We start from the raw sequence: 144179 nt of genomic DNA on the forward strand, positions 1-144179 counted from the left end.
GTCACGGTGTGAATCCTGACCCATTGGTGACAGCGGTCAGGGGGAATCGTGACATCCACTTCCATCTGTTTGTCTGTCTGTCACGGAAATCCTGCGTCGCTGATTGGTGGCGTCCGGCTGGGCACGACCAATCAGCGACAGGCACAGTCCGGCCGCGAATTGGCCCCTTCCTACTCCCCTCCAGTCAGTGCCCCCTCCATACTCCCCTCCAGTCAGCGCCCACATAGCGTTTTAGCAGTCCGTTAAACGGATTCCGTTACACCGTGGTATAACGCGGTGTAACACAGTCCGTTCACGCTGCCATTAACCCTGTGTGACCAACTTTTTACTATTGATGCTGCCTATGCAGCATAATGTTAAAATTATTTTTTTTTAAAAATCATTATATTCTCACCTTCCAGTGTCCGCGCAGCCTTTCCCGCTCCTCGCGACACTCCGGTCCCAAGAATGCATTGCAGCAATGACCCCAGATGACGTAGTGGTCTCGCGAGACCGCTACATCATCACGGGTTATTGCCGCAAGGCATTACTGGGAACGGAGAGTCATGAGGAGCATCGCTAAATGCGTGGGCTTGATCCGGGGGCTGCCGGAAGATGAGTATATAACTATTTTTTATTTTAATTCTTTTTTTTTAACAGGGATATGGTGCCCACAGTGCTATATACTACATGGGCTGTGTTATATACTACGTGGGCTATGTTATATACTGCGTGGGCTGTGCTATATGCTACGTGGACTGTGCTATATGCTACGTGGGCTGTGCTATATACTACGTGGGCTGTGCTATATACTACGTGGCTGTGCTACATACATGAGTTATGTTATATGCTACTTGGGCTGTGTTATATACTACGTGGGCTGTGCTATATACTACTTGGCGGTGCAATATACTACGTGGCTGTGCTATATACTACGTGGCTGTGCTACATACTACATGAGTTATGTTATATGCTACTTGGGCTGTGTTATATACTCCGTGGGCTGTGGGCCCTCAAAAACCTGGAGCTGACCCTGTCTTCATGGATTGGTCACGCCCGGCCAACCGCAAACAATCAGTGACAGACGCAGTCCGGCAGCGAATTGGCGCGGGATTTGAACCACGCTTCGCTAGCTGTTCGCGCCCGGCCGAATCCTGTGTATTCATTGCATGATTCTGAAATCTTGCTAACTAAGCTACATCCATATTCTACATGTATTCTACGTGTACATATACAGCCACCCTGGAGCAGCCAAGTCTATGGGCTGAGGAGACGATGAGGAACAGCTCGCTCTTCTCACACTCTCCCGCCTTCATGTGACGGCCTGTGCTAATAGACCGACGTGCCGGACGGACCACGCCCCCCGGCATTTCCTGGACTCCTATTGGTTGGCAGGAAGAGGTCGCTGCGCAAAAACCGCTAGTCTGGGCGCCGGGAGCTCAGACAGTGGCAGCAGAGAGCGCGGCGGCCGGTCCTCACTGTACGGAGCGTCACTGTACGGAGCGTCACTGTGGGATGTGTGCACTGTGGAGCTACAGGGAATAAAGTGAGCAGCCTGGCACCATGTGCGCTGGAGGCGGCAGCCTGGGTGCCCTGGCCATGACTGTGCCCCCACACTGAGCTGGCACTACTGCCTGGATTATGGATTGCTAGGACCTTTCCTTCCCTCCCCGGAGATGCTCGCCCTACTACTGCTGCTGCTGTGCGCGGTGGAGGCGGCGCGGTCCCAGCTCGCCTACAAGGTGCAGGAGGAGCGGGACCATGGCACCTTCGTGGGGAACATCGCCGAGGACCTGGGCTTGGACATTACAAAACTCTCCAGCCGCAGGTTCCAGTCTGCGCCCAACTCCCGGAGCCCGTACCTGGAGCTGAACCTGGAGAACGGGGTCCTGTACGTGAAGGAGAAGATCGACCGGGAGCAGATCTGCCGCCAGAGCCCGTCCTGCCTGCTGCACCTGGAGGTGTTCCTGGAGAACCCGCTGGAATTCTTCCGGGTGGAGATCGAGGTGCTGGACATCAATGACAACCCGCCCGCCTTCCCGGAGGCGGACATCCAGGTGGAGATCTCGGAGAGCGCCACCCTGGGCACCCGCTTCCCGCTGGAGAGCGCCTACGACCCGGACGTGGGCAACAACTCGCTCCGCACCTACGAGATGACGACCAACAGCTTCTTCGCCCTGGACGTGCAGACTCCGGGCGACGGCAACAAGTTCGCGGAGCTGGTGCTGAAGAAGCCGCTGGACCGCGAGCAGCAAGCCCTGCACCGCTACGTGCTGACCGCCATGGACGGCGGCGTGCCCCAGCGCACCGGCACTGCCCTGCTCACCATCAAGGTGCTGGACTCCAACGACAACGTGCCGGTGTTCGAGCAGCCCGTGTACTCCGTGGCCATGGCCGAGAACGCGGCGCCCGGCACCCTGGTGATCCAGCTCAACGCCACCGACCAGGACGAGGGGCACAACGGGGAGGTGGTGTACTCGCTGAGCGGCCACAACTCGCCCCGGGCGCGGGAGGTCTTCAGCCTGGACCCCCGCAGCGGGCGCCTGGAGGTGAGCGGCGAGCTGGACTACGAGGAGAGCGGCGTGTACCAGGTGTACGTCCAAGCCAAGGACCTGGGGCCCAACGCCGTGCCCGCCCACTGCAAGGTGCTGCTCAAGGTGCTGGACCTGAACGACAACGCGCCGGAGATCAGCTTCAGCACCGTGAAGGAGGCGGTGAGCGAGGCCGCCCCCCCGGGCACGGTGGTGGCCCTCTTCAGCGTCACGGACCGGGACTCGGAGGAGAACGGGCAGGTCCACTGCGAGCTCCTGGGCGAGGTGCCCTTCCGCCTCAAGCTGTCCTACAAGAACTACTACACCATCGTGACGGACGGCGTCCTGGACCGGGAGCTGGGGCCGTCCTACACGGTGACGGTGCTGGCCCGGGACCGCGGCAGCCCGCCGCTCAGCTCCACCAAGTCCATCCAGGTGCGGGTGGCGGACGTGAACGACAACGCGCCGCGCTTCTCCCAGGCGGTGTACAACGTGTATGTGACCGAGAACAACGTGCCCGGGGCGTACATCTCCGCCGTCAGCGCCGCCGACCGGGACGCCGAGGAGAACGCGCAGCTGACCTACCACATCCTGGAGTGCGACATCCAGGGCATGTCCGTGTTCACCTACGTGTCCATCAACGCGGAGAACGGCTACCTGTACGCGCTGCGCACCTTCGACTACGAGCAGCTCAAGGACTTCGGCTTCATGGTGGAGGCGCGGGACGGCGGCAGCCCGCCACTGGCCGCCAACGCCACGGTCAACGTCGTCATCGTGGACCAGAACGACAATGCCCCGTCCATCATCTCCCCGCACGGCCGCAACGGCACCGCCCGGGAGCTGCTGCCCCGCACCGCCGAGCCCGGCTACCTGTTCACCCGCGTGGTGGCCGTGGACCTGGACGAGGGCGAGAACGCCCGCCTCACCTACAGCATCGTCCGCGGCAACGAGATGAGCCTGTTCCGCATGGACTGGAGGACCGGGGAGCTGCGCACGGCGCGGAAGGTCACCGGCAAGCGGGACCCGCACCGACCCTTCGAGCTGCTGGTGGAGGTGCGGGACCACGGGCAGCCGCCGCTCTCCTCCACCGCCCTCATCCAGGTGGAGATCGTGGACGGCGCCGTGGAGAGGCTGAACGACAACCAGCGCTCCAGCCGCGCCACGGACACCGCCCTGGACCTCACCCTCATCCTCATCATCGCCCTGGGCTCCGTCTCCTTCATCTTCCTGCTGGCCATGATCGTGCTGGCCGTGCGCTGCCAGAAGGAGAAGAAGCTCACCCTGTCCGGCTGCCTGGCCGGCGACTGCTGCTGCTCGTGCTGTGGCCGCCACGCCAGGGCCCGCAAGAAGAAGCTCAGCAAGTCGGACATCATGCTGGTGCAGAGCTCCGCCGTGCCCAGCGCCACCCAGGTGCCCGCCGAGGAGACTGGCAGCTTCAGCTCCCACCACCTCAACCAGAACTACTGCTACCAGGTCTGCCTGACCCCCGAGTCTGCCAAGACGGACCTGATGTTCCTCAAGCCCTGCAGCCCCTCCAGGAGCACAGACCCCGAGCACAACCCTTGTGGGGCCATAGTGACGGGCTACGCCGACCAGCAGCCCGACATCATCTCCAATGGCAGCATCTTGTCCGGCGAGGTAGGTGGCCGCTCCGACATCGCTTCCTGGCTGTATAGGGTGGAAGCCCCCTGTAACCAGGTGCTCAACACTCCGCAGCTATATAGGGTAGAAGCCCCCTGTAACCAGGTGCTCAACACTCCGCAGCTATATAGGGTAGAAGCCCCCTGTAACCAGGTGCTCAACACTCCCCAGCTATATAGGGTGGAAGCCCCCTGTAACCAGGTGCTCAACACTCCCCAGCTATATAGGGTAGAAGCCCCCTGTAACCAGGTGCTCAACACTCCCCAGCTGTATAGGGTGGAAGCCCCCTGTAACCAGGTGCTCAACACTCCCCAGCTATATAGGGTAGAAGCCCCCTGTAACCAGGTGCTCAACACTCCCCAGCTATATAGGGTAGAAGCCCCCTGTAACCAGGTGCTCAACACTCCCCAGCTATATAGGGTGGAAGCCCCCTGTAACCAGGTGCTCATCACTTCCCAGCTATATAGGGTAGAAGCCCCCTGTAACCAGGTGCTCAACACTCCCCAGCTATATAGGGTGGAAGCCCCCTGTAACCAGGTGCTCATCACTCCCCAGCTATATAGGGTAGAAGCCCCCTGTGACCAGGTGATCATCACTCCCCAGCTATATAGGGTGGAAGCCCCCTGTAACCAGGTGCTCAACACTCCCCAGCTATATAGGGTGGAAGCCCCCTGTAACCAGGTGATCATCACTCCCCAGCTATATATAGGGTAGAAGCCCCCTGTAACCAGGTGATCATCACTCCCCAGCTATATATAGGGTGGAAGCCCCCTGTAACCAGGTGCTCAACACTCCCCAGCTATATAGGGTGGAAGCCCCCTGTAACCAGGTGCTCAACACTCCCCAGCTATTTATGGTAGAAGCCCCCTGTAACCAGGTGCTCATCACTCCCCAGCTATATAGGGTAGAAGCCCCCTGTAACCAGGTGCCCATCACTCCCCAGCTATATAGGGTGGAAGCCCCCTGTAACCAGGTGATCATCACTCCCCAGCTATATAGGGTAGAAGCCCCCTGTGACCAGGTGATCATCACTCCCCAGCTATATAGGGTGGAAGCCCCCTGTAACCAGGTGCTCAACACTCCCCAGCTATTTATGGTAGAAGCCCCCTGTAACCAGGTGCTCATCACTCCCCAGCTATTTATGGTAGAAGCCCCCTGTAACCAGGTGATCATCACTCCCCAGCTATATAGGGTAGAAGCCCCCTGTAACCAGGTGCTCAACACTCCCCAGCTATATAGGGTGGAAGCCCCCTGTAACCAGGTGCTCAACACTCCCCAGCTATTTATGGTAGAAGCCCCCTGTAACCAGGTGCTCATCACTCCCCAGCTATATAGGGTAGAAGCCCCCTGTAACCAGGTGCTCATCACTCCCCAGCTATATAGGGTAGAAGCCCCCTGTGACCAGGTGATCATCACTCCCCAGCTATATAGGGTGGAAGCCCCCTGTAACCAGGTGCTCAACACTCCCCAGCTATTTATGGTAGAAGTCCCCTGTAACCAGGTGCTTATCACTCCCCAGCTATATAGGGTGGAAGCCCCCTGTAACCAGGTGCTCAACACTCCCCAGCTATTTATGGTAGAAGCCCCCTGTAACCAGGTGCTCATCACTTCCCAGCTATATAGGGTAGAAGCCCCCTGTAACCAGGTGCTCATCACTCCCCAGCTATATAGGGTAGAAGCCCCCTGTGACCAGGTGATCATCACTCCCCAGCTATATAGGGTGGAAGCCCCCTGTAACCAGGTGCTCAACACTTCCCAGCTATATATAGGGTAGAAGCCCCCTGTAACCAGGTGATCATCACTCCCCAGCTATATATAGGGTGGAAGCCCCCTGTAACCAGGTGCTCAACACTCCCCAGCTATATAGGGTGGAAGCCCCCTGTAACCAGGTGCTCAACACTCCCCAGCTATTTATGGTAGAAGCCCCCTGTAACCAGGTGCTCATCACTCCCCAGCTATATAGGGTAGAAGCCCCCTGTAACCAGGTGCTCATCACTCCCCAGCTATATAGGGTAGAAGCCCCCTGTGACCAGGTGATCATCACTCCCCAGCTATATAGGGTGGAAGCCCCCTGTAACCAGGTGCTCAACACTCCCCAGCTATTTATGGTAGAAGCCCCCTGTAACCAGGTGCTCATCACTCCCCAGCTATTTATGGTAGAAGCCCCCTGTAACCAGGTGATCATCACTCCCCAGCTATATAGGGTAGAAGCCCCCTGTAACCAGGTGCTCAACACTCCCCAGCTATATAGGGTGGAAGCCCCCTGTAACCAGGTGCTCAACACTCCCCAGCTATTTATGGTAGAAGCCCCCTGTAACCAGGTGCTCATCACTCCCCAGCTATATAGGGTAGAAGCCCCCTGTAACCAGGTGCTCATCACTCCCCAGCTATATAGGGTAGAAGCCCCCTGTGACCAGGTGCTCATCACTCCCCAGCTATATAGGGTGGAAGCCCCCTGTAACCAGGTGCTCAACACTCCCCAGCTATTTATGGTAGAAGTCCCCTGTAACCAGGTGATCATCACTCCCCAGCTATATAGGGTAGAAGCCCCCTGTAACCAGGTGCTCAACACTCCCCAGCTATATAGGGTAGAAGCCCCCTGTAACCAGGTGCTCATCACTCCCCAGCTATATAGGGTAGAAGCCCCCTGTAACCAGGTGCTCATCAATCCCCAGCTATATAGGGTAGAAGCCCCCTGTAACCAGGTGCTCAACACTCCCCAGCTATATAGGGTAGAAGCCCCCTGTAACCAAGTGCTCAACACTCCCCAGCTATATAGGGTAGAAGCCCCCTGTAACCAAGTGCTCAACACTCCCCAGCTATATAGGGTAGAAGCCCCCTGTAACCAGGTGCTCAACACTCCCCAGCTATATATAGGGTAGAAGCCCCCTGTAACCAGGTGCTCATCACTCCCCAGCTATATAGGGTAGAAGCCCCCTGTAACCAGGTGCTCATCACTCCCCAGCTATATATAGGGTAGAAGCCCCCTGTAACCAGGTGCTCAACACTCCCCAGCTATATATAGGGTAGAAGCCCCCTGTAACCAGGTGCTCATCACTCCCCAGCTGTATAGGGTAGAAGCCCCCTGTAACCAGAAGTTCATCACTCCCCAGCTATATATAGGGTAGAAGCCCCCTGTAACCAGGTGCTCATCACTTCCCAGCTATATATAGGGTAGAAGCCCCCTGTAACCAGGTGCTTATCACTCCCCAGGTATATAGGGTAGAAGCCCCCTGTAACCAGGTGCTCATCACTCCCCAGCTATTTATGGTAGAAGCCCCCTGTAACCAGGTGCTCATCACTCCCCAGCTGTATAGGGTAGAAGCCCCCTGTATCCAGGTGCTCATCACTCCCCAGCTGTATAGGGTAGAAGCCCCCTGTCACCAGAAGTTCTTCACTCCCCAGCTATATATAGGGTAGAAGCCCCCTGTAACCAGGTGCTCATCACTCCCCAGCTGTATAGGGTAGAAGCCCCCTGTAACCAGGTGCTCATCACTCCCCAGCTGTATAGGGTAGAAGCCCCCTGTAACCAGAAGTTCATCACTCCCCAGCTATATAGGGTAGAAGCCCCCTGTAACCAGGTGCTCATCACTCCCCAGCTGTATAGGGTAGAAGCCCCCTGTAACCAGGTGCTCATCACTCCCCAGCTATTTATGGTAGAAGCCCCCTGTAACCAGGTGCTCATCACTCCCCACCTATATAGGGTAGAAGCCCCCTGTAACCAGGTGCTCATCACTCCCCAGCTATATATAGGGTAGAAGCCCCCTGTAACCAGGTGCTCATCACTTCCCAGCTATATAGGGTAGAAGCCCCCTGTAACCAGGCGCTCATCACTCCCCATCTGTATAGGGTAGAAGCCCCCTGTAACCAGGCGCTCATCACTCCCCAGCTGTATAGGGTGGAAGCCCCCTGTAACCAGGTGCTCATCACTCCCCAGCTATATAGGGTGGAAGCCCCCTGTAACCAGGTGCTCATCACTTCCCAGCTATATAGTAGGGTAGAAGCCCCCTGTAACCAGGTGATCATCACTCCCCAGCTATATAGTAGGGTAGAAGCCCCCTGTAACCAGGTGATCATCACTCCCCAGCTATATATAGGGTAGAAGCCCCCTGTAACCAGGTGATCATCACTCCCCAGCTATATAGTAGGGTAGAAGCCCCCTGTAACCAGGTGCTCATCACTTCCCAGCTATATATAGGGTAGAAGCCCCCTGTAACCAGGTGCTCATCACTTCCCAGGTATATAGGGTAGAAGCCCCCTGTAACCAGGTGCTCATCACTTCCCAGCTATATAGGGTAGAAGCCCCCTGTAACCAGGTGCTCATCACTCCCCAGCTATTTATGGTGGAAGCCCCCTGTAACCAGGTGCTCATCACTTCCCAGGTATATAGGGTAGAAGCCCCCTGTAACCAGAAGTTCATCACTCCCCAGCTATATAGGGTAGAAGCCCCCTGTAACCAGGTGCTCATCACTCCCCAGCTGTATAGGGTAGAAGCCCCCTGTAACCAGGTGCTCATCACTCCCCAGCTATTTATGGTAGAAGCCCCCTGTAACCAGGTGCTCATCACTCCCCACCTATATAGGGTAGAAGCCCCCTGTAACCAGGTGCTCATCACTCCCCAGCTATATATAGGGTAGAAGCCCCCTGTAACCAGGTGCTCATCACTTCCCAGCTATATAGGGTAGAAGCCCCCTGTAACCAGGTGCTCATCACTCTCCAGCTATATAAGGTAGAAGCCCCCTGTAACCAGGTGCTCATCACTTCCCAGGTATGTAGGGTAGAAGCCCCCTGTAACCAAGTGCTCATCACTTCCCAGCTATTTATGGTAGAAGCCCCCTGTAACCAGATGCTCATCACTCCCCAGCTATATAGGGTAGAAGCCCCCTGTAACCAAGTGCTCATCACTTCCCAGCTATTTATGGTAGAAGCCCCCTGTAACCAGATGCTCATCACTCTCCAGCTATATAAGGTAGAAGCCCCCTGTAACCAGGTGCTCATCACTTCCCAGCTATATAGGGTAGAAGCCCCCTGTAACCAGGTGCTCATCACTTCCCAGCTATATAGGGTAGAAGCCCCCTGTAACCAGGTGCTCATCACTTCCCAGGTATATAGGGTGGAATCCCCCTGTAACCAGGTGCTCATCACTCCCCAGCTATATAGGGTAGAAGCCCCCTGTAACCAGGTGCTCATCACTTCTCAGGTATATAGGGTAGAAGCCCCCTATAACCAGGTGCTCATCACTTCCCAGCTATATAGGGTAGAAGCCCCCTGTAACCAGGTGCTCATCACTCCCCAGCTATATAGGGTAGAAGCCCCCTGTAACCAATGTTTATCACTCCCCAGCTATATAGGGTAGAAGCCCCCTGTAACCAATGTTCATAATTTCCCAGCTATATAGGGTAGAAGCCCCCTGTAACCAGGTGCTCATCGTTTTCCACGTATATAGGGTAGAAGCCCCCTGTAACCAGATGTTCATCACTCCCCAGCTATATAGGGTAGAAGTCCCCTGTAACCAGGTGCTCAACACTTCCCAGGTATATAGGGTTGAAGCCCCCTGTAACCAGATGCTCATCACTCCCCAGCTATTTATGGTAGAAGCCCCCTGTAACCAGGTGCTCATCACTTCCCAGCTATATAGGGTAGAAGCCCCCTATAACCAGGTGTTCATCACTCCCCAGCTATATAGGGTAGAAGCCCCCTGTAACCAGGTGCTCATCATTTCCCAGGTATATAAGGTAGAAGCCCCCTGTAACCAGGTGCTCATCACTCCCCAGCTATTTATGGTAGAAGCCCCCTGTAACCAGGTGCTCATCACTTCCCAGGTATGTAGGGTAGAAGCCCCCTGTAACCAGGTGCTCATCATTTCCCAGGTATGTAGGGTAGAAGCCCCCTGTAACCAGGTGCTCATCACTTCCCAGCTATATAGGGTAGAAGCCCCCTGTAACCAGGTGCTCAACACTCCCCAGGTATATAGGGTAGAAGCCCCCTGTAACCAGGTGCTCATCACTCCCCAGGTATATAGGGTAGAAGCCCCCTGTAACCAGGTGCTCATCACTTCCCAGGTATATAGGGTAGAAGCCCCCTGTAACCAGGTGCTCATCACTTCCCAGCTATATAGGGTAGAAGCCCCCTGTAACCAGGTGCTCATCACTTCCCAGCTATATAGGGTAGAAGCCCCCTGTAACCAGGTGCTCATCACTTCCCAGGTATATAGGGTAGAAGCCCCCTGTAACCAGGTGCTCATCACTTCCCAGGTATATAGGGTAGAAGCCCCCTGTAACCAGGTGCTCTTCATTTCCCAGGTATATAGGGTAGAAGCCCCCTGTAACCAGGTGCTCATCATTTCCCAGGTATGTAGGGTAGAAGCCCCCTGTAACCAGGTGCTCATCACTTCCCAGCTATATAGGGTAGAAGCCCCCTGTAACCAGGTGCTCATCACTTCCCAGGTATATAGGGTAGAAGCCCCCTGTAACCAGGTGCTCATCACTTCCCAGGTATATAGGGTAGAAGCCCCCTGGAACCAGATGTTCATCATTTCCCAGCTATATAGGGTAGAAGCCCCCTGTAACCAGATGCTCCTGATCCCCTGTTATCTGCAGATCCCCCTCCACGCACATCTTCTGCCTTCTGGTTGTTCTGTCCCCCCTCGCCTGTCATCTACTGTCCTGCATTGATTTATGGTCGGATTCCCGCAGTGCCGAGCCATGGCTTGTGATTTCCAATAATGTCATCGTCATATTTCTAATGCCCTGGCCGGCAATCTGTGGGGTAGAGAACGAGGCTGGAGGAGGCTGAGGCTTCCATCACAGGGAGTCTTGGCATTAGAATTCCCCTAGAAAACTGTTGCAGCCTGAAGTCCACACTGCCTGAATGTGAATGAGGCCAGCCGGCTGCTGAGACATTTCCCTGCATAGGGCACTGGTTGCCAGCGGAAATGCCAGTCTTTGTTCAGTGTGATGTGCAGCCCTTGGTCAGGGTCTGGTTTTAGTAGATCGAGAACCCAACTAGAGCGCACAATGATGATCTCGGCCAGTTCAGTGATGTATGGATGCATATATGTCCCCCATGCTGTGGCTGTCATGCCCCCTTGTGCTAGGGAGGGGGCGCCCTTTTCTGTCTGCGTATGTCCTCAGCTCAGTGGATGCCAGCACCCCCCCATGTCTGATGTGTTCCCACGGCGGGGGCCTCGTACACATGTCATCCATCAGCCTCTTTCATGTTTCCTGACATTTAGACTCCAATTGTGTTTCATTTCTTTTTATTTATTTCTTTTTTTTTTTTTTTTAGAATAAACACCAACGCACTGAACTCAGTTATCTAGTTGACAGACCTCGACGGGTAAACAGGTATGAGACGGGATTGGGGCATCGCCTTTATGTCTTCTTTTCTTTTACGCAGTACGGATTATTTGGAGAAACCGTTTTAGTCATTGAAGAATTGTCCGTCCCATTGGAAATAAAGGGAAGTGCATTCACTAAGTGGGCGATTTAATAGCGATATTGTGTTTGAAGTCGTTACTGTGTAGACCAGCGAGGATGCCATGTGAAATGTCTCGTTTCTGCCAGTATTGTCCCCTCACCTGCCTTTCTCTGTGTCTAATGCTGCGGAGGGGAATCGCTTGTATCAGTGGCAGACGGCAGCTATACGGCCATTTCTTGCAGCTCCCACTGTGTCCATAGGATGGCAGAAGAATATCTGATTTTCCATGTCTCCTCAATACTGTGCTGTTTGTATTTGCAGTTCTGCATTCCAGGAAGCAGACATAGTAAGCTCTAAGGATAGTGGGCACGGAGACAGTGAGCAAGGAGACAGTGATCATGACGCCACTAATCGAGGTCAATCCTCTGGTAAGTCTGATGAGAGCAGGAATCCGAATTGGTTCTTTATCCCCTTAGTGGCAAGAGCTGCAATCCCCAAATACCTTATATCATATGCCAATCCAAATGTGACAAGTAAGCGAAGAACGCTGCCATTCATGTCTGTGACACTGAGCTAAATGGGGAGAATGGAGCGTTTGTCATAAAAAGAGGTTCAATGTGACTTCTCCGGATCCAATCAATATAGGATGGTGTAGGGTACAGTAACATCAAAATGCAAGAAGTAATACAACTCTAGAATAGTATTAGAAGAAAAAAGAGAGAGATATAGAATGGATGGGATAGATAGACAGAATCGCCTAGATAGATAAAATAGATATATGGGATAGATAAATACGGTAAATAGATAGATATGAGATATATAAGATAGAATTGATTAGAGAGATAGATAAGAAGGATAGATCAATTATTGATAGTTAATAGATATAATTGATTGAATATATAATAGATATATAGACTTGATTAGATGGATAGGAAGAATAGATATATAATAGATAGATAGGAATAATAGATCTATAATAGATAGATACTGATACATGTTCTTTTTGTGTATAGTTGTAGGATGCCTCTATAGTGCAGGTAATGATTCAGGTCCACGTTTGATTCTCCGGGCACTACAAGGATTAGCACAGATAAATGGAAGGATGGATAGGTAGTTAGACATTCATATATCGAGACAGACGAATAGATGCTGGTAAACTACAAGGAGCAGATCTAGGACTTCTGTGCACATAACGTTCCTGTGTTCATCCCTTTCAAGTTCCCCAATTCTCAGTCCATCCACACGACAAATCACAACTTGGTTTGGGAATTCACAAATGTACAGCGCGTCAGATAGATATGACATTAGAGAGATAATAGATAGATGGGTAGATAAATGGATGGATAATTGATAGATAGTAAGATAGTTAAATGATAAATAGATAGTAGATACATAGAAAAATAAATAGTTGGCTAAAAGATAGAAAGATAGACAGTAGGATAGATAAATGATTAATAGATAGATAAATGGATGGATAATAGATAGTTAAATGATAAATAGAGAGTACATAAATGATAAATAGATAATATAACAATAAAAAGTTGTATAAAAGGTAGATAAATCCATAGGTGGACAGACGGGTAATAGTACCATCCGCCCAGGAAGATATTTTTATAACCAGCACTGTGTAGAATGTGTCCTTTGTGCAGGCTGCGATCTGGGGATTGCTGCTCCTGAATAGAGCCCATAATTGAGGGCAATGTCTATAGAAATGCAGTCCCCAGCTGTCTGCGTGCCCGAGTGCTGTGATATCCACACCATTACTGGTGGTGGCTTCTAGCAGACACCAGGCAGAGTTTATGAAGCAGACGTTGCTGGAGATATGAGAGCTTCTGTCTTGGCCTTTGCCTTGTGCGCAGTTTGCTGCATTGTATGGGAAATCCTTTCAATAGAGAAGGCGACCCTGCAGCCCCCCTTGTATTTTTACAAGTCATTAATATGCAGGCCTAATGAGAGTTCAGGAGAGCCAAGAATCCCTGGAGGTCGCTGCTCCTTGTGGGACTTCATGCTAAAGTGAACAGAGCGTCTATTTAATGTCTGGGAACCCGCATACCAACTAAGGCTTGCCAGAAGTTTACATTCAGCACAGAGAATCCTTTATTTTTCCCTATATGCGGGGGTCTGATTTATTGTTGTCCTGACTTAAAGAGATCTGTCTCGACCTATTTTATTATAAAGCGGGTTATTAATGTAAGCATTTGAATAGGGCTTAGCAGCAGACAGTGCTCCCACTTTGTTGGGCTTTTTTTTTCTCAGGTTTTCAAAGCTGCTAACCCAGTGAAGCTTTAAAAAGGTTAGTTTACCAGCATAATGGCTCGTAATTAAGGAGCACGGAATATTTAATTGGCATCTGTTATGCAAATCGCCAATACTCAGACAATATATGCATTTGACTAATTAAAAAAAAAAACATGTAATTAGACTTCTGCAAGTCTGCTTCCCAGATGTCATATTAGGCAACAAGTCATTATATACAGTAGTGAGTGCATAGGTGCATCTAGTACACGGGGTCACTGGGCATGGACATAGGGTGTATAGAAATATGGAGCCAAAGAAATATTACAACAAATAGATGTGAATGAAGAAATATACTGATTGTCATCTCTCATTATATTGTCTATGTATATACTGGATATGTATGTACTGGATATACACCTAACATTTCTAGACAGATGACGTGTGTATACATGCCTGTTTATGAATATATATATATATATATATATATATATATATATATAATCTCTATATTTACTTGGGCATACAGTGTCTGCTCATGTATTACTTCTCTAAGTGGATAGGCAGGAGAGGCCTGGATGAATGGCCACCTCTGATCTTACCCACTTGCCCAGATGGACCTTTTCCTTTGGGAAACTATGGAAAACCATGGACAGTTAAAGCATAATCATTCTTAAAAAAAGTATTCTTACTTCTGTATGTGTGTGTGTATAATATGAGTTTTGTGATTTGTCACTGGCTATCCGTTCCATCATATAGATTCTCCATATTGTAGATGACCGATTCCACCACGCTATTGGCTTTATGGAATAATCATTGCGTGGGCAAGTGTTGGCGTTCAGCTCCGTTCCATCAGTGCACACGTTATTAGCGAGAGTCTTATATTGGGAACTTGCGCTTTGAAGACAGAGTTATATGATGTCTTTGCACAATGTCATTGATGAATTGCTTGTTTCTGTGAAAACTCAAGGACTTTATTCCTAATGGAGCCAAATGGTGTTAGAAGAGGCTGAAGTGCACAGTGGACAGTGGTCCATTTGCTGTCTGTTGGGCCATTTGGCTGACCCTGGAGCATGCCGATTGCATTCCTGTTACTAGCCTAGCTGATAGTGGCTATTTGGTGACATAATGGGCAGATCATTACTTACACCATCTATCATGCAGCCCCACAGGTGACAGGTCCCCGGGGTCCAAGCTTAATTCCACTGGTGGTTTACAAGTCATATTAAGTGGTTAGGAGTTGTGTTAACCTTGCCAGTCTTTATTTATGGCAGGCAGACGTCTATAGCCGTTCTGGTCTGCTCCACGATGTTGTAAATTGTCTGACTTATGGCTTTTGTGCCGTCAGTGATATTTGTTCTTAAAATATGCATGTGATGTGTTATCATTGATCTCAGATTTGCTCTTCTAGGCAATTTTATGGTCCATTTAGTGAGCGGACATTAATTTATAACTTAAGTCTACCTGTAGTCTCTCAATTTCTCTGGCCACTGGTCTAGAGCTCTAGTTTAATATGTTGAACATTGCGGTGGGTTATTGAGCACCATGGTGGGTGATTTTAAATCAGACATGCTTTGCGGCCCACACTCTGTGCATGGATTGCGGCTTCGGAGATAAGGGAGCGGCCTGCAGCTCTTTTTCCAGCTCAGGATGAATATACTCTGGGTATAAATACCATCACCGTAATGAAATGATTGAGTTAGACAACTCATTTGGAAATAATTTAGGTTTCACTCAGCCACGGCTATACCCTGCTCCGCCACACAGGCTCACACAACTTATTTCCATAATGTGATATTGCAGTTTGTGATTTGCAAGGCCGTAAAGCCATAAAATCAATCATTTATCAATGAGCAAACCAAAACACATTTTACAGCGATCGCTAATAGACATGGTTAGTTTATGTCTTCAGCAGTAAAGTGGGATTACAGGAGAAGGACGATCATTTGGATGAATTAATTATAAAATATCAGGTGCCAGCTTACTCCAGCGACTTTGTATGATTATTTAATTCACTTGTTACCCCATAGTCCACATTGGTGTGCCAAGGGAAGGAAAAGTCAGCCAACAGGTGGACGAGACCACTGCCGGGCTCCTTCCTAGATAACGTCCCTCTCATTCTTTATAATATTGTATCCCAGACTTTCAGCATCACACGCCCAATAATAGTACTGGATGTTTCTGTAAAACGTGCTTAAATGTAGCAAAGGAAGGCTATTAAAATATGACCTTTAAATGTCTTCTCACACTTAGGCTGCAATTCATTAAAGTTGGGAAGGGACTATAAATAAAATGACTTCCTAGTTTATTATCTACGAGGCAATATACCCAATATATGCTGGGCGCACCTCTCATTCTGAGACACTGCCATCTATTTTCCCACCCTTTCCTTTACTAACATATTCAAGCCCTTTGCCCTTCTCCCATGGAGAAGGAACAATGTCTCATGAATACATGTCTCCTCTCACATCCAGTGCTATTCACCACCAGTTGATTTAAAATCGGTAATTTATTTTAGAGGCTTTTGCCTTCATTCCTCTAAAACCAACAAAGTCTGACAGCTGGTAATCATAATCCCTCATCTATCTATCTATCTATCTATCTATCTATCTATCTATCTATCTATCTAGAAATAAAAAACAAAAATGAGGCAGCACAAGCAAAGACAAAATGCAGTTGGTAGGTGCCAGCCTGCAGGTTACAGCACAATAACCTAATAATATAAATGCAAAAAAGCCAGCAACACACTTTTAACTTGCCATGTGTGCGAAAAAAACAACATTTTGGCTCCAAAGAGGCTCGAGAGAGGCTCTTTGGAGCCAAAACATTGTATTTGTTTTGCATACATGGCAAATGGCTTTTTTGCATCTGTCTACAAATATTGCAGTAACTTGAACTAGTGAATGATTATTAACTGACATCACGAAAGAGAGGTTCCTTCCTTCCTTCCTTCTACCCTTCAGTTTCATGCAAAAATATCCTTCTTTGTTCCTTCCCGCGTCTTCTTATTTTCTTCTTTCCTCCTGTTACATTTCTCTTTTCCTTTGCTGCCTTTCTTTCCTTCCTGTCACCTTAGTAAATTAATTGCTTCTTTCTGCCCCTCAGTTTCATGCAAAAAAAGTTTTCTTTCTTTCTTTCTTTCATTCTTTCTTTCTTTCTTTCTTTCTTTCTTTCTTTCTTTCTTTCTTTCTTTCTTTCTTTCTTTCTTTCTTTCTTTCTTTCTTTCTTTCTTTCTTTCTTTCTTTCTTTTTCTTTGTCCTTCCTTTCTTTTTCCTTCCTTTCTCTTTTCCTTCCTTTCTCTTTTTCCTTCCTTCCTTCCTTCCTTCCTTCCTTCCTTCCTTTCTCTTTTTCCTTCCTTCCTTCCTTCCTTCCTTCCTTCCTTCCTTCCTTCCTTCCTTCCTTCCTCTTTTTCTTTCCTTCCTTCCTTCCTTCCTTCCTTTCTCTTTTTCCTTCCTTCCTTCCTTCCTTCCTTCCTTCCTTTCTCTTTTTCCTTCCTTCCTTCCTTCCTTCCTTCCTTCCTTCCTTCCTTCCTTCCTTTCTCTTTTTCCTTCCTTCCTTCCTTCCTTCCTTCCTTCCTTCCTTCCTTCCTTCCTTCCTTCCTTTCTCTTTTTCCTTCCTTCCTTCCTTCCTTCCTTCCTTCCTTCCTTCCTTCCTTCCTTCCTTCCTTCCTTCCTTCCTTCCTTCCTTCCTTTCTCTTTTTCTTTCCTTCCTTCCTTCCTTCCTTCCTTTCTCTTTTTCCTTCCTTCCTTCCTTCCTTCCTTCCTTCCTTCCTTCCTTCCTTCCTTCCTTCCTTCCTTCCTTCCTCTCTCTTAACTGTCCCTTTCATGTTCCTTTTAGGTGCTGTGCAGGTATTTCACTCTTACTATCTAATTGTCTTTTTATCTCAATTTTATCTCCCTGTAGCTAATAATTCATATTGATTTTTCTTCCCATAAGAGTATTAAATTTATCCTAGCCTGTGAATAGTAAAGCGCAGTCAATCACACAGGAAAATAAAATCCTTACAATTATTTAATACGTTTTCTTCTCATTATTTTTATTTGCGCAACAGAGTATAAAAGATTGAAGTAGTCGGTTTCTGTATAAAGCCCTTTATGTTTCCCGTATCCCCCTCCTCAGCCCTTCTCCGATTCTTTAATCCCAGCTGCAGTTCACGTCTGAATTCTTCAACAGCTCACTGATCAGTAATTTATTTCCAGACTTCTGCATACTTATTATCAATGGAAGGTTAGGATGGAAGGCACCGCCACTATGTGCTACATTGCTTCATTTAAAATAAAAGTCATTACAAAGTGAGATTAATCTGTAATAAAAGCTCTTCCATTTGCTGCCCTTTCCCACTTGTTGATGATTCTGCTTTTTTTTTATTTTCACAAAGTGCATTTATGGCACCGAGATGACAGAACAGTTAACATTATGAATCTAATTATAACATAGGGCATTAGTTGAATACTAAATGGATATTATCACTGATGAAGCAGGAACGCGGTGACATAACACAAGACACACTATTAGTTTGTAAAAGTCAATGCTGATACATGCACACATGGGTGTACCAGACCTCATTCTGGCATTTACTCTCTGGGGGAAAAAATACATTAGGTTTAAATGCAGCTCTATGTAAAGCTACATCCACAAAATCACAAGGCACAAAATGGCGGCCGTCATAGTGGCAAAATGGTTGCTGAATCTGTGCTATCGATTCTCCTATAACTACGTGGATCTTTATGTAATTTGTATCAGAGAGGCTGTCCACCCTTGGGTACAATTGGTTTTTTTCTTCCTTAAAGGGAATCTGTCATAATGGAAATTAATTTCAATCTGCAGGCATCATGGTATGGATCAGGGAGAGCTGAGCAGTTTGATATATAGAATTGTGAGAAAAGATTCAGTATAACCTGTGTATTATTCATTGAATCCTCTTCTTTTTCTGAGATTTTCGGTCCAGTGGGCGGTCCTATCAGTGACTGGCAGCCATCTCTGTATGCACTCAAAGCTTTCAGTCACTGATAGGACCGCCCACTGGACCGAAAATCTCAGAAAAAGCAGAGGATTAAATGAATAAAACACAGGTTATACCGAATCTTTTCACATAAATATATTCATTACTCTACTCATAGCTCTATAATGTGGTGGCTGTAGACTGAACTATATTTCCATGATGACAGGCTCTCTTTAAATGTATGTGTTTTTGGCTAAAAAAAACATTAGTGTAGTTGGGTTTTATTCAAGATTTTGCACCTTTTGCCTTTTCATAGACTTTGTGTTGCCTTGTATTGCTGACTGCAGAATGGGTTAACTCAGAATCTGTCAGCGAGCTTGTTCCGACAGCCCAATGGGAGTTTCTAACCCTTTTATCACATCAAAGGTGAATGAGCATGGAAAGAAAGAGCCTTTGGTTTTTAATGGAACCCAATTGCAGAATGGTTTTTAGACCTAAATACATGCAGTCAAATGACATAAATGAAGATATATATATATACTAAATGGTGTCCCAATTCTAATGCATCGGGTATTCTAGAATATGTATTTATGTATGTATATAGCAGCCACATAGTATATAGCACATGCCACGTAGTATATAGGAGCCATGTAGTATATAGCAGACAAATACTACGTGGCCTGTGCTATATACTATGTGACTGCTATATACATACATATTGTAGAATACCCGATGCGTTATACAGGCCACACAATATATAACAGTGACCACGCAGTATATAACACAGCCACGTACTATATATAGCAGCCACGTAGTATATAACACTGGCCACATAATATATAGCACATCCCACGCAGTATATAGCAGCCACGTAATATAACACTGCCACGCAGTATATAACAGTGGCCACGTAATATATAGCACAGCCCATGCATTATAAAACACTGCCACGTAGTATATAACAGTGGCCACGTAATATATAGCACAGCCCATGCATTATAAAACACTGCCTATGTAGTATATAGCAGCCACGCGGTGTCTAACACAGCCCACGTAGTATAGAGCAGTGTGGGCACCATATCCCTGTTTAAAAAATAAATAAAATAAAAAATAGTTATATACTCACCCCCTGGGATCCACCGAAGCTCCGGTGATACGCGTGCGGCTGCCGCCATCTTCTGTTCCCAGGATGCATTGCGAAATTACCCAGATGACTTAGCGGTCTCGCGAGACCGCTAAGTCTTCTAGGTAATTTCGCAATGCATCGCTGGGAACGGAAGATGGCGGCAGGCGCGAGCGGCTCGGCAGACTACGGAGGGTGAGAATAGCAGGTTTGTTGTTTTTTTTTATTATTTTTAACATTACATTTTTTTTTACTATTGATGCCGCATAGGCAGCATCAATAGTAAAAAGTTGGAGACACACAGGGTTAATAGCAGTGGTTACGGAGTGCGTTACCCGCGTCATAACGCGGCCCATTACCGCCGACATTAACCCTGTGTGAGCGGTGACTGGAGGGGAGTATGCGGGCGCCGGGCACTGACTGCGGGGAGTAAGGAGCGGTCATTTTCTTCCGGACTGTGCCCATCTCTGATTGGTCGCGGCAAAACAGCCACGACCAATCAGCGACTTGGATTTCCATGACAGACAGAGGCCGCAACCAATGAATATCTGTGACAGACAGACAGAAGGACAGAAAGACGAAAGAGACCCTTAGACAATTATATAGTAGATATATATATACATATATACAGTCATGGCCAAAAGTATTAACACCCCTGCAATTCTGTCAGATAATACTCAGTTTCTTCCTGAAAATGATTGCAATCACAAATTCTTTGGTATTATTATCTTCATTTAATTTGTCTTAAATGAAAAAAACACAAAAAGAATTGTCCTAAAGCCAAATTGGATATAATTCCACGCCAAACATAAAAAAGGGGGTGGACAAAAGTATTGGCATCGTTTGAAAAATCATGTGATGCTTCTCTAATTTGTGTAATTAACAGCACCTGTAACTTACCTGTGGCACCTAACAGGTGTTGGCAATAACTAAATCACACTTGCAGCCAGTTGACATGGATTAAAGTTGACTCAACCTCTGTCCTGTGTCCTTGTGTGTACCACATTGAGCATGGAGAAAAGAAAGAAGACCAAAGAACTGTCTGAGGACTTGAGAAACCAAATTGTGAGGAAGCATGAGCAATCTCAAGGCTACAAGTCCATCTCCAAAGACCTGAATGTTTCTGTGTCTACCGTGCGCAGTGTCATCAAGAAGTTTAAAGCCCATGGCACTGTGGCTAACCTCCCTAGATGTGGACGGAAAAGAAAAATTGACAAGAGATTTCAACGCAAGATTGTGCGGATGTTGGATAAAGAACCTAGACTAACATCCAAACAACTTCAAGCTGCCCTGCAGTTCGAGGGTGCAACAGTGTCAACCCGTACTATCCGTCGGCATCTGAATGAAAAGGGACTGTATGGTAGGAGACCCAGGAAGACCCCACTTCTTACCCCGAGACATAAAAAAGCCAGGCTGGAGTTTGCCAAAACTTACCTGAAAAAGCCTAAAACGTTTTGGAAGAATGTTCTCTGGTCAGATGAGACAAAAGTAGAGCTTTTTGGGCAAAGGCATCAACATAGAGTTTACAGGAGAAAAAATGAGGCATTCAAAGAAAAGAACACGGTCCCTACAGTCAAACATAGCGGAAGTTCCCTGATGTTTTGAGGTTGCTTTGCTGCACTGGACTGCTTGACCGTGTGAATGGCATTATGAAGTCTGAAGACTACCAACAAATTTTGCAGCATAATGTAGGGCCCAGTGTGAGAAAGCTGGGTCTCCCTCAGAGGTCATGGGTCTTCCAGCAGGACAATGACCCAAAACACACTTCAAAAAGCACTAGAAAATGGTTTGAGAGAAAGCACTGGAGACTTCTAAGGTGGCCAGCAATGAGTCCAGACCTGAATCCCATAGAACACCTGTGGAGAGATCTAAAAATGGCAGTTTGGAGAAGGCACCCTTCACATATCAGGGACCTGGAGCAGTTTGCCAAAGAAGAATGGTCTAAAATTCCAGCAGAGCATTGTAAGAAACTCATTGATGGTTACCGGAAGCGGTTGGTCACAGTTATTTTGGCTAAAAGTCGTGCAACCAAGTATTAGGCTGAGGGTGCCAATACTTTTGTCTGGCCCATTTTTGGAGTTTTGCGTGAAATGATCAATGTTTTGCTTTTTGCTTCATTCTCTTTTGTGTTTTTTCATTTAAGATAAATTAAATGAAGATAATAATACCAAAGAATTTGTGATTGCAATCATTTTCAGGAAGAAACTGAGCATTATCTGACAGAATTGCAGGGGTGTTAATACTTTTGGCCATGACTATATATATATATATATATATATATATATATATATACAGTTAGGGCCAGAAATATTTGGACAGTGACACAAGTTTTGTTATTTTAGCTGTTTACAAAAACATGTTCAGAAATACAATTATATATATAATATGGGCAGAAAGTGCACACTCCCAGCTGCAATATGATAGTTTCCACATCCAAATCGGAGAAAGGGTTTAGGAATCATAGCTCTGTAATGCATAGCGTCCTCTTTTTCAAGGGACCAAAAGTAATTGGACAATGGACTCTAAGGGCTGCAATTAACTCTGAAGGCGTCTCCCTCGTTAACCTGTAATCAATGAAGTAGTTAAAAGGTCAGGGGTGGATTCCAGGTGTGTGGTTTTGCATTTGGAAGCTGTTGCTGTGAGCAGACAACATGCGGTCAAAGGAACTCTCAATTGAGGTGAAGCAGAACATCCTGAGGCTGAAAAACAAGAAAAAATCCATCAGAGAGATAGCAGACATGCTTGGAGTAGCAAAATCAACAGTTGGGTACATTCTGAGAAAAAAGGAATTGACTGGTGAGCTTGGGAACTCAAAAAGGCCTGGGCGTCCACGGATGACAACAGTGGTGGATGATCGCCGCATACTTAATTTGGTGAAGAAGAACCCGTTCACAACATCAACTGAAGTCCAGAACACTCTCAGTGAAGTAGGTGTATCTGTCTCTAAGTCAACAGTAAAGAGAAGACTCCATGACAGTAAATACAAAGGGTTCACATCTAGATGCAAACCATTCATCAATACCAAAAATAGACAGGCCAGAGTTAAATTTGCAGAAAAACACCTCAAGAAGCCAGCTCAGTTCTGGAAAAGTATTCTATGGACAGATGAGACAAAGATCAACCTGTACCAGAATGATGGGAAGAAAAAAGTTTGGAGAAGAAAGGGAACGGCACATGATCCAAGGCACACCACATCCTCTGTAAAACATGGTGGAGGCAACGTGATGGCATGGGCATGCATGGCTTTCAATGGCACTGGGTCACTTGTGTTTATTGATGACATAAGAGCAGACAAGAGTAGCCGGATGAATTCTGAAGTGTACCGGGATATACTTTCAGCCCAGATTCAGCCAAATGCTGCAAAGTTGATTGGACGGCGCTTCATAGTACAGATGGACAATGACCCCAAGCATACAGCCAAAGCTACCCAGGAGTTCATGAATGCCAAAAAGTGGAACATTCTGCAATGGCCAAGTCAATCTCCAGATCTAAACCCAATTGAGCATGCATTTCACTTGCTCAAATCCAGACTTAAGACGGAAAGACCCACAAACAAGCAAGACCTGAAGGCTGCGGCTGTAAAGGCCTGGCAAAGCATTAAGAAGGAGGAAACCCAGCGTTTGGTGATGTCCATGGGTTCCAGACTTAAGGCAGTGATTGCCTCCAAAGGATTTGCAACAAAATATTGAAAATAAAAATATTTTGTTTGGGTTATGTTTATTTGTCCAATTACTTTTGACCTCCTAAAAGGTGGAGTGTTTGTAAAGAAATGTGTACAATTCCTACATTTTCTATCAGATATTTTTGTTCAACCCTTCAAATTAAACGTTACAATCTGCACTTGAATTCTGTTGTAGAGGTTTCATTTCAAATCCAATGTGGTGGCATGCAGAGCCCAACTCGCGAAAATTGTGTCACTGTCCAAATATTTTTGGCCCTAACTGTATATATATATATATATATATATATATATACACAATTGTCCTCAGAGATGGTAGCACAAATGGCTTCTTTCTTTAAATATTGTATGCCATAGGCCATATTACTAGAAAAAAAAGTAAAAATGTAAAAAATGTACGTGCCTTTCCCCAGTACTGGTGATTCGGAGGCTTCGCTGTGCTTCTCCTCCCTTGTATAATATTGGTATAAAGCTGTGTGCACACAGTTGGTACGGGGAGCACATTAGCATACATATGGCATTGTGTACACAAGCATTACTGCACAATTATCCACAACCCCACAGTGCATGTCTCTGTGCAAATCAATCACGGGCCGGGGCTCGCGCCTTTTATTGCTGTTCTTTCAGCCAAACAAATGTTTGGTGCCAGGGACAAATACTGGATATATATTAGGAAGAAGAACCATTCCGGGGTACTATTCCTTATTTATACACTAATTCCCGACTTTCATATTATTGTATGTTAGTCAGCAAATATGAATGTGATTGAAGGCAATGAGTAGATTCCAAAGAAGGCAAGGAAGTCATGTCACAGTCTCCTCAAAAGGATGTTGGAATCAATCAGAATGTCAGATGTCCCTCACTGAGGGTATGTGTCCACGATCAGGATGGCCGGCGGTATCGTCGGAGCGGCTTAGCCGCTCTGCGGTAAGCCCCGCCCCCTTCTGGATACGCAATGATGCCGGATGTGTTCTTTGCACACATCCGGCATCATCGCTCCCCACCATAGCGCCCTGTGCTATATCTTGCGGCGACGCAGCGTCGCCGCAAGATATACGGACATGCTGCGATCTGAAAAGACGCGCAGCATGTCCGGAGTCGCAGGGCCGCCGCGTGCGTGTTACCACGCATAGTGGAGACGGGATTTCATTCAATCCCCTCCACTATGCTGTAACATCTGGACGCTGCGTGTTTGACGCTGCGTCCCTATGCAGCGTCAAACACGCAGCGTTTACTGCACGTGGACACATACCCTAAGTCTTCATAGGGTTAGGGACATAGAACAGGCCGGGGCGGTGAGGACCTGTGTGTGCTGGAAAACATGCAGTGATTTCTCAATGGTATCAGCTTCCTCATCTAACGTTACATGAGTAATATAGCTAGTCATGGGCACGTGCCTCAGGAGCTCCCCGAGTCTGGAGGTTCAGGAGGTGGCCTCCAAACATGGGGTGCACGATCAAATCATTTCACGGTGCCATTTCATAGAGAGGACTAAAAAGCTGGAAGCTTTAAAGTGACTATGAAATGGCATGAGGCATAATGGTAAAGGAAATAGGGAAAGGAAAAAAGAAGAGAAAGGAAGAAGAGGAAGAGAGAGAAGTAATGAAGAAAGAAAGAGCTAAAGGAAATAAAAAAGAGGGAGAAAAGGCAGAAAGGAAGGGAGAGAAGCAATGAAGAAAGAGGTAAAGGAAGTAAAGAAGAGGGAGAAAAGGCAGAAAGGAAGGAGAGGAAGGGAGAGAAGGAATGAAGAAAGGTAAAGAAGAGGGAGAAAAGGCAGAAAGGAAGGGAGAGAAGCAATGAAGAGAGGTAAAGGAAGTAAAGAAGAGGAAGGGGAGGAAGAAAATGCAGACAGGAAGGAAGGAACATAGATTTGTTTTCAACCATTCTCTGCCATTGGGAGGTATAAAAGAAATTCTACTTAGCTTTGCTGTTAGATACTGAAATATCAGTTGTTGAAAATCTGTAGAAAAAAATCTTTCCATTTTAATAAATATTTCTCCTTCAGAAAAATCCAGAAACCTTCCATGGCCACATTAGGTATGCCCTCTGATGTTTCATACAAGATTCCCCCAATTACATCTCATCAGGCTGGTGGACACAAGCGTTCGGCTGTAGAGATGAATAAATCAGCCGGTAATATTGACCTTTCTGGTACTTCCAGACTCCGGCCTGATGAATACTACTTCAGCATGTCTCATGGCCAAGGGCGAGATTCTGAATTATACCAACCTGTGAACTACACGGCAGTATAGAATTAGCTAATTGGGGAGCTGGGACTTTATGTAACCCTACTTATCTATCGTCTATCAACTTGATATATGAAGAATGTAATGAAGGGTGCTTTAATACACCCAACACACCATTTAATAGCTCATTATCCATCTAGAGATTAACTAATCATTACATTGAGTATTATCGATGCAAGTGATTATTTATTACTGTGAGTATATAAGTGCTTTTAGAATCTCAATTCATTGATTTTTGCTATTAGTTATCTGTTAGAGGTCTAGGTATCAGGCTTTTACCATAGACTAAAATCAGTGCTGTAATTTTTTTAATTTACAAAATAAACAATAATAAGAATAATATATAAAAAAATAAGCTGCCTATCCTTGCAATGGGTGTGATGCTATTATTTATTTTATCGACTCAAATGTGCCCCCTACAGGAGCTGATCTGTTCTCCAACTGTACAGAAGAGTGTAAAGCTCTGGGCCATTCGGATCGCTGCTGGATGCCTTCTTTTGTACCTTCCAGTGATGGCCGCCAGGCGGCAGACTACCGCAGCAATCTTCATGTGCCCGGCATGGACTCTGTTCCGGACACTGAAGTGTTTGAAGCACCCGAGGTGCCTCCAGGAGGGGAGAGATCCTTTTCTACTTTTGGAAAGGAGAAGGCATTACAAGGGCTGGCAGGAGTAGGCAATGGAAATGGAGGAGGGAATACACAGGAGAGAAAGGAGCTGGATGGCCTGCTCTCCGGGACCAGAGCGCCTTACAAGCCCCCCTATCTGAGTAAGTACTTGAAATTGCCTCCTTAGTTAAAATAACTTGAATAATTGGGAAGAGTTACTCATAGTAACACTTACTGCTTTCGTTCTACAACCATTGGTTGATGTGGATGTCGTCACTGACCATTTGCCATACTGTTTAGTAAATCTTTACAATCTTTAGAGAGGGCTACCATAGGATTATTGTTGCATACTATTCTGAACATGTTGCCTCTAATGAATTTCTAGACATTTCTCACATTTCTAGAATCTTCTTTGTCCCGAAGGACTTTACAATTGGAGTCATTACACCATGTTCATTTGGGTATTTGGGGATTCGTAGTTAAGGAATTGGCATGTTCTGTATAACCATTAAGTAAAGTGGAGTGTGAAGTAAATGAATGGTGTAGTTGAGCAACAAGATTCTTAACCGAGCGTTAATTTCAGTTGTCCGTTACCCCCAGACCAGTGCATTGTGGAACTTTTTCTACTTCATCCAAAATGCTTCTGATTAGTAGGCCCATAATGATGCCACGGAGCCTACTAATCAGAAGCAGGTAGTAGGAGGTCCACTGTGCTCTGGTCCGGCGGCCACGACCGACCAACATGGCCACTGAACCAGGGTCCTGTGAATCTTAAACTCAATAGTTATATAAAAAAGTCTCAATATTTATATATGAAGTGAAATCCAGAAATCTAAGCAGTTCTATTCTAACATCTCATCCGAATAACAATCTAAACTCTAGGACAAAGCTGCATTTTTAATGGATAATGGGCCGTGCCATGAATTAAAAATGTTTTGGAGAGACTGGGAAGATCCCTCAGAGTCTAAATATATGGCAATAAATCTATCAGTGATTTTAGAAGTTGTATTTTGGCTTTTATTTTATTATAAATAATTGAAATCATCGATCTAGAAAATGTCTTGAGTAACAATAGTCAAACATGGAGCGGTGTTTTTAAGTTAATAACACGACTGTGACTGTGTGGCTTTACGCGACGTGAAACCAGGTCGTTCCTCTGTCATTTGCTGTATTTTTCCAGGGTTACAAAAAGCCCAAACGCTGAAATGAGTAATTAGTGAACTAGACTTGTTTTTGTGTCAGTGTGACAGTCGGCGTGCGCTTGTCCTATTCCTCTTTCTCTTTATTGGTCTCGTTAGCCCGGTTTCTTTCATGTATTCTATTTGGAATGTTTTCGCCATTTTTTACCTCGTCTGACAGTCCCATTCTTTCTATCTATCAATACGCACTGCTCTGGGCTCTTCCTTGTACACCATTGATGGATTTCATCACTCTCCTCCCACAGGATGCCTTTGTACTTCACACCGTTTGTTCTTCAGCAAAGTAAAGCTCCATCATAATCCCCTCGTAGTTCTATATTTCCATTCACCCTCCTCTTTACCCTTCATGCTTCGACCTCTTTATTAGGCATATTATTTCTGTCTTCTAAAGTACAACAAATTTTAATTTTCACTTTGATTTTCTATTTTGCATCAGTAATAGAGACTTGGAGAAACTTAATTGCCAGCTCTAATAGTACCATAGGACTCTTACACTAATTTCCCACAGACCCAATGCAGCGGTGTAATATTACCTTACTCCTTTTGTGTCTGTGTAATAGTAGATCTAACAATTATATAATTCTGGTACTTCCTTCATGAACTAGAAGGCTCAGTATTAACAGTGCCGCAGGTCCCTCCGACTGTATATTTAGTTCTGGGTAATGTCGGTGCAAGAAAAGGTGTTCTCTACAGACACAATGTAAGGTTCACGTGACTGTGAGGGCCGGGAAATGTATCCAAACTTGATAAACTCATAAGGAATATTCAGTATTTCAAAGAAGAAATGTGGGTATGTTGGCAAAGAATGTGCTGGATTCAGAGATATAAGAATCAGATACACTTTATTTTCTATGCTTTCCCTGGTTGATCCGACATCTTCCTCAGGAGGAAAAAAAAAGTTTTATAGCTCCTGAAGAAAATGTCGCTCAACCTGGAAATGTGAAGAGGATAAATTGCAAATAATGTTTATATCTCTGAATCCAGTGAATTCTCCTCGAGCAGCCCAGCGCACCCACCTTTGATATATATCTACCCTGGATTCCTTTAACCAGCACAGCAGCAATAGCTGGATCATTTTATTTAAAGAGAATCTCTCTGCAGGTTTTTGCTATGTAATCTGAGGACAGCATGAGGAAGGGATTGAAAGACAGATTTCAACAATGTGTCACATGTCACGCTGTGTGCTGTTGTTTACTTACAGTGAAGGTTTTATCACCTGGTGACTATCATTGTCTGAACTACATCAGCGCATGCTTGCTAGTCCAACTCCGCCCTTCCTGTGATAAGCAGCTCACTGCCTATAGACAATGAAAATTAAGAGCCTGGTTTTGCACGGAGTTAGCAGGCCTGAACCCAGCAAATTAAGTGTTACATTGTTGGACTAAAGGTCCATTTGCCTACATCAGGCTGCTCTCAGATGAGGTAGCAAAAACCTGCTGACAGATTCCCTTTAAAGGCACCACATTTTCCCCATATAAATTATGGCCAGTATCTCTCAGCCCTCTGGTACAGCATTCAAGTATGCTGCATATGTGTCCCCAATACGCGCTGTGCAGCACAAAAAAGCTTTTAGTATTCTCATAGATGGCGTACTCCGATCCTATGGGCGTCTCTGGTCTTGATCTGGCACCTCCCCTCTTCTCACAATCGCCATCCTCCTGCCCTGCTTGATGTGGGTGCAGATATAACTTGGCACTCAGACAGGATTGCAGTGAGTAAGGATTCTTTTATTTTGGCAAACTTAAAGGTGAAACGTTTTCTTACAATTATACCTTCACCAGAACTGGTTGCCACTGGTTATTAGGTGTGCTGCATAAGGAAGCGCAGGGGTCTGCTTGTCGCTGTAGGGAGGCGCGTCCTACGTCATCTACACAGTGTCCCCCATCCTGCTGCTGCGCTGGCACAATTCTCTCTGTCCTGCTGTAGGCAAAGTCCCATAGGTGAAGCTGGCGCATGTGCACTGCAGTACTTAGCCCGTGTAGGAGCGCGATGGAGGATACTGTGTGGACGACAGGACGCATCATCCTTATGAATTAGCTCAGGAGGACAGTGGAGAGGAGGCGCCCATTGGACCAGACCATGTCGTCTGTTGGTATAATAAATCCTCCTTTTTGTGCCTTGCAGAGTGTATTGGGGACATATATACAGAATGCTGTACCAGAGGGCCCTACTTTATATGGGGATAACCTGGCGGCAGGTTTCCTTTAAATCTTAGTGCTATCCCTCTCACAGCACCACAAGGTGAGCTCAGAAGAACACTTAAAAACCGCATGTCCCCTAGGTAATGCGCTATGTGTGCATTTTTTTTGCTATTAACAGTCATAGATTCCAAATCTGAAGGCGTTCATCAGTATGTCTCCATTCCAGCGTTCGGTATGCTACGTTTTCTGGAGGTATTTCAGGTCAACCACTCCTGACTAACCATAAATACAAAGTCATTTATAAGCTCTATATGCTGGAGGCCAGGGTGTGTAATGCATGCATACTGAGTAAGTGAAGGACTTGGCAAGCGGAAAGAAGGTGATGTCTCCGGAGACACCTTGATCAAGGGTATACAGTATGTAAACTGACTGCTTGAAGATGACAAACGAGGTGTGATGATTCGCTGTTGAAAGGCTACAAGTAGCACACGCATTTGGCATGCAGCTCACCATTAGCTCTAATTATTTTGCTGTTGTAGATGGCATTGAAAAGAAAAGACTAACTATTCCTTGTCTTGCAGCTGAACAGCTCTGTATTAACATGTATAACATACACAGGATCAGCTTGTGTTATTAGGGTCAGACATTTTCCTGGACTTCACATTGAAGTGATCACTTTGTAGAGTACAGTCAATCAGTCTTTCTCCAGCCTCGAATGGCTGTGTAAAGGGACATATATTACCTAGTAGCTGAAGAGCCCGGCGTTGCCTGGGCATAGTAAATATCTGTGGTTAGTTATAGCACCTCACTTTATTCTCTCATTTTCCCATCACACCTCTCATTTTCCCCCTCACTCCTCTCATTTCCCCCTCACTCCTCTCATACCCCCTAACACTTGTCATTTCGACCTCACATCTGTCATTTTCCGATCACTTCACTATTTTCCCTCACTCCCCTCATTTTGCACTCACACCTCTCATTTTCACCTCACACCTCTCATTTTCACATCACACCTCTCATTTTCACCTCACACCTCATTTTCCCCTCAGTATATACATGTTTGTCATCTCCCAGGTTGCGCTAACGCAATGTCTTTTTCGGGGTCGCGTTAAACGTCCCCGCTCTCGCAGATCCCCGATCTGCGAGAGCGGGGAATGGACCTCGGGCGCGCCGCGGACGCTGCAAGCAGCGTCCGAGGCGCGCTACAAAAGAACGGCACATCGCTAGCACGTGCCGAAAATGACACGCGCTAGCAATGCGCTTTAACATTGCGGGCAATGGGAGCGCTAACGGACGCGTTGCACGGCGTTAATTTCGCCGTGCAACGCTGTCCGCTAGCGCTCACATTAAAACGCAATGTGAACCTAGCCTTATATAGTATACACCTGTATGTCATCTCCTGTATATAGTATATACCTGTATGTCATCTCCCATGTAAATAGTATATACCTGCTGTATCTCATCTCCTCCTGTATATTGTATATACCTATTTGTCATCTCCTCCTGTGTATAGTATATACCTGTATGTCATCTCTTCTGTATATAATATATACCTGTATGTCATCGCCGGTATATAGTATATGCCTGTATATCATCTCCCCTGTATATAGTATACACCTGCTGTATGTCATTTCCTCCTGTATATACTTATGTGTCTCCTCTTTTATATAGTATCTGTATGTCATCTCCTCCTGTATAAAGTATATACCTGTATGTCATCTCCTCCTGTATATAGTATATACCTGTGTGTCATCTGCTCCTGTATATAGTATATACCTGTTTGTCATCTCCCCTGTACATAGTATGTACCTGTATGTCATCTCCTCCTGTTTATAGTATATATCTGTGTGTCATCTCTTCCTGTATTAGACCTTGTTCACACGTTATTTGGTCAGTATTTTTACCTCAGTATTTGTAAGCTAAATTGGCAGCCTGCTAAATCCCCAGCCAACAGGAAGCCCTCCCCCCTGGCAGTATATATTAGCTCACGCTTACACATAATCGACAGGCCATGTGACTGACAGCTGCTTTATTTCCTATATCGTACACTTATGGTACGTCTTAAGTATGTGCAAGTTTTGTGTGAGGCAACTTTTGCATGTGTTGCAACTTTTGTGCATGTGGCAATTTTTCTGCGTGTGCAAGTTTTGCCTGTGGCGAGTTTTCCATGAGGTGAGTTTTGCACGTGTGGCGAGTTTTGCGTGAGCCTAGTTTTGCATGTGGCGAATTTTGCGCGTGGTAAGTTTTGAGTGGCGACTTTTATGTTTTGACTGTTATGCGGCCAGGTTGGTGTATGCGTGGTGAAATGTGTGCTGAGGGTGGTATATGTGTTCAAGCACGTGGTAGAGTGTGGCGCATTTTGTGTGTGTTCATATCCTCCGTGTGTGGTGAGTATCCCATGTTGGGGCCCCACCTTGGCAACTGTACGGTATATACTCTTTGGCGCCATCGCTCTCATTCTTTAAGTCCCCCTTCTTCACATCTGGCAGCTGTCAATTTGCCTCCAACACTTTTCCTTTCGCTTTTTCCCCATTATGTAGATAGGGGCAAAATTGTTTGGTGAATTGGAACGCGCGGGGTTAAAATTTCGCCTCACAACATAGCCTATGACGCTCTCGGGGTCACACACACACACACACACACACACACACACACACACAAACAAACACACTCAGCTTTATATATTAGATATATTGACTAATTCCATCTCTAAGGGTATGTTTCCACGTGCAGGAAACGCTGCGTGTCTGACGCTGCATAGAGCCGCAGCGTCAGACACGCAGCGTCCAGATGTTACAGCATAGTGGAGGGGATTGAATGAATGAAATCCCGTCTCCACTATGCGTGGTAACACGCACGCGGCGGCCCTGCGACTCCGGACATGCTGCGCGTCTTTTCAGATCGCAGCATGTCCGTATATTTTGCGGCGTCGCTGCAAGATATAGCACAGGGCCCTGTGGTGGGGAGCGATGATCCCGGATGTGTGCTATGAACACATCCGGCATCATCGCGTCCCAGAAAGGGGGCGGGGCTTACCGCAGAGCGGCTAAGCCGCTCCGGCGATACCGCTGGCCATCCTGAAAGTGGACACATACCCTAACGACTCTTATTTCTTGTTTCCATCAGTTTTTATTTTATCATTGTAAATGCTTCATTCTGTTTTCTGTACATGATGGTTGACCATCTTGCCTGGACTTATGTTAATATGCCTATAATAAGAGGATGTAAAAGACAGTTTCATCATAAAAACATGATTCCTTTATTCATAAATTATTAAAATAACTTCAATTCAATTACAAATAAAACACCATTACTAGCCATCAGAGACATGCTTTACAGCAGCTCCTTGGGCCATAGAGCGTTATTGACTTTTTGTGGGTCTAGTTCTGTGATCAGTGCAGAAGTCATTGTGTCTTTGGTGTGGTGGAAGTGAGTTGTACATAACCCATAGTAAATGGTGGATCCTGTATGTACACTATATGCACATTGCCATTTCCGTGTGTGTTTCCACAATTTCTCCCCAGCAACAAGCTCGCTGTCTTGGTGTCATATTTGATTCAGTTCTTTCCTTCACTCCCCACGTCTGTTAACTCCCCTCTCATGTCACCTACGCCTCAAAAACATTTCTAGAATTAGACCTTTTCTTACATTTGACTCGGCAGAAACTTACTGTAGCTCTTATTCATTCTCGTCTGGACTGTTATCTCCCTCTTACATTAGCTCTCCCCTCTCTAATCCCTCCTGAATGCAGCAACCAGGATCAGATTCCTTTCCAGCCGCTACACTGATGCCTCTACGCTGCGCCAGTCGTTGCACTCATTGCCCATCCAATACAGCGTTCAGTAGAAACTTATCACTCTCGCTCACAAAGCTCTCCATGGTTCAGTATCCCCGTACCTCTCCGCCCTCATCTCAGTCTACCACCCTACCCATGCCCTCCATTCTGTTAATAGCCTAAAACTAAGGACAATTCGATTACTTCCCAATACCCAGTTTTAAGTGTGGCCTAAAAACGCATTTCTGTAGCCTGGCCTATTGCCCCACCTCACTAATCTAACTATCCCCATTTGGCCCACACACATTTTTTTTTCAATATCATGACCCCTCGTAGCATCTGTTCACACCCTCCATGCACTAGCTGTCTTTGTGCTGTACACATACTGGCTGGTGACCACTTCATGCAGCGTTATGTGCAGACCTTAGTTAGTATATTATGGCTGTATCATACAATCTAAGCATATTTTACCATTTACCTTTCGTGCCTCTTCTATTACAAGCTTGTGAGCAGGACCCTCACTCCTTTTTGTATCTGAGTTGTGTTATTCTGTAATGTCCTTATTGTCTGTACATGTCACCTCTAAAATTGTAAAGTGCTGCAGAATATGATGGTACTAAATAAATAAAATTTATTATTATTATTGGGACAACTACACATTACACCTACAGGAGCTTTCGGATTGTAAAACTATAGGCATTAATGTGGTGTTTGTCCAACTTTTGCAAAAATGTTGGAGTGTTCGTGTCTGATTTTTTTGCCCAGTGAATTTGTGAGGTCAGGCACTGATGTTTTACGACAAGACTTTCTGCCCCCATGTTATGGTGCTCTCGTATGAGGCAGCATGAATCTGGTGAGAGATTCTCTTTTAAATAATCACAAAATAGAGTAATTCGCAGTCCCCTCTTAGCTACACTAAGCATAATGTAATAATGTGTACCCTTTTTTGCCAGGAATTTTCATTTTACCCCTTAACGACAAGTGCCATACGTACTGAACTCGGTAGGCGCAGTGAATAGAGCAAGCTCAGGAGATTAGCCAGCACCATTCCCGGCAGAATATGCCTGCTATTCAGTAGAGATTGAAGAATCGATTCACGAGACTGTGATCCATTTGCCAGGTCAGTAATGTGTGGCCACTGGATAGGAGGATTTCGAGTCTCCTTACCTCCTGGCATTCCCAGCTCTTCTTTTGATCAGCCAGGCTGGTGTGACTTCATGTGTGCGTCCCACTGCAATGATGAAGGACAAGGAATCCTAGGAAGTAAGGAGAGTCATAGGCCTATCGTCCAGCAGTCACAGATTACTTACCTGGCCAATCCACCAGAGTACTGCTCTGTTCCTTGGGTCCATCGCCCTGCCCCACTCTGAGACATCATCATGGGTTGCTGATAGCCAGGGGTATGCTGAAAAGCAGTCTGGCTGGCATTCTTAGGAGACAATGATCTATCCTACAAATGTATAATGGGGTATATTATAGGCAATCCGATGATCACAAACTGTAGAAGGACTGAAAAAAAAATAAGTATTTTACTACACACAGAGAACATATTGGTACTTTTCCAGTTGTGAAATTTAAAAAACAAAACCCTACAGAGAGGTACTTTAAAGCTAAGCTACATATGATGACATAGATGTGTAACACCTATAATAATTGTACTAAATTCAGCTTAAACCTCCCAGGAGAAGTTTCGGACTGACACCAAAGATGTATGGGGTGAAATGAAACAGTGATGAGGATTTTTTTTATACCGAGCAAATAATATAAACTTTATGCTATGTGTCAGAGCTTGTACTCTCTGTCTGTACCCTGGTAATTTCCTAGATCCAGCATGTACGGTACAAAGAACAGTTTGTAGGCAGACAATGCTGAATATCCATTCTATGTGTTATTGTGGATGCTTATGAACAATGATTGTAGAGAGACTGAGGGAAGTGTTCTTCACAACAGTAAAAGCTTTTCCACAATGAGAAGATGTAGGTCAATGCTTCAAGGATTCCCAAACAATTTTACCCAGATTACATATGCAGGCCTATTTTAATTGTATTTTTTTTTCTCATTTCGAAAGATGTAAAGACTCTTTTGTATTCAATGAGAGCTAATTTTTGATGAACAGACAATGGGAGCACATATAATGTGGAAATCGTCCAATGTTTTGTAAAAGACACTAAATAATGATCTGAGTACTAGCTTGGAAATTCAAAACTATTTTATGCCTAGTCGAAAAAAGGATATATCAATCACAAGAAATGTATGGCCAACTGATGCTGGGATTGCTAACTGCGCTCTTCGTGCATTAGGTGCACAAAACCTATGGATTGCTTCAGTTTAGTGATACATTTCACCCCAACCCCAATATGTCATATGTTACATATGGTATATATAGCTAAATCCATGGTGTATGTTAAAGGGTTGTAGAGGAGCATGGTGTCTCAGTGGTTAGCACTGTGCCTTTGCAGCGCTGGAGACTTAAGTTCAGATCTCACCAAGGACAACTTCTGCAAAGGGTTTGTATGTTCTCCCCATGTTTTCGTTGGTTTCCTCCAAGTTCTCCGGTTTTCTTTCACACTCCAAAGACATACTGATAGGGAATTTAGATTGTGAGCCCCAAAAGGGACTGGGGTTATAATGTCTGTAAAGTGCTGTGAAATATGATGGTGCCATATAAGCAAAGCCTAAGAAATGCTTAGACAATATTCCCCAGTGTAAAATAAAAATAACAGATGGTCACATCCCACACTGGTGCCATATCAGCGATGATTGTGCTGGTCTTTCGAAGCGCTGTGACCACCAGTGTCCTGTAGCTTAGACGTCTGAGGTTTGTCCCAAGGAAGTGTGGGCAAAGCAGGCCATCATTGACCATTGATCTACTGCAGTGCTCACATGGCAAAACAATGTCCTATGATCCTCAGCAGGCTCAGGTGGTGGGAATGCCGTAGGTTTGGGAGGTGAATATGTGTTCATAGTATTTAGAAAGTGGTTGAACAAGGAGTAGAAAATCCCTTGAATAATTCTCATTGACTGATTTCCTACTACAGTAGACTGAGAGTGTGACCGACAACTCTGAAATAAACCTTAATAGATGTTCTCTGGTTTGTCTGAATGCCAACGAAAATCTGAAATGTGGCCTAATTCCCACATAAGTCACTGAAAAACAACTGCTCCATAAAATTGTTATTTTTATTAGATACGGTATCCTTGAAAATCCATGTAGAATTTATACAGTACATTGTGCATGGATTTTAATGCGTATCTAATAAAAATCCTTTTTTTTATGGAGTAGTGTTTGTTTTTCTGGGATTTCAATATATATATTCCTCTTTATGAGACCACTTCCTCTCTGTGATTTTCTCTAATTCCCACAGAACGTTTTTCAACTATTTTGTGCCCCTGTGAGCGAGGTTAGATTTTATTTACTAGAATTTCTTTTTTTTCCTGTACTTATAGGCTTATATTAGCAGAAATTCCTTTGTAAATATATCTCTTATTTCCCTTAGCATTTCCAAATTTCTGAATGTTTACACTGTCTCATAAAATGGAAGCGAAGCAAAATGCTAGATATTATGTATCTTCCCTTTGTCACACCAAAACACCTATCATCCATCAAGACATGGACTCCGCATGATCATCCCTGAAGGTGTCCTGTTGCATCTGGCCCCAAGACATTAGCAGTAGACTCTTAAAGAGGACGTGACACGTGTCTCAAAAAATTAGTTTGTTACCTCGCCAAAACCCCTGTGCTGTCCTGAATCTGACGCTGCTTTCCATTTTTTATTGTGTGCCTCTGTCATGGAGTTGTGCCCTTATTTCTACTTTCAAGTATACTTGTCTAAGAGGACGTTTCAGAAGCGTTTCCTCAGGGGCTTGTAGTCCTTCTCCTCTATGACACTGCCCAATCATTGCTCGCCAGTATCTAAAACTGGGTACACAGCGTGACTTTGTGATATCAGTTTATTCGGGAGACTATGATATGTGAAAACTAATACGAGTGTAAGTCACAGGCAAAGAACAGGGTCTCGTGAGATCACATTTCTCAAGAGGGAGGACTATATCCCCGGAGATAACTCTTGGACCACAAGCATATTTGGTGCCAAAGTAGAAAAATGGCATATCGCTACAAAGGATGGACAACATTAAAAATGGAAAGCAGCAGCAGATACAAGGTAACAAACTGTTTAAAGTTCTGTAGGTTGGGAGATGTGGGTTCCAGAGATCAGACTTATTTTTCCAGCACATTTTACAGATAATTGGATTAAGATTTTGGAATTGGAGGGGAAGTCAACACCTTGATCTTGTCATGGACCTCACACCAATCCTGATGGCAGAGTCCATGGTGCAATATCCTGCTCATAGAAGCTACTTCCGTTGGGAAATTCTGTGCCCATGAAGGGGGGATTTAGGACTACAACAGTGGTTCAGAGCTGGTACATTGTGTCAACCATGTCCACGTGCGTGCCAGTATGTAAGGTTCTCTTAGCAAAGCACCGCCCTCAATATCACACTGCACCCACTGGCGTTCCTTCCTTTCCTAGTTCATGTTCTGGCAACCATCATGGCCATCTTTTCTTTTGCAGCAGCAGCAGCAATTTCTACCATAGTAGCTCATCTGTCGGATCAGATCAGACGCTCACCATGCACACTTACACTTATAAGCATAGTGCGCCCATGATCCTGTCGCCAACTCCGCGGTAAGTAGTAACCACTTTATACTAGGAATACCCCACAAGAGCAAAGTTTTAGAGATGATCTGTCCCTGTCATCTAGCCATTACAATATGGCCTTTGTCACAGTCACTCAGATCCTCACGCTTGTTCATTTTTCCTCCTTCCGGCACATGAACTTTTAAGTGGATGTTCTCTTGCTGACTAATAAATCTCTACGCCTTGTCATTTTAATGGGATAATACATGTTATTTACTTAAGCTGTCCGTGGTTTTAATGTTATCGCTGAGCAAGGTGTTTTCTCATATCTAGTGCTCTTCAATATTGCGGTTATTTTGCCATTCAGAAGTCCAGGAGAACATTGTAACATTGGAGTGAATCTTTTGACATTTCAATTCACCAGCTTTGTAGAATTTTCCCCAACAATTCGACTTGCAACAAATTGATTAGCAAGTGCGGCACAGCTTCCATTGCCCCGAAAATACGCGTATAACCGTCTGAGGTCTCCTAGGATGTAGTGAACATCTTTATCACAAGCACAGTCTATAGCGTCATTCAGACGCCCGTTATTTTTTTGAATGTAAAACAAGTACCAATGTTCATCAGTGTTAGGTCAGTGTTGTCCCATTTTACCATGAGTAAAAAAAAAAACTTCAAATCTGATGCCATCCGTGTGCCGTTCATGATTCACATGGATCCATAGACTTGTATGGGTGGTTTTGATCTGTGACTCGGACAACAAAACAGAAAAGTCTCCATATTTTGTTTAGGTTTTTTTTTTAATGGTCACAGAGCCTTCAAAAGAAGTTGTCATGTGAATAAGACCGTGCGATTCACGGACATCTTAGTGAGGTCTTAGTAATGTCCAAGTTACCTCAACATAAAGTATATGGGCAGGTATGAATGAATAGTAGCTGTTTTTCATTGCAGTCTTGTCACACACTATTGTGAGGTAGCTCTGCACTGTTGCTTTGGAGGGCTGTGGTCTTGGGTTGAAATCCCACCAAGAACAAGATCTGCAAGGAGATTGAGTAGGTTTCCTTCCATACTAATAGTGAATTTAGATTGTGAACCCCATTGGGGACAGTGATCATAGTGTCTGTAAAGTGATGCAGAAAAACATAGTAAATAAATATTCAGTGCTTTAAGCCTTTCTCTCATTAGCTCTGTTGCTGAGCTGGGGGTATCAATATTCCGATTTACCATACATCAAAATATCTGCTGCATTCCCTGCCTGTTCTTTTATACTGGCTCTGATAGTCTCTCCTGATAGGCTGCACTATGCCATGTGATGTGAGCTGCACGGCGGTATGGAGAAGCCCACGTCGCAGCAGTTGGAGTCACGTGAGCCTTTCTTGGCTCATAGAATCTTCTGGTTTGTGTAAAATGATGGCAGACTTTTTGGGCAACTCCCACTAATCAAATTGCAAATTGTTTTAATTTGCCAGATTTGGGAGATGACCGGAAATTTAACTGAAAATCAGATTGCATCAAATTGATCCTCTCATCACATATAGACTGTGTGCGTGTGAGACTACCGTCAGCATGGAAGCGACCGTACTGTGCTTGTATAGAGTGACTTATTCCATTTCAATGAGCTCTGCAGAATACAGACTATGGGGAAAAATGCAAGATTTAAGGTACATTGCCAATGGCTGAAACTTCTACATATATTGGAAGAAAAAAAGACGTGCAAGAGGTTGAAATACTGCTACTTTCTGCTTTCATGACTTTGACACGGTATAATTCAATTTTCATGTTTATTATCACAGATCTGTATAAATAAGAAAAATGCATTTTCTTTGTTATGCGACTCAAGGCCTAGATTCATTGAGTTATAACATGTCTACAGTAAGGAAACACGTCTCTTATGACTTATGTACAAAGAAGATTTCTTTATGCCAGCCGCTCATCCAGAGGACAAGCAGACATTGCAAAATAAGGTCACCCACAATAACAAACTAGATAATAACCCTAGTTTATCTCTTAATTGCAGTTTTGGATTACGGAAAGTTTATTTACACTGAGCCATTGCTGCCGAGAAATTGGCCCAGCTTTTAAATGGAAATGTACTCTGTAACATAGCACTTCTTCTAAACAACGCGAGTGACGGCTATGTTGATTTAGTCCGACCACAGATACGCTGCTGGAACACCTGCACATCTGCATAATAATCCGAACGGGGAGAAGAGAATCTCAAGATGATTTCATTTTCTTTTCTGAAGGAAGTGACATTTTTACAAGTCATTTTTTTTAATGTTCAAACATTTATGATAATTAGGAATTATTTACAAGAATTGCTAATTACTCCTTTCCAGACCTTTCTATAGTTTTTAAACTTGTTTTATTTAACCCTTTGATCACTGCCGCTGTACTAATACGATACAAGTTTGCCATCACTGTATGGCGTGGGTTCAGGAGCTGGGCCCATTCCTTGTAGCACAGGCGCCTGCTGTGTTACACAGCAGACACCCGAGAGTAACTGCTGCTACTGAAGCTCTGTTCTTATTTAAGAGACCTCCAACCTGGTGGAAGTCATTCTTGAGCCTATCAGCCTTCATTTCTACTGTGGTATTAATCCCATGGATTCCTGCCTGTGTCTGGGGTGCTTAGGAGAAGAATAATTAAATAGCATAGTACCGAGGTTTTGCAATATCCCGTATAGGTGATACCACAGAGCGCAGGTTCAAATCCACTAAGAGTTCTGATTAAAAAGAAACCATAAAAATATATTTAAAAATGTAAACACCCCCCCCCCCCCCCCCTGGGTGCCCCAAACTTAAAAAGTGAAAGCTAAAAAATAATCTATTTGGCGCATGTATACAGTTAGGTCCATATATATTTGGACAGAGACAACATTTTTCTAATTTTGGTTATAGACATTACCACAATGAATTTTAAACTAAACAGTTCAGATGCAGTTGAAGGTCAGACTTTCAGCTTTCATTTGAGGGTATCCACATTAAAATTGGATGAAAGGTTTAGGAGTTTCAGCTCTTTAACATTTGCCACCCTGTTTTTAAAGGGACCAAAAGTAATTGGACAATTGACTCCAAGGCTATTTCATGGACAGGTGTGGGGAATCCCTTCGTTATGTCATTCTCAATTAAGCAGATAAAAGGCCTGGAGTTGATTTGAGGTGTGGTGCTTGCATTTGGAAGGTTTTGCTGTGAAGTAAACATGCGGTCAAAGGAGCTCTCCATGTAGGTGAAACAAGCCATCCTTAAGCTGCGAAAACATAAAAAAAAACCATCCGAGCAATTGTTACATTATTAGGAGTGGCAAAATCTACAATTTGGTACATCCTGAGAAAGAAAGAAAGCTCTGGTGAACTCATCAATGCAAAAAGACCTGGGCGCCCACAGAAGACAACAGTGGTGGATGATCGCAGAATAATCTCCATGGTGAAGAGAAACCCCTTCACAACAGCCAACCAAGTGAACAACACTCTCCAGGAGGTAGACATATCAATATCCAAATCTACCATAAAGAGAAGACTGCATGAAAGTAAATACAGAGGGTTCACTGCACGGTGCAAGCCACTCGTAAGCATCAAGAATAAAAAGGATAGACTGGACTTTGTTAAAAAACATCTAAAAAATCCAGCACAGTTCTGGAAGAACATTCTTTGGACAGATGAAACCAAGATCAAACTCTACCAGAATGATGGAAAGAGAAAAGTATGGCGAAGGCATGGTACAGCTCATGATCCAAAGCATACCACACCATCTGTAAAACACGGCGGAGGCAGTGTGATGGTTTGGGCATGCATGGCTGCCAGTGGCACTGTGTCACTAGTGTTTATTGATGATGTGACACAGGACAGAAGCAGCCAAATGAATTCTGAGGTATTCAGAGACATACTGTGTGCTCAGATCCAGCCAAATGCAGCCAAACTGATTGGTCGTCGTTTCATACTACAGATGGACAATGACCCAACACATAAAGCCAAAGCAACCCAGGAGTTTATTAAAGCAAAGAAGTGGAATATTCTTGAATGGCCAAGTCAGTCACCTGAAATCAACCCAATTGAGCATGCATTTCACTTGTTAAAGACTAAACTTCAGACAGAAAGGCCCACAAATAAACAGCAACTGAAAACCACCGCAGTGAAGACCTGGCAGAGCATCAAAAAGGAGGAAACACAGCGTCTGGTGATGTCCATGAGTTCAAGACTTCAGGCAGCCATTGCCAACAAAGGATTTTCAACCAAATACTAAAAATTAACATTTTATTTAAAATTATTGAATCTGTCCAATTACTTTTGGTCCCTTTAAAAACAGGGTGGCACAGGTTAAGGAGCTGAAACTCCTAAACCCTTCATCCAATTTTAATGTGGATACCCTCAAATGAAAGCTGAAAGTCTGAACTTCAACTGCATCTGAATTGTTTTGTTTAAAATTCATTGTGGTAATGTCTATAACCAAAATTAGAAAAATATTGTCTCTGTCCAAATATATATGGACCTAACTGTATGTGTGCATGTATATATACACTGCTCAAAAAAATAAATGAAGGGAACACTTAAGCAACAGAATATAACTCCCAAGTAAATCAAACTGTTGGAAATTATTGGCAATTTTCAAGACACACTTAATAAAGGAGTAGTTCTTCAGGTGAGGACAACAGACCACATCTCAGTGCCAATGCTTTCTGGCTGATGTTTGGGTCACTTTCGAATGTTGGTTGTGCTTACACACTCATGGTAGCAGGAGACGGACTCTACAACCCACACAGGTGGCTCAGGTGGTGCAGCTCGTTCAGGATGGCACATGAATGTGAACTGTGGCAAGAAGATTTGCTGTGTCTGTCAGTGTAGTGTCCAGAGGCTGGAGGCACTACCATGAGACAGGCCAGTAGACCAGGAGACATGGAGGGGGCCGTAGGAGAGCAACAACCCAGCAACAGGACCGCTACCTCAGCCTTTGTGCAAGGAGGAGCACTGCCAGAGCCCTGCAAAATGACCTCCAGCAGGCCACAAATGTGCATGTGTCTGCCCAAACGGTTAGAAACCAACTCCATGAGGATGGTCTGAGTGCCCGACATCCACAGATGAGGATTGTGCTCACAGCCCAACACCGTGCAGGATGCTTGGCATTTGCCACAGAACACCAGGATTTACAAATTCGCCACTGGTGCCCTGTGCTCTTCACAGATGAAAGCAGGTTCACAGTGAGCACATGTGACAGAGTCTGGCAACGCCGTGGAGAGTGATCTGCTACCTGCAACATCCTTCAGAATGACCATTTTGGCAGTGGGTCAGTAATGGTGAGCATTTCTTTGGAGAGCTGTATATATATATATATATATATATATAAAATAGAGCAGCACATTCAGCATGGCAAGAATCTGGATGCAAAAGAGCTTCCACAGGCATATACCAAACCTTGCATGTTGTAGTCCAAAAAAGGAAGCAGCACACCACTGTCTGTGAATAAGGAGCTATTTTATTTAGCCCAAGATGGCGACGTTTCGGTTCAGTGTAGCAAACCGTTATCAATAAATACAATAGCTCCGTATTCACAGACAGTGGTGTGCTGTTTCCTTTTTTGGACTAAATATATATATATATATATATATATATATATATAAATATTATACAGTGGGTACGGAAAGTATTCAGATCCCTTTACACGTTTCACTCTGTTTCATTGCAGTCATTTGGTAAATTCCAAAAAGTTCATTTTTTTCTCTAATGTACACTCTGCACCCCATCTTGACTGAAAAAATACAAATGTAGAAATTTTTGCAAATTTAGTAAAATAGAAAAACTCAAGGAAAGCACAGCTGCATAACGCAGGTCGAGGCGTTTGTGGCATCGCGGACGGGGTGTTATACTGCAATATGGGCAGGTTCTGAACTTTTTAATTATATGACAGTCCTGTTTGATGCTATTACTCTTGCACTTTATGCACTTTATTACTCAATTTGTCATTTCTTTATGCTTCAAGACAGTCCCATGTGGTAGACCTGTCACATACTTACCTATAGCCTGTTACTACTCCACTTTAACACTCTTATCTTACTTAATTTTTCCTCTTGTGTATCTCTTGTGCATGTTTCATTATACCTGTGATTCATGATATTTTATATTTTGTCTTACATTTTTTGAATAAAATTTAATATTTTCGTTATACTTCTCTTTGTAGTGGTGTGCATGGATACTTTTGCTGTATGCATTTCTAACACACACCCCATTTTTTTATCACTATGGGATTCAATGCCTTTTTGACCTGAGGGTCCCTGTTTAAATTTTGACATGTTTTTGGATATTTCTGTAGCTTTAATACATTTTAATATCCAGCTCCTGCTGGAGCTCTTACCAGTGGACACTTGCAGTCTTTACTCCTCTTCGGCCCCGGCTGCAATGTTGCACGTTGAACCTGGGGCTGACAGCATTGCCGGGGTGGCACATAAGTCACAGAGGGGGCACAGAGATCACTGGAGGGTGGCACTAAGATCACAGGAGGGCACATAGCTGGAAAGGACAGAGATCAAAGGGGGCACAGATCATATGGGAGCACAAATATCACAGGGGTAAAGAAGGGGGCACAGGGATCACGGGGGAGCACATAGCTGGGGGGCACAGATCACAAGGGTGTACAAAGCTGGGGCACAGAGATCACAGGGGGGCATATAGCTGAAGGGCACATAAATCACGGGGCATATAGCTGGAGGGCACAGAAATCACGGGGAGCATATAGCTGGGGGGGCAGAGAGATCACTGGGGGCACAAAGATCACAGGGGGCATATAGCTGGCGGGCAGGGAGATCACAGGGGGCACAGATCACGGGGGCACATAGCTGAGGGCACTGATCACAGGGGGCCATATAGTTGGGGGGGCACAGAGATCATATTGGGTCACATAGCTGAGGGACACAGATCACCAGCAGAAAGGTACAGAGCTGCGGGCACATAAACCACCAACACATAGGCACAGAGCTGCCGGCACAGAGATCGCTCTGGACTCTCTGGTAGCAGCTCCTCTTCTGGGACAGGAGTACGGGAGCGCATTGGGCACTTTCCTGTAATGAACGCTGCTTACCGTGCACTTGATGGTTAAAGGGCCGGCAGCTGGCAGGATACAACTGCTGGCTGAGCATTGCAAACCCCTGGTTTAAAAAGACACAAATATATTTGAACATCGGAAGGGAGTGAAGTGTGTGCGGCGGCAGGCCTGCGTGCCCACAGGAGGGCGCTGCGTGCCCCCTGTTGCACATGTGCCATAGGTTTGCCATCCCTGGTGTAGACTAATAAAATGTTAAAATATTTATCCCAAAGGGTGCAAACCAAAACTGGAAAAAATAAATGAAATAGTTTTATTATTACGGTATTTATAATCCCCCCCCCCCCAACAAATGGAGTAAAAATAAATAATTATTATTATTATTAATATTATTACAGCGACATTTATTCCATGGCGCTTTACATGTGAAAAGGGGTGTACATAATAAAAACGAGTACAGTAATCTTAAACAATAGAAGTCACAACCGAAACAGGAGGAGAGAGGACCCTGCCCGCGAGAGCTAACAATCTACAAGGGATGGGTGAGGATACAGTAGGTGAGGATAGAGCTGGTCGTACAGTGGTTTGGTGGTTGCTGCAGGTTGTAGGATTGTCGGAAGAAATAGGTCTTCAGGTTCCTTTTGAAGGTTTTCATTGTAGGCGAGATTCTGATATGTTGGGGTAGAGAGTTCCAGAGTAGGGGGATGCGCTGGAGAAATCTTGTATGCGATTGTGGAAAAAGGAGATAAGAAGGAAATAGAGAAGGAGAACTTATGAGGATTGGAGGTTTCGTGAAGGTAAGTACCAGGATGCTAGGTCACAGATGTATGAAGAAGACAGGTTGTGGATGGCTTTGTATGCCATGGTTAGGGTTTTGAACTGGAGTCTTTGGGTGATGGGGAGCCAGTGAGTGCATTGACAGAGGGGAGAGGCCGAGAAATAGTGGGGGGGTAAGTGGAATAGTCATGATTGAGGAATGTACGGATCCGGAAAATATTTTTGAGTTGAAGTCTGCAGGAAGTGGAAAGGGATTGGATATGTGGTTTGAAGGCGAGATCAGAGTCAAGGATTACCCCCAAGGAAGCGAGCTTGTGGGACGTGGGAGAGTGAGCAGCCTGTTGCCTGCTGATTTTGCGAGCTTTGGTATGTGTGAGAGGAGCGACCGATTCGAGAGCTACAGCTATTGTGGTGTTATATTAAGTGGCAGCAACGTCCGCATTGTGTAGGGAACTTATGTCTGTATGAGGGAGAAGGGATTCAGAGATTGAGTGTGGATCGAGGTCTTTAAGATTTCTGTGAGAGTGTGCAAGTTTGTGGAGTGGGGATTGTGTACCTAGAGAGGATAGGGAAGAGAATGTAAGTAGGTTGTAGTCAGAAAGAGGGAGAGGTGAGTTAGAGAGGTTAGATTGGGAGCAGAGGCGTTAGAAGAAGAGGTCCAGTGTGTGGCCATCTTTGTGAGTGGCTGCAGAAGACCATTGAGTGAGGCCGAAGGAGGAAGTGAGAGATAGAAGTTTAGTAACAGCTGAGAGGGAAGTGTCAATGGGAATGTGGAAGTCACCTATGATCATTGAGAATGTCAGCAGAGAGGAAATGAAGTAGCCAAGTGGTGAAATGGTAGCAAAACTTGGTGTCTGGCCCTGGGTACAATGGCTACAGCTACTGTAACATTAAAAACTATCACTCATACAACAAAAAACAAGCCCTCATACAAAATGGAATGAAAAGTAAACAAGATATTGGTCTTAGTATATGGCAGCTGAAGTTAAATTTATTTTTCCAAGTACTTTTATTTATTTCTTTTAAAATATAAATTTGGTATTGTATTTGGTATTCCAGATCTTTTTTCCACAACGTGAATATTATAAGAAATAATTAAAAAAAATAAGTTTTTCCTTCAATTCTACTTGATTGTTTTCCTCTTTTTCAGTACATTATATATTAAAATGAATGGTGTCATTCAGTAACATAGTAAGGCCGAAAAAAGACATTTGTCCATCCATTATATATTAAAATGAATGGTGTCATTCAAAACTACAATTTGTCCACACAAAAAACAAGCCCTCAAACAGCTGTGCATTCAAAAAATTTAAAAGTTGTGGCCATTGAAGGAAAATGAGGAAAAAATTTAAGTGCAAAAATGAAAATGGCCCTGTTCCTTAGGATCTAATGTTTTGTAAAATCTCTTAACCTAAAGGGTAAATGGTTATCAGGCTCCAGAAGAAAAAAAAAAGTATGCTACAGTAAAGTTTACAAGCAGCTCATTCTTTGGCAAAATATCAGTTTTTCTACACTAAAATGTACGTTTTCAATTGATTTTACTGTTTCAGGGTTTAATAAAATATGTAAAATTCATAGGCTTAACCCCTTCCTGAGATGGCTTTTAACATTTTCGATTTCTTCCTCTTCTTCCAAAATCTATTGCTTTTTTTTAGTTTTTTTAATGACCTGGTAATATGATTCTCCAGGTCAGTTCCATGATGGAGATGCCAAACATGTATACAGGTTGAGGCATTTATATGGAAACACCTGGGTGGGCCATTTATAAAGATACGTCCAAAATGGCCGACTACAAAATGGCCACTATGGTCACCACCCATCTTGAAGTTTTCCCCCTCCCATATACTAACGTGTCACAAACAGGAAGTTGATATTGCCAACCATTTCCATTTTATTTAGGTGTATCTATATACATGGCCCACCTATGTTTATCCCCATATCTTCCCACCCTGTAATATTTTTTTTATTTTTAACTTAAGTGGCGAAGAAAAGTCGGAAATTTGTAAAATGAAAAAAAAAAATGATGCACTTCCCTGCCGGTGCTTTGTAGATTCTGCTGTCCGAGGTTGACAGCGGTATTTAACAGGTTTACAACTGTTAGTGGCAGATCATGGCTGAATATCCCAGCCATCATCTGCTGGGAAAGATGTTGACTCAAAAACTCAAAATTAGGAAGCTGGAACCATCTGTATGTGATTTGTCAGTAGGGAATTAAAGGGAACTTGTCACCCCCAAAATCGCTGGTGAGGTAAGCCCACCGGCATCAGGGGCTTATCTACAGCATTCTGGAATGCTGTAGATAAGCCCCCGATGTATCCTAAAAGATGACGTTAGATTATACTCACCCAGGGACGTTCCCGCTGTTGCTCCGGGTTCGGCGCCTCCCATCTTCATCAGATGACGTCCTCTTCTGGTCTTCATGCTGCGGCTCCGGTGCAGGCATACTTTGTCTGCCCTGTTGAGGGCAGAGCAAAGTACTGCAGTGCGCAGGAGACGGGAAAGGTCAGAGAGGCTGCAGTTTTGAAATAACGATTTGAACATTCAAATCTGTGAGGAAAAGAAATAAGCAGCATGGGCATGAACGTTCAGAAATCTCATTCGCTTATCTGGTACAGTAAAAAGTTGCATTTTATCCACATGAAAAAAAAACACAACAAAAACGCAGTGTGTGAACAATCCCAAACAGAATATGGATGCAGATTTTGTCGCAGATCCATATCAAAAGCTGCATCAAATCCCACCATTTTTTTTCCGTCTTGTGAACATGGCCTTACGTATGGTGATATTGTGGTGCCCTAACTGCAAGCTAAGTAGGAAGACCACTCTGAAAGCGGCATAGATATAGTGAGTGCCAAGGTTGCAGTCAACCCTGGGCCCAGGAGTCCAAGGCCACGTGCACATATGAAGTGTTTTGTGAGTTTTTTACCTCAGTATTTGTAAGCAAAAAACAGGAGTGGGTGATAAATGCAGAAGTGGTGCATATGTTTCTATTATACTTTTCCTCTAATTGTTCCACTTCTGGTAATGGCTTGCAAATACTGAGGTAAAAAAACAAGTACTCAGCGTGTGAACGTAGCCCAAAAGGTCTCTTTGATTTATATGAGAAGATCGATTGTTTCAAAAACCCATCATAGTGGGACCCAGAAGTTTCAAGTTTCGCCACTACATTTTGTGGCCCTTCATAGGTCCCAGGGGCTGACAGCAAAGGAGTATCGCCATCCCCAATCTTGTATTGCATCAACTTGCTAACTATGTATTGATCTGATAACACCATAGGGTGCCACCATTTATGGCTGAGTGGAACAATAGTTGTTTAGCAGCACACATTCCCCCCCAACATATTTCACCTCATGTGTGGTGTCATCAGGGGATGGGACACTGGCAAGGGACACTGCATATGCTGTGAAACATGAAACACCTCATGATGTTATCAGATCAATAAGTAATTGGCAACTTGATACAGAATAATATAGGCAGATTAGGGACAATTTTATACCCTTTATGCAATTTTAATGTAAATAATAATAAAAGCTAAGTTTTATGGCCTAAAACAGAGGGATATTTTTAGGGTGCTCCCCCCATTTGCTTAATACAATATACATTCCACCAAGACCATTACTGTCCTCTTTTTCTATTTGATATTAGTCCCAAATCTCCACACCCTTGTCAAGTCTGTGGGCATAATGTCGTCAGACTTCCATTTTAGCTTGTGGCTATTAGAATCTTGACCTCATCTTCACGCACATCTCTCTGCAATCATATTTCAATCTCTCTGCATCTCTCTGCAATCTCTCTTCACGCTGCAATCATATTTCCTGTCACATGACCGCATGGACCCTCATGGACCACCCACCACCCTCATTAACGCAATCCGACGTATGGTTTCATTTGGACATTTTGCTTGATTTGCGTCTGGCTGCGTTAGCAATAGACTTGAATGGCAGAATTAGCGCTTCCGTTAATCTTGCGTTAGCTTGACCGGACCCAAAAACGCTGCAGGCCGCGTTTGAAGGTACGTCATAAAAAAACGGAATGTTGCAAACGCATGCCAATTTTGACATGCGTTACGATGCGTCATGCAAATGAAAGGCTATGGGTGCGTTACAATGTCCGTTACATTGCGTTTTTAGTACTTAAAAACGTGTCCGTTAGACGGACTGCCCTAGCGCAATGTGAACCCAGCCTTTGCCTTTGTCCTGCTCACTGTCAAATCCCTCACCTTTATTGCAGAGATCACAATATATTCTGAGCTTCTTTGCGCCATGCATATTAAGCCGCAGTGCCGTGTACCTTATAGATTTACTTCCATCGAATTCTGCCCAGCTGCTGATGAGCTACACAAAAGGAACAAGTTATTTAGCTAACACAAGTCATAATTATAGCTACAGCACATTCAATAATGACTTTATTGAAGGCTTCAATAGCACCAAACGCAGCAGCCAATAAAGTTGTCAAAATGGTACTTAGTATCTATCTCCTGATTAATACTCCCATGGCACTCATTACTTCTACTGTACTGCATGTTATAATCACAGTCACCAGTAGAGGGAGCACAAGGAGGCACATCTTTCATCAGGGTCGATAAATGTTACAAGTCAATTAAATCCGATGGTTTCATTACTCAGATAGACAGGGAACTAGCAGAAGGCATTGCTGCTATGTTTTTTAGTGACACCGACAATAAATAATTCCCACTTCAGGCTTTGCTTCGAATTTTTTTTTTTTTGTATTTGCTGCATTTTAATTTTTTTTTTACTTTCAAATATGAAATATTATTTTAAATGACTTTAGTAAATTTCAAGAGTTATTCCATTAAAAATACTGTTCCTCTGCGATCATGTTTTTTTTTCCAACGTGCTGACAAGACTGCTACTAAAAATCTTCTTATTTTTCCAGTGGTAAATATTCTACTAATATCAGTAGACAATATATTATTATTTACTAGATGGTGGCCCGCGTCTAACGCATCGGATATTCTAGAATATGTATGTAGTTTATTTATGAAGATTTCAGAATAATGCAACAGACAATACTGACATTACAGCAGGGGATCACAGAGGATTTCTTTTGTGAGGTAAAATATTTCACTGACTGTTTTGAAACAATATTTTACCTCACAAAATGTATCCTCTGCGATCGCCTGCTGTAATGTCAGCATTGTCTTTGAGGGGAGAACACAGCACAGGAAGGAGAGACGGGGGAGAGCACATGGGGTAGACAGGTCAAAGAAGAGAGCACAGACGGGAGAAGTCAGCACGTGGGGAAAGAGAGAGGGGATAGGTGGGAGAGCACATGAGGGGGAGAGATTCTCAACACTGCAAAGCCAGCCCCCATCGTGGCATTACCGCCCTCCATCTAGTTAGAGTATATTTGTCAAGCACAATAACTTCTTTTTCTCTGACCTTATAGTTTGCCCCAATTCGAATAGTGTAAGATATTCCTGCTTTTACATTGGATGCTGATAGTTTTTATGTATGTCTCATGCATATTTTTCTCTATCAGTGCTCAGTTTAAATTTACTTATTTTCCTTCCACAGAAATCAAATAGTTTATGTCCTTTTGCTTTAATTTTTGTGTAGTACCTCGCAAAGCAATGCGAACCCCTGACGTGGGCTGCGAGCTTACATATTTTGGCCAAAATATCAACTATGACCTCATGAATTTTTCATCTTTGTAGAAAGCAGCCAGGCCCTGTAGTTTTGGTGTGGGTAATTGGTGCGGGAAATTGGGGTGACTGTCCTTGTGTGGTACACTTATACAGCGCTTGGCTGCCAGCCTGATATATTAGTATGGGTTTGACCAATAGGCTGCACGTATCTGTGTGACTAGCGTCCTATGCAAGCCTTACCCTTGCGCATTTGTAATACAACCCTTCTCTCCACCTATGGCTACAAGTATGTGAGTGGTGGGTCAGCAGTATTTTGTACTGGTTCTACCTCTGCATCCTGCAGTTCATTAGTATGGCTATTTTTTTTTTTAAGAATATATACCCCTTAGAACTCAGTCAGAGCTCATGCTTTGCACTGATGAAGGGCAGTACCCCGAAACAAGTGTCCTCAAATTAAGATTCTGGCTTGGATTTTATCAAAAGTCATGTGGCTAGACTCCTTAAAGGGCCAATATTGACATTTTAGGATTGCTAATTCCAGTAGTTGGCGCTGGAGTTCAAGTCCTCCTCCTCTCTGAAGCGGCAATTTGCATAATTAAAGGGATATTTGTAAAGGCCTCGGTATTCATCTGATTTATTTCCAGAACCTGAAGACATTGATTTGTTGCTGTGGGTAATGCCACACTTTGCACATTATTTTTCATGTTGTGTCATGATGATACCTGCTGTTTTACACATTTTTGGTATACCCTTGTATTCAAAATTGTGCTTAAAAATTGATGTCTTTGAGCTTCATGCATGATGAAATCCAGCTGTAGATGTCATGTCACCTTTCAGAATCCAAGCAAATGCACAACTTCTAACAGTAATGAGAATCCTATTTGTAAGCGTCCGTTCAAAAGAATGACAACATTCTGCCTCCAATGATAAAATCATTTTATTTAATATCTATATGGTCATTTGTGTGAAAAAAAAGGTAAATCAAGTATAGGGATTTTGTAATATACAAAATCGCTTTTGGCATTTTTTCTAAAACGCTCCTTAAATCAATGTAGATTTCTGCATAAATACATTTGCATTACACCAGCATGTTTCCTGTGTATAATTAGTACATTTTAATTATTTCTCGAAGAGTGATTATTTCCAGATCTACACTAGTGTGAAAGATAAACATAAATTTAAAGGGATTCTCCGCTATTTGCACAACTCCATCTTAGTCCAGGGTCACAGGAGCACATATTCTCTCCTCCGAGAGAATCAGATCGATTACCGTATTTTTAGGACTATAAGACGCACCCCAAATTTTTGGGTGGAAAATAGCAGAAAAAAAGATTTTATAAGAAGGGGGTATGTTACTGTCCGAATTTAAGGTATCTTACCTGAGGGCCGGCAGTGGTACAGCGGGGTCACAGAAGGCATGGTCCCTTCCTCAGGCAGCTGGCGGCATCAGAAGTGGGGTAATGCTGCAGTCCCTGGGTGCGATGCTGTGGGTCCAGTGTCGGCGGTGAGGCAGAGCATGGAGCAGGGTCCCTTCCTCAGTATGCTGGCTGCAGAAATGTGGTGACGCCGCAGCCCTGTGTCCACGGTGAGCAGAGCTGAGTGCATCACCGGTTTCTCTGCGGCCATCTTCCTGAAGCCGTGGGTCGCCGGAGACCGCGCATGCACAGATTGAGATCTCGGCGGCCATTTTCCTGAAGCCGGTTACCTCCAAGATCTCAATCTGCGCATGCGCGGCCTCCGCCAGCCATTTTCTTGAAGTCTTCGTTGGCGCATGACTTCAGGAAGATGGCTGCAGGGAAACCGGTGATGCACTGGACTCTGCTCACAGTGGACACTGGGCCGTGAGGTCGCCACATTTCTGCCGCCGGCATCCTGAGGAAGGCACCCTGCTCAGGTGCATTCTGCACTACCACAGTACCGCCACACCTCTACCGATTCTGCTGCTACACCACTGCCGCAACTCCCCGGTAAGACTGCGTTTGCACTGTAAGACGCACCCCCATTTTCCTCCCAAATTTTTTTGGGGAAAAGTGCGTCTTATAGTCCAAAAAACACGGTATATAAATACATCAGAGTGTTTTTTTCATCATGTGGATTTTGTTTGATACTATGGAATAAGATTTGAAGATTTTATCTATTTTTTGGATGTGCTGATCAACTTTACTTGTTTTGAGTTAAACTACCGTATATACTCGAGTATAAGCCGACCCGAGTATAAGCCGACCCCCCTAATTTTGCCACAAAAAACTGGGAAAACTTATTGACTCAAGTATAAGCCTAGGGTAGAAAATGCAGCAGCTACCGGTGAATTTCAAAAATAAAAATAGATGCTCCATACCGTTCATTATTGCCCCATAGATGCTCCATATACAACTGTGCTATATAGAATGCTCTGCACCTTTGATTATGGCCCCATAAATGCTCCTTATAATGTTGTGCCATATATGCTCTGCACCTTTGATTATGGCCCCATAAATGCTCCTTATAATGTTGTGCCATATATGCTCTGCACCTTTGATTATGGCCCCATAAATGCTCCTTATAATGTTGTGCCATATATGCTCTGCACCTTTGATTATGGCCCCATAGATGCCCCTTATAATGTTGTGCCATATATGCTCTGCACCTTTGATTATGGCCCCATAAATGCTCCTTAGAATGCTGTGCCCCATATATGCTCTGCACCTTTATGGCCCCATAGGTGCTCCTTATAATGCTGTGCCCCTTATATGCTCTGCACCTTTATGGCCCCATAGATGCTCCTTATAATGCTGTGCCATATATGCTCTGCACCTTTATGGCCCCATAGATGCTCCTTATAATGCTGTGCCCCGTATATGCTCTGCACCTTTATGGCTCCTTATAATGCTGTGCCCCATATATGCTCTGCACCTTTATGGCCCCATAGGTGCTCCTTATAATGCTGTGCCCCATATATGCTCTGCACCTTTATGGCCCCATAGGTGCTCCTTATAATGCTGTGCCCCATATATGCTCTGCACCTTTATGGCCCCATAGGTGCTCCTTATAATGCTGTGCCCCTTATATGCTCTGCACCTTTATGGCCCCATAGGTGCTCCTTATAATGCTGTGCCCCTTATATGCTCTGCACCTTTATGGCCCCATAGATGCTCCTTATAATGCTGTGCCCCATATATGCTCTGCACCTTTATGGCCCCATAGGTGCTCCTTATAATGCTGTGCCCCTTATATGCTCTGCACCTTTATGGCCCCATAGGTGCTCCTTATAATGCTGTGCCCCTTATATGCTCTGCACCTTTATGGCCCCATAGGTGCTCCTTATAATGCTGTGCCCCTTATATGCTCTGCACCTTTATGGCCCCATAGATGCTCCTTATAATGCTGTGCCCCATATATGCTCTGCACCTTTATGGCCCCATAGATGCTCCTTATAATGCTGTGCCCCATATATGCTCTGCACCTTTATGGCCCCATAGATGCTCCTTATAATGCTGTGCCCCATATATGCTCTGCACCTTTATGGCCCCATAGATGCTCCTTATAATGCTGTGCCCCATATATGCTCTGCACCTTTATGGCCCCATAGGTGCTCCTTATAATGCTGTGCCCCTTATATGCTCTGCACCTTTATGGCCCCATAGGTGCTCCTTATAATGCTGTGCCCCATATATGCTCTGCACCTTTATGGCCCCATAGATGCTCCTTATAATGCTGTGCCCCATATATGCTCTGCACCTTTATGGCCCCATAGATGCTCCTTATAATGCTGTGCCCCATATATGCTCTGCACCTTTATGGCCCCATAGATGCTCCTTATAATGCTGTGCCCCTTATATGCTCTGCACCTTTATGGCCCCATAGATGCTCCTTATAATGCTGTGCCCCTTATATGCTCTGCACCTTTATGGCCCCATAGGTGCTCCTTATAATGCTGTGCCCCATATATGCTCTGCACCTTTATGGCCCCATAGGTGCTCCTTATAATGCTGTGCCCCATATATGCTCTGCACCTTTATGGCCCCATAGGTGCTCCTTATAATGCTGTGCCCCTTATATGCTCTGCACCTTTATGGCCCCATAGGTGCTCCTTATAATGCTGTGCCCCATATATGCTCTGCACCTTTATGGCCCCATAGGTGCTCCTTATAATGCTGTGCCCCATATATGCTCTGCACCTTTATGGCCCCATAGATGCTCCTTATAATGCTGTGCCCCTTATATGCTCTGCACCTTTATGGCCCCATAGGTGCTCCTTATAATGCTGTGCCCCTTATATGCTCTGCACCTTTATGGCCCCATAGGTGCTCCTTATAATGCTGTGCCCCATATATGCTCTGCACCTTTATGGCCCCATAGATGCTCCTTATAATGCTGTGCCCCATATATGCTCTGCACCTTTATGGCCCCATAGGTGCTCCTTAGAATGCTGCTGGTGCTGCCATAAAAAAAAAATCAATCACATACTCACCTCTCTTCTCAGGACGCCGGCGCTTTCAATAATTACCTGCTCCTCGTGTGGCTCCGTCTCCAGCACTGACGCTCAGCAGAGGGCGCGCACTGACTACGTCACAGCGCCCTCTAACCTGAGCGTCACTGCTAGAGGACGCTGCAGACGGAGCCGGAGCGAGGAGCAGGTAATTATAGCGCTGCGCTCCCCTTACCTGCTGCGGCGCGGTCCCTGCAGTCCCTGGCTTCTCCGGCGCTGCAGCTTCTTCCTGTAATTGAGCGGTCACATGGCACCGATCATTTACAGCAATGAATATGCGGCTCCTCCCCTATGGGGGTGGAGCTGCCTATTCATTTCTGTAATGAACGGTGCCATGTGACCGCTCAGTGCAGGAAGAATCTGCAGCGCCGGAGAAGCCAGGGACTGCAGGGACCGCGCTGGGAGCAGGTAAGTATGATTACACAGCCCCCGCTCTCCCTCTCCTGCTGACACCCGGGTATATGACTCGAGTATAAGCCGAGAGGGGGACTTTCAGCCCAAAAAAATGGGCTGAAAATCTCGGCTTATACTCGAGTATATACGGTAATTACGTTGCTTACTGTCACATAAAAAATCACTTACCATAAATGTCACGTCTTCAACAGCTGATGGTCTAATAACTTTATCAGGTAGATGAGATCATTACAGAAAACACTTAAGCCCCCGTCACACATAGCGAGATCGCTGCTGAGTCACAAGTTTTGTGATGCAACAGCGATCTCAGTAGCGATCTCGCTATGTGTGACACGTAGCAGCGACCAGGCCCCTGCTGTGAGATCGCTGGTCGTGTCGGAATGGCCTGGACCGTTTTTTGATCGTTGAGGTCCCGCTGGGTAGCACACATCGCTGTGTTTGACACCTTACCAACGACCTCGTTGACAGGACGTCCCATTGAATCGTCATGAAATAGCATCGTTGTACAGGTCGCTACAGGTCGCCGCATCGCTGCTGCGTCGTTGGGGAGATCTCACTGTTTGACATCTCACCAGCGACCACATAGCGACGCAGCAACGATCCCTGACAGGTCGTATCGTTGTCGGGATCGCTTAAGCGTCGCTATGTGTGACGGGGCCTTTACAGTATTTAAAGGGGTATTCTCAAGAATGTAAGTTATCCCCTTTCTCGGATAGGGGATAATTTCCTGATAGATAGGGGCAGGTACGGACTGGGACTGAAATTCAGCCCTGGCATTTACAATCACAAAGGCCCATGGTGTCCCTGTTCCCAAGCAACAGATGGGATATATTACTAATATTACCCTGGATGGAGGAAAGCAAGATTTACTACAAGACCAATATTTCTAATGATACCTGTGGCCTGCTGGGATAAGTGACAGAGTCAGCGACTTTGTGCTCTGTCACAATTGTTAACAGTATGGGTGTTTTAATAGATCACCAATTCTGTTAACAATGTAGCAGACAAAGCAGCCCACGACCAGACAGGCCCCTCTGGCATTTGCCAGAATTACCAGATGGCCAGTCCGGCCATGGATATGGGGATGGGGTTCTATTGCTGGGACCCCACTGTTTAAATGTAGTGTGTTTGGTTGTTTATCATGCGCTTTTCCACTGCATTCATCCTTTTTTGGGAGTGCATAAGACTTGCTGAACACTGCGATTGGCTATCTCCAGTGGTCCCATTAAAAATGAAGTGCGAGGCAGTGCTTTTGACCAATCACCGCTCCATTTTATGGGGCTCTTCAGATGAACTGTTCTTGGGATCATTATGGAATCCAACAGTTGGACCCCCCCTTGTGGTTAATTGATAGAGATGAAGATCTTTTTATGGTCCGGCTTCGCATATAGCATACATATATTGGAATCAATGGTGCTGTATAAATAAATAATGATATATTGAAAATCCATGTAATTGCACTAGACCTGTAACGAAGAGCAGCAGAGAAAATGTTTTATGGTTTATATCTCTAACACAAACAAGTAAGAAACTATTTAAGTCAATGAACCGTGCTGGTATGTGGCAGGTAAAGAAATTATTATTACTGTACTTTTTGTTATAGAAGTGCTCCTGTATATCACCAGGCACGCTGGTAGTAATTAGCTCTGTTGTCACATTAAGGACCCAAAGGAAAATAAATAATGCCTTTGACAACATATCTACTACCTTCCCACAACAGGCATAGCTAGAAAAACACAGTTTCCTTTAATCATAAATATAATGTAAGACTAGTGATGAGCGAGTATACTCGTTGCTCGGGTTTTCCCCAGCACGTTCGGGTGGTCTCCGAGTATTTGTAACTGCTCGGAGATTTCGTTTTTGTTGGCACAGCTGCATGATTTATGGCTGCTAGCCAGCCTGAGTACATGTGGGGGTTGCCTGGTTGCTAGGGAATCCCCACATGTGTATACAAGCTGTTTATCAGCTGTAAATCATGCAGCTGAGGCAAGGAAAACTAAAGGTACCGTCACATTTAGCGACGCTGCAGCGATCTAGACAACGATCCCGATCGCTGCAGCGTCGCTGTGTGGTCGCTGGAGAGCTGTCACACAGCTTAATAACCCGATGTTTACCCTGGTTACCGGCGTAAACGTAAAAAAAAACAAACACTACATACTTGCATTCCGGTGTCTGTCCCCCGGCGCTGTGCTTCTCTGCACTGACTGTGAGCGCCGGCTGGCTGTAAAGCACAGCGGTGACGTCAGCGCTGTGCTCTGCTTTCCGGCCGGCCGGCGCTCACAGTGCAGAGAAGCACATCGCCGGGGGACAGACACCGGAATGTAAGTATGTAGTGTTTTTTTTTTTTTTACGTTTACGTTGGTAAGCAGGGTAAACATCAGGTTACTAAGCGCGGCCCTGCGCTTAGTAACCCAATGTTTACCCTGGTTACCAGTGAAGACATTGCTGAATCGGCGTCACACACGCCGATTCAGCGATGTCTGCGGGAGTCCAGCGACCAAATAAAGTTCTGGACTTTCTGCTCCGACCAACGATGTCACAGCAGGATCCAGATCGCTGCTGCCTGTCAAACTCAACGATATCGCTATCCAGGACGCTGCAACGTCACGGATTGCTAGCGATATCGTTCAGTGTGACGGTACCTTAAACCTCCATGCACTTACAAATACTCAGAGACCACCCGAGCGTGCTCGGGAAAACCTGAGCAACGAGTATACTCGCTCATCACTATTTAAGACCCTTTAAAACTATGGTTCCTGGTGAGAATAATATACTAGGCGGGAGTGAGACTGGTATCCATAATATATCTGGTCATGTAGGCAAAAGTGAAAACTCTATATAATTGTCTATTTCCATTTATATATGATCCCATTTAAAGGAACCTGTCACCAGGTTTTTTGACACCCCATCTGAGAGCAGTGTAATGTAGTGGCAGAGACCCTGATTCTCGCAATAAGTCACTCACTGAGCTACATGCTGTCGTTTTAATGAAATCGCTATTTTATCTGTGGCAGATCCAGCAGTTCACTGAAGGCTGAGCTCTTTATTACCCCGCCCACCCCACTGATTGGCAGCTTTCTGCCTATGTACAGTGTATACAGAAAGCTGCCAATCAGAGCTCAAGAGTATGCTTGTGCTTGATTATATGGCAGCAGGATTATTAGTCCTCTAATGCAGGGGTCCCCAACTCCAGTCCTCAAGGCCCACCAACAGGTCATGTTTTCAGGATTTCCTTTGCATTGCACAGGTGATGCAATTATTACCTGGGCAAGACTAAGGAAATCCTGAAAACATGACATGTTGGTGGGCCTTGAGGACTGGAGTTGGGGACCCCTGCTCTAATGATTACTTTCTGCTGATAAACTAGTGATTTTATCAAAACTACAGCAAGCAGCCCAGTAAGTGACATCGCTGGAATCAGGGTTTCTCTCTGTACGTTATGCTGCTTTCAGATTTGGTGACAAAAAACCTGGTGATAGATTCCATTTAAGCACTACAGACAAAATAATGAAAATGTGAAAGAATGCTTTGGATCTAACCTTTGACATAGTTGAACCTCATTTTAATGTCTCAGTCCAAAATGTTGCTCAGGCCTGATAATATTTCATAGCGGAAGTAATAGAATCATATGTATTATGATGTGCTCTTTGAGACATATAATAGGAGAGAGCAGGCACTAGCAAAGCAAATTGCTTGCTGCTGCTCTACCCAGTGCCACCCAGAAAACATTGGCATCGGTATTAGTATTGGTATTCTGTCAGTGGTCCGGGCCGAAGATCGACATGGCGGCTGTTAGTATGAGTACAGAAGGAGTACAAGGATCAGAGGCATAGCTGTAAGGGCAGCTGGGGTGCAGAGGTAATGACCGGTAGGGGGGACAGATACTCTATATGTTTGTTGTGTCTTTTTTTTGCTTGTAAGTGTTATTTAGCCAGGAGGCTTTTTTTAGTATTTTAACATTAAAAGTTATGGTTTTATGATCTCTACCTCACTGATTTGTTTCCTGTCTTTGTCTTGGCATTATTTTTAGTATATTATTCCAATCTTAAAGGGAACCTGTCAGCAGGATTGTGCACAGTAACCTACAGACACTGTCAGGTCGGCACCGTTATACTGATTACAATGATACCTGGGATGGTAAAATCCGTCTTGTGGTTGTTGTTTAATCTTTATTTGTAGTTAATGAGATTTTCGTGCTTCGGGGCGGCCTGTTGGGGGGACTTCATGTGGTGCTCTGCTCACATATTCACGTGCATGGCTTATCACAGGTCTCTGATCCCTCACTGACCTGCCCCCTATTTTATATACTGAATATTATATGGTTTGAAAAAAAAATCACATTTCTCAGGCAGGCGTGGCCTTGGCTGTAGCATGATACGTGGTATAATATGCATATTTTCGTTTCATTTAGAAATATAGTTTTGTTTAAGAAATTTTTTTGTTTCAAACAAAATGGCGCCGGCGGCCATCTTGATGAAGCCTAATATTTTTTTTTTTTCTCAGACAAAATGACAGCGGTGGCACCAGCACAGTAACATCTATCAGATCGCGATAGATTGCTGCTGCACAAGCTGGGCCATTGGCACCATTTTGTATGAAAAAAAAATGTTCTTAAACAAAACTGTATCTCTAAATAAAACAGAAATACCCATATTATCCCCTGTATCATGCTACAGCGCAGGAATGTGATTTTTTTTTTTCAAACCATGTTATATTCATTATGTAAAATAGGGGGCAGGTTCCCAACGGATCAGTGATCTATCATAATATGTAAGCAGAGCACCACATAAAGACCCCCCACGGACCGCCCCAGAGCACGAGAGTCAATGTGGAATGTTCACTTTAAGTGGTGTAATTACTCCAAAGATAGAATAGAAAACACTGGGACTGGGTGATGACTCTTTCCAGTCCAGTTAGTCTAAGCCTTATATCATTGGAAACCCGTACAAATACTTCCTTAATCAGGAAATATGAAAGTTTGGGGTAAAACCGGTCTCAGACGAGCTTATGAAAATTCATACATTTTTAATGCAGAATAAAAAGGCTGATTTTCATCTGTGTTTTCTTCCTTTGCTATTCGAGAGTTATTTGTATGTCCGTTTTCTTACATGTGTACCATAGGAGAAATAGATGGTTGACGCGTTTCCAAGCTTCATAACCTAAATAACAAACAGCTAGGAAATACTGTAAAAACCCCGCCGGAGGTACACAACAACCCCATCTCTTGATCAGTGACATCACTTTAGAAATAGTTCTAAAGAAATGGAAAAGGAAAAAAAAATCACATACTGTATAAAGTTAATAACGTAAAATCAAATCTGTACTTTAATTTAAACTCTGTGGATAAGAAGTATCAAATATTAATATCCAATATGCTTCCTTAAGGAAAGCATGTCTCTGATTTCCACCTCTTGGTAAGGAATTAACTCTTTTCAGCTCAGAGAATTACACACCAGCTAAAACAACCCATTATTATGTAAAAAGTGTCCTAATTAATTAAAGGGAACCTGTCACCCACAAAATCAAAGATGAGCTAAGCCCACCGGCATCGGGGCTTATCTACAGCATTCTGGAATGCTGTAGATAAGCCCCCGATGTATCCTGAAAGATGAGAAAAAGAGGTTAGATTATACTCACCCGCTGTGGTCCGGTCCCATGGGCGTCGCGGTCCTGTCCGAGGCCTCCCATCTTCTTAGGCTGACGTCCTCTTCTTGTCTTTACGCTGCGGCGCAGGCGTACTTTGTCTGCCCTATTGAGGGCAGAGCAAAGTACTGCAGTGTGCAGGCGTCGGGAAAGGTCAGAGAGGCCCGGCGCCTGCGCAATGCAGTACTTTGCTCTGCCCTCAACAGGCTGCAGCGTGAAGACAAGAAGAGGACGTCATCGTAAGAAGATGGGAGGCCCCGGACAGGATCGTGACGCCCATCGGACCGGACCGCCTCCCCAGGTGAGTATAATCTAACCTCTTTTTCTCATCTTTCAGGATACATCAGGGGCTTATCTACAGCATTACAGAATGCTGTAGACAAGCCCCTGATGCCGGTTAGCTCATTTTTGATTTTGGGGGTGACAGGTTCCCTTTAAGCCCCAAGTCATAGAATTAGTCTTAAAGGGAACCTGTCAGAAGGATTTCATGAGTAACCTTCAGACAGTGTCAGGTCGGCAACGTTATACTGAATAAAATGATACCTTGGTTGATGAAATCCATATTGTGATTGTTGTGTGATCTTTATTTTCAATTTTGAGTTAATGATATGCTCGTGCTCCAGTGCGGCCTTTGGGGGGATCTTCATGTGATGCTCTGATTAGGTATTCTTACTGATGGCTTATGACAGGTCACTGATCCCTCAGTGACCTGCCCCTATGTTAAATACTGATTATATATTGGATCACCGAAAGATGCCACTGCGCAGGCGCTGCCGGCGACATTTTGTGATTTTTATATTTTCAGAATCCATGTACTGTATATGACTAAAAAAAAATTCCAAGAAAACCCAGAAGATGGTGTAGAAGATAGTCAGTGCGGTTTAATCTCAATGTGTTTTGCAGTTTATCAAACTTCTTGCTCAGATGAACCACAGGAACCACAGTTTGTTCAACTTCGAAATGTGTTGAGATTGAACCGCGCTATCTTCTACGCCGTCGTCTGGATTTTATTGGAATTACAGCACCAGTAGCGCAATTAACCAGCTTCCTTCTAACACTTAGGCCGGGGTCACACTTGCGAGTGCAATGCGAGAAACTCGCGTGAATCAATACCCAGCACTGCCTCCGGCACTCTGGACCGGAGCGTTCAGTTGCATAGAAATACATGCAGCCGCAGGCTCCGGTCCCGAGTGTCGGCCGCAGTGCAGGGTATTGATTCACGCGAGTTTCTCGCATTGCACTCGCAAGTGTGACCCCGGCTTTAAGCAGATTGTTTTAGCAATCTTTAATTTGTGAAGCACACCTGATATTTCTATTACCAGCTTACTTATGAAACGGTTGTCTCACCTCACCTAGCTGGTCAGCAGGTATTGCCAGGAGAAGTTGTCCGTAGAAGCTTTTCACTTATATCCTCTTTTTTTAGTGATCATACTTGTATATAGATATATTTTTTAAGAAATTGATGTGGCAAGTTTTCTTAAACGTTGGCACATATGTATTTTAGTAGTGATTCCTTATCTCCTTAAGCCCCAAGGGTGGTTTGCACGTTAGTGACCGGGCCAATTTTTACAATTCTGACCACTGTCCCTTTATAAGGTTATAACTCCGGAACGCTTCAATGGATCCTGATGATTCTCACACTGTTTTCTCGTGACATATTTTACTTCATGTTGTTGGTAAAGTTTCTTTAATATTACCTGCGTTTATTTGTGAAAAAAACTGAAATTTGGCGAAAATTTTGAAAATTTCGCAATTTTCCAACTTTGAATTTTTATGCCCTTAAAGCACAGAGATATGTCACACAAAATACTTAATATGTAACATTTCCCACATGTCTACTTCACATCAGCACAATTTTGGAACCAAATTTTTTTTTTGTTAGGGAGTTATAAGGGTTAAAAGTTGACCAGCAATTTCTCATTTTTGCAACACCATTTTTTTGGGGGGACCACATCACATTTGAAGTCATTTTGAGGGGTCTATATGATAGAAAATAACCAAATGTGACACCATTCTAAAAACTGCACCCCCCAAGGTACTCAAAACCACATTCAAGAAGTTTATTAACCCTTCAGGTGTTTCACAGGAATTTGGATTTAAAAAAAAAAAATGAACATTTAACTTTTTTTCACAAAAAATTTACTTCAGCTCCAATTTGTTTTATTTTTCCAAGGGTAAGAGAAGAAATTGGACCCCAAAAGTTGTTGTGCAATTTGTCCTGAGTACGCAGATACCCCATATGTGGGGGTAAACCACTGTTTGTGCGCATGGCAGAGCTCGGAAGGGAAGGAGCGCCGTTTGACTTTTCAATGCAAAATTGACTGGAATTGAAATGGGAAGCCATGTTGCGTTTGGAGAGCCCCTGATGTGCCTGAACATTAAAACCCCCATAAGTGACAACATTTTGGAAAGTAGACCCCCTAATGAACTTATCTAGATGTGATGTGAGAGCTTTGAACCCCCAAGTGTTTCATTACAGTTTATAACGCAGAGACGTGAAAATAAAAATTCTTTTTTTTTTCACAAAAATTATTTTTTAGCCCCCAGTTTTGTATTTTCCCGAGGGTAACAGGAGAAAGTGGACCCCAAAAGTTGTTGTGCAATTTGTCCTGAGTACGCTAATACCCCATATGTGGGGGCAACCACTTTTTGGGCGCATGGCAGAGCTCGGAAGGGAAGGCGTGCCGTTTGGAATGCAGACTTAGATGGATTGGTCTGCATGCGTCACATTGCATTTGCAGAGCCGCTGATGTACCTAAACAGTAGAAACCCCCCACAAGTGACCCCATATTGGAAACTAGACCCCCCAAGGAACTTATCTAGATGTGTTGTGAGAACTTTGAACCCCCAAGTGTTTCACTACAGTTTATAACGCAGAGCTGTGAAAATAAAAAATCATTTTTTTCCCACAAAAAGGGTTTTATAGTTCCCCAAATTTTTATTTTCCCAAGGGTAACAAGAGAAATTCGATCCCAAACATTGTTGTCCAATTTGTCCTGAGTATACTGATACCCCATATGTGGGGGTACGGGAGAGCTCGGAAGGGAAGGAGCACTGTTTTACTTTTTCAACGCAGAATTGACTGGATTTGAGATCGGGCAACATGTCGCGTTTGGAGAGCCCCTGATGTGCCTAAACAGTGGAAATCCCCAATTCTATCTGAAACCCTAACGCAAACACACCCATAACCCAAACACAACCCTAATCCAAACCACACCCTTAACCACAACCCTAACCCCAACACACCCCTAACCCAATCCCAACCCTAACCACACCCCTATATCAACACACACCTAACACTAATCCCAACTGTAAATGTAATCTAAACCCTAACTTTAGCCCCAACCCTAACTTTAGCCCCAACCCTAACTTTAACCCCAACCCTAGACCTAAACCTAACCCTAGCCCCAACCCTAGCCCTAACCCTAATGGGAAGATGGAAATAAATACATTTTTTTTATTTTATTATTTTTCCCTAAGGGGGTGATGAAGGGGGGTTTGATTTACTTTTATAGCGGGTTTTTATGATTGGCAGCCGTCACACACTAAAATCCGCTTTTTATTGCAAAAAATAGTTTTTGTGTCTCCATATTTTGAGAGCTATAATTTTTTCATGTTTTAGTCCACAGAGTCATGTGATGACTTGTTTTTTTGCGGGACGAGTTGACGTTTTAATTGGTACCATTTTCAGGCACGTGACATTTTTTTTATCGCTTTTTATTCCGATTTTTGTGAGGCAAAATGACCAAAAACCAGCTATTCATGAGTTTCTTTTGGGGGGGGCGTTTATACCGTTCCACGTTTGGTAAAATTGATAAAGCAGTTTTATTCTTCTGGTCAGTACGATTACAGTGATACCTAATTTATTTCATTTTTTTTATGTTTTGGCGCTTTTATATGATAAAAACGATTTTATAGAAAAAAAAAATTATTTTTGTATCGCTTTATTCTGAGGACTATAACTTTTTTATTTTTTCGCTGATGATGCTGTATGGCAGCTCGTTTTTTGCGGGACAAGATGACGTTTTCATCGATACTATGGTTATTTATATCCGTATTTTTGATCACGTGTTATTCCATTTTTTGTTCGGCGGTATGATGATAAAGCGTTGTTTTTTGCCTCTTTTTTTACGGTGTTCACTGAAGGGGTTAAATAGTGGGACAGTTTTATGGGTCGGGTCGTTACGGACGCGGTGATGCTAAATATGTGTACTTTTATTGTTTTTTTTTTATTTAGATAAAGAAATGTATTTATGGGAACAATTTTTTTTGTTTTTCTTTATTTAGGATTTTTTTTTACACATCTGAATATTTTTTTTTTTACTTTATAACATTGCCCCGGGGGGGGGCATCATGTTATAGGGTCAGATCGCTGATCTGACACTTTGCTGTGCACTGTGTCAGATCAGCGATCTGACAGGCAGGGCTGCAGGCTTACCAGCGCTTGCTCTGAGCAGGCGCTGGTAAGCCACCTCCCTGCAGGACCCGGAAGCAGCCCCGCGGTCAGTTTGGATCCGGGGCTTGCAGGGAGAAGGAGGTGAGAGACCCTCGGAGCAACGCGATCACATCGCGTTGCTCCGAGGGTCTCAGGGAAGCACGCAGGGAGCCCCCTCCCTGCACGATGCTTCCCTATGCCACCGGAACGCTGCGATCATGTTTGATCTAAGTGTTTCGGGGGTTAATGTGCCAGGAGCGGTCCGTGACACCTGGCGGTGATCGGCCGCGCTCCCCCCTTGAGCGCGGCTGATCCCATATGACATACTTTCCCGTCACTGGGAATTAAGTCCCAGGTCACCTCGATGGGATAGTACGTTATATGGGATTAAGGGGTTAAGCTTGTCAGCCTCTTTTAACACAAGTTTAAAAATCTGATGGATCCTAAGGAACCCAGGAATCGGATTAATCCTATTAAATGTTATCAGATCTGTCATATTCTAGTCTTCTTTATATAGATGAAAAATAGTGGTGTAGGCTTACCCATATTCTTGGCAGTAATAATAAAAACCTGAAGATGGGCTAACAAGTACCAGATTTGCCATCTGAAAAATCTCAATCCTATTGAAGCCAATGGGGATGTTGTTTAACTAAAACACTGAACCGTGAGTGTAGTTTTATTTCTGTTTTTAGATATTCCATTGTAAGGGTTACTTTTGCCATACCTTTTAGCATTACAGAAGTCATGTCTTGGTCCATTTTAATTGTTACAGTTGTGACTTGTCAGGATAAATGTTATTTTTTCACCAATAATTAACATCAACGACTATAATTTTCCGAGGCAATAGGGTTGGAAAGCCTATCGTTAGCCCTGCGGTGTAAACATGATAGCGGAGTAGGATGTTTCAACTCACATTTTATGTAAACCCTTAAACTGTACGAAAACTATGTCTGACAGGACTTGTCAGAGTCCTGTACACAGAAAGCAATGCCATCAATTAGCAGTTGCGCCATCCCTTCTTTTAGAGTGAATCTAATGAAATATAACTAGCCTCCGTATAGAAGTACAAGAAGTACAAGTATATTGTTGGTTTTTAACAAGTGCACCCAAGGCAATGTTATTCCGTACCGAGGAAACTAAATGCCAGCAAGGAACACAAGCTTCCACACTGGCTTCTTCTTCATTGGGTTATCTTCCGTAATTCGATTGTTTCCAGCTGCAAGATCACATTCTTATTATTTTGCTGTGCTATTCTGCACGTAATAAAGCTAACTATAAAGGATCTAAAGAAAGTAAGAAAAAAATCCATATATGAGATGCGAGACTATTAGAGAACATATGGGGAACACACATGAATACAATCTGTGATTGTAATTGTTATTACTTTCAGGTTATCTGCTGAAACCTTTGTATTTCCATTTTTTTAATATATGTACCGTATATACTCGAGTATAAGCCGACCCGAGTATAAGCCGACCCCCCTAATTTTGCCACAAAAAACTGGGAAAACTTATTGACTCGAGTATAAGCCTAGGGTGGAAATGCAGCAGCTACCGGTGAATTTCAAAAATAAAAATAGATACCAATAAAAGTAAAATTAATTGAGACATCAGTAGCTGCGTTCATATATCCCCATATCTGCCCCATACTGTGCTCTGCTGCGTTCATATATCCCCATATCTGCCCCATACTGTGCTCTGCTGCGTTCATATATCCCCATATCTGCCCCATACTGTGCTCTGCTGCGTTCATATCTCCCCATATCTGCCCCATACTGTGCTCTGCTGCGTTCATATATCCCCATATCTGCCCCATACTGTGCTCTGCTGCGTTCATATCTCCCCATATCTGCCCCATACTGTGCTCTGCTGCGTTCATATATCCCCATATCTGCCCCATACTGTGCTCTGCTGCGTTCATATTGCCCCATAGATGCTCTGTATAAGTCTGTGCCATGGCCGCTGCTGCTGCAATAAAAAAAAAAAAGCCATACTCACCTCGCTGATTGCAGCTCCCAGCGTCTGGTCCCGGCGTCTCTCTGCACTGACTGATCAGGCAGAGGGCGCCGCGCACACTAGTGCGTCATCGCGCCCTCTGACCTAAACAGTCAGAGCGCAGATAGACGCCGGGAAGATGGATCGGCGCCCGGCGGCTGGAACGTGGACAGGTGAATATAACATACTCACCTAGTCCTGGCGATCCTCGCGCTGTCCCCGCCTGTCACAGCTGTCTTCAGTGCCGCAGCTTCTTTCTCTATCAGCGGTCAACGGCACCGCTGATTAGAGAAATGAATAGGCGGCTCCGCCCCTATGGGAGGTTGAGCCGCCTATTCATTTCTGTAATGAGCGGTCCCACGTGACCGCTGAAGAGAGGAAGAAGCTGCAGCGCCGAAGCCCGTGGGACGGCAGGGACAGCGCGAGGATCGCTGGGACTAGGTAAGTATACCTCAGCGCCCTCTCCCCCTCACCCGCCGACCCCACCGCTACCGTGACTCGAGTATAAGCCGAGGGGGGCACTTTGAGCCCAAAAATTTGGGCTGAAAATCTCGGCTTATACTCGAGTATATACGGTATATGAATATTACACACTGTAAAGAACTGAGAGAAACACATTTTATCCACACAACAGAAACAAAATAGAAAAGTTTCTAATTCAAGCTAAACTCTTTCTGGTCTGTATTGATAAAAATGAAAGTTTATTTCTAGTTTTGATAACTGAGTGTTTTATACAGTACTATATTTTAAAAGTTTTAGATCTCTTGAAAGCAAACAATTAAATTTTTGCTTTTATTTTAACTAAGCACCTAAAGGATTAAATCTGATTTGCTGCTATTTGCAACCCTGAGAATGTTGTTAATCAAGGGCCTCTCAAGGAGTACAAAAAAATTAACTAAAGGAAATTTCAATATTAATACAATGACTATTAAAAGTATTCACCCCCTTGCTATTTTACATGTTTTGCTACCTCACTGTTTGTTTTTTGAGGATTTGCATCAGTTGATGTAAAGCACTTGCCTACAACTGTGAACATTTGATTTTCTTTGTATTGTGATGAAGACAACAAATAGGACAAAATAATTGCAAACTTAAGTATGCATAACTATTCACCTCCCTAAAGTCAGTACTTTGTAGAGCCTCTTTTTGCTTCACTTACAGCTGCAAGTCTTTATGAGCTTTCCACATCTTGCCACTCAGATTTTTGCTCTTTCCTCAAGACAAAACTGCTTGAAGTTAGATGGTTTTCTCTGGTGAACAGCAATCTTCAAATTATGACTACAGATTCAGAATTGGCTTAAGGTCTGGACTTTGACATGGCCACTCCAAAACATGTACACGGTTCCCCTTAATCCACTCAGCAGTATGCTTTGAGTCATAGTCTTATTGGAAGGTGAACCTCCGTCCAAGTCTTGAATCACTGAAAGACTAAAACATGTTTTGCTCAAGAATACCCCTCAATTTTGCACCATGCATTTTCACCTTGACTTGGACCATTTTTCCTGTCCTTGTGGCCAAAAAACATCCCGGCAGCATGATGCTGCTACCACCATGCATAACTGTGAGGATGGTGTCCTTGCGTTTTTTTTGGAATACATCCAAGACTTGTCCTTCTCAACAACTTTGTCCTTGACTTGTTTGGAGATCTCCTTGATCTTCATGGTGTTGTCTGGTTAGTGGTGCCTCTTGCCCTCCATCAGGAACAATGGATCTGACAGGCGCAGCACTTCTACTTTCATTTCTCCCTTCTCACCAGATTTTCAGGAAACCCCCTCCCTCTAAATAGTCTCCTGGCTCTAGCTGCTGTTTGAAACCTGATACCACAGTTGGTCTGCAGAGCTTCAGGAAGAAAGATATAGCTGTGCTGGCTTCTCAGGCTCCTTGGTCCCGAACACATCACACTTTATAAGGTTGGTATGTAATGTTTTTAGTCATCACTATTGTTTATGTAGCTTGTTTCATGAATGGATAGAGAAAGGTTTGTGGATATTTCATATAAATAAGGCAGATTTTCTTACAAATGAATGGCTATTTGGTGGGAGTTTTGAAATTTAGATATGTTTGATTTGTGAATCAGTAAAGGAATAGCCTAAGTCTTTTTCCCATCTGGTCAAATAAGCTCGCTTCAATGTTGTGTCTATTTTAAGTAAGGACAGGTATATAGTTGATAGAATTTTGGAAGGAGACCTCACTCCGGCACACAACCTTTCATAAGCGGTTAATGGTCTATTAAAGTCGACCTGGTGGCTACTTTGATTTGATATGTGAGAGAGTTTTCTGTGCTGTAAAAATGTTAGGCCTGAGAGGACTGGGATTTTGTGTAGTTCCTTCAGTGATAAAAGTGCACCATCCTCAAATATGAGTTCTAGCGGAATTTGTGCAGCTCGTTTAGGAAGGGAATCAAGAAAATCTACGATTTTAGTTAAGGGGGATATAGGGGGAGCTAAACTGTGGTAATATTTTTTCCATATTTTAGCCATTTATTATACAAACAGACATGGTGGACAGCAGTGTGAGCAGCCTCTTCTTACCTCAGAACCTATGGTTTCTGCTCTATTAGATCATAGTGACAGCGTGAACAGCGATGTAAGAGGCCTCTTCTTACCTCAACACCTTGGATATCTTCAATATTAAATCAAAAAGGTAAGGTAGGCAAGAATGTTAGCAGCCTCTGCTTGCTTCAGTACCCCTGATATCGCCAGTATTAGATCAGAAAGATAAGGTGGACGGAACTGTGTGCAGCTTCTTCTTACCCCAGCTCCCATGGTATCTCCGGTAAGAAATTAAAAAGACAGGGTTGACATCAGTACAAGCAGCTTTTTCTCAACTTAGCATTCCTGGTATCAACAGTACTAAATCAGAAAGGTTAGATTGACAAGAGTATGAACGGCCTCGTCTTACCCTAGCACCCCTGGTATCTCCAGTATTGGATCAGAAAGACAGGGTGGACAGCAGTGTGAGCAGCTTTTACATCAGCACCATGGTATTTCCAGTGTTAGATCGGAAAAACAGGGTTGATAGAAATTTGAGTGGCCTATTCTTACTTCAGCATCAGTGGTATCTCCAGTACCAGATCAGAAAGTCAGCGTAGACAGCAGTTTGAGTGTCCTCTTCTCACTTCTGCACCAGTGGTATCTCCTGTGTTAGATTAGAAAGGCAGAGTGAACAGCAGTGTGAGCAGCCTCCAATTACGTCAGTACACCCGGTATCTTCAGCATTAGATCAGGAAGACAGGGTGGACAGTAGTGTGAGTAGCTTCTTCTTGCCTCAGATGTCCTGATGTCTACAGTATTAGAATAGGCAGACTAGGTGAACCTCAGTGTTAGTGGCATCTTCTTATCTCAGCACCTCTGGTATCTCCAGTATTAAATCAGAAAGGTTGAGCAGCTGCTTCATACCTCAGCGCCCCAGGTATGGCCAGTATTAGACTACCCACTAGGAGCTCATCTTCCTACAGTTGAAGGGAGGAAGAGAAACTCACTACTGCACATGCTCACAGGCATCAGCTCTTAACATTCAAGGGCAGGCTACTTTAAGTTAAATCAGTCTGGCCATTGTAATTTTTGGAATGATTACCTTCCTTGATAACATGAGTATGATTTTCTAATTAAAAGTATTTAGGAATTTGTTTATAATGAAATGTCCTTTAATTATTTTTTTCTATTCTTAAAGAACCCCTTTAAAGACGTAGATCTGGGGATTTATTATGATGGACTATAGGCTGAACTGGATGGACAAATGTCTTTTTTCGGCCTTACTAACTATGTTACTATGTAAAATTGTATTTATGTTTGAGATTTTATATGTTTTTTGCCATGCCTGACAAGGCATGGATTACCGAACAAGCAAATGTTTGTCTACTGATCAGATTGTTATATAGGCCTAAAATCATTCTTGTAGGCAAATAGGGGATGTGCTGCCAACAATATGTTTACCAAATGGGGATTAGTTGTATTAACAATTAGTCTTTCCCCATATAGTTTGCATCAGCTCATGTAAAAAAAAGAACTTCACTGAGCGCCAATCAATTTGGTGTATTGGAGGGAGAAATGTACCCATGTAAACCTATAATTAGGTGGTACACCCCTATCCAACACTCCTATAGTCTGCTTAGATAAGCCCACCCAGGCCACGAGGCCATTTAACTGTTAGAATCTGTTTAGTTTGTTACTATCTGACATTTTCTTGTGGAGTTCTGGCTGCTGGTTTTTTCCCTCTGGTGCTGGGTTTGTCTTGGGTCAGGTTTTTGTCTCACTCCTTATTAACCAGCACCTGCCTCCCAGTCCTTGCTGGACAACAGTGTTAATCTGCTTTAGTTCTCGCTTGGTGCTTTGCTTTGTCTTCCGTGTGTATAATTTGTGCAGTTCTGGGACCTCTGGTTCTGGTAGTCTAGTTTTTGTTTTCTATTGGTTTCTGCAGCCTTCTCTGTGCCTTCTATTAGGAGATGACCCGTTTTTGTATCCAGTCCTTATATCTGTCAGGGACCCCCTTCCCCCTATCTATAGGTCTTTGCTTGAGATTAACCTAGGATCGTCAGTGGGTCTATTCGCTAGGAATGGGTCACCCACTCCATCTTAGGGTATCAGCCTAGTCATAGTGCAGGGTCAGTTTCCCCCTTCTTCCCTAGTCCTGTGTTGCAGTTCCATAACATTAACAACCACTAGCTGGGTATATACAAGCTGATTATTGGTTTACACAGCCCGACAAAACAGTTGTGTGGACAGATTGATTTATAATATGTTTGATGTGCTGATAATGATGATTTTGATGCAGACATAAAAGTCATTACACCTAATGAACAAACGTTTGGGTCATCAACCGGCTGATCGCTGAGTATCTAGAATGATCGTTCTTACGATTGCTTGTACGCAGATTTTTAACTCATGTAACTAGACCATTAGAATATGTGCATCCTGACAGCTGGTTGGGTTATCCCATGCTCTCAAAATCACTTCTGAATATCCATAAATGTGATTGGTTAAAGCTCATTCTACTCTAGTTTATAACGTTCTTTAGCTGTGTATTGCTATATGGAGGCACTTTTGCTTAGATCCCCGGCAACATTTCGAAGACAAGGTCGATTGACTATCCACTAGTTTTGCATGGGATGATAAAATGACATGTTAATGCACATGTTTGCATTATTTAAGTATGATGTCTTTTCTTGTATTCCGAGACGGACACTGTGGTTTAGGCTGAAGCTCGGTTGCGATTACCACATCTAGGAATATCATTGTTACTCGCTAGCCGGATTGATCTTCGGGTTTCTTGAACAAGATATATAATATATATATATATATATATATATATATATATATATATATATATATATATATATATATATATATATATATATATACGGATCTATATATGTGATAAATCGATAAATGATTATAGGCTTAATATACTGTAGTATAGTGTGGCAGACTTATGACCATGTCTGGCTATTTCATGCTGAATGTCGAAATAATGTCTTCATATTCAAATGGAATTAAAGAGAGAGAATTAAAAATAGAGTGCATCTGAGATTGTATGAAATATTTTTTTTTTTTATATAGAGGTAGCAGCACTCCTAGAAATTGGTAATTATATGGTATTGCAGTCTCATTCATTTTAACTATTTCCCTTTAATGACTATGCTATACAGGTCCTTCTCAAAAAATTAGCATATAGTGTAAAATGTCATTATTTACCATAATGTAATGATTACAATTAAACTTTCATATATTATAGATTCATTATCCACCAACTGAAATTTGTCAGGTCTTTTATTGTTTTAATACTGATGATTTTGGCATACAACTCCTGATAACCCAAAAAACCTGTCTCAATAAATTAGCATATTTCACCCATCCAATCAAATAAAAGTGTTTTTTAATAACAAACAAAAAAACCAACAAATAATAATGTTCAGTTATGCACTCAATACTTGGTCGGGAATCCTTTGGCAGAAATGACTGCTTCAATGCGGCGTGGCATGGAGGCAATCAGCCTGTGACACTGCTGAGATGTTATGGAGGCCCAGGATGCTTCAATAGCGGCCTTAAGCTCATCCAGAGTGTTGGGTCTTGCGTCTCTCAACTTTCTCTTCACAATATCCCACAGATTCTCTATGGGGTTCAGGTCAGGAGAGTTGGCAGGCCAATTGAGCACAGTAATACCATGGTCAGTAAACCATTTACCAGTGGTTTTGGCACTGTGAGCAGGTGCCAGGTCGTGCTGAAAAATGAAATCTTCATCTCCATAAAGCATTTCAGCCGATGGAAGCATGAAGTGCTCCAAAATCTCCTGATAGCTAGCTGCATTGACCCTGCCCTTGATGAAACACAGTGGACCAACACCAGCAGCTGACATGGCACCCCACACCATCACTGACTGTGGGTACTTGACACTGGACTTCAGGCATTTTGGCATTTCCTTCTCCCCAGTCTTCCTCCAGACTCTGGCACCTTGATTTCCGAATGACATGCAAAATTTGCTTTCATCAGAAAAAAGTACTTGGGACCACTTAGCAACAGTCCAGTGCTGCTTCTCTGTAGCCCAGGTCAGGCGCCTCTACCGCTGTTTATGGTTCAAAAGTGGCTTTACCTGGGGAATGCGGCACCTGTAGCCCATTTCCTGCACACCAGACTCAGTCCACTGCTTCCTCAGGTTCCCCAAGGTCTGGAATCGGTCCTTCTCCACAATCTTCCTCAGGGTCCGGTCTCCTCTTCTCGTTGTACAGCGTTTTCTGCCACATTGTTTCCTTCCAACAGACTTACCATTAAGGTGCCTTGATACAGCACTCTGGGAACAGCCTATTTGTTGAGAAATTTCTTTCTGGGTCTTACCCTCTTGCTTGAGGGTGTCAATGATGGCCTTCTTGACATCTGTCAGGTCGCTAGTCTTACCCATGATGGGGGTTTTGAGTAATGAACCAGGCAGGGAGTTTATAAAAGCCTCAGGTATCTTTTGCATGTGTTTAGAGTTAATTAGTTGATTCAGAAGATTAGGGTAATAGGTCGTTTAGAGAACCTTTTCTTGATATGCTAATTTATTGAGACAGGTTTTTTGGGTTATCAGGAGTTGTATGCCAAAATCATCAGTATTAAAACAATAAAAGACCTGACAAATTTCAGTTGGTGGATAATGATTCTATAATATATGAAAGTTTAATTGTAATCATTACATTATGGTAAATAATGAAATTTAACATTATATGCTAATTTTTTGAGAAGGACCTGTAAATAAGCTTACCTCAATCTTTCATTTAATCTTGGCATTGACTACCATGATATTTATTTGCCTTTTTAGAAATTGTATTTCTTGTGGTGAACTTCGGGTTAAAAACCAATACAGTGTATTAAAACCAGATGTCCAATAATGGAAATGAATCCCATCAGCAAACAAGCCAGAGCAGTGCTATATTTACTCTGAAGTATATACTTGTGGACCTTGTCTCTTTGAATCCATTCTTACAATTGCAAAGCCCGATTTCATTCTGAAATGTTCTGCTTGAAGTCACAGGGATATTTTAGAGGTTATGACTTGATCTGGTTTACAATGGTTGTTGTAATTGGTTTGAGCATGTCAAGGTCAGGTTTCTTAAAAATCTCTGACTCAACAGACTGATGCTGCGATATACTCACATACCCTTATGTCTTCTGTGTATATATATATATATATATATATATATATATATATATATATACACACCGTGTTTCCCTGTAAATAGGGCGCCCCCTGAAAGTACGGCATGCTAGGGGAATAGGGGAAGCACTGTGCCTGCTAATATAAGACACCCCCCCTGAAAGTAAGGCATACCTTGCTCTGTGCATGGAGCATGCAGTTGTGTCTCGCTCCCGCTGTCTGGTGCCCGCCACTGCAGCCGCGCGGTTCGCAGGAGTTAATCACAGCCTCGGAGCTGTGTGCCGATCTCGGCCCATGAGCCCTGCGTCATTCCCTGAAAATAAGGCATACCTTGCTCTGTGCATGGAGCATGCAGTTGTGTCTCGCTCCCGCTGTCTGGTGCCCGCCACTGCAGCCGCGCGGTTCGCAGGAGTTAATCACAGCCTCGGAGCTGTATGCCGATCTCGGCCCATGAGCCCTGCGTCATTCACAGCGCAGGAACCATGGGCCAGCTGACGTCATCCATAGCCCAGGGCTCCTGCGCTCTGATTGGCCCAGGGCTCCTGCACCACCAAAGCACTGAAAGCAGCACCGCGGAGGAAACCAGTAAGAAAGTGAAAGTGTGTGTGTGTCTGTGCATGGGTGTATGTGTGTGTGTATGTGTCCGTGTAAGGGTGTGTGTCTGTGTATGGGTGTGAGTGTGTGTGTACGGTACACACATGGGAGGCTGCAGTGGGATACTGTGATAATAGGAGGCTGCAGTGGGATACAGGGATGATGGGAGGCTGCAATACTGTACTGTAGAATGATGGCTGTAATGGAATGATGGGAGTGCTGTATTGGGGACTGTAAAGGGATGATGAGGGCTGCAATGGGATGATGGGAATATTTGGGGCTGCAAAATAAGACCCCCCCCAACCCCCCACGAAAATGAGACATGGTGCAACTTTCGGAGCAAAAATTCATATAAGACTGTGTCTTATTTTCGGGGAAACAGAGTATATATATAACAATTTTGCCACTTTCCTGAAATATACAATATATTGACCTTTAGATTAGCTTTCACAGACAATCTACTGTGTTTATTAATACATTACTTAGTTCTTAATACATTACTTAGTTCATAATACATTTCTTAGTTCTGTCTATAGTAAATAAAGTAAATGATGACTGTGGGATGAGGTTACTCAGAGAAACTTCACCTAACCCTGAATACTTTGGCTCTATTCATCAAAGCGATTCCACCCAGAATGCTCTAAAAAGCGGCATTGCTCAAAAATTTCAAAAAGTTTGGCATTTAGTCCAAAAAAGGCAGCTCTGAGGTGGGGCGGAGGTGTGACTCCCACAGTAAATCATCTAATTTAATTGTCTAATTCAAAAAGAGCTTTTGCGTACTTTATGCCAGAAATCTTACTCTAGCCCCTGACTGGAGTAAGATTTGTTTTGCGAGGCTCACACTACTTTGCATACACACCGGATTCAACAAGAAGCATGTGCCTATTAATTCATCAGGAGTGTTTGACTCCGCCACCCCCCTTCATCAAGATCATTATGAACAACACTGGTCTTGATGAACCCGAGCTCGTATTTAGAAATGTAGTCTACACCCTAGTAACTGGGCTACACAGCCTGTAACATTTCCAACATTATCCATTTTTATGCTGGAAAACAAAAGTTCTAAGCTTCAACTTTTCTTGTAAAAGGCCTATCAACTCTGAAAAAGCGTAGAGTTTTCTAGAATAACTTAGGCTAGGTTTACATTGCGTTAAAGCAGCCCGTTCAACACATGTGTTAAACGGGCTGCGTTATGGCACGTGCCGACATGTCATATCGCTAGTGCAGATAGAGTTAGCAGATGCTCTATCTGTGCTAGCGGTGACTGACCCGGAAACGCTGCAGCCCGCGTTCTAGGGTCCGTCACTCAATGACGGCACATCGCTAGCAATGCGCCCGAAGTAGAGCTTAATGGCAGTGTTAACGGACTGCGTTACACCGTGTTATGCCGCGGTCTAACACAGTCCGTTTAACAGACTTTTAAAACGTAATGTGAACCCAGCCATAGGGTTTTCTGAGTAAAGACAACGTTTACTTTTCCAGTAAAAAGAGAAATTATTATCCTTGGGCTAAAATGTCCAATATTTGTATTATATTATTTCTATTATATACCATAATTTGTACTAATTTAATAAAGCATTAATGAAAATAAGATAAACTTGGACAAATAATAAATGACACAGTTTTATGGATGATCTGTTTTGTTACAATTTACATTTGGTTTCCCAGTACTCAAATCTCATATTTTCGTCATATTTTCTTGGAAGTTTTTCTAAGGCCGGGGTCACATTTGCGAGTGCAATGCGAGAAACTTGCGTGAGTCTCTCCATTCAATACCCGGCACTGGTCGCTGACAATCGGACCTGAGTGTGCCGCTGCATGTATTTCTATGCAGCTGAACGCTCCGATCCGAACTGCCGGTGGCAGTGACGGGTATTGTGGCGAGAGACTCGCGCTGGTTTCTCGCATTGCACTCTCAAGTGTGACCCCGGCCTAACACCAAGTTCCTTTTGGAGATCTTTCCAAGCAGTGCCGCTGAACGTATAGAAGTGTGCGCCCATACAATTACATACATCTGCCATTGTTTTTTTACTTCTTGCTGTCAGACAAGCATTTTTAATCCAATGTAGCCCGTGATATGTCATGTAAGCAACTTGTATCTATAAGCACGTCAGATTGAAATGTCATGAGATTTTTCTGGCGAACATTTGCCTATAATACCATTGATTGTTGGGTTACTGACCACATTTGCTCATCGTTTAGGGCTGAAAATCAGACATCACGAGCTAACAATTCTCCGTTTAAATTTTTCATAACTTTTACTGAGAAAATTAATTCTAGCAAATTGGAGTCTAAAAGAAGTGACATGACTGTATCATTATCGGACCTGCATACAGATTTACACAAGAGCAGCATGTAGGCAGCGAGTGGAAAGCAAATCTGATTACGAGGAATAGCGCTTTAATTAGCTGCAATAAGAATTTATTTTTTTTATTTCATTTTCCTCGTAGCACAATATCTCTGCATATAAATAAGAGGCAGTGTACTGGTAAATAATTCTCTTGACATCTGTCTAGATGAGGCGGAATCACATCGTGTGAACCCAGTTTTGTTGTAGATTTCACTTGTCTGCTAGTACTTAGCCATACAATTATCTAAAATGACGGTACACAGATATAATTATATGCAATTCATTTATAAACATTGTCATGTTAACTGGACTCAGTGATAATTTGTGAGAATCATGTTTTTTCTGGATTCCAATAGTTTCGTTACCACTGCCTGATTTGACAATTCCCCAATGTGTAGGATTTAGCTGCTAATCGGGCTGTATTTTATTTTCTCGATATGTTTAAAGCCCCACTCCAGTGGGATTTCTTTATTTTACCTCAGGAGTGTTGTCACTAATGTAAGTTCCTTGGCTCCGGTCATTTTCTGCAGGTTGTGATCTGCCAGATCGATCCAGTGTGTGCTGGGCGATAATGAGGTCACTTTTCAATGTAAGTCTATGAGAGCTAGAACAGGGCCAGAACGAGACTCTTGTGGACGTACTTTGAAAGCTTGTGACCGTAACCTCTGAATTCCAGTCACAAAATGGCAGATCGGGACTTGAGTAGCTCGGAGAACAGCTCAAGATGGCAGCTGGTATCTATATTACTAGGGGTTTGCTACATGGATTAGTAGTACCGCTCAAGTGCTGAAATAAAAAAAAGCGTTGAGAAGTGTTTTTAGGTTCTCTTTGCATCTGCATTGGAGGCTTCATCAGGAAAGACAAAGGAGCGCATTACAGTCAGCGGTGTCTGCCTGGCACAAATGCAGAGTGTCATGCCACAGATCAATTACAGCAATGTAATCATCACCAGAAGAGAAAAACGGAAGTCGTAATGCAGCTGTGAACATAAGTAAAGCGGCATTTACAGAGCAAGATAATGGTCAATGAGCTTAGTATAAAAAAGCTTGTTTCACAATTATCTTACCGTACAAACAAGTTGCTCATCACTCGATGAACGGGCAAAACGCTTGTTCATCTTGTGAAATTATCTTTTTCACTTCATGAAAAAGTAATTGTTCTCAGTGGTGCATAATCCTGTGTAAACAGGACTGGAACTGCTGAGAACTATGACAGCCTACGTGATCTGGTATAGACCACTCAGTGCTCATCATTTACTCTGGTCTCACTGTGTAAACAGGCATTTTATCAACCATCGCTTGTTAAGATCACACCGTGCTGCCGGTCGGGCCACGTAAATGGACAATCAGACTGCATCACCAGCTTTTTTTGATCCCACAAATAGATGCCAATAATTTAAAAATATTTCCGACTTATTGATTTAAACTGTAGAGACTGATAAAACCCAAGCAGCCGTAGTGGTCACCTTCCTTTTACAATGTAGTTTCCAGCATGTTATCAGTGACCTGCACCTCATCAGAAACTCTACTTCAGTCAGAGACTGGAGTAACAATTCTGGTGTACAAAAAGTGGTTGGAACCATATTTCTGGTGAATACTCTTGCTGAATCACCCCCAAAGCCTATTTCTGGTGCTAAACTGAAACTGAGATTATATAGACCTTTTTGCCCTGATGTTGGCTTTGAAGTCTTTTGGTTACTTATCCATACCTCTGTGAATCCCGTACAGTTTCTTACCACCAAATATATTACTAGAATCATCAACCTGGTTAAGTCTTTTTTTAAGGGACCCTATAACAGCTACATGATCTATCTCTATATTACTTGCACCCTTGAGTCTGAGCTGGTATTCTTCATGAATACTTACCACTGTACAGTCATAAGAATCCTATACAGCAGCAATATCCCCGTTTGTAGACTGGGCTGCCTACTATAGTATCAATCTTGATTATTTCGGGATGCCCCAGATTAAACATTAAATGGTGGCCCGTAACAGTCTCCAGTTATCCTTCGTAAACTTTAATAGAAGCATGAGACAAACTTAAAAATATAAGAAAGTATACTAGAAAGTAAGAATCATATCTATGGCTTCATTGCATGTTCAGCATTTTTTTTCAAATATCATTTTGGATTATTTCTAAATTATTACCCATGTGTTATACATATTTTTTTTTCTGTGTTATTACATAAAGATAGACTTTATCATTATATGATATCTATAGATATATATAGTTGTAGGCGTTCGTTCTGTTCTAAAAAAGCGGCCAGTGTAATACCTAAGATTTTATTAGCAAGGGCGTACATTTCATTTCCATGTAAGGAAATCCGTACTAATGTGCCATGCCGGGATTAAATTTGTGTTGTGGTTAGAAGGGCACATAGATTTTCCGCTCCCTTTGAAGCTTGGTTATCTAAGGGAATTTGTTTCCATCCCGCTTCTATGCAGTGGTCGTAGACATTATTGCACATTAAAGTCAGGATTTTTAAACGGATTATTGCTATGAAAGTTCCCCGGTTCTGTCACAACATGAATTTGATGGCTTAGGCAGCATGGAGTCTTCATCTATTTCACACATTTTAACGCAAAATGGATTTCCCGACACATGCATAAAACTATTTAGAGGAAAATAAATGTTGAAAACAAAAAATGTAAGCAGCGGCGATTTCTCACTTCCCACATAATACAATAGGCTTCATTTCTGGAACACCATGGAGGCAATGTAGAAAAAGAAAAAATGAGCTCGCATTTTAACTGTTTCAAGAAAGCTACACATGGATTATCCGTAATCTGCAACACTAAGGCTAAAGCACACCAAATTGTATTTCTAAATCCCCCTGTCATTCACCTTATTTAATTAGATATGGCACACTCATTTTTGTTGAACTTGGGAAATAGAATGAAGAATGCTTACTGAAAAATAAATAAGCCCCTGGTTAGTCCATGACTAAATCTATCAGCAAAGAAGCCAAAAAATGTATTAGTAGAGAAAAAAACAGCTCAGAAACAGCTAGGAAGGCTCATTTACACTGACCAATTATTGTAACATAACGATTGTTATCATATTGTTCAGCTCTTGTATTGATAAAAAAAAATATGCAGATTTTATTAGATCTATAGCAGCACTTACTTTCCCCATACACCTTAGATCAGTGCTTCTCGAACTGTGAAGATAGCCTAACCAGTGAGGCTCCCCCAGCTGTTGGAGAGGGTCAGCATGGGACATCATTTTTATACAAGTGATCATATTCTTCAAAGTCCTTTCTGAAGTTACAAACATCTTTAGTTTTGTGGCATAATTGACTTATTTTTTTTACCTGTGTTAATATTGTACTATGTTCAGGAGATAAAAAAGGAACATGGAGGGATATTTTTCATTTGAGTGGATTTTCACTACAGGTTAGGTAAGGTGTAGACATATTCTTGATCCGTCTCGTGAGACATAGGCCTTTTTTTAAATAGTCAATCAAAAATTATAAGTTAAACCGCACCTCATATAGCCAGGGTCCTACAGGACACTATTTATGACGCCCAGGGAGTTCATCCGGGAAGAAAGTCCATACCAAGTAGTAGAAAAGACAGCGTCTCAAACGTTGGTGAAAAAAAAATCACATTTTATTCTGCCTCCTGTGGCAACATTTTGATCCATCAGATCTTTCTCAAGCACAAGTGCTTGAGAAAGATCTGTTGGATCGAAACGTTGCCACAGGAGGCGGAATAAAATGTTATTTTTTTTCACCGTTTGAGGCGCTGTCTTTTCTACTACTTGATGGGCCTTTTCTTAGTCAGTCTGTTGGGGCACCAGTAGATAACATTTGAGAAGCCTAACCTCTTCTGTTGGACAAACAGCCATCTCTCCCTATACCCCAGATACACAAATACTCTGATTGGCCAATCATAGTTTTATATTGGAAAGAAGATACAAGTTCATAGAATTCAACTTATAACCTAACATTTTGATATATCAGAAGATAAAAAACCCAGATGTTAATTGCCCCATATTGAAGAAAATAATCCATCCCAACAATAATCAGACTAGTTGCCAGGATCAACATCCATTCATGTGTTTTCAGTGGGAAGAGGACAGTATGTCACCGCAGGTAACTCTGGTGACAGATTTTCTCGGTTCACATTGCGTTAGTGCAGTCCGTTCAATGCATACGTTAAACGGACTGCGCTAACGCAAGTGCTGACTTTGGCACAGCGCTAGCGCAGATGGAGCATCTGCTAGCTCCATCTGCGCTAGCAGTGACGGACCCGGAAACGCTGCAGCCCGCGTCTCGGGTCCGTCACTCAATGACGGCACATCGCTAGAGCACGCCCATTGTGGGAGTGCGCTAGCGATACGTCCGACCTTGCATTCAATGGCGGCGTTAACTGACTACGTTACACTGCGTTATGCCGCGGTATAACGTCCGTTTAACGGAGACACTGAACGCAATGTGAACCTAGCCTTAGTAGAGCAAAAGGATCAGACAGTCCTAGAGTCACTAAACTTTTGCCTTATGTTTTACATTTTTAGGCCAATCACTCAAACTCAAAAGACCTCTGAGAAGTGTGCAGCTCCGGAGGCAGGAGCGCAGAACTATCTGAACAAGTTTGCAGAGTAGAGTATGATTTCAATAGCAAGCCTGAGGTCTTCTCAATAATAATAATAATTACAAGTCAATCATATAATTCTCATTAATGTTGTATTAGGTGGCAATACTATTCCAGGAGGCCTCATTGAGTGATAATCATAATGTCTCGCTATGTAGGTGTACTTTTTTCTTTCCTTCCATAGGTACAATTCAGCATTCCCATATGTGGGAGTTAGGGATGTATAACACTATTCATCTTGGATCTGGTAGATCATTATTATAAAGGTCATTCTGCCAGAACTACAGGGACATTTACATCTACGTGGGCAGAGTAGAAGGAGCAGATACCTACTTTGGCTCTGTATAGAAGTGTACACTTAGGCCTTATTCACACGTCCATGATTTAAACGGAAAGCATACAGATACAACAAGGATGACATCCAGTGAGTGTGGTGTCTATGTGCGTGGCCAACAAATAGAGGTGTGCGAGTGAGTCCGTATTGTAGATGATGGAGTATCTGTTAAAAGCTTATAGGCTCGGCATTTGCAAAACATTTATTAGCCTCATCTGCAGTTTTCTTGAAAGTCTCCGAAATCTGCGAGAAAGCACCTTCTGCAGCTCCTTTTTTGTAACTCAGCCTTTTTGTGTTCCAGACATTTTGGAAATTATGTATTACTGCTGCCAGTAGTGATCAGTGCATACGTAAAAAACTAATATATCTCGGAAGTATCTGAATAGAAAAAGACCAGCTTGGGCTTTTACCTATTTACTCGATGTATTACCTATCATTGAGAAAGTACGGACACTATTTTATTTTTACTTTTCACATGTGTTTTGTATGTTGAATATTTTCTACATAGTGAGAATCGATCAGCATTTGAAAACTATATTAAAATTATTTACCACGGATTCCCTAAGGAAATATTCACTCCCCAAATTTACTCTATTTCCAACTAAACTAATGAACTATGATCAAAACACTTATTGGGGGATGGGGCCAAAACCCCCCTGAGCCTTCTTAAAAATATTAATTTCATTCAACATATTGGTACGTATGCATATGTATGCCAATTCTCTAATCCATGCTCAGCATTAAAATCCCTTAATCCACTTCTAGAATCAGCTTTTCTAAACCATTTAATAAATGTGCAGATGTGGGTATTTTGGTTTTAAAACTTCTGAATACATTTGCACGTTGACTTGATTAAAAATGATGTTTACACCGTTTTAAGCAATTTTTCTCAATGAACTTTGATTTTGCTCTTGCCATAAGGACTTTGCATTGATCTAAATTACCATCCATATGAATGACCACATTCTTAATGATTATACACAATGTCCCAAAGCAACACTTAAAGGGAACCTGTCACCCCAAAATGGAAGATGAGCTAAGCCCACCGGCATCAGGGGCTTATCTACAGCATTCTGTAATGCTGTAGATAAGCCCCTGATGTATCTTGAAAGATGAGAAAAAGAGGTTAGATTATACTCACCCATGGGCGGTCCCGCTGCAGTCCGGTCCGATGGGCGGTCCAGTCCGATGAGCGGTCCGGTCTGGGGCCTCCCATCTTCTTACGATGACGTCTTCTTGTTTTCACGCTGCAGCTCCGGCACAGGCGTACTTGGTCTGCCCTGTTGAGGGCAGAGCAAAGTACTGCAGTGCACAGGCGCCGGGAAAGGTCAGAGTGGCCGGGCACCTGCGCACTGTAGTACTTTGCTCTGCCCTCAACAGGGCAGACAAAGTACGCCTGCACCGGAGCTGCAGCGTAAAGACAAGATGAGGATGTCATCCTATGAAGATGGGAGGCCCTGGACCGCGACGCCCATCGGATCGGACCGCCCAGGTGAGTATAATCTAACTTCTTTTTCTCATCTGTCAGGATACTTCGGGGGCTTATCTACAGCATTCCAGAATGCTGTCGATAAGCCGCTGATGCCGGTGGACTTAGCTCATCTTCCATTTTGGGGGTGACAGATTCCCTTTAAAGGGGTTGTCCCCTTTACAGACAGACTTTACAGAAAATCCCGTTCCTGGGTGTAGTTTGCTATAAAAAGAAAAAAGAGTGCCCCCAATACATCCAAATGCTGCGGTCATCTTGTTGTTGCAGGGAGAGGTAGTATACACCTGTTGGTTCCTCTGTGGTTAGACCACTGATGATTGTAGTAGCACAATTAAAGCTTGTCTGTAGGCGACTCTGTGAGTGGATGATCAGTATTGGTAATTTTTGTACAGCACATAAGGGAGGCTGTGCCGGTATTACTCCATTGCTGCCTCCAGTGACTAACATTGACTGCAGCCAATCGAGTGAGCTTAGCGGTTCTGGGTAGGGCAATCTGTCTACATGAGCAGAGCCGCTAAGCTCACTGATTGGCCACCGAGCTGTCAACATGACATCAGAGCTGCTCCAAATATCAGGCACTAGGTTAGACCAACTCAGACTCCCAGTCCAACTCATCGATGGACCCAAGTTACTGCACCTACGACCAGGAGTTTTTGAAAGGGAGACAAGACATTTTGAATCCTCCAAAACACAGGACGTTTTACCATAGGGTCTATAGAACGAACTTGCTGCATGTGTAATTCTGGACCACACAACTATTATTTCTGTTAATGTTTCATTGGAATTCTAATCTAATTTCTTTATTTTTTTCATCCTCAGCACGGAAAAGGATATGCTAGTCAGATCTACAGGACTTACCCGAAGCAGCATGATTTGCACAAGTTGACCAACAAAAGCATCAACTTTTCAACTTCATTATCCTGGCCATCTAGTCTGGTATAAAAGAAGGAATAAAAGTCTGCTGCTGAAGGCATGGCCAAACTAAGGACCTTTCTGCTCTCAGCAGGCCTGAGAAATGAGTTGAAATGTGAAGAAGAACTGTTGAAACTGCAGAGGCGACCGCCCTTGCCTCACTTATCAGTGTGTGCCTGTTTACAGCACTATATATCTTTCTTTCTCCAAAAAACGTCACTGAGCCCTTTAGATGTTTCTAAACACCACAAGAAGCCAATCGTACCGATAGAACATGCATTATAAATGCAATATCACTGTTTTAAACTTGACTGTTTTATATTATTATTATTTTTTTTTTGTGTGTGCTGAAGTGTTACCCGAATTATCCAAACTTTACAAGAGAGATTGTGATCATGTTATTTTTCACCTGTGGGTCATAAAAGAAAAAGAAAGAAAAAAAATATTGTTTATCCGCAGACCCATGGAATATCAAGGACATTCTGTAGTTTATACACCGTGTTGCAAAGTGTTTACTGTACTATTTCAAAGCTTCTAAATAAATATAAAGTATATATATATATATATTATATAATTTTCTGAAAAAGTGGTACAATTTAATTGATTTATAAATGGATTCATACAGCCCACAAGGTATAAAAATGTAAAGCTAATTCAGGTCCTAAATTATTTATTGTTGATATATAATTATTAAATAGCATTTCATAATGATAGATCCGGACCAATTCCTGTTCACCCTGTTAAAAGAAGCTATAAGCTACATCAGATTTGTACGGAACTTTAAATACCAAAGATGCAGCTTTCAAGATTGAGCACTATGACCTACTATGGCATATTTTGATCTTCCTTATTTTATCCTGTGGATTTTAATTTTGAGCTAAGTTTTATAACAAAAAAAAACAAAGAAAAAAGGGAACTGATCTGTAAATCTTGTCAAAAACAACACTGGATATTCTGTACAGTTTGAAATTGTAAAATATGTACCTGAAGATTACTATTTTGAAAGATTAGCCCCCCAAATCATATAACTTACACGTATCTTTCTCTAGCATAGTTTTGTGGAAACTTGAAAAAAAAATATATATATATCTTCTAATCTTGCCTAGAAAATGTTTTTTAATAGACAAATCATGAAACATAGTGTTTTTCCAATTCATTTTTTACACAGCCAGATTTCGACTTTAGGACCATTTCACGTTATTATTAAACACTTCAATATTATCTGTGTCTATGATAATATTTTTTTTTTTCATGATCAAATTGTAATATATCTATGTATATGAAGAGTAATATGTTTTATTAAAGAAAACGAGTGGCTCATAAGGACAATCATTTTAAATTTCAACTTTTTCGTCCATGTCAAAAAAAAAAAAAAATCAAATCTCATCGAAATATTAAAATGTTATTATTTTTCTTTAATTTTTTCACATTCCAGTGTGTTTGTTGTAATTCTTTGTCAATATATTTTATTCCACTATGTGTTGTTATTGACTATATGTCATGTGGAACATGTTTACAAAAGCAATAGTTTGATTGTATTCCCAAATGGTTTGGAGTGCTATTGTATATACTGTATTTCACTAATGGCTAGGGCTACCAGAGGGACTCCGCCATGCTACCCGATCAATGAAATGATCTATCATTGCTTCAGGTCATCCAGCCAATGGATAATACCTGCTTCATTCCATTATTAAAGGCTATGGACACCTTTGACATGGAAAATTATTTTTACATCCGTTATTTGCTACCTTGAGTTAAAAAACAAATGTTGTACTACCTTTCAGGCTGCAGTTTTTATTCATTCATCGTGAAACTATCCTGATATTCACTTTTTCAAACTTCTTCCAGTTTCAGTAATACCTATAGATGCTGCTGGTGTTTTCTTTTTATCTCAGATGTTGCTGCCTTCACTAGTTTTCGTAAATCTGCACACAATCATTCCTATACGAAATTGCCCCTTATAACACCTATAATCTACTCTTAACTGCCCCCCCCCCATACTCATTAAACTAATATCAGCCAAACCCGCCAATATCGATGGGTTCGGACCAACAATCTAATGTGTATGGGGATGCCAGTCATCTGGAGATGTTGCTCAGGCGTGTTCGATTTCCGAATGCCAGTCGCATTGTTTTCCCAGAAATATGCTGCAGGCAGGAAACATAGCCGCGCTCGGCCAAATGAGCTCTCCTGTGTATGGGAGAGCCAGCTGAGATTGTTCAGTCACCAGCTACTTAATATGTATGGACACCTTGAGGATGAGGATTATGTGATCCCATTCTCTGCAGTGTGCATTTTCTTTATACCAATACATTATCTATATGATTGGCACCCATTCTCTTTTAGACTGCCAGATATGTTCCATAACTGTACTTTAATAAGGTATAGCCTGCAATGTCTGATCTATTTTACTAACACCAGCATATCCAGCTATGTGAAGGAGCAGCACAGACTCTACAGCAGAAAATTAGTAGGACATTTTTAACCCCTTCATGACCGGGGGATTTTTAGTTTTTCCGTGTTCGTTTTTCGCTCCCCTCCTTCCCAGAGCCATAACTTTTTTATTTTTCCGTCAATTTGGCCATGTGAGGGCTTATTTTTTGCGGGACGAGTTGTACTTTTGAACGACATCATTGGTTTTAGCATGTCGTGTACTAGAAAACGGGAAAAAAATTCCAAGTGCGGTGAAATTGCAAAAAAAGTGCAATCCCACATTGGTTTTTTGTTTGGCTTTTTTGCTAGGTTCACTAAATGCTAAAACTGAGCTGCCATTATGATTCTCCAGGTCATTACGAGTTCATAGACACCTAACATGACTAGGTTATTTTTTATCTAAGTGGTGAAAAAAAATTCCAAACTTTGCTAAAAAAAAAAAAAATTGCGCCATTTTCCGATACTCGTAGCGTCTCCATTTTTCATCATCTGGGGTCGGTTGAGGGCTTATTTTTTGCGTGCCGAGATGACGTTTTTAATGATAGCATTTTGGTGCAGATACGTTCTTTTGATCGCCCGTTATTGCATTTTAATGCAATGTCACGGCAACCAAAAAAACGTAATTCTGGCGTTTCGAGTTTTTTTCCCGCTACGCTGTTTAGCGATCAGGTTAATACTTTTTTTTATTTGATCGGGCGATTCTGAGCGCGGCGATACCAAATATGCGTAGATTTGATATTTTTTTTATTGATTTATTTTGATTGGGGCGAAAGGGGGGTGATTTAAACTTTTATGTTTTTTTTTATTTTTTTCACATTTTTTTAAACTTTTTTTTTTTACTTTTGCCATGCTTCAATAGCCTCCATGAGAGGCTAGAAGCAGGCATAGCACGATCGGCTCTGCTACATAGCAGCGATCTGCTGATCGCTGCTATGTAGCAGAGTTGCACGTGTGCTGTGAGCGCCGACCACAGGGTGGCGCTCACAGCGACGGGCAATCAGTAACCATAGAGGTCTCAAGGACCTCTATGGTTACCATTCACAAGCATCGCCGACCCCCGATCATGTGACGGGGTCGGCGATGACGTCATTTCCGGCCGGAATCGGTAGTTAAATGCCGCTGTCTGCGTTTGACAGCGGCATTTAACTAGTTAATAGGTGCGGGCAGATCGCGATTCTGCCCGCGCCTATTACGGGCACATGTCAGCTGTTCAAAACAGCTGACATGTCCCGGCTTTGGTGCGGGCTCACCGCCGAGCCCTGCATCAAAGCAGGGGAGCCGGCATCGGACGGTATAGTACGTCCGATGCCGGTAAGGGGTTAATGAAGATTATATATAATATTGATCTGTTTTGAATTTAGCTGGCGATAGAACAGTGGAAAACAATGGTAAAATGTCCATAGCCTTTAATTTTATCAGCAAGGTATCACTAGAATGGTTGAACACAAAAGAAGAGTTGTCTCATCCCCCAGAAATAATTTTATTATGCTTAGTTTGCGCATTTGAAGATAATCAAAGGTATCTTTTGCTCCGGGATCCCTTCTATGAGCCAAAGTGGATAGACATTTAGTAAGAGCCATGAATTCCGTGGTGAATTATTTAAGTTACTTTGAGTAATACTACACATGTAGCAAAGTTTAACTTGACAAATGACGTCGTGATAACTTGTCACACACGTTTCTCACGCTACTTTCACACTAGCGTTGTATAACGCACGTTGCAATGCGTCGTTTTGCAGAAAAAACGCATCCTGCAAAGTTGTTTGCAGGATGCGTTTTTTCTCCATAGGCTTGTATTAGCGACGCATTGCCACACCTTGCAACTGTCGTGCGACGGTTGCGTCGTGTTGTGGCGGATCGTCGGCACCAAAAAACGTTGCTTGTAACGGTTTTTGGTGCGTTGTGTACGCCATTTCCGACCACGCATGCGTGGCCGGAACTCCGCCCCCTCCTCCTCGCAACTCACAGTGGGGCAGCGGATGCGTTGTAATAATGCATCCGCTGCCCCGTTGTGCTGCGTTGTCACAGGATGCGTCGGTACGTCGGCCCGACGCACTGCGACGGGCCGACGCTAGTGTGAAAGTAGCCTTAAGAGAATTAAGACTACTCATAATTGCGTAAGTCATTGACCAATGTTATTTTAAAGGGAATCTGCTGGATTTTGCTATGTAATCTGAGGACAGCATGAGGTAGGGGTTAAAACACTGAATTCAACGATGTGTCACATGTCGGGCTGGGTGCTGTTGTTTACTTACAGTGAAGTTTTTATCACCTGGTGATTATCATTGTATGAACTTCAGCAGTTACAGCAACATGTGTATGTTAGTTGAACTCCGCCCTCTCCCGTGATCAGCAGTCTACTGTCTATAGACAATTTACTTACAGAGCCTTGTGTGGCACGCGGTTCGTTTTCTTAGCTCTTCTGCGCTGCTAAATTTTAAAAGCTGAGTGATACGTCAGAGAATTAGGGTGTCTTTCTCTACACTATGCTGTTCTCAGATGAGGTAGCAAAAACCTGGTAACAGATTAAGCATCAAACTGAACTTTTTTGTGCTGCGATATCACAAATAATCTTTGCTGCATCTGTTCATATTACATGAGTTCTAATATTTAGGGGCCTTTCCATGATGAGACAAACCCTGTGAACAGTGCTCTATGATAGATATAGTGGTTGTAGATATATTGATCATTTTGTCAGCTGTAAAGTTTATGTAATTCTTTATGTAATTATGCCAATTTAATAGTACACTTTCATTGGTATTTAAACTTTATAACCACCAATTTTCAGTAAAAAAGTACTACATTTCTCTGATACAGGAGGCATATCTTTCTAGACTTAGACTACAGATATGCCAACACTAGCAATTGTGTTTTGTTATGTAAAGGGGTATTCTCAAGTTTGAAAGTTATCCCATATCCACTGTGGGTTCGACAGCCACTGTGACTCCGAGAACCTTGTGTCGGAGAGATCCCCAGTTGAAATGAGTGATTGTCAATGATGCTTACTACCACTCCTTTCCCTCTTACTGGGAGCACTGAAGATTGCCGAACACTGTGTCTGGGGGTCTTCGGTACTTCCTTTACCTTTTCCTTTATCTCTGCTCCATTTAGCTGGGGCACTGGATAACATACCAACTTGACATAAAGGCATCTTTTGGGGCAATTTATTTATTTTTTTGCTTAAACCTATGTATTTTTGCCAACATATCTTTTTTGCAATTGGGTTTTATTAATAATGTTACACTGTATCCCATTTATAGTCCATTTGTTGCATTATCTTTCGCTGGCTACAGAATGAGCTTCCTGCAAAGAGTGAGTTTGCTCCTACTGACTGACTGATTCTTAATTAACTTATTCTGCAATCAGCAATACATGCAGTACAGACCAAAAGTTTGGACACACATTCTCAGTTAAAGATTTCTCTGTATTTTCATGACTATGAAAATTGTAAATTCACACTGAAGGCATCAAAACTATGAATTAACACGTAGAATTATATACTGAACAAAAAAGTGTGAATCAACTGAAAATATGTCTTATATTCTAGGTTCTTCAAAGTAGCCACCTTTTGCTTTGATGACTGCTTTGCACACTCTTGGCATTCTCTTGATGAGCTTCAAGAGGTAGTCACCAGAAATGGTTTTCACTTCACAAGTGTGCTCTGTCAGGTTTAAAGGGAACTTGTCACCTGAATTTGGCGGGACTGGTTTTGGGTCATATGGGCGGAGTTTTCGGGTGTTTGATTCACCCTTTCCTTACCCGCTGGCTGCATGCTGGCTGCAATATTGGATTGAAGTTCATTCTCTGTCCTCCATAGTACACGCCTGCACAAGGCAAGATTGCCTTGCAATAAATGTGGTTGGGACCATCAGTTGTGTTGAGCAGAAGTCTGCTGGATACACAGCTGATAGTCCTACTGAATAGACTGTTAGCTGCTTTTTTCTTGCCATAATACAGATTCTAAGTAAAGAAAAATGAGTGGCCATCATTCCTTTAAGAAATGAAGGTCAGTCAGTCCGAAAAATTGGGAAAACTTTGAAAGTGTCCCCAAGTGCAGTTGCAAAAACCCATCAAGCGCAACAAAGAAACTGGCTCACATGAGGACCGGCCCAGGAAAGGAAGACCAAGAGTCACCTCTGCTTCTGAGGATAAGTTTATCTGAGTCACCAGCCTCAGAAATCGCAGGTTAACAGCAGCTCAGATTAGAGACCAGGTCAATGCCACACAGAGTTCTAGCAGCAGACACATCTCTACAACAACTGTTAAGAGGAGACTTTGTGCAGCAGGACTTCATGTTAAAATAGCTGCTAGGAAACCACTGCTAAGGACAGGCAACAAGCAGAAAAGAGTTGTTTGGGCAAAAGAACACAAGGAATGGACATTAGACCAGTGGAAATCTGCTTTGGTCCAAATTTGAGATTTTTGGTTCCAACCACCGTGTCTTTGTGCGACACAGCAAAGGTGAACGGATCGACTCTACATGCCTGGTTCCCACCGTGAAGCATGGAGGAGGAGGTGTGATGGTGTGGGGGTGCTTTGCTAGTGACACTGTTCAGGATTTATTCAAAATTGAAGGCATACTGAACCAGCATGACTACCACAGTATCTTGCAGCGGCATGCTATTCCATCCGGTTTGCGTTTAGTTGGACCATCATTTATTTTTCAACAGGACAATGACCCCAAACACACCTCCAGGCTGTGTAAGGGCTATTTGACCAAGAAGGCGAGTGATGGGGTGCTACGCCAGATGACCTGGCCTCCACAGTCACCAGACCTGAACCCAATCGAGATGGTTTGGGGTGAGCTGGATTGCAGAGTGAAGGCAAAAGGGCCAACAAGTGCTAAGCATCTCTGGGAACTCCTTCAAGATTGTTGGAAGACCATTTCCAGTGACTACCTCTTGAAGCTCATCAAGAGAATGCCAAGAGTGTGCAAAGCAGTCATCAAAGCAAAAGGTGGCTACTTTGAAGAACCTAGAATATAAGACATATTTTCAGTTGTTTCACACTTTTTTGTTAAGTATATAATTTCACATGTGTTAATTCATAGTTTTGATGCCTTCAGTGTGAATGTGTAATTTTCATAGTCATGAAAATACAGAAAAGTCTTTAAATGAGAAGGTGTGTCCAAACTTTTGGTCTGTACTGTATGTTACCACATAGGTTGTAAAGGGCAAGCAGTGCCTTTTATTAAAACCCAGTTGCAAAGTGATTATTAATCAAAATAAATGGCCCTAAAGGTGTGAGTATCCTTTAAAAAAAAGCTCTACTACATCTGTAATTTTAAGGCTCGTAAAGTTACTTTACACCTTATATATGTAGCATACAATTTCAAAAATTATTACTTACTATTACTTACCAAAAATGCTTGTATTTAAGTACAAAAAGGCCCAATGGTGTCCATAATTTTTAGAAACTGAGCTCTTCTACTTCCATAATTTGAAGACTTGTATATTTACACTTTTTATGAAAAATATTCAGGTTTTATGTGAACCTTAAATATAAAAAGGCCAAACCTCTGTGGGACATGTTGGGATAATGTGATGAGCAGAGAACAAATACTACCTTCCTTTTTATATGGTCTTGCTATTCTGCAGGGTTCGTGGCGCTCAGGAACAGCCTACCACCATTTCAGTTAATGCCTTAACTAGAGATGAGCAAACCCAAACATAAAAGTTCGGGGTTCATACCGGACACTGGTGCTAAAATCCGAACACGGAAATCTACCGGAAGACCATTCTAATGTTCGGAATTCTGGGGGAAGTAAAGAGAGAATTTTTCAGCTCAAAAAATTCAAGTCCCCATTGATTTGAATAGTGTTTGGGTTCAGGTTCAAGTTCGAGTACAGTTCTGAAATGAACGTTGGACTAAAAGTTCGGTTGGTTGCCAGACCCCAAACTTCCACGGGTCCACTCATCCCTAAACTTAACCCTTAGAAAATGATGGTGAAACATTAATAAAGATTATAAATTAAGTTTATGCCTTGAAAGAGACACCACAGGTTTACATTTATGGATTAAACAATGAAACCATTGAAAATGTTCCTCCAAAATTTTCCCCAGACGAAAACAACTACATGCCTATACAGTGACATTAGAAAAATCATAGTATACTTTTCAATAGAGTAGTAAACGCATTTACTGGCCAAATATGTGCCAAAAGGCCAGTCTACAGCGCACATTGGCATGTTCTTCGAGGAAGTGCTCCCAACGTACTCTGTAAATGAACATGTGAATACAGGATGTACCATACTTTAAGAATCACACACTATGACATTAGCTCATACCCCATTGTGTCATTATGCTCGTGTACTATAGTGGTCAAATTCACCCTGAAACAGATTTACAAAATACAGTAAGTGTAACCAAAAGAGCCACATCTTTGGAGTGATTGTGTCTGTCCTGTGAAAACAATTATGTCTTTGAAAATTACATTGTCTTCTCTAATAATTATTTTTTTACTGAAAAAAAAAAGCGTAAAAAAAAAAAGATTGTATAACGAGTAATATACATTTGTGTATTACAAAAAAAATACGTATACAACTATATCATTTAGCTTAGACGTCTTTCTTTCGTACAATATATGTATATTTGCACATAATGCCAATATATTATGGGTAATTAATAAAATAATAACACAACTTCTTCCTCTTACCATCCAGGTTTTATATTGTGTGATTAAACACATTTATGTGGCCTTTGTCCTCTATTGTAGTCCAGATCACTGTGTTAGCGATCATTCACGATGTAACAAATCAGACCAAGGAGCTTTCTCTGTATGTGTCTTAAGGTATTTACTTAGGTACTAGCCAGTTGTGGTATGTTTATTGTGTGTGTTACATTTTCTTTTTATTTCATCTATAACGTTCTTACAACTTTCATATTGATTCCTATGAAGTAGATACAAAAGAAGGAAGTATTTTTATTGTAAGCTGCTAAAACAGTACAATGTTAAATATTGTGCTCTTTTTATTTGACTGTATAAAATGCAGTAGGTAACCATATTAATAAATTAAAACTTTATCTGTATCCGTAATTTGCAACTTTAACTTTAACCGAACTTTTAATTTATTTTAACCTCTTTTAAAGCTTTAAAGCAGTTGTCTTTCTAATGACCAGAAATTAGACTTAGGTTTTATCAATTAGGCTTAGAATTGACAAAAAAACACGTGCAAATACTTGGGCATCCTTTTCACTCCTTTGTGCCCTCTGTACCTACTGACACGATATCTAGTGTCAAGTCCATGTCTAGTGTCTATAGTAGCTATTGACTAGCCAAAGTAATGGTTTATATAAGGTTAAACGTTTGCAATGGTTATCTAAAGCGTCATAGTTATGAGTATCATGCCAGCGAGTGCAAAAAGCCAAAAATGTGTGACCAGTGGTGGGGATCAGGAGCAGAATGATTAAGGTAAGTATATTACAATTGGTGCTATTTTTAATATGGAGCCTGATTTGATAACCTTTTAAATCCTGACATTAAAGAGGATGTCCAGGTTTGGGATGAAATGCTTTGTATGTGACGATAGACTTCTGAATCCTCTTTGCACATGCACCACACTCTGTATAGACTCTCCAATGACAGTGGCGAGAGCATACGTACAGTCACATGCCCACTAGAAGTGCGCGGCCTCACTCATTTCAATTATATTAAGTGAGGTCGTGCACGTCTAGTTGAGATGTGGCCAGAAGCATACAAATCACATAACCACCCACACCGTAAACTATTGTGCAGACTTTCATCTCAAACCTAGACAACCTCTTTAGGCATTGCGTCCCTCAAAACTGAGATTCAAATACAGTTCATGGTTTTAGGTAATAGAATTGATTCTGACCGAAGAAATCTCATTTTCTTTGATACAATCTAGCTCTATGATTGGATTGAATCAGCCAGATAACTTCTTTACACTAAAGTCGCTATTATTTATTGTAGTGCCAATGTTCAAAATGACTTCAAAGCTCAATAAAGTAAGAATTCCCCAACGCATCTTAACAGTAACATCTGCTAAATTTTAGAAACCAAAGATAAAAAAATATATATATTTTCAATTTGTCATGGTAAATTACAAACTTGCTATCCTATGGTACACACACATTTTCTAAAAGTTAGCATTGTGTTTTTCTACTTTCCGTGATAATTATTGCTTTATCTGCTTGTGCAGTTATCACTTTCTCCTCATCTGAAAATGTTACTGTAGATTTGTTAATTATTGTTTTCAAGCTTTTTTTCCCCTGCTTTTCTATGTTCCATGTAACTATTTGGCGGGATATTTCATACTCTTACCTATAACTAGTGACATTAACTAAATAGACTTTTGCAATAAAGAAAAAAAAACAATGACTTCTTCATTTAGAAACCTTGCTTTTAGTTCTCTTTCTGAATTGTCCACTTTATTACAGTACCTAGATCCTACATTATAATGTAGGTTTTATAGTTTTGTAAATGTTTGGAACACCATAAAATATATCTGATTTATTAACTGTTTTGTCTATCAAGTTTTTTAAGCATAAATACCTGCATTAGCTTTGCATGTTGGGCACTGTTAACCACTTGCGGACTGCTTGACAACCCAATACATTGGAGTGGGCGTCGCAGATCTTCTTTCTCGGTTTTGATTACATGTAGATTGCAGTTTCTGAGTGCGCACAGACCCAGAGTATTTCTTGTTGTTACAAACGTCATGGTAAAGGATACATGTTACCCTTTAATTGTAACTTCTCTAGCCATATTCTGGGGGGGGGTTGCCATGTTCTTTCTGGCCATATATGTCTTACTTTATTGATACTGGGGGGTGACAGTTGTAAAATATATATATATATATATATATATATATATATTTGAAGTAAATAATGAAAAAAGTGCCACCAGCCAAAAATACAGCGCAAGCCCCATCCATGACCATCCAAACCATACATGTCATATGGAAATCACAAGAGCGGGAGCCCGATTCTCCTGTAGATAAACTGACATGGCAGCTCCCTCTGTCCTAAATTTGTGAATTAACTAATGGTTGAGAATGCATACTACCATTCCATAAATACGAATACGCAATGATCCAGAGAATAAAAATCCCTAAGTCCTTTATGCAAGTGGACCTGCAAATACACAACTGTTCCTACTTTTATGGGATTGATGGAGAAAGCGGTTTTGTCTTCTGGAGACTTTTGGACTCGCAGTTCTAAGAATAGTTGGGAGTCCCAGCAGTTGGGCCTGCGGATAGATGATACGTGTATTTTGCAGGAAAAATTCCATTAAATTTGCCTCCATTGGAATAAATTGAAACCTAGAATTAAATGGTAGAAAACATTCTTATGTATCAAGAAGAAGAGCACAAAATGATTTGCATGCCCAAATAGTATCAGAGTATTTAGGAAACAATCTTGTCACTCCGATGCTTATCCTATCACTCCTTACCTGCAGCAATTACTTTCCTATGTTTGAAACAAAATTGCTTGTCTATATGACCTAAAGAGTTCTTCTAATCCTTTTTCATTGCAGCCTTTATTTTTCCAGCTTGTTCTGCTTTTCACATGAAATAAATGTACCAGAAAATTCCAATAACTTTGTAAATGCAATTCAATACTTGTCTTGAAATAATCTTAAAATACAGTCTATACTATGGTCCTGAGCTGCATTCATAATTCTTCAGGCTCCAGGCCTGAAATCTGGCTCTAGTAACGTGTACTATTAAAAAGAAACATTCAGCAACTTGGTTTAGGAAAAATGTCAAACGCCTGTAGTACGTTCGCTCAGACTGCTAGGGTGATGGTTATAGGGGAATGTTTCATTGACTTTTATTAAAAAAATAACTTAATTGTAAATACAGGTTTGGGCTACAATGTATACTCAAAATCTGGATCAAAACAGCATGAGTAAGTATTCACAGGCAAAAAATAGCCATATAATGTAATGCATTCCTTCATGAATTTTACATGTAGATGGTGAAAATCGAAAACATCTCACAAGCTGACAACAGGCCTAACATGATGGTGGATTATCTTCAAAATTGGCTGGACAAGTGGATGAAAGTGGAAAGATGCGGACAAACAACTCGGTCACAACTTTTACTAGGAGGAATGATAGATATTGGCACAACAAAAGTAACTTAGATTTATTCTTCATTGAGATCATCATGCAAAAGTTTGGATCCTATAAAGATTTAACTAAGATCTTGAGAGAATTAGCTGGTTTCATGGTTACTTATGTCTGTAGGCAGCTTTCTCAGCAGAGGTATGAAGTAGATGGGTATACCCATTCAAATATCTATGTGCTTATACAAATTTACTACATTCACTAGATTCTTCTGACGGCCCCGTGGAATAAATGAGAAAGGTCTCGGACAACTATTATCTCCAAAAAGCAGCAAAATGTTTAGTGTGAAGATATGAAAATATCTGTTACTATTACATATGGAATCAGCTAATGTGATGATGATTATTTTTCAGTTACAAACATGGACAAAATTGCTAGTACCCTTCTGGTAATGTAAGAAAAACCGACAATGGCCACTGAAATGACTCAAAACGGACAAAAGAAATATAAATGTACTCAATATAAATGTACTAAATATCAACTGAAGAAAATCAGAAATTGCTTCTGAATTGTGGTTCAACAGAAAAATTAAAAAAACAACCTAATGATACTGGCCGTGACAAAATGGTGGTTCCCTTAACTTACTGTATTATTGCACAATCTTTTAGGGCAATCAGTGCAAACAAACTAATTATGTAACTTTTAATGAGACTTCTGCACCTGTCCACAGGTATTTTAGTCCACTCCTCATGAGTAAACTGTTCCAGCTGTCTCCATTGTGAAGGGTGTGTTTTTCAGATTGCACATTTCAGCTCCTTCCACAGATGTTATGTTAGATTTAGATCAGGGCTCATACAAGGTCACTTCCGAATAGTCCAATGCTTTGCTCTAGGCATTCTTGATTGTTTTAGCTGTGTGTTTTGGGTCATTATTCTGTTAGAAGACACATGACCTGTGGCTCAGACTAAGCTTAACACTAGGCATCACATTCTGCTCCAGAATGCCATAATAGTCATGAGATGTCATTGTACCCTGTATAGATTCAAGATTCTATATGCCAGATATCACAAAGCAGTCCCAAAACAACCATGCTTCCTCCATGTTTCACAGTAGGCACAATGTTCTTTGTATGCTTTATTTTTGCGACTGTTAACCCCTTAATGACAGCCAATATGTCTTTTTACTGAACTGAGATGTAAGAGAATAGCCTTCCCATACAGGTGACAATCCAGCAGATGTCGACTGCACACTATAGCTGACAACGTGCTGTATCAGCCACGATCAGTGTTGGCACCGTCCATATCTGTTTAACCCCTTAGATGCTGCTGTCAATAGTGACTACATCATATAAATGGTTAACAGAGTGTGGAGGCTTCTTCTTTATCCCAGTTGGTGCCCTCAGATCATGATTGTGTGGTCCTGATGTTTGCCATGGCAATTCACGACCAAATAGTGGCCTTAGATTTTGACGGCTGTAGTAATCTGTTCAGAAGTTAGCGGCATTTAGGTGGTAAAAATACACATTTTCATTTCTGTCATACCACTTTGCATTAATTTCTGTAAAGCACCTGAAGGGTAAATAAACTACCTGACTGCAGTTTTCAATACGTCAGGGGGTGCTGTTTTTAAAATGGTGTTACGTTTAAGGATTTCCCAATATATGAGACCCCTAAAGTCTCTTCAAACATGGATAAGTCCCTAAAAAAATTTTTTGTAAATTTCCTTGAAAAAATGAAAAATTGCTGCTACATTTTTAAACCTAAAATGCTAGCAATATAAAATAACATTTTACAAATGGTAACATAGTAACATAGTTAATAAGGCCGAAAAATGACATCTGTCCATCCAGTTCAGCCCACACTCCATCACAACAAATCCCCAGATCTACGTCCCTCTACAGAACCTAATTGTATGATACAATATTGTTCTGCTCCAGGAAGACATCCAGGCCTCTCTTGAACCCCTCGACTGAGTTCGCCATCACCACCTCCTCAGGCAAGCAATTCCAGATTCTCACTGCCCTAACAGTAAAGAATCCTCTTCTATGTTGGTGGAAAAACCTTCTCTCCTCCAGACGCAAAGAATGCCCCCTTGTGCCCGTCACCTTCCTTGGTATAAACAGATCCTCAGCGAGATATTTGTATTGTCCCCTTATATACTTATACATGGTTATTAGATCGCCCCTCAGTCGTCTTTTTTCTAGACTAAATAATCCTAATTTCGCTAATCTATCTGGGTATTGTAGTTCTCCCATCCCCTTTATTAATTTTGTTGCCCTCCTTTGTACTCTCTCTAGTTCCATTATATCCTTCCTGAGCACCGGTGCCCAAAACTGGACACAGTACTCCATGTGCGGTCTAACTAGGGATTTGTACAGAGGCAGTATAATGCTCTCATCATGTGTATCCAGACCTCTTTTAATGCACCCCATGATCCTGTTTGCCTTGGCAGCTGCTGCCTGGCACTGGCTGCTCCAGGTAAGTTTATCATTAACTAGGATCCCCAAGTCCTTCTCCCTGTCAGATTTACCCAGTGGTTTCCCATTCAGTGTGTAATGGTGACATTGATTCCTTCTTCCCATGTGTATAACCTTACATTTATCATTGTTAAACCTCATCTGCCACCTTTCAGCCCAAGTTTCCAACTTATCCAGATCCATCTGTAGCAGAATACTATCTTCTCTTGTATTAACTGCTTTACATAGTTTTGTATCATCTGCAAATATCGATATTTTACTGTGTAAACCTTCTACCAGATCATTAATGAATATGTTGAAGAGAACAGGTCAATACTGACCCCTGGTGCTGAAGTAAAGCAGATATGAGGGAAATGTTATTTATTAATGGTTTGCTGTGGTATGACTATCTGGATTAAAGAGATAATCATTCAAATTGTGAAAATTGATAATTTTTTTTACAATTTTCTCAAGTTTTTGATATTTTTTATAAATAAACACAAAACATATTGACCTAAATTTACCATTAACATAAAGTATAATGTGTCAGGAAAAAACAGTGTAAAATCACTGGGATTTGTTGAAGCGTTGCAGAGTTATTACCACATAAAGTGACACTGGTCAGATTTCAAAAATTTGGCTCTGTCACTAAGGGGTTAACGTAGAACTGATGTGACTTGCCAAAAAGCCCCAGTTTTGTCTCATCTATTTCAATGGTTTCTACCATGAAATCCACTTTGGACAAGATAGTGATGAATGCTAGGATCTGACATTATTGTTCCTTGACCTTGGAGTTCATTTGCAATCTGGAAATTATTCTGGGCTCTTGGATACCATTTGTGTTATCACTCTCTTCAATTTGTCATCAATTTTCCTCTTGCTGTCATGTGCAGGGAGGTTGGCTACGGACTGTAAACTTAAACTTTAGACTGTAGACCTTAAACTTTTGAATAAAATGTGCAACTGTAGTAATAGGAATATCAAGCTGTTTGGAGATGCCATTTTACCATTTTTGTCTACAATTTTCTTTAGAATTTCTTGAGACATCTCTCTCCTTAGCTTTCTATTGTCCATGTTCAGTGAGGTACACACCACGATATCACTTTTCATCCGTTAAATGGACAGTGTAACTGACTACAAGTTTGTAGACACCTGTGATGTTAATTACAAAACACATTAATTTAACATGTCCCTATGGTCAATCTATTTTCAATCTTTGCTAGGTGTACCATCATTTTTGCCCAGACCATTTTCATTAGTTTTTTTTTTTTACTTTCCTGTTGAACATTCAGAAAATTCATAAGAAGTGTCTGATTTTCAATAGATGATATTCAGTAAATTTAAATTGAAAATTACTTTTTTCAGTTTCAAATTATTTTAGTGACCATTTGTGGGTTTTTCTTACATGTTAACTAAAGAATAGCAATAATTATGTCCAATTGCATATTTTTCTTTCCACAATGATTTATTTTTATACCTCTTTCTAATCTGGGAAATAATTTGAAATCATATACTGTAAATTACTTATTTCAGTTTTAAGAACCAAAACAAAATGTTCCTGAAGATGTTGTAAGTGATCATAGAAGCACTTTTTTTAAGATATACTTTTATGTTCTTTTGGATGTTTTCACACATAACAATTTTGTCTGGTCCATTTTTGAGATGTTTCCAATTTGCCTGTTTTTCTTTTTTTTGTGTGTTGTTACAATACATACAAAGGAAATAAACATGTGTATAACAAAACCCCACCCCTGTTATAGATCAAATCCTGCTCTTACATCTTTAATTTCTTTACAAGAGTACACAATATTGTGTCAGTAATAGAGGTGAAAAAATGTGGTCTATGATTATATGATTTATGATCACTCCATAAATGCACAAAAAATAAATGTTGTAAAAAACTTTATGTGACAGAAGCCTTAGGCTACTTTCACACATCATGTTTTTTGTTTCAGGCACAATCCGGCAACGTTTGAAAAAAAAAAAAAGGTTTCTTTGTTTTAACGCTGGATCCGTTTTTTTCTCATAGAGTTGTATTAGCGCCGGATTGCGCCTGATGGCCAGACATTTCATCCTTTTTATTCTGGATCCGTCCAAATAGTCGTTTCTGGCGGACGGAGAAAACGTCCAGAGGAACGTTTTTTTGTCCGGTGAAAAAAGCGCACAGTTACAGAACCGGCCAAAAACTTGTGAATTGGACATGTGAAACGATGAATCCGGCCTCCGGATCTGGTTTTCCAAGCATTTTCCTTTTAAATCAAGTTGATATATACAGTATCTCTCTTTCCAGGAAGTCATTGTAAACTCCATATTAAAAATAAAAACCGGATCCCGCACAAAAACGGATCCGTTGCATCAGTTTTCACACTATTTGCATCAGATCCTTTTTTGAAACTTTAGCCAGACTGTGCCTGAAACAAAAAACCTGATGTGTGAAAGTAGCCTTAACGAGCTATCCCATTTGGACAACACATATTAGCCAATAGCTGAATGACCTTAGTTCCAATTTCTCTATTTCGAGTCACTAGGTATTACAATTGTAAGTGGAAGCTATCACCTGCAATCATATGTTGCATCTGAAGGCTCCAGTCCAAGCTTATCTGTAACCGCCAAGCAACACTTGGTAAAGAGCTAAAGTGAGCAAATCTATTGTGCAAGCAAAAATCAGATCCTTTAACCACTTAACCCCGAGGCTTTTTTCGGTTTTGCGTTTTTGGTTTTCACTCCCCTCATTCCAAGAGCAATAACGTTTTTATTTTTCCATCAGTAGGGCCATGTGAGGACTTTTTTTTTGCGGGACAAGTTGTACTTTTGAAAGACATCATTGGCTTTACCATGTTGTGTACTAGAAAACGGGGAAAAAAATCCAAGTGCAGTGAAATTGCAAAAAAAAGTGCAATCCCACACTTGATTTTTTGTTTTGCTTTTTTGCTGGGTTCACTAAATGCTAAAGTTGACCTGCCACTACGATTCTCCAGGTCATTACGAATTCATAGACACCAAACATGTCTAGGTTCTTTTTTATCTAAGTGGTGAAAAAAATATCCAAACTTTGCTTAAAAAAAAAATTCAGGATACCCGTAGCGTCTCCATTTTTTGTGATCTGGGGTTAGGTGAGAGCTTATTTTTTGTGTGCCGAGCCGAGCTGACGATTTTAATTATACTATTTGGGTGCAGATATGTTGTTTTGATCGCCCATTATTGCATTTTAATGCAATGTCACGGCAACCAAAAAACGTAATTCTGGCGTTTTCACTTTTTTATCTCTACATCGTAAATCGATCAGGTTAATCCTTTTGTTATTGATAGATTGGGCGATTCTGAACGCGGCGATACCAAATATGTGTAGGTTTGATTTTTTTATTGTTTTATTTTGAATGGGGTGAAAGGGGGGTGATTTGAACTTTTATATTTTTTCGTTTTTTTTCATATTTTTAAAAACATTTTTTTTTTACTTTTGGCATGCTTCAATAGCCTCCATTGGAGGCTAGATGCTGCCACAACTTGATTGGCTCTGCTACATAGAGGCAATGCTCAGATCGCCTATATGTAGCCGAATGACAGACTTGCTATGAGCGCTGACCACTGGGTGGCGCTCATAGCAATCTGGCATCAACAACCATAGAGGCCTCAAGGAGACCTCTGGTTGTCTTGTCGATGCACTGATGACCCCCGATTATGTGATGGGGTCACCGGTGCGTGCATTTCCTGGCCGTATGGCCGGAAGCGCTTATTAAATGCCGATGTCAGAGTTTGACAGCAGCATTTAACTAGTTAATAGGCGCGGGTGGATCGCGATTCCACCTGCACCTATTGTGGGCACATGTCAGCTGTTCAAAACAGCTGACATGTCCCAGCTTTGATGTGATTTCCGTCGGTGAGCAGTAAGGAGTTAATCAGATTGTCTCTCTCATTGTCCTTTTTGTGCCAATCCTTGAATTGTGCTTAGCAGTATATTTTTGTGTTTTTATTTTTATGTAATGTAATAATATCCAATAATAACTAATAATAACTATTAATAAATACTGGATTGCAGTTGTATTTGCCTATACTTTTTGAAGAAAATGTGCTTGTTACCCCATAATACAAATAGAATTTAACCATGAAGTTCTGTCTAGAAATGATGCTTAGTTTAATCTTCAAAATTATTACCTGTTTACACTGTTATTTCCAGGGTTCCCAATATTTACAATACCTTCTCGATGACTTTAAGTGCTCAACATCTGAGCTACAGATATAGTGTTTCTTAAACTTGCACACAAGAAAGATGTCACAATGCAGAAGGTTATCTAGAAATGAGCAGATCTCATGAGATTTGATTTTGTGGCTTGGATTTTACGGGGAAAGTCAATTGCAAATTAAGTGTTCCTTATTATCCTCCAGGGTCTCTTCAGGCTGTAGAGGACAAAAAATGTAAGATGAAAAAAAATTAATATTCACCTCACTGTTCACCTATTTGGCCGCCTCTGCTGCTCCTTTTTCCACCATTGCGCAAAGCGTCTGTGACCTCTTCACTCTAGGCTGGAAGATCCCGGCAACCATACCATGGACAACTCTGCATTCGTTGATGACTTTACATTGCAAAAGGACCACGGAGACTAAGTCGCACCTTGAAACTCCCCTGCCGATAGTGAAGAACCCAGATTTGTGGCACACAACAGGGTAAAGAAGGGGCTGGAAGATGAACAGTTAGTAAAGATGGCATCCAGATAGGTGAGCAACCTTTTGCTGTCCCTCAACAATTTAGTGAAATGTCGGCAAGCTGGCTGGCTTTTTGTAGAATACATGCAGAACAAATTACAAAAAAATCCATTTTGTGTAGTAGATGCATTACTGTAAAATTTGAGAATTCAATTTCACTTCAATAAATTTGTTCATTTTTACTCTATATATTTAGGCCTCATTCAGACTTCAGTGTTTTTCAAGTACGTAAAAAAATGGTAAGGGTGTCATCGGTGTTTGGTCACTGTTCCATTATTGTTTTTCACATATGAATAAGTAAATGAATCAATTACAAAGCTTTTCCTATATAATAATAAACATAGACAGCACACGAATGATACACTAATGACATTCATGTGTTGTATGTGTTTTTCACCAATCCATAGACTTGTATTAGCCTTTTTCATCTGTGCTGCCCAACAAATAAATGGACTTGTCTCTATGAGTTTTGCACAGACACAGAGTCTGCAAATGTCATAGACAAGTGAGCAGCCCATCTATAATATAACGCTGGGAGCGTCACTCTGTCCGAAGCCTCTATAGACTGCGCAAGCGCAAGTGCCGGCGCAGTCTGGGCCTCACAGAGCGACGCTCCCGGGAGATCGTGGTATGCGTAAGCACTGAACGCATACCGCGATCTCCACCGGAGAGTCAGGGACCGCCAGGAGGGAGGGTAAGTATACTCACCTTTCCCGGTTCCAGCGCTGCTTGCGGCTCCGTCTCCCGGCTCCTCTGCTCCCGGCTCCGGAGGGCGCAGACTGCGCAGGCGCCGATTCCTGCTGCCGGAATCGGCGCCTGCGCAGTCTGCGCTTTCCGGCGCCATTTTCTTGAAGACACACTCCGGCTCCACTGCAGGTGTGTCTTCAAGAAAATGGCGCCGGAAAGCGCGGACTGCGCAGGCGCCGATTCCTGCTGCCGGAATCGGCGCCTGCGCAGTCCCCGCTTTCCGGCGCCATTTTCTTGAAGACATACCTGCAGTGGAGCCGGACGATAGGTGAGTATGGTATTTTTTTTTTTTTTATATGGCAGCAGCATTCGGGGGCATACACACTGGAGCGGGGGGCATATAATACAATGGTGGCGCAGGATGGGAGCAGCACATGACAGAACGGGCGCAGGATGGCAGCAGCACATGACAGAACGGGCGCAGGATGGCCGCAGCACATGACAGAACGGGCGCAGGATGGCAGCAGCACATGACAGAACGGGCGCAGGATGGCAGCAGCACATGACAGAACGGGCGCAGGATGGCAGCAGCACATGACAGAACGGGCGCAGGATGGCAGCAGCACATGACAGAACAGGCGCAGGATGGCTGCAGCACATGACAGAACGGGCGCAGGATGGCAGCAGCACATGTCAGAACAGGCGCAGGATGGCCGCAGCACATGACAGAACGGGCGCAGGATGGCAGCAGCACATGACAGAACGGGCGCAGGATGGCCGCAACACATGACAGAACGGGCGCAGGATGGCAGCAGCACATGACAGAACGGGCGCAGGATGGCCGCAGCACATGACAGAACGGGCGAAGGGTGGCAGCAGCACATGACAGAACGGGCGAAGGATGGCAGCAGCACATGACAGAACGGGCGCAGGATGGCAGCAGCACATGACAGAACGGGCACAGGATGGCAGCAGCACATGACAGAAGGGGCGCAGGATGGGAGCAGCACATGACAGAACGGGCGCAGGATGGCAGCAGCACATGACAACGGGCGCAGGATGGCAGCAGCACATGACAGAACGGGCGCAGGATGGCAGCAGCACATGACAGAACGGGCGCAGGATGGCAGCAGCACATGACAGAATGGGCGCAGGATGGCAGCAGCACATGACAGAACGGGCGCAGGATGGCAGCAGCACATGACAGAACGGGCGCAGGATGGCAGCAGCAAATGACAGAACGGGGACGCAGGATGGGAGCAGCAAATGACAGAATGGGCGCAGGATGGGAGCAGCAAATGACAGGATGGGAGCAGCAAATGACAGAATGGAGGCGCAGGATGGGAGCAGCACATGACAGAACGGGGGCGCAGGATGGGAGCAGCACATGACAGGATGGGGGCGCAGGATGGAGCAGCACATACCAGGATGGAGACCATATACCAATATAAATGCTCGACACCCGGGCGTAGAACGGGTTCAATAGCTAGTATAGTATAATGGGTGTTATAACTGTATAAAACACAGATAGAACACTTACATGCAACTTGGACGTCTAAAGGAGGCCTTAATAATAATAATAATAATGATGATATGATTCATTCAAAACTTGACATGTCTTCATAGTATTGTGCTGACTATTCAGGCCAGAAAAATACACAGACATGTGAACAACTCCATAGTCTATAATAGATGCGAGTTTTATCAATGAAAAAAACACAGATAGAACTCCTATGAGAAAAACTGATGTCAGAATGAGCCCTAAAAGGAAATCTGTCACCCCAAAAATCGTATATGAGCTAAGGCCACCGGCATCAGGGGCTTATCTACAGCATTCTGTAATGCTGTAGATAAGCCCCCAATGTACCCTGAAAGGTAAGAAAAACAGGTTATATTATACTCACCCAGGGGTGGTCCCGCTGCGATCCGGTGCGATGGGCATCGCGGTCTGGGTCCAGTGCCTCCCATCTTCATACGATGATGTCCTCTTCTTGTCTTCCTGCCGCGGCTGCAGCGCAGGTGTACTTTGTCTGCCCTGTTGAGGGCAGAGCAAAGTACTGCAGTGCGCAGGCGCTGGGAAAGGTCAGAGAGGCCCAGCACCTGTCCACTGCAGTACTTTGCTCTGCCCACAACAGGGCAGACAAAGTACGCCGGAGCCAAGGCAGGAAGACAAGAAGAGGACGTCATGGTATGAAGATAGGTGGTGCCGGACCGCGACGCCCATCGGACCCGAAACGAACCGGGACCGCCCCTGGGTGAGTATAACATAACCTGTTTTTCTTATCTTTCAGGTTACATCGGGGGCTTATCTACAGCACTACAGAATGCTGTAGATAAGCCCCTGATGCCAGTGGCCTTAGCTCATATACGATTTTTGGGGTGACAGATTCCCTTTAAGATTTCATAATCTATGGGACTATTCACATTTCCAAGTGGTCTGCACATAATCACATAGACATTCTCAAAATCACAAGTGCCAGATGCCATCTGTGTGCTGTCTATTTTTCATGGACTGTTTGATAAGAGAAGCTTGAGAAACCTCCATCATTTTTTTTTACTTGGGGGAAAAACAAATTAACCTCGGGCCAAATCCTAATGTTAAAAACTGACATACTGGCCAAACACTGATGAATCTCTGATAAAAAACACTGATGAAAAGATGATTGATTTAAAAAAAAAAACACTGACATGTGTGTCAATGAGATCTTGCACCACAAAAGCTTTCGAGTTTGTATAGTTATGTGTCGAGTTACACTTTTCTGCATCTAGACATCTTTCTATATTGTGATATCTTTGCCATTTTAATACTGGTTACATCTGTATCATATTTTGTGATTGAAGGATGCAAAAATTACCACAAGAGCTCAATGCAACTCTATGAGAGCCAGAACAAGGGTTTCATAGAGATATAATGAAAAAGTGACGTCTGGCGTGCTCCATGAAACACTGGGGCTGCAGGCAGATCACTTTTCGCCAGAGATTGATGTGAGCAATGCTGTAAATGGATTAAAGTTGAATCCTACAGAGAACAAGGAGTTAACCCTCAGAAATACATATATACTAATATGAAGTGAAGTGAGACACTACACAGGTTTAAATGTCATACAAAAAATGTCTTTATTATATAAACTCACTCACAAAAGTCCATGCGGGCATATAGCCCCAATACAAAATACAAGATGAGATTAAAATGGGTGGACAAGACCATGTTTGTCACAAGCTACCGAGGGACCTCCACTGATGTATTAATAGCAAAAGAAAAAGAAAATAATGACCCAGAGCAAAAAGTGCATGTACAATTCTCCATAAGAAAAGAAAAGTTTTTCCAGCAAATGCTAGGCAGAACCCAGGAGAAAGAAAACATATCGCTCATCATGTCTAAGAAGAGATCTAATGTTTACCCATGTGGAAGGGAGGAGACCTGGCAGAGAGTAAACGCACAAGCCCCGACGCGCGTTACGCGTGATTGGCTTCCTTGGGGGGCATATCACGCGGATCATGATTGCAGCAGGTGATTATGAGACGGGCAGATAAAAAAAAGCTGGAGTGCTTTAAACACCATTTGCATGCATTATACTATATTTTAGGTGCAGATATTAATACACAGCTTGTCGGTAGGGATGAGCAAACGTGCTTGGTGATATTCGAATTTCATTCGAGTATCTGGGTGCATTGGGCGGTGCTCGATGTAAAACTCGAATTTCCAGTCCGCATGTTTGGCACATGTTATGTAGCCAATAAGTTTGTGGGGATTGCCTATGTATCACTGTAATGCATTAACTATCTTGGTTGTGGCATTGCTGTGATTGGATGGCTATGTGATATCATCATTGATTCTAATAAGACAGGCGTCACCCGACTTGGCACAAGGATGTCATTGCACAGCTTTGTGGCAGTTCATATTAGAGGTAGAGATAGTTTGCCCAGAAGTGTGTTTGCATGGTATAAAGCAGTGTTTCCCAATTCCGGTTCTCAAGAGCCACCAACAGGTCATGTTTTCAGGATTTCCTTAGTAATGCACAGATGATTGAATGCTTGGCTATCCAGGTGATGCAATTATCACCTGTGCAATACTAAGAAAATCCTGAGAACATGACCTGTTGGTGGCTCTTGAGGTCCGGAGTTGGGGAACACTGGTATAATGAATCAGAGTCCTGTGGGGTGTTGATACTGGTGCTGAAGCTGAACCATCATACTAACAGACCTTCTATTGGCTAATTGCTTGCTTTTCTGTTTGTATCACATACAATCTACATTTAGTGTAGGGAGAGAGAGTTAAAGAAGTAGGTAGAGTGGCTGAATACAGTCTGCAGACAGGAATTAGGGCTGTGTAGACCGTTGTCAAAAATATAGCTGCAGCTTTTGTTGGGGGGTGGAAAAATTGAATATATTTTCATCCATCGAGTATTACGTACTTTGTGTTACTTTTTTATGTTATAACACTCCAGAAAATTGTTTAAAAAAATTCCACTGTTAAGATTCTTACAGATAAACAACTCTGTTTTCTGAGAAAAATTTTTTTTATAAATAACACTCCAAAAAAGCGTTTAAAAGTTTGGCAGGGTTACATTTTCAGCCATACAGTAGTTCGTGGTCTAAGGTGTAATTCTGTTATCTTTAAAACTGAAAAAAAGTGTTAAAAAGTTTTTCAGGGTTAAATTAATCAGTCATACAATATTCTGTCTATGATCGATAAAACTGAAAAAAGTATTAAAAAGTTTCTCAGGGTTAAATTTCTCAGCGATACATTATTCAGTGGTCTGAGGTACATTTCTGTTATATCTACCACTTCAAAAAGGGCATTCAAAAATATTTCTGGATTACATTTCTCACCCATACGCTATTCTGTGGTCTGGGGTACATTTTGTATGATGTCTAACACTAAAGAAAGGTTAAAAAAAATTGCTGGATTACATTTCTCACCCATACACTATTCTGAGATCTGGTGTACATCTATGTGATATCTAACACTTCAAAACAGCGCTAAAAAATATGCTGAATTACATTTTTTAACCTATACACTATTCTGTGGTCGGCGGTACATTTCTGTTATCTTTAAAACTGAAAAATGTGTTAAAGTTTTTCAGGGTTCAATTTCTCAAACATACACTATTCCATGGTCTAGGGTACATTTCTGTGATCTCTAACACACCAAAAAAGCGTTATAAAATATGTTGGGTTACATTTTGCACTGATACACCTTTCTGTGGTCTGCGGTATATTTCTTTGATGTGTATTCAATTAGTCATCCATTGAGTGTAGCGTTCTTAGTCAGCTAAAAAAGATGGCAGAACCACGCGAGACTCCCAGATAAAGCTGGCACAACAGCAGAGGTGACAGGAGCCTGTGGCCCAGATCTGGATGATTTCCCAGAACCACCAAGGCTCAAACCCAGGCTGCTTCCTTTACACTGGGGGTTCTTGCAGGCTGTGGACAGGAGAGCCAGGATACAAGAACTGGTGAGCGGAATGCAAGGCCTATGATTGTCAGAAGAGACAAGGACGTGAGCCAGGACCAGGTCTGGAGAAATGTTATTGGGCTCACTAGCTGTAAGGTATCGAGAGTCTACATCCCAGTCGGTGGTTGATACTTACGACCGTAAGGGGACAATGGGTCCATTTAAGAGTTTGAGACAAGTCATAACATCTAGTTCAACCATCAAGCTGTAGGGATTGAACGCTTGCCTTGAAGGCTGCAAAAGCTGATGGCTGAAACCAGGGTCAAATTCCTCAAAGTGGAGGAGCGACATTGCTGGTATGCAGTGGGTGTGAGCCCAGAAAGAAGGGAGCAGGATGAACCCTTCTTGAAGAATGAATAGGCCTGTGAGAGGCTCTTTCGGGTTGCTTGAAACAGGGCTACAACCACACCCGAGAGAGAGTACTGTCTATAGAGTTCCACACCTATGTCAGAGCAGCCGATGGTGCAGGTGACACAGGGGGCTATTGCCCATTTCGATATGTCAGAGTTTCCAGCACTACTGGGCAGCTTCTTTTGGTCCACACTTGTCTGCACCTGGGGACGTTGGGTCTCCTTCTCTCACTTTGGGTATGTTATAGCTTTGTCGCCTCATTATGGGCATGTGGTACATCTGGACCCTACGATTTACCACAATTTGAGCCACTAGATTTAGATGGCTTTCCTTTTCCTTATAGTGGTTTACAGAAGGATTTTCCCCTGGTTATGGCAGGCGTTTTTTGCCTGCTATAGGGTTATGCACGTTTGCCCATGTTGTGTATTTAGCTCCATGAGCCAGAGGGTTGCTTCTATAATACTAATCCAGGCTTGCAGACGTATAATGTGAATATGTACATTACACATGTTATTGCTATATGTGTGCCAAAGGTACTCTGTTTCATTGTTTTTAATTATGTTTTATGTGTTTGAAGTTGTTCTTTGTTAATAAAACTCCTGTGTTTATAGTTTATGTATCACTTTTTATTAGCCCTGGGTGTGCATTCCATTGAGCAGCTTCTTTCCTCTTGTTTCGATTTTTAGTTTCCAGCACTACCTGAAGCTGGGTCACTTATAGCCCAGGCACCTTGGAATCGGGCTCCAGGAAGTGGGTGGAGGCAGTCCCCCCAGCCTCCTGAGGAAGAAGAAGAAGAAGAAGCGGAGACCTGAAAAAGATTTATGTATTACCTCTTTAAAATTTTTTACTGGCTTTCCAATTTGTGCAAAGCATTTTTGAATGTAGGAATTCAGCAACTATACTTTAGAAATATTTGAATGAGGCCTGCCAGTTGTTGCCATTTGGGGGTCTATGGATGACCACCCTTTTCCTGGCTTTGTACTTTGTGCAAAGCCTTTATCAGTGTAAGAGTACAGCAACTGCACTTTAAAAATATTTTAATGAGGCCTGCCAGTTGTTGCCTCAAGTCTTTATGAGTGTAGAAGTACATAAACTACACTTTCAAAATATTTACGTTCCAAATTTATTTCTGGATTCAATTAGTCATCCATACAGTTTATTGTGGGTATTGACACATTACAGTGGTATGTAAATCTAAAAAAAGTTAAAAAATGTGTCTGGGTTAAATTTCTCACCCATATACTAATCCCTGGTCTTTGGTAAACTTCTGTGATATCTAACCCTCCAAAAAAACATTCAAAAATGTATCTGGATTCAAGTGCTCATCCATAAAGTATTATGAGTTCTGGGGTACATTTAGGTGGTATATAACACTAAAAAAAAACATTAAAAAATGTATCTGGATAAAATTAGTCATCCATAGAGTATAATGGGTTCTGGGGCACATTTTCTTGGTATATAATGCTCCACAAAATTTATAAAAAATGTATCGGTAATATGTTGCTCACCCTTAGAGTACTATGTCTTCTTGGGTACATTTTGGTGATATATAATCCTCAAAAAAAATACAAAAAAAGTATTGGTATTAAATGTTCTTTTGTGCATTTTGGTGGTATTTAACCTTCAAGAAAATAGTCAAAAAATCTATCTATCTAATATATAATTGCCTAGAATACTACTTCCTGCAATTTGTGCCAACTTCCGTGGCTTTGTCCGGAGCTAATGTCCGGAGCTAATGTCCGGAGCTAATGTCCGGAGATTAATTGCCTAGAATACTACTTCCTGCAATTTGTGCCAACTTCCGTGGCTTTGTCCGGAGCTAATGTCCGGAGTTAATGTCCGGAGCTAATGTGCGAAGATAATGTCCGGAGCTAATGTCCGGAGCTAATGTCCGGAGCTAATGTCCGGAGATAAGTGACGTCAACAGTGTCCAGTGTCTGATTGGTTGCCGCCTGCTGCGAGCGACCAATCAGAAATGTGCCGTACTGTGACACACTCCGCCCGCCATTTTGGTGTGATTTTAGAATTTTTACCTCACAGCAAGTTTCTACTGCGTGGAGGCGGGCCCAGTGACGTTGCTCTTCAAGCTCCTGCCGAATTTCGTCAAAAAAATGATAATACCATTTACCAAAACTATATATATTTAGTTGTGAAGTGGTTCAGTGACATTTTCACACCAATTTTGAACTTTTGTTTGGTGTTTTCTCCATATACTGCCTATTATTTTTGTTCTTTCTTACTATTATTTATTAATTGTATTATTCTTACATTTGAATAAATAAAGTATATATGGATTCTAGACTCCCGATTCTTTAGAATCGGGCTGCCATCTAGTATATATATAAGAGGCATCGTGATTAATCACTAATCCCGCCCCTGCACAGTAGCTCCCCCTCCACCACATCACCACACATAATAACGCCCCCCCACCACATCACCACACATAATCCCGCCCCCCACATCACCACACATAATCCCACCCCCCCACCACATCACCACACTTAATCCCGTCCCCCACCACATCACCACACATAATCCCACCCCCCACATCACCACACATAATCCCGCCCCCAACACATCACCACACATAATCCCACCCCCCACATCACCACACATAATCCCGCCCCCAACACATCACCACACATAATCCTGCCCCCACCACATCACCACACATAATCCCACCCCCCAAATCACCACACATAATCCCGCCCCCACCACATCACCACACATAATCCCGCCTGCCCACCACATCACCACACATAATCCCGCCCCCAACACATCACCACACATAATCCCACCTGCCCACCACATCACCACACATAATCCCACCCCCCAACACATCACCATACATAATCCCGCCCCCAACCACATCACCACACATAATCCCACCCCCACCACATCACCACACATAATCCTGCCCCCCAACACATCACCACACATAATCCCACCCCCCATCACATCACCACACATAATCCCACACCACATCACCACACATAATTCTGCCCCCCAACACGTCACCACGCATAATCCCGCCCACCCACCACATCACCACACATAATCCCGCCCCCAACTCATCACCACACATAATCCCACCCCCAACACATCACCACACATAATCCCGCCCCCCAACACATCACCACACATAATCCTGCCCCCAACACATCACCACACATAATCCCACCCCCACCACATCACCACACATAATCCCGCCCCCCAACACATCACCACACATAATTCCACCCCCAACACATCACCACACATAATCCCGCCACCCCAACACATCACCACACATAATCCTGCCCCCCACCACATCACCACACATAATCCTGCCCCCACCACATCACCACACATAATCCCGCCCCCCACCACATCACCACACATAATCCCACCCCCTGCATCACCACACATAATCCCACCCCCCACATCACCACACATAATCCCACCCCCCACCACATCACCACACATAATCCCACCTACCCACCACATCACCACACATAATCCCACCCCCCACCACATCACCAAACATAATCCCGCCCCCCAACACATCACCACACATAATCCCGTCCCCCACCACATCACCACAACTAATCCCACCCCCCACATCACCACACATAATCCCACCCCCACCACATCACCACACATAATCCCGCCCACCCACCACATCACCACACATAATCCCACCCCCCACCACATCACCACACATAATCCCACCTGCCCACCACATCACCATACAAAAACCCACCCCCACCACACATAATCCCGCCCCCCCACATTACCACACGAGGCTCCTAGCCAACCCACATATTACCATACGAGAGCCTGGCCCCAAACATTACCACAAGAGTCTCCGTCCCCACACTTTACCACACGAGGCTCTGTCCCCACACATTACCACACAAGGCTCTGTCCCCACACATTACCACACGAGGCTCCGTCCCCACACATTACCACACGAGGCTCCGTCCCCACACATTACCACACGAGGCTCCTTCCCCACACATTACCACAAGAGTCTCCATCCCCACACATTACCACACGAGGCTCTGTCCCCACACATTACCACACGAGGCTCTGTCCTCACACATTACCACACGAGGCTCCATCCCCACACATTACCACACGAGGCTCTGTTCCCCCACATTACCACACGACACTCCGTCCCCATACATTACCACACGAGGCTCCATCCCCACAAATTACCACGCGATGCTCCGTCCCCCCACATTACCACATGAGGCTCCGTTCCCCCACATTACCACACGAGGCTCTGTCCCCGCACATTACCATATGAGCCTCCATCCCCACACATTACCACACGAGGCTCTGTCCCCACACATTACCACACAATGCTCCGTCCCCCCACATTACCACAGGAGGCTCCTTCCCCACACATTACCACACGAGGCTCCGTCCCCACACATTACCACGCGATGCTCCTTCCCCACACATTACCACAAGAGGCTCCGTCCCCACACATTATCACACGAGGCTCTGTCCCCACACATTACCACACGAGGCTCTGTCCCCACACATTACCACACGAGGCTCCGTCCCCACACATTACCACACGAGGCTCCATCCCCACACATTACCACATGAGGCTCTGTTCCCCCACATTATCACACGAAACTCCGTCCCCGTACATTACCACATGAGGCTCCATCCCCGCAAATTACCACGCGATGCTCCGTCCCCCCACATTACCACATGAGGCTCCGTTCCCCCACATTACCACACGAGGCTCCGTCCCCGCACATTACCATATGAGCCTCCGTCCCCACACATTACCACATAAGGCTCTGTCCCCACACATTACCACACAATGCTCCGTCCCCACACATTACCACACGAGGCTCTGTCCCTACACATTACCATACAATGCTCCGTCCCCACACATTACCACATGAGGCTCCGCCCCCACACATTACCACACAATGCTCCGCCCACACACATTAACTCACGAGGCTCCTTCCCTTCACATTACCATACAAGGCTACATTGTTAGGGCTAGCGGAACGCACAGAGTAGAAATAGATGTTTATTATAAAAGGTGCGTTTGCAGGCCGGGGTCCACCGTGCAGGAGGAACCTGCTGGCGGTATAGACTAGCTCTGTTACCTAACAGAGCAGCCACGAGAGGAAAGCACTGCGCCCTGTTAGCCTCACAGGAGCACAAGCTTACTGCCGAACTGATAGTCAGTGGTTATGCACACACGCAATCTCCTCACCGGAGGTGCCGGTATTCTAGGGGCTTATTTCAGCCGGGTCCCTGAATCACGTTCACACAATCTCCTCGCCGGAGGTGCCAGCATTCTAGGGGCTTATTTCAGCTGGGTCCCTGAACACATACATGCATAACCACACTGGCGCAAAGCACATATTAGAGTTGATACTAGCGCATGGCCATGCGAGCCTTAAATAGTTGCAGCACGTTTAGGACCTTTCAAAGAAGGACCAATGGAGTGCTGCAGCACCTGAGCATGTGACCCTAGATCTCCACTGAGAGATCTTGCCCTGGGCATGCTCAGAGTGCAAAGCAGGATTTAGTCCAAGCACCTACAAGGACCTTAGCTGCAGTATCTGATCATGTGACCCTCGATCTCCACTGAGAGATCTTACTCTGGGCATGCTCAGAATATGAAAAGCAGGACTTAGCCCCAGAAGCATCCGCTCGCCGCTGCCCAGCACTGACTTCAATGGCAGAAGCAGGAAATGCAGCAGTAACTCTTAGCACAGAGTCAGACTGAGCGAGATGCTGGGATCGACGTCTCCGCTGAGCAGGCTCCACTGCGGCAGGAGAAGAATGGGAGACCGCAGCAGAGATGGCCCGAGATTCCCCCTGTGCAGAGGCAGGAACTCGACCCCTAACACACATTACCACACGAGGCTCCATCCTCACACATTACCACACGAGGCTCTGTCCCCACACATTACCACACGAGACTCCGTCCTCACACATTACCACACGAGGCTCCGTCGTCACACATTACCACCCGAGGTTGCATCTACACACATTACCACACGAGGCTCTGTCCCCACACATTACCACACGAGGCCCCATTCCCCCACATTACCACATGAGGCTCCATCCCCCCACATTACCACATGAGGCTCCGTTCCCCTACATTACCATACGAGGCTCTGTGCTCACACATTACCACACAAGGCTCCGTCCCCGCACATTACCACATGAGGCTCTGTTCCCCCACATTACCACACGAGGCTCTGTCCCCACACATTACCACACGAGGCTCCGTCCCCACACATTACTACACGAGGCTCCATCCCTGCACATTACCACACGAGGCTCCGTCCCCCCACATTACCACACGAGGCTCCATTCCCACACATTACCACACGAGGCTCCGTCCACACACATTACCACACGAGGCTCCGTCCCCACACATTACCATATGAGGCTCCGCTCCCCGCACATTACCACACGCAGCACTTCCTTTCTATGTAACCACTTCAGCCAAGGTAAACGTACATTTAATTGCATCCGCATTCTCCTCAAAAAAATGAGCCAAGAAGAGTCGCCAGGTCCATCTCACAGGCCGCAGGAAAATCCGGACAACAATGCAGTAGCTGATCGACAACAACAATATCAACAAAATCGTAGGATTGGTTATCAACAACGAACACCTGAGCAGATTGATAAGGACAGAGAGATATCACTAGGTTTATATCAACCGAAGGGAAGCTGATATATATAACCAGCGTCAACGAAGAAGGAATTTGACACCTGCGGAAGTTGAAAACAAGAATGCCTGTCGACATAAACTGCCACCACCTTCGAAGTATGCAGCAAGAAATCCAGAGAATATACCCAGTAAACGCCACGTGGGAAAGCGAGACATTACGTGTAGTGATTGCGGTGCATCTCACTATTGGAAATAAAAATTACACAGTGCAAAGTTTGCGTTGTGCTGCAGAAGTGGTACCATACACTTACGTGAAGTAAATGAATATCCTCAGCAGTTTCAAGCATGGTTAACTGAAGATACGAACTAGGCAAAAAAATTGTATTTTAAGTTAATTTACCAATGGCATAAGCGCTATTGAATGTTGTCATTATTTATTTTAGTTTAATCACCAGCAGCGTTAATTAGATAGCAATGAGCGTGCCGAGCGTTACCTGGCTGGAAACAGGTAGTTGGTAATATATTGCTCATCCATACAGTACAACATGTTTTTGGGTACATTCCGCTATTATATAAACCTCAAAAAATGTTTAACCCTGCTGTTCTGTTCGGGTCATAGTGACCCGAACAGACTTTTTGCGGCCCTGTAGGTTTTTTCTGTAAGTCTCTCAAACTTGAGACTCCTTGACTTTTCCTCATTTGGGGGGACCTACCTATGAGTATTTTTTTTTTTTTCGTTTACTTTTTGCTACATGAAAAAAGTTACACTTGTTGTGTTCGGGTCATAGTGACCCGACATCGTTTTTTACAGCTGTGAGGCCATATTTTCAGTGAAATAAAGGAGTTATAACCTCAGTTGGGTCTATTTATTGCATCTACTATTGTATATCAATTGATTTATTTCCTAAATTATTTCAATGGGGTCGTACACGCGCTCTACCGGGGGTATGCATTGAGATCTGCGCACCATAAAAATGGCTTTATATTGATTATTTTTGGTGCGCAGTCTATTCTAAAATGTAGAGTGCATCCGGAGAGATCACTAGGTGTGCACTACACGTGTATATTATGCGCAGAACGGACTGCTCAGAACGCGCTGTCTAAGACGTTTTTTTTTTGTAAAGCTGAGCTGTAAAATCTTGGAAATAATTTTTTTTGCTAAGTAAGTCTGTCTTCCTGGCTTATCTGCTTGTTTTCAGAAGGGTTCTTATCTTCTCTGCTTTTATCAGTACACATATGCTAGCCCAGACATGTTACCTTTCAGTTTCCTTGGAGAGCAGCTGTGTGCTTCTACCCCCATGGCCTCTGCCGGCATCAAAAGAAAAAGATGCAGCTATTGCCCTTCTACTTGTGACAACAAGACGAGTATAACATGTTCTGGCTGTAAAACATTTCTATGCAAAAATCATGTGTATTGTTTTTCATGCAAGAATCCGTAAATTTATATGCTCATGTAAATATATTCACATTGTAATGGTACAATTGTACAATGTACAATGGTACCATTTACAAAATATGTGTAGTTTTCTATTTTAGTTTTGCTCATTGGATGGATCTGTTTTTTCAGAATAAAAACAAAAAAAAAAGATTTCTAGTTCATTTTTCTTTTTTTTTTTACTACCAAACATGTTCACAAACAGTCTAGTAAGCAAAAAGTACAAAAAAATGGAGTTAGAGTGTCTAAAATCAAGGTTTAATAAGCCGGGTCATAGTGACCCAGAACACTACAAGTGTATAGTAAATGCGAACAAAACAGCAGGGTTAAAACTTTATTGGCATTATATTGTCCATCTATACATTATTACATGTTCTTGGGTACATTTCAGTGATATTTTACTCTCCCAAAAATTGTTCAAAAATGTATTTATATTATATTTCTCATGCATAGAGTATTATGTGTTCTTGGTTGCATTTTGGTGGTATCTAACCCTCCAAAGAATTGTTCAAAATGTTTTCAGTATTATATTGCTCATCCATATTCTTGGGTATACTTTAGTGGTATCTAACCTTCAAAAAATTGTTCAAAAATGTTTCAGTATTATATGCTCATCCATACAGTACATGTTCTTGTGTACATTTCGATCTAACCTTCCAAAATTGTTAAAAAATGTATTGATATTATTTTGCTCATTCTTACAGTTTTGCATATTTTTGATTACATTTTGGTAGCATATAACCATCCAAAAAAATTGTTACAAAATGTATCAGTATTATATTGCTCATCCATAGAGTTTGATTCTTGGGTATATTCCCTTGGTATGTAAATCTCCAAAAACTTTTTATAATATATATTGGTTATATATTACTCACCCATACAGTATTACGTGCTTTTGGGTACTTTTCTTGGTATATAACACTTAAAAAACTAATATTGGTAATATATTGCTCAACCATATAGTATAACGTGTTCTGCTACATAACACTCAAATTAAATTGTTACAAACCCCTTGTCCTGATACAGTTAAAATATTTTTGTTCCAAAAATATACTATTGTCACATAAACTCTAAAACTTGGTTAGTGTCAATCTTCTTTGGTTTGAAATGAAATCCAAAATTGACCTGGCACAGGTGTAGAAATGTGATTGTTCAAAAAGTGACTATTGTCACATGTACTCTAAAGCTTAATTGGTGTGAAATTTCATTGCTTTAAAAAAACGTCCAAAATTTGTCTGGTACAGGTGTAGAGATTTGGTTATTCAAAAATTGACTATTGTCACACATACTCTAAAACTTGGTTGGTGTGAAATTTCGTTTGTTTTAAAAAAAAAAGTTGGACTGGTACACGTGTAGAGTTTTGGTTGTTCAAAAATTTACATTATTAACATCAAGGCTTTTCTTTTGTTTTGTTTTTTACAGCAAAGATATTTTGCCACAAAGTTTACTTTTAGAACATTTTTTTCAATAAAAGATGTTTCATTTCTTGTAAACTCTGTATTCTTGAACCCATACCTGTGGGAGTAATGTGCCTTTTAGCCGCTGTGTGTACTCTGACACCCTGCCTGTGGGGGTTCTGTGGGCCATTGTCTTGTTATCAGCTTCTGTAGGATAAATATGGAAACATGGTCTGTGGATGAAATTTGTTATTACCTTGTGTGGAGAACTGTGCCCAACATCTACTGTGTACTCTGCAGCCATGTATGTACGAATAGTGAGCCTAAGAAATAATTTTACTCTACCTTTATAGCCTGACTTAAAGCTCATTAAAGAATTTAACTACTCATTCCCATTACAGAACCTCTAAATTGGCTATTCTGTCTTGCAATATCAGCTGCTGACTCAAACTGGTTAATTTACTTGTCTGCTGCCTGTGTTGGATGTAGTAATACACGTTTATCAAGTTACGTCTCCGGAATAGAAACATGATTCCCCATTACATATGTGTAGTCTGCAACTCTGCCTGTGGGTGGTTTGAGATTGGATGGCTGAGAGTGCCTCAAGTTCCTTCACTTTGTGATCCACTGGGTCCCTTCTTAATTATGGCCCTAGTTGAAACAAACAAAAAAATATAAACAGAGCATAATTCCTTCATCCCCACGTGAATTGCCTGCTTTGCACACTAATTTTTTCAAGGGAAATACTTCGGGCCAACGGAACCCTAAGGCAAGAGCAATGGGAGGCGTCCCAAGGCAAAAGGGCTTGGAGAGGCAGTAGCACGCCTCATGGCGGACCACCAGCTGTATCCAGAATCAAACTATGTTTTTTTTTTTTAATCTGCTGATGCATGTACGCTACTGGAGGTGAAATTTTGGAGCTGTGGGGAAAGTATGTCAGCAACATGCTATGTGGGTGAAATTTTTAACTTGACTGCCAGTAACAAGCCTCGCTGCAGACCACCAGCTTGATCAAAGATCATACTACCAACTTTTCATTGGCACCATTTGTAACATACGCTACTGGAACATTTTTGAGATGTGGGGATACTGTGCCCCATTATCTGGGTGTGAAATTTTGAAACAGCTTTCTCAGGGAAATTTGAAAACATACTGTGTGGGTGAAAATTATTATTAGCTTCTGAAGGAGAAATGTGTCAACAACATGCTAATTAGGTAAAATTTGTAAGATGCTAATATAGGGGTATTCTACCCCATGAGCTGTGTGTGATATTTGTAAGCTGCTACTATAGGGGTACTGTGGCCCATGCTCTTTGGGTGAAATTTGGAACTCTACTGGAAGTATCAAGCCTCAGTCTCTGTGAGGGCACTGTTAAAATTTTTATATTATTGATTTACTTCCCATTTTGCCATGGTAACAGAACACCTTTAAGCCATTTTTATATCCATATTTTTACAGGGCAGTTGTCCTGCTCTTACCCCCATTTAGAATCCTTTTGCATCCCTCATAGCCCTGACTATGACCATTTTACAACCAATTTAAAGCACCAAAGTTCATGTTCCCATTGACTTATATTGGGTTAGTGTCTGTGGTCAAGTTCGAGGTCAAGTTTGGACCCAAACCCAACTTTTTACTGTATGTTTGGCAAACCGGCGTACCCACACATCAATGGGTTTGCTCATCTCTACTTGTGATGTAGAATTTGGTTTGTGTGAAATTTCATCTTTTTCTAAAAAAAAAAGCAAAAATTGTTCTTCTACTGGTGTAGAATTTTGTTTGTTCCAAAATTGACTACTCTCATATATACTCTAGAACTTGGTTTGCGTGAAACTGGTTTGCCAAGGATGCTACATTTCTCTGACATCACACTGTGTGAATATTGTGGAGGCTGGGGCCGAGTCCCACCCTGACATGGCAGATGTTCTACCGACACCTAAGGATTGCTGCTTCTACTTCTATTAGGGTGTCCTCCACCTCCTAATCCAGTTCCTGCAGCCTCTTTTGCTCCTTCTCATCCTCCATCTCCGATGTGCTATCTCAGAACATGTTGTCCACACCAGCTGGAAGTTCTGCAGCACTGCCTCAGGGAAGCAGCATCAGTCTCTGCTGAAGTTAATTGTTCTAGGGGACACTGTTAGAGGTAACATTATCCTGTTGTGACTGAGATGAGTGATGTGTCAAATGTCCCATAATGCCCTTGCCAATTGTAGCTTGATTTCATAGTATTAGCACCTGAACAGTTGGTGCATCTCCTGTAGCTAGTGGCTCCCACATTCTTAGCCTTGGTATGTTTTTTTTTTCATTTTACATTTCCTGGATAGTGCCATTTTATTTTAGCACACATTTTGTACAACTCTATAATTAACTTTGACAAGCTTTAAACCACAACTATTTAACCCCAAAAAGGATGTAATGAGAAATGCTAGGTAGGTACAAGCAGAGAAAGAAAAATGTGACAGAAGGCATGTGCCATTGTCAAATTGGACTAGTGAAATAGGTGTGCCAAAACAGACATCCAAAGTAAAAATGTATACATTTCTTTTCTTTTTTTCCATTTTTTCCATCAAAATTCAACCTCTTTCCCAAAAAAGTTGTAAGAAATGAAAGGTCGGTAAAAAAGCCAACACCTGCAACAGAGCACTGTATTTATTAGTGTAGTGTGTTAAGATGTAACATTTAATTAGTAATTCAGATGTGCAAAAAAAAAGTCCGAGACATGCATACTTTCTAATGTAGACAGCCACAGTGAAATTTGGGGATTTTCTGAATTTCAGATAGTTTAAGGTATCTATACTCAGCTCCAATCAACTAACTCAGTTATTCTCAAATCCAGTCTTCCGAGTCCACCAAGAGTTAATCTTTTCAATATTTCCATAGTATTGATCAGGTTATAGAATTATTACATGTGCAATAGTGAGAAAATCCTGAAACTATGATCTGTTGGTGGGTATTGCCCACTGGAGGTGAGGAACACTCAACTAACTTTCAGTACTCAAATAATGGTCTGAACCATCAGGAGTATGTCAGGACAAGAAGTGCTGCTGTTCTTCCATGATGTATTTAAGGAGAATATTATGTTCACTCTTCTATTATGTTCATGAGTCCACTTCTACAATCTTTTATTGTTTGTTTTCTTTGGAGCAGTGCTTAGAATATTTTTGCACACAAGGACATCAGCTGCTGCATATTAACCATTTCTCCATTGCAGACACATTACTGCTAATGAGCTACATTGATTTCCATCTGCAGTTGAGCAAAATGGTCTTTTTTAATTGAAACAAATGTCAGAAGACTGCAACTATGCGCATGAAAAATAATAGAAGCAAGCTGAGCCGCACATTATGTAAAGATAATTAAGACAGTTTTAGATTGTGTATCTATTTAAATAGAAATTCATATCAGTAGTACCATAAAAATACAACTATGGTTTATAAAGCAAGAGCAAAACTTTACTTAAGAATAATTAAACATTTAATTTATAAATTTAGGCTTTGAAGCATGTGTCATGGCTAGAATACTGAAAGACGTCTGTCCACATCAGCCTGTACATAATTCTCATTATTTTTTATATTATTTCTGGTTACTTACACAGCACCATCATATTACACAGCACTTTACAGACATTATCATCAATGTCCCAATTCAGGCTCACTAATTCCCTGTCTTTGTAGTGTGGTAGGAAACCAAAGAAGAACATAGAGTAGAGTTCTACACAGATAAAACATGCAAACTCCTTGGAAATGTTGATGGGATTTGAACCTAGGACCCCAGTGCTGCAAGGAAACAATGCTAACCACTGAGCCACCATGCTGCATATATTATGCAGATTATTATTCCTTGTTCAAACTTTGCTTTGGCAGAACTAGACAGAAGAACGAGTGACAGAATTAATATCCAGTATTTGCACATGCAACTCAGTAACCAAAAAATGGCCTCATGCCTCATGCAGAGTGAATTATGACTCCTTATGTCTCTGTTCCACAGGGCCTTTACTGTACCTCAATAAAGTTCAAATTTCACACGGAGATTCAAATTGTCTCTTCAGAGAGGAAGAGGACTAGAACTCTAGTGCCACATATTGGAAGTAGCAATCCTAACAGTCAATGTCGACCCTTTAACGAGCCTTGTCACATGACTTAGGATCTGGTTTGGCTATTATCATGTGATAAGTCATGTGACAAGGCTCGTTAAAGGGTCGACATTGACTGTTATGATTGCTACTTCCAATAGGTGGCACTAGAGTTCTAGTCCTCTTCCTCTCTGAAGAGACAATTTCCATATTTCCCAGAGGAGCATTGCGGCTTTAAGTCTCCTCACCTCGACATGCTTATCATGTCACTCTGTGCAAGGAGAAACAATACTACATGGAGATTCAGGAAGATTTTTTTCTATCAATCCAGGAGAATACCATTGTGACATGGCTGATTAAACTGTATCTTTACAGCAGTATTTTACACAAAAATAGCTAGAAAATGTGGCACCTCATCAAATGTTTATGGAAGCATATAGAGGCCATAAAGCTCCATTTGATGATGCTTTACGGACTCAGTGCACTGGCAATATACAGTACAACCCATGCACAGGTCTACATGTCGGTTATTTCAGCGTCTATTTTTGTTGGCTTGTTAGAGCTCAATGAGTGAATACATAATGAATAGAAGTGTCATCAAAATCAAGTATAGCGGTATCTGCCTGTCCTAGCATATCTGCTGGGTCTAAGGCTATTTCAAGGGAACGTTTTTTCGTACGTCACGTCCGCCATTTCCTACCGTGCATGCGCCGCCGGAAATCCGCCCCCTCCTTCCCGGACTTTAGAATGCGCAGCAGTTGCGATGAAAAACTGAATCCGCTGCCCACGTTGTGCCAAATTTTCACAACGTGCGTTGGTACGTCGCGCCGACACTTAGCAACGGACTCGTACCGACGCAAGTGTGAAAGGAGCCTTACTATCTCTGCTAATGACATTTGGTGCAGAAACGCATCTGTTTTCCTTTGTAACTAGGGTTCCTCTCAAAGAATTGGAAAAAATAAAAAGAGAACAAAAATGAAAAAAATCTATTTTTTTTCATACATTATACATTTTTTACAAAAAAAAGAAAACAAAAAACCTTCACAAATTAGGTATCTACACCATGATAGCCTGCATAATTAATTTCAATAGGTTATTTGGTGATAAATAGAAACAACTAAAAAAGAAATCTGGACCAAAGATATTTGCGCTACAAAATAATAATATCAATTATTCTGTAATAATTGATAGGTATGATTCGTAAGTACACCGATATAACATAGAAAAATAATTTAATTTGTCTCATGAAACAAAACCTCATACAACCATGTCTGAATAAAAAAAAAGTTATGGCTACTGATAAAAGGAGAGGAAAAAATTTAAAGAATTATGTTGGTCTTCAAAACCTGCTCATTAAGGGGTTAAGGACACTATATGGATTGGAAAAACCTATGGTGCTCATTACACCTGCAGGAACCATTAACATATTCCCAATATAAATTCAGGCATTTTGGGTGAGTTGGTCCCCACGTTGCAGTCAAAACAATTTCCATTTTTTCTTGAAAGGCTTTCTACAAGATTTTTCATGTATGGGGGAATTTTTGGGAGATCAGACACTGAAGTTGGATGAGAGGGCCTGGCTCACAATCTTCATTGTATCTCATCCCCAAAATTTTTTATATGGATAATGACAAGGCATAGAATGGTCCAATAAATTTCTTCCATATCGAACTTACCCAACTATGTACAGGTCCTTCTCAAAAAATTAGCATATAGTGTTAAATTTCATTATTTACCATAATGTAATGATTACAATTAAACTTTCATATATTATAGATTCATTATCCACCAACTGAAATTTGTCAGGTCTTTTATTGTTTTAATACTGATGATTTTGGCATACAGCTCCTGATAACCCAAAAAACCTGTCTCAATAAATTAGCATATTTCACCCATCCAATCAAATAAAAGTGTTTTTTAATAACAAACAAAAAAACCAACAAATAATAATGTTCAGTTATGCACTCAATACTTGGTCGGGAATCCTTTGGCAGAAATGACTGCTTCAATGCGGCGTGGCATGGAGGCAATCAGCCTGTGACACTGCTGAGATGTTATGGAGGCCCAGGATGCTTCAATAGCGGCCTTAAGCTCATCCAGAGTGTTGGGTCTTGCGTCTCTCAACTTTCTCTTCACAATATCCCACAGATTCTCTATGGGGTTCAGGTCAGGAGAGTTGGCAGGCCAATTGAGCACAGTAATACCATGGTCAGTAATCCATTTACCAGTGGTTTTGGCACTGTGAGCAGGTGCCAGGTCGTGCTGAAAAATGAAATCTTCATCTCCATAAAGCATTTCAGCCGATGGAAGCATGAAGTGCTCCAAAATCTCCTGATAGCTAGATGCATTGACCCTGCCCTTGATGAAACACAGTGGACCAACACCAGCAGCTGACATGGCACCCCACACCATCACTGACTGTGGGTACTTGACACTGGACTTCAGGCATTTTGGCATTTCCTTCTCCCCAGTCTTCCTCCAGACTCTGGCACCTTGATTTCCGAATGACATGCAAAATTTGCTTTCATCAGAAAAAAGTACTTGGGACCACTTAGCAACAGTCCAGTGCTGCTTCTCTGTAGCTCAAAAGTGGCTTTACCTGGGGAATGCGGCACCTGTAGCCCATTTCCTGCACACGCCTGTGCACGGTGGCTCTGGATGTTTCCACACCAGACTCAGTCCACTGCTTCCTCAGGTTCCCCAAGGTCTGGAATCGGTCCTTCTCCACAATCTTCCTCAGGGTCCGGTCTCCTCTTCTCGTTGTACAGCGTTTTCTGCCACATTGTTTCCTTCCAACAGACTTACCATTGAGGTGCCTTGATACAGCACTCTGGGAACAGCCTATTTGTTGAGAAATTTCTTTCTGGGTCTTACCCTCTTGCTTGAGGGTGTCAATGATGGCCTTCTTGACATCTGTCAGGTCGCTAGTCTTACCCATGATGGGGGTTTTGAGTAATGAACCAGGCAGGGAGTTTATAAAAGCCTCAGGTATCTTTTGAATGTGTTTAGAGTTAATAAGTTGATTCAGAAGATTAGGGTAATAGGTCGTTTAGAGAACCTTTTCTTGATATGCTAATTTATTGAGACAGGTTTTTTGGGTTATCAGGAGTTGTATGCCAAAATCATCAGTATTAAAACAATAAAAGACCTGACAAATTTCAGTTGGTGGATAATGAATCTATAATATATGAAAGTTTAATTGTAATCATTACATTATGGTAAATAATGAAATTTAACACTATATGCTAATTTTTTGAGAAGGACCCGTATATATGGACCTTGCTTTGTGCAGTAAGACACAGTCATAGTAGAAAAAAGGGCTTTCTCCAAACTGCTCCCACAAAGATGGAAGCATACAATTGTCCAAAATGTCTTTCTATTCAGGAGTATTAAGATTTCCTTATGCTGGTACTGAGAGGAATAGGCCAACCCTTGAAAACCAACCCCATAGCGTTATTCCTTTTCCACCAAACTTTACAGTTGGCACAAGGGCAGATGGGTCACATTCTTCTGACATTTGCCAACCTCAAGCTCATCCATCAGACTGCCAGATAGACAAGCATGGTTTGTCTCCCCACAGAATACATTACTTTTGCTCCAGAGACTAGTGGTATTTTTTTCACCACTCAGTTAAAAGCATAACATTGTGCGTGATAATATAAAGTAACTTGCAGGGAAAACTCATGTGATGAAGTTCAGCAGTGTTGGTAACTTTTATGCACTATACACCTCGCTAAAGAAATAGCTAATTTCTGTACTGTTGCTTAAATTGAAGAGAATTAGCTTTATGCAAGAATGACCTGTGTCCCATATGTGGTTATCATCTGTGTCTACCACACACATTCTTATGGCCTGATGTTCTGGTTAGAATTCTCAGAAACCGGCAAGGACAAGCTTTTTATTCCAAGGTTTATCTTAAAATTGGCTGAAAACCCCAAATCCTGTGGATTCAGCCAATTTCTTTCCGGTAACTTCAATTTTTGAACTGGGTCATTCTGACATATGGAAAGTTCCCCCATATTCCTCCATGTAATCCATCTTGTGCCCCAGGTTATGTTTGACAAGCAATTGTATAACTCATATTTCTGGCAAACTATTATGTAATATCTCAATTCCCTTTGATCTTGCTCTATAAAAGATGACCATATCTAATAATAAACAGAGGTTATTCGGGCAGACAACAGAGTACTTGTCTTTCTGTTTTATTCTTCATTCCTTAGGTACCTAAGCTAAGACAATGTCTGAGGTTGCACCAAAAGAGAAGACAACCTCAGCAAATGTTTTGAAAGGCAGACAGCATGGCTATGGCTGGGATTTTATACACTGACTAGATGGTGGCCCAATTCTAACGCATCGGGTATTCTAGAATATGCATGTCTACGTAGTATATTGCCCAGCCACGTAGTATATTGCCCAGCCACATAGTATATTGCCCAGCCACGTTGTATATTGCCCAGCTACGTAGTATATTGCCCAGTGACGTAGTATATTGCACAGCGACGTAGTATACAGCACAGAGCCACGTAGTATATTGCCCAGCTACATAGTATATTGCCCAGCCACGTAGTATATTGCCCAGCCACGTAGTATATTGCCCAGTGATGTAGTATATTGCCCAGTCATGTAGTATATTGCCCAGTGATATAGTATATTACCCAGCCACGTAGTATATTGCCCAGCTACGTAGTATATTGCCCAGTGACGTAGTATATTGCCCAGCCACGTAGTATATTGCCCAGCTACAGTGACGTAGTATATTGCACAGTCATATAGTATATTGCCCAGCCACGTAGTATATTGCCCAGTCACGTAGTATATTGCCCAGTGACGTAGTATACAGCACAGAGCCACGTAGTATATTGCCCAGTCACGTAGTATATTGCCCAGCCATGTAGTATATTGCACAGCGACGTAGTATATTACCCAGTAACATAGTATATTGCACAGCGACATAGTATATTGCCTAGTCACGTAGTATATTGCCCAGCTACGTAGTATATTGCCCAGTCACGTAGTATATTGCCCAGCTACGTAGTATATTGCCTAGCCACGTAGTATATTGCCCAGTCACGTAGTATATTGCCCAGCCACGTAGTATATTGCCGAGTGACGTAGTATATTGCCCAGTAACATAGTATATTGCACAGCGACGTAGTATATTGCCCAGTCACGTAGTATATTGCCCAGCTATGTAGTATATTGCCCAGTCATGTAGTATATTGCCCAGTCATGTAGTATATTGCCCAGCTACGTAGTATATTGCCCAGCCACGTAGTATATTGCTCAGCCACGTAGTATATTGCCCAGCCACGTATGTCACAGGTTAAAAAATAAACATACCACCTTCGGATCCGAGGGCCCTTTGAAGTTCTAACATACTCACCTTCGGATCCGAGGGCCCCTTGTAGCGCGCGGCTGCCGCCATCTTCTGTTCCCAGGATGCATTGCGAAATTACCCAGATGATTTAGTGGTCTCGCGAGGCCGCTAAGTCTTCTGGGTAATTTCGCAATGCATCGCTGGGAACAGAAGATGGCGGCCGGCCCTGCGGACAACGGAGGGTGAGTATAGCAGGTTTTTTGTTTTTTTTTATTATTTTTAACATTACATTTTTTACTATTGATGCCGCATAGGCAGCATCAATAGTAAAAAGTTGGGGACACACAGGGTTAATAGCGGCGGTAACGGAGTGCGTTACCCTCGGCATAACGCGGTCCGTTACCGCCGGCATTAACCCTGTGTTAGCGGTGGCTGGAGGGGATTATGCGGGCGCCGGGCAGTGACAACAGGGAGTAAGGAGCGGCCATTTTCTTCCAGACTGTGCCTGTCACTGATTGGTCGTGGCTGTTTTGCCACGACCAATCAGCGACTTGGATTTCCTTGACAGACAGAGGCCACGACCAATGAATATCTGTGACAGAAAGAAGGAAAGACAGAAAGACGGAAGTGACCCTTAGACAATTATATAGTAGACTAGATTGTGGCCTGATTCAAACGCATTGGGTATTCTAGAATATGCATGTCCCCGTAGTATATGGACAATGATGATTCCAGAATTCGCGGCAGACTGTGCCCGTCGCTGATTGGTCGAGGCAACCTTTATGACATCATCGTCGCCATGGCAACCATTATGACATCTACGTCGATACTGTGCCCGTCGCTGATTGGTCGAGGCGAATTCGCGGCAGACTGTGCCCGTCGCTGATTGGTCGAGGTCTGGCGGCCTCGACCAATCAGTGACACGGGATTTCCAGGACAGACAGACAGACAGAAAAACCCTTAGACAATTATATATATAGACTAGATTGTGGCCCAATTCTAACGCATCGGGTATTCTAGAATATGCATGTCCCCGTAATATATGGACAATGATGATTCTAGAATTCGCGGCAGACTGTGCCCGTCGCTGATTGGTCGAGGCAACCTTTATGACATCATCGTCGCCATGGCAACCATTATGACATCTACGTCGATACTGTGCCCATCGCTGATTGGTCGAGGCGAATTCGCGGCAGACTGTGCTCGTCGCTGATTGGTCGAGGCAACCTTTATGACATCATCATCGCCATACTGTGCCTGTTGCTGATTGGTCGAGGCCTGGCGGCCTCGACCAATCAGAGACGCAGGATTTCCAGGACAGACTGACAGACAGACGGAAAAACCCTTAGACAATTATATATATAGATAGTAATAGAAATGATTAACACTATTGTCCAAATGGTGTATATGGTTTGATAACTACACTATTAGTGTATATGGATTGAAATCACTGGTGGACACAGACAGAAGAGGGCCACTTTGCAATAACAGTATACCGTATTGACCCTTTGCAGTCCAATTCATCCATATGCAAAATTGTACCTGCTGTGGAGGTGGAAAGGGATCTTGTTACTTCTTAAGCACCTATAAGGCTGCACAGGTTGCCCCAATGGTATGTCCTCCACTGACTAAAATTACTACTGCTAAATTCAATGATTAAGAAGGGTGTCCCAATATTACTTTTCATGGAGTGTTTATGGATAGTTCAGAGACCCCTGTAAAAAATGCAATTGTTTACAATTTGTATTAACATTTTTCTAATAATAAATCCAGATAATGCTACATAAATACCTATATAAAAATAAGTGGCTCTACATTAATATGGCATTTAAAAAAAGTATATTCATTTAATAAAAAATAGTTTCATCGTTTTTAAGGTTGAAAGTAGACAAAAGTCCATCGAGTTCAACCTATAACCTAACATTTTGATCCACAGGAAGGAAAAAAACCCATGAGGCAGATGCTATTTGCCCCATACTATGGGAAAAATTCCTTCTCGACTCCACATGTGGCAATCAGGCTAGTTCTATCACAGAATATAGTACCCGTAACCTTTAATATCTTTTTCAAGAAAGGCTTCCAGCCCCTCCATGAACTTTTTTAGTGAATCAATCATTACAACTTCATGTGGTAGAAAGTTTCATAATCTCACTCTTACAATAGTAAGGAATTGCCTTCTGTAATGATGACCAAGCCTTCTTACTGACACAGTGAATGGCCTTTGGTCATATTTGTAGACCTATTTAAGGTGTAAAAGGATCATTTTAAAGAGCTCTGTACTGTCCCTTCACATGTTTGTAAAAGTACCGTATTTTTCGGACTATAAGACGCAACGGACCATAAGACGCACCCCAAATTTTGGGGTGAAAATAGCAGAAAAAAAGATTTTTATGAGATTGGGGTCCGTTTTATTGTCCAAATTTAAGGTATCTTACCTGAGGGCAGGCGGTGTTACAGCAGGGTGACAGGAGGCATGTTCCCTTCCTCAGGATAAGTCCGGTATAGTGTTGGCAGTGCTGATGTTCGGTGTGGGCTGTGGGGAGTGCACCTTAGAAGGGTCCCTTTCTGCTAAGGTGGGCGATGCCGCGGGCTGGTGTCCATAGGGGGTTACGACAGTGGTGTGGCGGCGGCAGAGATGTGGTGATACTGAGGCATGATGGGCGGTATGGCGTGCACCTGAGCAGGGTCTCTTCCTGCTAAGGTGGGCGACGGTGGCCTGGTGTCCGTGGGGGGTTGCGGCAGTGGTGTGGTGGTGGCAGAGGTGTGGTGATGCTGAGGCGCGGTGGGCAGTACAGCATGCACCTGAGCAGGGTCCCTTCCTCAGGTGAGGTGACGCCGAGGCACGGTATCCAAGGCAAGCAGCAGAGCTGGGTTAATCACTGGTTTCTCGGTGGCGGCAGCCATCTTCCTGAGGCTGCGCGTGCGCAGATTGAGTACTCTGCTTCCCGTGGCTTCAGGAAAATGGCCATGGGAGGCAGCGCATGCACAGATGAAGATCCCGGTGGCCATTTTCCTGAAACTGAGATCTCAATCTGTGAACTCGGCTTCAGGAAAATTGGCGCCGCGATCTCAATCTGCGCACGTGCAGCCTCCCACGGCCATTTTCCTGAAGCCCCGGGAAGTAGAGAACTCAATCTGCACATGCGCAGCCTCAGGAGGATGGCCTCCACCACCAAGAAAACGGTCATTCACCCGTCTCTGCTCTCCATGGATACTAGGCTGCGGCATCACCTCACCTGAGGAAGGGACCCACCTCACCTGAGGAAGGGACCCAGCTCAGATGCAAGCAGTACCACCCACCGCGCCTTCAGCATCGTCGCATCTCTGCCACACCACACCACTGCCGCAACCAACCGGTAAGCCTGCATTTGAACTATAAAACGCACCCCCCATTTTCCTCTCAATTTTTTGAGGGAAAAAGTGTGTCTTGTAGTCCGAAAAATACGGCATATGCTCAATAACCCCAAGTTTGATAACCTATCTTGGTGTTGCAGTCCTCCATTCTCTTAACAACCTTGGTCTCTCTTCTCTGCGAACACTCTAGTTCAGCCATGTCCTTCTTATACACTATAGACCAAAATTGTAGTGACTCATGCATTATGACTTATGTATAGACAACATTCTGATTTTATCATGAGCATCTATGCCTTGCTTAATTAATCTCCTTACTTTATTTTGCTTGGCAACAGTTGCCTGGCACTGGTTAATAAAGTTGAGTTTGCTGTCCATCCATATGCCCAAGTCTTTTTCAGTGACTGTTTTACAGTGGAGGGCCAAACCAACCAGAGAAACTTAATTCTGCTCATTATTATTGTTTTACATTAATTGATATCACTTAATATTGAGCAAAGTTAAGTCTGTTGAGTAGCTGCCACTGTTAATATATGTTAGGGCTCATTTTAACGTATTCTCCCCTATCGAAGCAAATCAAAACCATATGAATTACTGCTTTTTGTAAAGTTTATTAAAAAAAATTATACCGCTCCTTGTACCTTGATCAACAGTTCACAACATAATATAATGCCCCCATAGTACGATGTCCCCACACAGCCCTTAAACAGAGTATGATGTCCCCTCATATAGTATGACACCAAAAAGCCCAAAAGTCAGTTTAATGTCCTCACACAGCCCCCTTACACAGTAGGAGATCCCCACATAGCCCCCCTACACAGTATGTCTACACAATGCCCCCTAAACAGCATGATGTCCCCACAAAATCCCTCACACAGTATGACTCCAAATAGCCTAATTACATATTATTATTTCCCCACACAACTCCCTTACGCATTATGGCATCCCCAACAAGCCCCCCCTACACTGTACAATGACGCCACACAACACCCTGCACAGTTTAATACCCCCCGCAAACTGTTCTTGCACAGTATTATGTCCCCACACAGCCACAATGCACAGTATTATGTCCCTGTTTCATCATTGTTTTCAACACTATCTGCACAGTGAAGGTGCAAATACTGGTGAAAAGTGAAATGCTGAGCAGCCAACGTGATGCGAGCCACTACTATATATAGTCCCTGTGTTATTTAAATGCATTTTTGCTTTTTTTACTTAGTTATATCAGGGTTTTCATTTACTTTTTTCTCTTGTAGGTTTTATGTTTTGTGGCCATTTTTAACATGCGTTTTACCTCTGCATGTATACCAACTTAAGTTAGGCTCAATTTTGTGTTTTTTTTTTTTTACTATATATAGTCCTTTGGCTACCGCAGTATGCAGACCGCACTGAAGCAGCCAAAGGACTGCATGTGGCCCGCAAGCACAGATCTTCTCTTAGACGTTGAATCTTAGCCTTCCTTAAGTTTAGTTTCTTTGTAGCCTGTTACAGTATGCATTAATTATGTTTCTTATTAACCCTTTCACGACAATCCCCAGAATTGTATGGCGCATGTCGTGTCTCCCCCTTTGTTGTGGGCTCCGGCACTGAGCCCATATCAAAGTCGCGACATGTCAGCTGTTATGTACAGCTGTAAAGGGGGGTGTAGGCCGGTGGTTTGAGCCCTGAATTCCTGTGCATGCCTACCTAATGAAACTGGGTATGTTTTGTGTTTGTTGTGTGCCCTGTGTAGTTTATGATAGGTGACACTGATTGATATGATAATGGCTGACACTGTTCTGATATCTGTGTGTTAGGGACAGAAATAGGGACAGTGGCAGTGGTAGGTCAGCATTGGTAAGGGTTATGGCAGTGTAGTTGTGGGTTAGTGTTAAGGAGGGCACTGTAAAGTAGGAGATTAGATTGTGTTGAGAACTGGTTTCAGTCAGTGTAGGGACAGTTGAGAAAGTGGGCGGAGCCAGTATAATGGAATTGTTCTAGAAGGAGTTGTGACAGAAAGCTGAACAGAGCAACAGCGTAGAGTTGAGAGAGCGAGGCAGCCTGGAAGAATCAGTGGCTAGTCTGTGGGTTACCTCCCGTGGCGTCCGGGACTTACGGTCCAAACAGGAATTGCGGAGGCAAACTGAATTTTTGCCCAAGATGGGGAAAGAGGATGGGGAGTACTCAGTATCAGCTAGCTGTATGGCTCAGGAAGCTGTGGGCCTGGGAGCCATGGTGAAAGAAGAAAAGCTGAGGAAGCAGACCATGTAAAACGTAGGAGATGGATTACTCATGTATTGGGAAAATGGATGGATTGTAACTGTTATGAAGATGCACGAGTTAAGTAAATTTTTATTGAAAATGAATCGGGACTTTGATAACATATGTGTGTGTCTGCGACGGATTGGAGCCCTGTATGCTATCAAGGATTCTGACTCACAGGTGGGTGAACTACTTGACACACACAGCACACCACAAAATGGACATGATATTTCTGTAGCGGAGCGTCAGGGTGTGATGAGGAAGCAGCAGCAGCAATCCCTCGGTATGGCTACCACCCTGGCCCCCGTTACAAAGTGGCGTAGTCGGCAGGATCCAGATGCCTTGCATTTGAAAAATGGAGAAACCCATGAAACGGCAAAGATGGTGGCCATTAAAGACTTTAAAATGAAAGATAATGGTGCAGAAGCAGGAGATAGCTCCGTCCATCATGGAAGTTCTAAACTGAAAATGGCGTGAAAATCTGTTGGGCAGAGACTGTGGCCTGAGGCCAGTGTAGATCCCCCTGTGAGCGGTGCCCGCCCGCGGTGGGCGCAGCACAAGAAAAAGAAACCTCATCCCCAGCAGCAGATTCCTGGAGAATGGGAGAATGATGAATCAGCAGCACCTCTGGAGTCACCGGTGACCGCTGGCGCACGGGCACGGAGCCCTTTAGATGATGTACGGGACTGGAGGGGAAGTGAAGCAGAGGCTAATGGACGCTCCTCCGGTATCCCCTTTGATGTTTGGTGGGGACAGTGACTGTAACTGCACCCCAGATCAGAAAGTTGTGCTAGTTGCACCAGATGTTAAAATGTGGGACTGTTCTGTGTCTCTGAGGGCAAGAGCCCTGTAATGCTGTGAGGGACTGTTCTACATTCTGTGGGCAGGAGCCCAGAAGACAGTGCGGTGAGAATGGCTGCTGTTAAAGAATTGCTTTGGACTGTTTTCCCTACTCCAAGTTTTGTTGCGCCTGTTGCACCCCTTCTGCTGGATTGCACGACACAAACCTTATGAAGTGATGGTTCCCTATGGACTGTTGCTGAACTGTGTGTAGCTGCTCTGGAGACTGTGATAAGATCTGTGAAATGTTGTTGTTTAACCTGAATTTTGTTTGCAATAGGTAAACTGAGCAGCACACATGTTTTCAAGGGACTGTAGTCTGTAAATAGGAGGGAGGGGTACCTGATCAGTGAGCCGGGTCAGAAGAGAATGGACTGCATGCTCCTGAATGGTTGGAGTTGTAGTAATTTGGCCATGTGGTCCATGAAGAAAAGTGTTGACATTCAAGTCAGTTAAGGACTGGTCAGTGGACCTGGAGAGTCCTATGGAGAACTGTCTGCCTGTCCGGGTCTCAGGAAGAGAAGACCGGGGTCAAATGGATACATATTGGAGCCTGGACAACCTTAGGGTCGTATCGGGTTACGCCAGGATTGTGCTCACATGATGGTGAGCTGGTAAGAAAAGACCTGAACTGTTTGTTCCAGGATCCCAACCAAGTGGGACCGGTACCAGTCCTGACCAGAAACGGGTCAAATGTGGTGGACTGGAGGAAAGTTCTTTTGTTGTAATGCATAATAATTGTTGAAGTTATTGATGTTTTAATAAGATGCCATTACACTGTACTTATTGTGATGTGTATATTCCACCAGTACCGTATGGTCGGGGACGTCCATGGTTTTAGGAGGGAGGTATGTAAGGGGGTTTGTAGGCTGGTGGTTTGAGCCCTGCATTCCTGTGCATGCCTACCTATTGAAACTGGGTATGTTTTGTGTTTGTTGTGTGCCCTGTGTAGTTTATGATAGTTGACACTGATTGATATGATAATGGCTGACACTGTTCTGATATCTGTGTGTTAGGGACAGAAATAGGTACAGTCAGTGGCAGTGGTAGGTCAGCATTGGTAAGGGTTATGGCAGTGTAGTTGTGGGTTAGTGTTAAGGGGGCACTGTAAAGTAGGAGATTAGATTGTGTTGAGAACTGGTTTCAGTCAGAGTAGGGACAGTTGAGAAAGGGGGCGGAGCCAGTATAATGGCAGGGAGAGTGCCTTTCTGAGGTAATTTTCAGGTAGTGAGATGAGCTAGCGCTGTGTGAGGAGAATTGTTCTAGAAGGAGTTGTGTCAGAAAGCTGAACAGAGCAACAGCATAGAGTTGAGAGAGCGAGGCAGCCTGGAAGAATTCGTGGCTAGTCTGTGGGTTACCTCCCGTGGCGTCCGGGACTTACGGTCCGAACAGGAATTGCGGAGGCAAACTGAATTTTCGCCCAAGATGGGGAAAGTGGACAGGGAGCACTCAGTATCAGCTAGCTGTATGGCTCAGGAAGCTGTGGGCCTGGGAGCCATGATGAAAGAAGAAAAGCTGAGGAAGCAGACCAAGGAAAATGCAGGAGATGGAATACTCATGTATTGGGAAAATGGATGGATTGCAACTGTTATGAAGATGCACGAGTTAAGTAAAGTTTTATTGAAAATGAATCGGGACTTTGATAACATTTGTGTGTGTCTGCGACGGATTGGAGCCCTGTATGCTGTCAAGGATTCTGACTCACAGGTGGGTGAACTACTTGAAACACACAGCACACCACAAAATGGACATGATATTTCTGTAGCGGAGCGTCGGGGTGTAATAAGGAAGCAGCAGCAGCAATCCCTCGGTACGGCTACCACCCTGGCCCCCGTTACACAGCTGACATGTGTGCGCAATAGCGGCAGGTGGAATCGCGATCCACCTGCCGCTGTTAACCTGTTAAATGTCGCTGTCAAACGCTGACAGCGGCATTTAACTACCGCTTCCGGCCACGTGGCCGCAAAGGAGTGTATCGCCGACCCCCATCACATAATCGGGGGTCAGCGATGCATCAGGATGGTAACCATAAAAGTCCTTGAGACCTTTATGGTTACTGATGCCGGCCTGCTGTGACCGCCACCCTGTGGTCGGCGCTCATAGCAAGCCTGCAATTCAGCTACATAGCAGCGATCTGATGATCGCTGCTATGTAGCTGAGCCAATCGAGTTGTGCCAGCTTCTAGCCTCCCATGGAAGCTATTGAATCATGGCAAAAGTAAAAAAAAATGGTTTTAAAAATATGAAAAAATAAAATAATATAAAAGTTTAAATCACCCTCTTTCACCACATCCAAAATAAAACAATAAAAAAAAAATCAAGCCTACACATATTTGGTATCGCCGCGTTCAGAATCGCTCTATCTATCAAGAAAAAAAAAGCATTAACCTGATCGCTAAACGGCGTAGCGAGAAGAAAATTTGAAACGCCAGAATTACTTTTTTAGGTTGCCGCAACATTGAATTAAAATGCAATAACAGGCGATCAAAAGAACGCATCTGAACAAAAGTGGTATCTTTAAAAACATCAGCTCAGCACGCAAAAAATAAGCCCTCACCTGACCCCAGATCATGAAAAATGGAGATGCTATGTGTATCGGAAAATAGCCCTTTTTTTTTAGCAAAGTTTTTAATTTTTTTTCACCACTTAGATAAAAAATATCCTAGACATGTTAGGTGTCTATGAACTCATAATTACATGGAGAATCATAATATCAGGTCAGTTTTAGCATTCAGTGAACCTAGAAAAAAAGCCAAACAAAACACAAGTGTGGGATTGCACCTTTTTTGCAATTTCACCACACTTGGAATTTTTTTCCCATTTTCTAGTTCAAGACATGGTAAAACCAATGGTGTTGTTCAAAAGTACAACAAGTCCTGCAAAAAATAAGTCCTCACATGACCATATTGATGGAAAAATAAAAAATTATGACTCTGGGAAAGAGGGCAGCGAAAAACGAAAACGCAAAAACGAAAAAGGGCCGCGGCGTGAAGGGGCTAAAGGATAAGTAAAAACTGATTAATTTGTGATTACTGTTACCTAAGTGACCCCCAACCCATGCAACTGATATGCTGTCTAGCCTATTGGTTAAAATTAGGTCTAGAAGTACCCCCTCCCCGCTTGTCGGGTCCTGCAACAGCTGTTAAAGTTCTTTTATTATTGCCAAAAACCTGCTCCCTTTGCTGGGTCTGCAGGTTTCTGCTCCCCAATTTACTGTATGTCAGGGTAATTGCAGTCTCCCGTAGCAATTACTTATTTCCGATTTGCTGCATCATCTATTTGCTTTATGAGAATATTTTCTGCTGCCTCCATTAGACTTGTCAAAACCCAACCAGTATTTTATTGTTCTTTCTCCATCCCATTATTTCTACCAAAAAGGGATTCTGCACATTATGAAATGAAACGAAATTTCCAACCAAGTCATGGGTAAGTTTTAGTTTTTTCAATATCTCAGCTGTGATTGCAGCAATTAAGTTAGCGGCTAAGCTAAAGAAATTACTTTTTAAAATATTCTGAAACTCATTTGCTGGCAATAATAGATAAAATGACACAGTCGTCATGAGGGTTTTGTTTGGCTGGCACACTGTGTAGCATGGACATAAAATTGTACTCTCCTTTGTGAAAATGGAGGTGCGCAAGATCTGGATGGTAGTCACAGCCGGATAGAGCTGGTTTTAAAATCCCATTTTGAATATTGAATTGGCTGATACCGTGCTCATCCTGAGTGGCTATTGTCTGCATAGTTTTACCTTGCGGTCATTGTCCAGGTGTGGGTGTTTTGGCAGCAGAATCAGTAAAATTGTGTAGTAGGATAAGTAGATAGGTATAATACCAGGCTGGTAGGAGGCATAATGCCGAAATTAGTTTATTCACGGAATGCCAAGGTATAGAGATTGGTGAAATTATGCGAGTGGAACTGAATTCTACAAAAATTCATATTCTCCAGAATACATAATCTTACTCTACGGGGCCAGCAAATATGTAAGAACTAAAGAACACCGAAAACTCACCTCACAGCTCACCTGTTCCAGCACCACTGCTCCCTCTAATCTGATCCTCAAGCGCTCTTCTTTCTGCAGTCATGTGACGATTTTCTCCACTCTACAGCAGGACCTTGAAGTTCATTGCTTGCCATATCATCCTATTCTACACTGAAGACACTGAAGCACAACTGCAGAAAGAAGAGGTTCTTAGGACCGAATGGGCAGGTAGTGACCATTGGAGGTAATAATGTGCGAGTTTTTTTTTACATGTTCCTTTTATTTAGCTTAATAAGGAAAATTCAATTTCTGGAGAATAAATTAGTTGTGAATCAAATTTTCTGGTAAAATTACCTTTTTTTTGGTGAATTCAAATCTTGGCAGATCCACTCATCTCTAGCAAGGTACATAGCGAGTAAGTGTGGCTAAGGATGGGCTAGGAAGGTGGATAATAAGGTGTTTTTTTATCAGCACACCATATAAAAAAGTTTACCGACTTCTGTTAACTAAAATGGACAAACATATTACAAATATAACACAGCATCGGCATGAAAAAGTTAAACTGATTTTTAAAGATCTTGACACATTTTAATTAGGGTTTTCTACAGTACAAGTGAAAATATAATACATAGAAAAAAACAAAGAGAAAAAATATACAGTGATCTCTACATAAATGCAAATGTAAGTCACGCCACCAAATGTATAAAGGTATGTGCACACGCTGCGGATTCTCTGCGGATGCGCAGAGTTTTTTTGCAGTGCAGAAACGCTGCAGATCCGCAATTGATTTACAGTACAATGTAAATCAATGAGAAAAAAAAATGCTGTGCACACTTTGCGGAAAATCCGCTGCGGAAACGATGCGGATTAAAAGAAGTAGCATGTCACTCCTTTTTTGTGAATCTGCAGCGTTTTTGTACCCATTCCATTATAGAAAACTGCAGGGGTAAAAAATGCAGCAAATCCGCAAGAAAACCGCAGCAAAAATGCACAAAAAACACTGCGGAACTGCACAAAAAATGCGACAAATCCGCAGGTGGGTTTTCTGCCAGGAGAGGCTGAATCCGCACCAGAAATTTCTAAGCCTAATCCGCAAGGTGTGCACTTAGCCTTATGTAGGCTTCAAGTTTCCTATTTCATCACTTGCTTTTTCTATGAGTTTTCAAATATTGCACGAGTTACTTTTTAGTTTCTCTTACTTTTACTTTCAAACTGGTAAGAATGAAAAGCTGAAAGACAAAGAAAAACAAATCACAGCATACCAATCTCATAGCTATAAGGCTCACAGGAGTCTTGAGTAGTATGTATCGTTGTCCCCAAAGCAATTATATGCTCCAAGTCTTGTCATCTTCTGTTTTATACACAACATGATTTTTTTTAGAGTGTTTTCATTTTCATTCAATGTCTTTTTCAGGCAGGTCTGCTCCAAAAGCCGCCAGAAAAAGTGCCCCATAGATGGCCAAAAAGAATGAACATACTCACTTCTATGTAAAAATAACTTGCTATCCAAACAGCATGTTCAGTCTTTTGAGCATCTTTTAACTGTTTGAAATCTCTAAAGATGTCAAGCGATTAAAAGAAGTGACAGAAATACTTTTTTTGTATATGGAGGTAGCTGCTCCTGGTGTGCACCTATTCACACTAGTTTGGATGTGCCAGTCGTTTTGCTGTAATTTCTATGTTAGCTGACTGACTGAGCACTCCTCCCTTCACCGTGTGGTTTTTAATTACATCTAATCACACTTGGTTCTGGCCAACCCATATATGTAGACTTTACTGAGAGAGGTGTCCACATTCACCCATGCATACAGACATTAGCCTTCAGTAAGTGTTCACATTTGGACAGGGAGGTCAGGGACCCATCAGATTAATGAAACCACCTTGACGATAGTTGATGGGCTCACACTATTTGGCCAAATTCTGTGCAAAGCGTCTCATAAATATTTTTCCTAATGTTCAAAAAGCCATTTTGCTATTCATATTTCATGAATTTCAGATTCAACATGCTTTGGCACAATAGGGCGATTAAAAGAAGTGACCTGATCATTCTTCAAATGTTTTCCTTTCGAATGGAACTCTGTGTTTTACAATGCAAGTCAATGGAAAGGCTCAAAAGACATCCAGAAAATTCCCAAGCAACCTTTTGAGCAAGTTTTGACAGCACTTTTGCTTGAAAAAGTGGTAAGGGTTTCTTCAGTGTTGAATGAAGTAAAAAAATCTGGAAAACACCAAGAGGAAATCTCAGAATGTCAGAAAAAGCTAAAAAATTTCTGCTGGCAGTCAAAAACCTTGAAAAAATGCTCAAGAAATAACAAAAAAACCTGGCATTTCTGAAGGGTCCACTTTTAAAAAAAAAAACTCAGA

General features: G+C 42.9%; 1 protein-coding gene across 3 annotated transcripts; it reads left to right on the forward strand.

The window, feature by feature from the left end:
• Positions 1 to 1420: 1420 nt before the first annotated feature.
• On the forward strand, positions 1421 to 87845 carry PCDH10 (protocadherin 10). 3 transcript variants are annotated; one of them, XM_069743952.1, is made up of 5 exons: positions 1421 to 4148; positions 11439 to 11497; positions 11892 to 11998; positions 26218 to 26562; positions 86334 to 87845. In XM_069743952.1, the coding sequence occupies exons 1-5, from the start codon at positions 1656 to 1658 to the stop codon at positions 86351 to 86353; spliced, it is 3024 nt and encodes a 1007-aa protein (XP_069600053.1). In that variant the 5' UTR covers positions 1421 to 1655; the 3' UTR covers positions 86354 to 87845. The 3 variants fall into 3 exon arrangements, with proteins under 3 accessions (XP_069600053.1, XP_069600052.1, XP_069600054.1); XM_069743951.1 differs by lacking the exon at positions 86334 to 87845 and adding an exon at positions 40174 to 40904 and having other exon boundaries at positions 1430 to 4148; XM_069743953.1 differs by lacking the exon at positions 26218 to 26562 and having other exon boundaries at positions 1430 to 4148.
• The last annotated feature ends 56334 nt before the right edge of the window (positions 87846 to 144179 follow it).

This window comes from Ranitomeya imitator, chromosome 1 (assembly GCF_032444005.1).
Source record: "Ranitomeya imitator isolate aRanImi1 chromosome 1, aRanImi1.pri, whole genome shotgun sequence".
Classification (NCBI taxonomy): domain Eukaryota; kingdom Metazoa; phylum Chordata; class Amphibia; order Anura; family Dendrobatidae; genus Ranitomeya; species Ranitomeya imitator.

What these genes read in the sequence shown, in the direction of transcription:
- PCDH10 (XM_069743951.1), top strand. Translation starts at nt 1,656, where the DNA reads ATGCTCGCCCTACTACTGCTGCTGCTGTGCGCGGTGGAGGCGGCGCGG. An exon ending in AGACCTCGACGGGTAAACAG is followed by an intron (nt 11,498 to 11,891) that starts GTATGAGACGGG and finishes TTGTATTTGCAG; the next exon opens with TTCTGCATTCCAGGAAGCAG. An exon ending in TAATCGAGGTCAATCCTCTG is followed by an intron (nt 11,999 to 26,217) that starts GTAAGTCTGATG and finishes TGCCCCCTACAG; the next exon opens with GAGCTGATCTGTTCTCCAAC.